This window comes from Bufo gargarizans, chromosome 9, assembly GCF_014858855.1.
Source record: "Bufo gargarizans isolate SCDJY-AF-19 chromosome 9, ASM1485885v1, whole genome shotgun sequence".
NCBI lineage: Eukaryota > Metazoa > Chordata > Amphibia > Anura > Bufonidae > Bufo > Bufo gargarizans.
Window position 1 is genome coordinate 114,104,463 of NC_058088.1, and position 144,179 is coordinate 114,248,641.

At 45.5% G+C, this 144,179-nt stretch overlaps 1 protein-coding gene across 2 annotated transcripts; it reads left to right on the forward strand.

The window, feature by feature from the left end:
* Window positions 1-6,161: 6,161 nt before the first annotated feature.
* MED12 (mediator complex subunit 12) lies at window positions 6,162-105,885 on the forward strand. Of its 2 annotated transcripts, none has more exons than XM_044305789.1 (44): window positions 6,162-6,295; window positions 14,351-14,455; window positions 14,558-14,749; window positions 14,894-15,053; window positions 15,131-15,315; window positions 15,586-15,696; window positions 15,773-16,027; window positions 16,125-16,271; window positions 17,483-17,582; window positions 17,729-17,865; window positions 17,958-18,089; window positions 18,906-19,035; window positions 20,686-20,915; window positions 25,677-25,757; window positions 27,815-27,979; window positions 28,067-28,211; window positions 28,299-28,417; window positions 30,224-30,367; window positions 30,458-30,621; window positions 32,446-32,577; window positions 55,841-56,068; window positions 56,176-56,320; window positions 58,829-58,949; window positions 72,751-72,852; window positions 72,927-73,040; window positions 73,947-74,110; window positions 74,474-74,653; window positions 77,516-77,587; window positions 79,858-80,015; window positions 80,107-80,268; window positions 80,511-80,622; window positions 82,768-82,857; window positions 83,546-83,655; window positions 84,681-84,816; window positions 85,267-85,428; window positions 98,154-98,531; window positions 98,685-98,829; window positions 101,213-101,406; window positions 101,485-101,559; window positions 102,456-102,679; window positions 102,772-102,922; window positions 103,310-103,528; window positions 103,823-103,904; window positions 104,108-105,885. In XM_044305789.1, the coding sequence occupies exons 1-44, from the start codon at window positions 6,197-6,199 to the stop codon at window positions 104,149-104,151; spliced, it is 6,501 nt and encodes a 2,166-aa protein (XP_044161724.1). In that variant the 5' UTR covers window positions 6,162-6,196; the 3' UTR covers window positions 104,152-105,885. The 2 variants fall into 2 exon arrangements, with proteins under 2 accessions (XP_044161724.1, XP_044161723.1); XM_044305788.1 differs by having other exon boundaries at window positions 101,482-101,559; window positions 104,108-105,884.
* The last annotated feature ends 38,294 nt before the right edge of the window (window positions 105,886-144,179 follow it).

Below are 144,179 nucleotides of genomic sequence, written 5' to 3' on the forward strand. Positions count from 1 at the left end.
GCGAGCGGGGACTCGGGGAGGGACTGGGAGGAGGAGCTGGGGCCGGCAATAGCGGCGGGGCGGTGCAGTCACTGTACTAAAGGCCCGCCCCGCCGCTCCGGTGTACTAATAAAATGTCATATTCAATTAATGGTTACTAGATATGCCCCTTTATGCCTAATGGTACCTTAAATCCTAAGCGCATCCGTACAATGCAGGCCGGGCGGGCGGCAGCGTAACTCCCTGATGTCACGTGCCTGCGCCGCCTACTTTATGAATGAAGCAGGCGGCGCAGGCAAGTGACGTCAGTGAGTGACGCGCCGCGCCGGCTGCCCGGCCTGCCGGCATTGTACTAAAGCGCTTAGGATTTAAGGTACTTTTAGGAATAAAGAGGCATATTTAATAACTATTAACTGAATAAGACATATTATATTAGTATACTGGAGCGGCGGGGGATCTGTGGATGGCACAGTTATGGGCTGGGAGGGTCTGTGGATGACACATGTATAACAGTGCCATCCACAGATCCCCCCCCTGTAACAGTGCCAGCCACAGATCCCCCCATAACAGTGTCTGTCATCCACAGTTCCCTCATAACAGTGTCCGTCATCCACAGTTCCCCCCATAACAGTGTCAGTCATCCACAGTTCCCTCATAACAGTGTCCGTCATCCACAGTTCCCCCCATAACAGTGTCCGTCATCTACAGATCCCCCCCATAACAGTGTCCGTCATCTACAGATCCCCCCATAACAGTGTCCGTCATCCACAGATCCCCCCATAACAGTGTCCGTCATCCACAGATCCCCCCATAACAGTGTCCGTCATCCACAGATCCCCCCATAACAGTGTCCGTCATCCACAGATCCCCCCATAACAGTGTCCGTCATCCACAGATCCCCCCATAACAGTGTCCGTCATCCACAGATCCCCAGTAATAGTGCCATCCACAGACCACCTAGTTCCAAACCCACAGCACACCTTTTGGTTAAAAAATTTTTTTTTCTTATTTTCCTCCCCAAAAACCTAGGTGCGTCTTATACGCCGGTGCGTCTTATACGGCGAAAAATACGGTAAGTCTAAAAGTTAATCAGACGGATCCGTCCAGACTTTACATTGAAAGTCAATGGGGGACAGATCCGTTTGAAATTGTACCATATTGTGTCAATGTCAAATGGAGCCGTTTGGCTCTGCACGGCCAGGCGGACACCCGAACGCTGCAAGCTGCATTCGGGTGTCCGCCTGCTGAGCGGAACGGAGGCCAAACGGTGCCATACTGATGCATTCTGAGCGGATCCGCATCCACTCAGGATGCATTGGGGCTGTACAGATCTGTTGTCTGGTTCGGGGCCACTTGTGGGAGCCTTCAAACAGAACTCACAAGCGGAACCCCGAATACAAGTGTCCAACCGGCCTCACAACCGCAGACCACATGTAACCACACCAGCCCAGGACCTCCACATCCAGCATATTCACCTCCATGATCGTCTGAGACCAGCCACCCGGACAGCTGCAGCAACAATCGGTTTGCATAACCAAAGAATTTCTGCACAAACTGTCAGAAACCGTCTCAGGGAAGCTCATCTGCATGCTCGTCCTCATCGTGGTCTGGACCTGACTGCAGTTCTCATCGTAACCGACTTGAGTGGGCAAATGCTCACATTCGATGGTGTCTGGCACGTTGAAGAGGCGTTCTGTTCATGGATAAGTCCCGGTTTTCACTGTTCAGGGCAGATGGCAGACAGCATGTGTGGCATTGTGTGGGTGAGCGGTTTGCTGAGGTCAACATTGTGGATCGAGTGGCCCATGGTGGCGTGGGGTTATGCTATGGGCAGGCGCATGTTATGGACAACGAACACAGGTGCATTTTACTGATGGCATTTGGAATGCAACGAGATACCGTGACGAGATCCTGAGGCCCATTGTTGTGCAATTCATCCACGACCATCACCTCATGTTGCAGCATAATAATGCACAGCCCCATATTGCAAGGATCTGTACACAATTCTTCCCCCCAGTAAGGCAAAACTGTGCACATTTCAGAGTGGTCTTTTATTGTGGGCAGTCTAAGGCACACCTTTGCAATATTCATGCTGTCTAATCAGCACCTAGATATGCCAAACCTGTAAGGTGGGATGGATTACCTCGGCAAAGAAGAAGTGCTCCCTAACACAGATTTAGACAGATTTGTGAACAATATTTGAGAGTAATGGGTCTTTTGTATATACAGAAAATGTTTCAGATCTTTGAGTTCAGCTCATGCAAAATGGGAGCAAAACCAAAATTGTTGCGTTTATATGTTTGTTCAGTGTAATATAGGAAGATGCCTAACAGGGTGGGGCTTTTTTTGTCAAGAAGTGTATATATTGTGGTAATGTGGACAGTGCGGGAAGGCATGTGTATCCCACCGAGATACCTCAGCTGGGTGAGATAACTAAAATCCGGAAAGCTGCAGTGGTCTCAGCAAAGTATAGTTTGCTGAGACAGTTTTGTATACATTTTCTTCTGGGCTGGAATTTACTTGGATTGGCGGATAGGTTTGGTAGTGGGATCTGCCAGTCCACACCCTTCCAGCACAGGTATTCCCTCTCATCTGAGGTGATCGCAGGTGAGGCCTGCTCTAACAAGGAGACATAAAACCAACCCTCTGTGTGTTAGTCAGGGGAAAGGAAAGGCCTAGCAACACCTGTGGAGAGAGGGTCACACGGCCAGAGTCAGGCGGACTTCTGGGCCACAATCCTCCAAAGGTACTGATGTTGTTGTAGTCACACCCTGGAGGCTGCTGGACTGTTTTTACTGAGAAAGCCGCATCTGATCACGTGTGTGAACTGTGTTCTTTAGAGGTGAGTCAGGGAATGAATTATGTATTAGGTAGTGCCTAGACGGGCAGGAGTTATTTTGGTTGCTAAATTGTGCTAAAGTACTAGAAAATAAAGCATCATTTGGACTTCAATCCGGTTGTCTGCGAGAAATCTGTGATTGAGACCCCCCGAGAGAGCGATCTCTTACAATGTGTGTAAAATGTAAGGGCAGCATTATTTTACTCTATGCCTTTTAGTAAACTGCTCTGTAGCCATATTGCTCCAAGGTCCTCCATCCTCTTCTGTCGGGAGACCACTAGAATTGCGTTTCAATGAGCAGCTCCTGCAAGCAACTCAATTCTAGTCAGTTCAACAATGAAGTGTCTAGAATGGAGTTGCTCCAAACATGTCCTCACTCCAGCAACTACATTCTAGTCTACTGACTAGTGACCTAGAATGGAGTTGCTACTGGTAAATCCTACCTCTAGTGAACTCACCAGTGACATGTCTAGAGTGGGGTTACTATAGTACATCCTACCTCTAGAGAACCCACCAGTGGTCTATAGTGTGGTTACTGCAGTAGATCCTACCTCTAGAGAACTCACCAGTGACCTGTCTATAAAGGGGTTACTGCAGTAGATCCTACCTCTAGAGAACCCACCAGTGATCTGTCTATAGTGGGGTTTCTGCAGCAGATCCTACCTCTAGACAACCCACCAGTGACCTGTCTAGAGTAAAGCTGCTGCAGTAGATGTTACCTCTGGTGATTTCACCAGTGACCTATATATAGTGGGGTTACTGCAGTAGATTCTACTTCTAGAGAACCCACCAGTGATTTGTCTGTAGTGAGGCTGCTGCAGTAGATTCTACCTCTAGACAACTCACCAGTGACCTGTCTATAGTGGAGTTGCTGTAGTAGATCCTACCTCTAGACAACTCACCAGTGACCTGTCTATAGTGGGGTTACTGCCCGTAGATCCTACCTTTAGTGATCTCACCAGTGACCTGTCTATAGTGGGGTTGCTGCAGTAGTTCCTACCTCTAGAGCACTCACCAGTGACTTATCTATAGTGGGGTTACTGCTGGTAGATCCTACCTCTTGTGAACGCACCAGTGATCTGTCTATAGTGGGGCTACTGCAGTAGATCCTACCTCTGGTGATCTCACCACTGACCTGTCTAGAGTGGAGAGACTTAAGTAAATCTCACCTTTGGTGATCTTACCAGTGACCTGTTTACAGTGGAGTTACTGCTGGTAGATCCTACCTGTGGTGATCTCACCACTGACCTGTCTAGAGTGGAGATACTTCAGTAAATCTCACCTTTTGGTGATCTTACCAGTGACTTGTTTACAGTGGAGTTACTGCTGGTAGATCCTACTTCTAGTGAGCTCACCAGTGACCTGTTGTCACAGTGCGGTTCACTGTGACAGTTGTGGCTGCATGCTCTCTCGCATACTGGCTGCAGGCTGACACCTGTGTATGCTGGTTGCTTGGGGCTGCATGCTGGCTGTGGTGTTCGCTGTGTGAACTGTTGCCTGTGTTTGTGTCTCCCCATGTCCATACTTCTGTGGCTCCTGTCACTAGTGCAGGCTGGCTGTGGGTGTTCCCATGTATGCTGGTTCTGTGATGAGTGCTGGCTGCAGCCAGGGTCTGAGTATGGATGCTTTTGTGTTTGTATCATCAGTGCGGTTCTGTCACTCGTTGTGTAGGCCGGCTGCCTGTAACCTCGTACTAGCTACAGGTTATCCTGTGTATGCTGGTTGTCGCTTGGGTTGCAGCAATCTGTGTCTGGTGTGAACTGTCACCTGTGATTGTATGTTCTATGCTTCTGGTTACTCCTGCTTCTGGTGGGGTTAACATTCCCTGGTCTGTTCCTGGGTGTAGCTTATCAGGTGCCCTCGTTATGCAGCTATTTCTATCTGTGAGATGAGAGGCTTGTGGTCAGTTCTCTCTTGTGCCTTGCTGGGTATAGCTCCTTGCTGCTGACCCAGAGGTTGGTAGAGTTGTTGTATCCTTGTCCATGCCTTTCCTGATCTTCTGTACCTGGTCCGTGTCATTGATGTTATATCCTTGTCTGATCTTCTGTACCTGTTCCGTGTATGTATCCTGTTGGTTCTATGCAAAACTGCTTCTGATCCTGTCTGTTCCATGTCTTGCTTGCAGTACCTTACTGCTTCTGTTCCTGTCCTGTGTATGTCCTGCATTCGTGAGTGGGCTCCTGGGTTCTCTAGAGGGAGGACATCTAGTCTTTGTGCAGCTCTGACTGTGACCGCCATGCTTCTATTCCGCATGGGGCCCAGGTATCTATTGGTTCCCGTTTGTGTCTGATCCATGTCCTGTGTTTGGGTTCCAATCCTTCTGTTATCTGTCCCGTTGGTGCTTTTACCAGTGTAGTTATTTGCAGGTGGTGGCCAAGTGCACTGGGACTATCCTGGAGGTGCGACCAGTGATCCCTCGGCCCAGTTCATCCTCACCACCAGGGGCTCTGTGAAGAAAGGGGCTCACTGGCTCTTCGCCCTCTGGGTTTTGCCGCTGGTCTGCTGGTGCACTTGGTTCTGTGGTAGTTCTACCACTATTGTCTAACCTGCATGTCATTACTGTCGTGTTCCTTTATTACATGTGTAATAAAGTATAGTGTTGGTCCGCGGTCTGTATCTGCCTTTGTCCTGTTTGCATGACGTTCCGGAGGTCTGCCCGCTCCTCCGGAATGTGACGCCTCTCTAGAGTGACCTTGCTGCAGTAGATCCTACCTCTGGGGATCTCACCAGTGACCTGTCTATAGTGGGGTTCCTGCAGTAGATCCTACCTCTAGTGATCTGTCCAGTGTGGACATACTGCAGTAGATCCTACCTCTAGTGATCTGTCCAGTGTGGAGATACTGCAGTAGATCCTACCTCTGGTCATCTCACCAGTGACCTGTCTATAGTGGGGTTCCTGCAGTAGATCCTACCTCTAGTGACCTGTCTATAGTGGAGTTGCTGCAGTAGATCCTACCTCTAGTGATCTGTCCAGTGTGGACATACTGCAGTAGTTCCTGCCTCTGGGGACCTCGCCAGTTTCCTGTCTAGAGTACAGTTCCTGCAGTAGATCCTACCTCTAGTGATCTGTCCAGTGTGGACATACTGCAGTAGATCCTACCTCTAGTGATCTGTCCAGTGTGGACATACTGCAGTAGATCCTGCCTCTGGGGATCTCACCGGTTTCCTGTCTAGAGTACAGTTACTGAAGGCAGGACCTGTCAGAACTCCATTCAAGGCACAAACCGACCTCCAGCAGAAATCGACATCTGGTTCATAACCACGTGACTCGCGAATGTCACGTGACCCGGTGACGTCAGAAGGTCCTTGCGCATGGAATTTAGGCATTACCTTTCCCCCATACGTCATCTCATACGCGCCTCCTAGAAGGGAAGGAAGATGGCGGCCTTCGGTATACTAAGCTATGAACACCGGCCGCTGAAAAGACCCCGGCTCGGACCGCCTGACGTGTACCCGCAGGACGCCAAGCAGAAGGAGGCGAGTAGGGCGGGGGGCTGTGCAGGATGCTGGGGATGCTGAGCCTCCGAGGGGGCGGTGAGGGGCCCGGGGCAGTGCTGCTGGGTGTGAGGGTGCGGCTGCCACATCAGGTGCAGGGACAATGGGGAGAGGGACCCCGGCAGAGGCAGTGCAGCAGCTCCATCTCTGCCATTGGTAGAACCACGGGGGCGGGGCTTGTGGTGCCCCTATGTTTCTTCCCTGTGGAGTGAATTTAAAGGGGTTATCCAAATGGGGAGGAAACGGTCAAAACCGCGGTGAACATTAGAAACTGTCAAAATGACCAGTGCTCGCTTTTCTTCCCTCGGGCGGTCCCGTCGGTTGCTGGCATCATGGCTGCCATCTGTGAGTGGCGCTGCCAGTAATCCCGCAGGTGACCGCAGCCCATAAACCATGGCGAGTGCTGTCACCCAAGGCCTCATTCACACCACTGCGTCCGGATTTCAGCCTGTAAAATACATGTCTGCTCCGGACTATTCTCATTTGTGATGCGGACCAGGACACTTTCTGTCATCTGCAGAAGGCGCGCGGATGACACCCCTGTGCTGGCATCAAGAAATGTGAATTAGATACAGATCCAAATTCTGGTGGAAGGCCTGAAGCCCCAGCCCTCGCAGCTGCCTAAAGGGGACCTCTCCTGACACGTCTGTCTTGGGCGGCATTCACACTTTTGTTGTTCCATCAGTTATTGGGAGCCAAAACCAGTAGTGAAGCCTCCTCAGAGATCAGGTGTAATGGAAAGACCTGGATCCCAATAACTGAAATGTGAACTTGTATTCCCCATGTAATGATGATTCTGGAGAGCTTTTCATTTAACTCTGTTGTCTGTGAAGGTTCTCATTTATCTAGGTCATGGTATATATCCGTAAAGAATAAATCAAGGCAACTGGACGTACTGTAGATTTCTTGAAAACGTTTCACTCGTTCTTCCAACGAGCTTTCTCAATTCTGAGTGATTGTACAAAAACATGGCTGTGCTATGGGATCGCCAGTCTCATCTATTGTAGCGAACTTGTATATGGAGGAAGTAGAAAGGAAAGCCCTGACCACTTTCAAGGGAATTACAGAGTCATTGGTTCAGATATGTGGATGACACTTGGGTTAAAATTCATAAACAAGAGTTACAGGCTTTCACCGACCACATCAACTCAGTGGATCATAACATCAATTTCACGCGGGAAGATATGCAGAACAACAAACTGGCGTTTCTGGACTGTCTTATAACAGTGGAAGAGGGAAGGAAGCTGGGAATAGAGGTCTATCTAAAACCAACATACACAGACCAGTACCTGCTATTTGATTCCCACCATCCTCTAGACCACAAACTGGGAGTCATCCAGACTCTACACCACCGGGCAGAGAAAACCCCCACCAGCACAGAGGCCAAGGCGAAGGAACTCAAACACCTCAGAGGGGCACTAAAAATTTGTGGGTATCCATATTGGGCCTTTGTCAAAACAGAAGGAAGGAGAAGAAAGACCACCAAGACTACCAGTGAGGGCGAGAAGCATGACAGACACAAGAATATGGTTATCCCATATGTAGCTGGGGTGTCTGAGAAACTCAAAAGGATTTTTAATAAACATCACATTCCTGTTTGCTTTAAACCCAGCAACACACTGAGGCAACAACTGGTTCACCCCAAAGACCCAACGCCTAAACACAAGATGGACAACATTGTGTACGCAGTCCAGTGCAATGAGGAATGCTCAGAACTGTGTATCGGCGAAACAAAACAACAACTACATCAGCATATGGCTCAGCATAGAAGAGCCAAAGCCTCTGGTCAAGATTCAGCCGTGTACTTACATCTAAAAGGAACAGGTCACACCTTTTTGAAGACAGTCAAGAACGTGTTTTGGATAAGGAGGCCGATTGGTACAAACGAGACGTGAAGGAGGCCATCTACGTAAAAATGGAGAAGCCAAGCTTGAATAGAGGTGGGGGGTTAGACATCTATTGTCTGCCACATACAATGCTGTCTTGACACCTTATTCTGGGAAGTCTTTATCACCTACTGACTCCAATTAGGATAATGGAATCAACACCTTTGACCCCATGCGGGGGTATAATGACCTCTGACCCCATGCTGGGTATAATTACCAGATGTGGATTCAGTTACATATTTATTCCCAGAGAATTCTTGTACAGTCACTCAGAATTGAGAAAGCTCGTTGGAAGAACGAGTGAAACGTTTTCAAGAAATCTACAGTACGTCCAGTTGCCTTGATTTATTCTTGACAGGTATTTAACTCTGTTGTGCTGTTCCTCAGTTATTGCTACTAAAAAAAGTTTAGCATGGAATTGCCAGCTGGGTGTTACCTGTTAGGAGTGTGTCCCTGCCCAGCGTGAGATCGGCAGCACTGATTGGACAATCAGGCGGTGCAGGGGCACCCCGCTTTCAGTGGTAACACCCAGTTGCAGGTTCATTCATAGACTGCTAATGGCAAGAACCGACCGTGATAGAGATATATGAAAACCAGCTCCAGGATTATTTCTTGGAGTGCAAGTAGTTACTGCAACAGGCTTGTCAGCAGAGGTGGCACTGACGCCTGTACAAGCGTCAGACACCTGTTCAGGCCATCTTACTCCCTGGCAAAAGTGTAAGGTGTACCGATACGTCTTGGACATTTCCCTGCCAATCATCAGCGCAGTGAGCGATCATACAATCAATAACAGTAAGGAGCTTTGCTATTGGTCAGTTTGAGCTTATGGCGCACCGCTCTGAAGTGAGGAAGGAGGCGCATAATCCTCACTGGCGGGGTAAGCGGCCTTGCTGTGATATTTAGTGGGGGTCCCGGATCTGAGCGCCTTGTTTTTCTCTGTAATGATGAGTCTGAAGCACAGTCTCTCCTCCCTGCTGAGTCTAGGGGATGTCTTCACTAACATCTGCTCATGTAAAAGGACCATTAGGCCCCATGCACACGGCCGTGTTTCACAGCCGTGTGCGGGCCGTGGAACCGCGGCCTGGATCCCTCCTGAGAGCAGGAGCGCACAGCGTCACTGGTTGCTTTGACGCCGTGCGCTCCCTGCTGCCGGCACAGTACAGTAGTACACTGGTATAGATCATACCAGTGTATTACTGCATAGCGGCGGCAGCAGGGAGCGCACGGCGTCATAGCAACCAGTGACGCTGTGCGCTCCTGCTCTCAGGAGGGATCCAGGCCGCGGTTCCACGGCCCGCACACGGCTGTGAAACACGGCCGTGTGCATGGGGCCTTAGGCAAAGGCCAGGATCGCTGAGTAGCAGTGATCCCAGAGAAATGAATGGGATCACCGCAGCAGTCACAAGAAATCCAGCCGTGTTGGGATCACCACTACTCGGCTATCTTGGCCGCAACAGGTGTCGTGTGACCATTGTAGCCCTTGTCTTATGGCTTATTCACACGACCTTGCAGACATAACTCCTGGACGGACCGCAACTCCTTTGACCTGAACTGACTGCATCATAGTGATTTCCTATAGTTCCTATCTGATTGCTGATCTATTTTACTGTAATCACATGATAGATAGGATCTGACTGTATTATAAATCGCTTTGATCCAGTCGGCTCAGTTCAAAGGATCCACCATCGGTCCTGGACATGTGGAGGACACGCGGGCCGTATTTCCTGTACTCAGCACAGTTGTGTGAATATCATGAAATATCTAAGGAACTGACTTGTGACTGTGTCATGCTATAACAGCATTAGAGATGAGCAAATTTCTGCTTATGAAATTTGTTCACACTTTGTTTGGTGGTAAAAGGTGAATTGCATTATGGATTCTGTTACCAAGGACCATAACGCAATTCGATGACTGAATGCCTTTAGAGGCATTCCGTCATAATAGAAGTCTATGGGCTGCAAAACGGATCCGTCCTGTTTCCGTTATGGAGGAGAGGACATTCCATTATGCATTCCATCATAGAATTGTGTTATGGTCCGTGGTAACAGACTCCATAACGCAATTCACCTTTTTACCACCAAACGAAGTGTGAATGAATTTCAAAATATGAAATTTGCTCATCTCTAAACAGCACCACGCTGGAATTGTGTGTTAAAAATTCAAGTTTTTCCGGTTAATTTACCCAGTACCCCATAATGAGAAAGTGAATACAACATTTTAGAAATGTTTACTAATTTCTTGAAAAGAAAAAAAAAGAAAATTTCTCATGGACAGAAGTATTCAGACACTTTGCTATGACAGTTGAAGTTTAGCCCTTGAGGCCTCCCATTTCTCTGGATCATCTTTGAGATGCTTCTACACCTTGATTTGGAATCCACCTGTCGTAAATTGGAAATGATTTTTAGAAAGACACAGTCCTGTCTATATAAAGTCCCACATCTGACTATCCAAGCAAAAACCAAGCCATGAAGAACTGACTGTAGAGCTCATGGACAGGATTGTGTGGAGGCACAGATCTGGAAAAGGGTAGAAAAAAAAAAAGAGTTCTTCTGCACTGAAAATTCCCAAGAGCACTGTGGTCTCCATAATTCTAAAATGGAAAAATTGTAGCACAACCAGGACTCCACTTAGAGTTGGTTGCCCCACCAAACTAAGTAATCGGGGGAGAATGGCCTTGGTAATAGAGGTGACCAAGAACCCAATGGTCACTCTGGCTGAGCTCCAAAGATCCTGTGTGTAGATGGAAGAAACTTCAAGAAGGTCAACCATTTCTGCAGCACTCTACTAAAAGCAAGCCTAGCTTACGAAAAAAAAAAAAAAATAAGCACCTAAAGGCCTATCAGACTGGAAAACCGGATTCTCTGCCCTGGTAGAACCAAGATGGAACTCTGTGACGTTAATTCACCACCACAGTGAAGCATGGTGGTGGCAGCAATCCTGCAGTGGGAGTGTATTGTAGTGGCTGGGAGAAAGTGACTTGTCATTTTTCAAAAAAAAGTATTCATTTTTTTTAATTTATTTTTTTATCCGTAGCATAAAAATTTAACATACATGACATTACAAAGATATTCACATATTTGGTAGTCTTTTCTTTCATGATTGCCAAACTAGTATCAGAAAATAAGAACACAATAAACAGAAGTCTACTTAGCCCCATTCCCCTCCATCCTTCCCCCCACCCTCCTTGTCGTTGTCTGGGGGCACATCCGCGGCGAGCAGGACCTTATGACCATGACTACCAAGTTCTATCCCATCTAATTTTCTGGGACTTATTACAAATAGCAAGTTTATCATATTTCCTCACTTTATCAACCAGTTGATGCCATTCAGATACCGACGGGGGGTTATTTGAGCCCCAATTCCTGGCGATTTATTACTCTAGCCAACATAAATGATTTCATCCAGAACAGATTTTCCCGTCCCTGCTCATCAAATGTCTTGTCAGAGTTAAAAGTTGAATAGAGCAGTGTACAGAGATATTCTAAATGAAAACGTTATGCAGAGTGGTCTGGACCTCGGACAGACAATGACCCTAAGAACACAGCCAACACAGGAGTGGCTTAGGGACAAATCTGTAAATGTGCTTGAGTGGCTCAGAGCCCTGAGTTGAGCGCAGTCGAATTTCTCTGGAGAGACCTGAAAATGGCTGTCCACACACAGTCCTCATCCAACCAGACAGAGCCTGAGAGGATCTGCAGAAAATCCCCAAATCCAGGTGTACAAACCTTTGTGGCATCATACCCAAGAAGACTGGAGGCTGTGATCACTGCCAAAGGGTCTACATCTAAGTCTTGAGTAAAAAGGTTCAAATATTTGTCAATGCAAGATTTTAGTTTATCCTTTTCCATAAATACTGTTTTCATCTGAGCTTAAAAGGGTTTTCTGAGACTTAGATACTGCTGACCCATCCATCTAGGAGACATCAGGGGATCTCTGTAATGGCACCATTCAGTTAGAGGATTCTTATCTGGACATTTGTCATATCCACAGGATCTCCTTTCATGTCTAAGGGATTTCCTAAAGTAGCCCAGCTGGCTTTCTCAGCTATTCCCATAGAAGTGAATGGAGAGCGCTGCACACGTGCGGCCACCTGTCCGTTCCTAGTGATGAGAGATAACTACAGATTGGGGACCTGTATCTATCAGGCATTGACGACATATCCTTTGGTATGCCATAAGTATTCAGATAGGAATGGCTCCAATGATGTGCCCACTGCCATTTTACTGCAGTGGCCTCTGTGTCAGTTGTTTATACAGGGCACCCATGGCAGTTGGGGTAGAGGTTTTCAGTGTGTGTGCCAGAGTAAGGCCTAACTACACTTAGAGCTTCAGATCCCTGGGGGGGGGGAGATTTTCAGTCAGTAGCGTCTGCTGCATCTAAATGGTAAGATGGGGGTGGCTTCTGCAATGGCTTCATTGCAGAACAGCAACATTTAGACTTGCTGAGAATTTCGCCATTTGAAGAGTCAAATCTGATGTATGTCCTGCACCCAAATCCGTAAGATTTTGTAGATTTGGTAGCGGATTTGTCTGTGAGGTAAAATGTTGTTAATCCGCCTTAATGATCTGCCCTTTTACTAAGTCTCCATAATACCCTGACAGAAATCAGGACATTAGTGCAGTTTCAGGCTTTTAACGTGAACTTATCTCAGATGTAGCATTAAAGAACCTCTGTTATCCCCTTCCTGGTTAGGCTACTTTCACACTCGCGTTTGGAGCGAATCCGTCATGGATCTGCACAAACGCGTCCGTTCAGATAATACAACTGCATGCATCCGTTCACGACGGATCCGTTTGTATTATCTTTAATATAGCCAAAACGGATCCGTCTTAAACACAATTGAAAGTCAATGGGGGACGAATCCATTTTCTATTGTGTAAGTGAAAACGGGTTCATCCCCCATTGACTTACATTGTGTGTCAGGACTACTCAGTTTTGGACCGCTTGTGAGAGCCCTGAACGGATCTCGCAACCGGAAACCAAAACGCCAGTGTGAAAGTAGCCTTAGTCTCCTTATCACTTACAGGTAGGCTACACTCACATCTGTGTTGGAGGCTCAGTTCCTACACTACATGCAGGACTTTCATTCTTTTTCTCCTATAACAGAACAGAAGAATAATGAGAAAGCAGCCTTAGATAAGTACTGTTATCTGATGCACGGCAGCAGTGACTAGTACACGCACTCTGATTCTATTTCTTACTTATTGTTTCTTTAAAGGGGATGTCCAGGATTTGACTTGGCTCACGGTTGTCCGACACCTCACATCTCTTCCGATGAGCTGTTCCGCAAGAGCTCTAGCGTCTGCGGGGATGTAATATATGGAAACCCAGATGATCAAATATTGATGGTCTATCAGTAGTAAAATCCAGAAATGCCCACCATAGACATTTATGGCGTATCTGCAGCACATGCCATAAATGTCTTTAAGATGGGGTCCCCTCTCTATGCTACCTTCTCCTAGATGTGGCAACTGCCTAACCACTAAGCCCTAGACATGTGTGGTATATATTGGGCAGCACTGTGCCTCAGTGGTTAGAACTGGCATTCTAGATTGAAATCTAACCTAGGACAACATCATGTATGGTGTTCCTGTTTCCTTCCACATTAAAAATACATACTGATTGTGAGCTCCACTGGGGACAGTGAGTGATGATGTCTGTAAGACTCTGCAGGATCTAAGTGAAGTACAATAAATATCCATTGGATGTGCCATGAAAGTACAGGGGTCCCTCATCTTACATTGGCCTCAGGATACAATATTTTAAAGATTCAGTGGTCTTTCCTGCAGCAATGTCACTTGAAACCAGACTCCACATACAATCCCTCAGACACTGCTGATCTATGGACCACATGGACATTTCTCTGGTAGAACACCTGTATTAGCTTCTAGTAACGTCCCTCTTTAGACAGTATGGTACTACATGTTCTGTGCCAGGATGAGCTGCTCCTTTGGACAACCTATTCTAGTCTTTGATAAAAAAAAATCTCAGTCTCCTAAATGTGTAGACAGTCCATCTCCATCACTGTGTCTTGGGAAGTGATGGATTTAGTAAGAGTTTTTGGAGGAAATGTTGCAGTTAAAACCTTATGATTGATCCCGACGGCTTGTAACCTGCTCTTATTCGGTGTCTGCCATTTGTGTTTCTCCAGGATGAGCTTACAGCACTAAATGTAAAGCAAGGATTCAATAACCAGCCAGCTGTATCAGGAGACGAACATGGCAGTGCTAAGAATGTTAACTTTAACCCAGCCAAGGTATCTCATCTGTGCGACTGAGCATTTATTGCTTTCATTTGTTTCTAATTTATTTATTTTTTCCCTTTCTTTATTGTTACATTGACCGTTTCTTACTTTTAGATTAGCTCCAATTTCTCCAACATCATGGCAGAGAAACTACGTTGCAACACCCTACCAGACACTGGAAGAAGAAAACCTCAAGTTAACCAGAAGGACAACTTCTGGCTGGTCACTGCTCGCTCCCAGAGCTCCATTAACAACTGGTTCACAGATCTTGCAGGAACCAAACCTCTCACACACCTTGCTAAGAAAGTCAGTATTGCACCTCATGTTGGTGGACATTTTTCATTTGTGTGAAACGTAAAAGGATTATGCTATGATTTGGTAAACATATTGGGTTCTACAAAATGTTAGTCTGCATACGTGCTGAGTTGCTTCTGTTTTTGTGCCTAACAGGTTCCCATTTTTGGGAAGAAGGAAGAGGTTTTTGGGTTTCTGGCACGTTATTCTGTGCCAGTTATGCGGGCAGCTTGGCTTATTAAGATGACCTGTGCTTATTATGCTGCCATTACAGAAACCAAAGTGAAAAAGAGACATGTCATGGATCCATTCGTTGGTAAAATGCTGCTTCTGATTTACTTTTATTGGTGGAGGATCGGTATGTTCTGTTGCTGACATCCTCCTTTTTTGCAGAGTGGACACAGATCATCACACGCTATCTATGGGAGCAGCTACAAAAAGTTGCAGAGTATTACCGGCAAGTAAATGGTCAAGTAAATGGTGGCACTGGAACCTCATCTGGACCTATGCCTCCAGAGGTTGAGCTAGCCTTAAAACAGTGGGAATATAATGAGAAACTAGCCATGTTTATGTTCCAGGTAAGAATTCTGTCTTGAAATAGTGCACTGAAAATATGGGGCATTGCAGACTAAACACAATGGGGCAAATGTATTAATCCTCTCCAATAGTTAGACCGGGTAAACGTAGACCAGGCAGTCTAAAGATGCGCCAGGTCCATCACATTGGCGTATGCCAGTCTAGGTGCAGTTACATTAGTATATTTGTCCCAGTGTGCCCTTGGTGTGCATGACTCTACGTACAAGCAGCCCATGCATGTAGATAATATGTATATTTGTGTAACATTACAGGATGGGATGTTGGATCGACATGAGTTCTTGACTTGGGTCTTAGAATGTTTTGAGAAGATCCGTCCTGGAGAAGATGAACTCTTAAAGCTGCTGCTTCCTCTCCTCCTCCGTGTGAGTGTAATAGTACAGTGACTTTTCTGTTAGACACCAGTTGCATTCCACTTACAGTTTTTTTTTGTCTCTGCAGTATTCAGGTTCTTTAGTCCAGTCTGCTTACCTATCACGGCGATTAGCCTATTTCTGCACACGGCGCTTAGCACAGCTGCTGGAAAGTAGTGGGGGCCATACAGGGCACCTCATTACAGCACAGGCTGGTAATACTCTGCCTCCTGCACCTGCACCCCCTCCACCCTCAGGATCTGCTTCATCTTCCCCATTCAGCGATCTCCTGCAGTGCTCACAACATCGGCCTCTTGTGTTTGGGTTGAGCTGCATGCTGCAGGTACTGTCATCTGACTTGGATTTCTCTCACCCTGAACATAACTGTTATGTTTTCTCTTTCTTCATCGTTACTTTGTTTCTTTCACTTGTCTTTGTAGAGTATTGTTCTCTGTTGTCCCAGTGCTCTTGTATGGCATTACTCTTTGACTGACAACCGAATTAAGACTGGTTCACCTTTGGATCACCTTCCTATTGCTCCTTCCAGTCTGCCCATGCCAGGTGGCAATTCTGCATTCACACAGCAGGTAAATAGGGCCTGAAAACGGACTATTGCTTATTAGTAGTATTTTAATATTGAAGACCTATCCTCAGGCTAGGTCATCAATATCAGATTGGTGGGGGTCCGACACCCGGCTTCCCCGCTGATCAGATGTATGAAGGGAAGGCGCGTGCAGTGTACACTTGCCGTCTCCCATCTCTCTTCCTGTTCACTTGCCATAGACATAGCAGCAGGAAGAGAAAAAGAAGATGGCACTTGCACACTACACATGCCTTCCCTTCATACAATTGATCGGCAGCGGTTCCAGGTGTTGGACCACCGCCAGTCTGATATTGATGACCTATCCTGAGGATAGGCCATCAATATTAAAAGCCTGGAGACCCCCTTAAAGTATGTGTAAAATCTACACCAGCTCATTGGTGGTGTACATTTGACTTTATGGCATAAGTACTGCCAGAAAGTGTGCTAAATTCAATAAGAGATCTTAATTAATTTGGCACATCAATCCCATGGAGTTTTCACTAAGGGTACTTTCACACTTGCGTTGCTGGATTCCGGCAGGCAGTTTCGTTGCAGGAACTGCCTGCTGGATGCGGCATTCTGTATGCAAACGGATACCATTTGTATACTGATGCGGATCCATCTCACAAATGCATTGCAATACTGGATCCGTCTCTCCTGTTGTCATCCGGAATAACGGTTTCCTGTATTTATCTTTTTCACATTTTTAAAGGTTTGCGCATGTGCAGACCGCAAAACCGAGTCCGGCATTCTGGCAAGTGTTCCGGAATATTGGACTGAGATAAAACCGCAGAATGTGATCAGGTAAATCACTTCCATGTGATGTCTTCTCCATTCTAACGCTGCACCTGCCAAATGTACTTGTTCTGCTGGAAGTTTAGTGCAGGCACAGTGTGTTTGAATGGAGGAGACATCACCTGGAGGTGATATGCCTGGTCACATGACCCTCCAAAAGCAGCCATTTTATGGACAGGACCTCTGTGTGGAACACTCAAGACTTTAACAAGGGGGCATACTTTATTAAATATGGAAAACGGCACAGAATATCAACAAAGGCCATATCAATAAGTGCCATATAGTCATCTCAACCACATTGGTCAACAGTAACCAGAAATTGGCAAACTCCTTTAATTAATCTGCCCAATTGTCTGCTGCTTTAGGGCATCTTTTGCTTTCTTGACAGTATTCTTGTTAATAGTTGTATGTCTCACGTAGGTTAGACGAAAACTTCGGGAAATGGAACAACAGATTAAGGAGCGTGGACGAGCAGTAGAGGTCCGGTGGTCATTTGATAAGTGTCAGGAAGCTACAGCAGGTATTGTTGTTGCTCTTAAGTAGTTCTTAAGCTACGTGTGTGTGTGTGTGTGTGTGTGTGTGTGTGTGGTTTTTTTTTTTGTGTGGGTTTTTTTTTTTTTTTTTTTTTTTTGGTGTGTGTGTGAATTAACTGTTATATCTTTTTAGGATTTCCTATTGGACGTGTTCTTCATACACTGGAGGTTCTGGATAGCCATAGTTTTGAGAAATCTGACTTTAGTAACAACTTGGATTCTCTCTATAATCGCATCTTTGGACTAGGTCTTGGAAAAGATGGTCATGAGGTGATTGAACAGTTCATGACCATTCTGAAAACTTTACTGCACTCGTTAATATGTTAATGTTTTTTTGTGCGCTGACGTTTCTGGTTTTGTAGATCTCGCCGGATGATGATGCTGTTGTTGCACTTCTATGTGAGTGGGCTGTCAGTTGCAAGCGTTATGGACATCACCGTGCCTTAGTTGTAGCTAAATTGCTCGAGAAGAGACAGATGGAGATTGAAGCCGAGGTATCTATTATAAATCTATATATTATTATTTTTTGTATTTTTTTTTTATAAAGCGTCACTAACCTTTCTGCAAAATTTTAATTAATCAATAGTACGGTGTGTGTACATGAGGAATAACACTATTTCTGACCATCGTATCACTTGTATCTGGCATTTTTAGCAGCTTTCCTCTGTCCAGAGTAGGGTTGAATTTTCGACACCCATTTGATACTTTTGTACCTGGATCCATCCGATACTGGGATTTGCTATTTTCCGATACTAGGATGTGCAGTCTAGTATATCTTAGAGAGCATGGCACACGCCGCCCTCGGCGTGCATCATGTTGTCATCAGGAGAAGGAGGCAGTCCCTCCCCACTGTGACGTGGCTTTCGCTGGCCACCAATGAGAAGATAATGGTGAATATAATAAAGCAATGAATATAATTAACCCCTCAATACAAATTTTGGTGGCGGGTGCCAGCCATATCACACAGCTGGCACCCAGCCTCATTGACGGGGAGCGTTGATCTGGTGAACCACATCAATTAACCCCTCTTGTGCCGGAAGTGAAAAGCAATTGGCAGGATGGGGGGGTGGGGAGAGGTTAACGGCTGATACCATGAGAACTAGACATTTCTCACTTATAAGGTATATTGAAAAGTTTATTGCGGTGGCTTGTACTTTTGATTTATGCAAAGTTCTGTAAAAGGGTAGAGACCATTAAGTTATCTAAACTTTTTTGTTTATTTTACTTGTATAGCGTCAATATATTCCACTGTGCTATGCAGACGTGATATTCCCTTTTTTATGGCAGTTTTGTTTTTTATTCTTCATCAGCGATGTGGTGACTCTGAAGCGGTTGATGAAAAGGGATCTGTGTCTTCGGGGTCGCTGTCTGCACTTAGTTCACCCCCTGTTTTCCAGGATGTCCTCCTCCAGTTTCTTGATACACAAGCCCCAGTGTTAAGTGAGTATGAGCTCTGTAGATGTAATTAGTTGAACTTTTTTTTTTTTTCATATTTCATAGGACTGTTCATTGTAACAATGGTCAGACAGTGTGTGTAGGTCTGATATATATATATATATATATATATATATATATATATATATATATATATATAATAATTATTTTTTTTTAGGCTTTCTTTAGCCATCATCAAACAGCAATGATCTAATGGACCTTTTTTCTCTATTCATTTGTATGTTGATTAGGTATAATAACCATTTGGTCTAGGTTTGGCTGTGGGAACCGGAGCTGCAGCCAATCTTTTGTATGCTCAGACAGGGCCTTCTACGGCCAGTTATTTTACAGCCAGACACAGCACAGTGCAGGAGTGGTGAGATTGGGGAATGACATGACGGAGGTCCTGCTGAGAAGCTTATAGAAGATTTCTTTTATATACATTTTTCATTTTTAATTGTTTTGAGATGAGCGGGATCAAATGAATGTTTAGCATTCCTTTAAAGAGGACATGTTAGGCTTCCAGCCATGGTGGCCTTAGTAAATACGTGTATTCTCCATAAAATAAGAGTTCTGGAGCATCTTTCCTAAACACAGTAGTGTGTGTGTGTTCCTCCATATTCCCTCTAGAAATATATAAATTGACAACTGATTTGTTACCCTTCCCCCTTGCCTATGGGGTGTCCCTACATTCTGACCGTGTCCAGTCAGTCAGTGCTGATCATGCCTAAATGTGTAGGGACACATTCTGTTGACAAAAGGATATGGTAATATACAAGACGAATAGCATAGCGCAAAGATTATATATCTATATCTATATCTCTTGCCTCCAGCTCTTAATAAAAATGAATGGATTAGATACATGTTCTGATGTCATGGACCTTTGTAGGGGATATTGACTTACTTGATGTCACAATATGTGTGGCAAGAAAGGGAGAGGCACAATACTCGTGATAGCGGTAGGTCGGTGCTGCCAGTGTCTCTCAATCCTCGTAAGTGCCGTGGCCGGTTCTCCAGAGGAGTGATGTGAGATTCAGTGGGGGGGAGGGGGGGATATGTACCAGAAACAGTGCAAAAATGGGATACCTTCTTGGCGCAAACACGACTTCAATGGATTTTTTTTTATTAGGTAATAAGCTACAACGCATTTCGGAGTAAAAATACCCCTTTCTCAAGTCTGTGGGGTCTGTGCTGATGCAGAGAGTGCAGCTTCTCACATGTGGATAATCCAAACTGTGGGATCCAAACAGCTGCAGGCAGCGCGGCCCTTCACGTGTGTGAGAGAGCGCACGTTCTAGACACCTCGAACGTGCGCTCTCTCACACACGTAAAGGGTTGCTCTGCCTGCAGCTGTTTGGATCCCACAGTTTGGATTGTCCACATGTGAGAAGCTGCACTCTCTGTATCAGCACAGACCCCACAGACTTGAGAAAGGGGTATTTTTACTCCGAAACGCGTTGTAGCTTATTACCTAATAAGAGTTTTTTTAAAACATCCATTGAAGTCGTGTTTGCCCCAAGAAGGTATCCCACTTTTGTACTGTTTCTGGTACATATCCCCCCACTTGATGTTATCAACATCAGAGTGAATTTACCACTGTATCATGTACAGTTTTTCTCTCCCTTATTTTTAATGTTTTTTTGTTTTTTTTCATAGCTGACCCTACAAATGAGGGAGAAAGAGTGGAATTCTTTAATCTAGTGTTGCTATTTTGTGAGCTTATCCGGCATGATGTCTTTTCCCACAATATGTATATGTGCACTCTGATATCTAGAGGGGACTTGGGACTGGACCCTCATGCACCTCGACCTCGTTCACCGTATGAAGACACGACAGATGATGCTGACCGCAAAGAGGGAGAGACAAACAATAGTATTAAACTGGAGGTTTGTAAAAGGAATGACGAATGGAAGACTCTCCAGCTGTTGTAAAACTACAAATCCCATCATGCCCTGCTGTAGTCCGATAGCTGTAGGCAGACTAGGCATACTGGGAGTTGTAGTTTTACAACAGCTGGAGAGCCACAGTTTGCCCATCCCTGGTATAGGCCATCAGTATCAGATCAGAGAAGGTCCTGCATCCTCTCTAATCAGCTGTTTTGTTGTAGCTCTAGTGCTGGAACTACACAGCTCCCTCCTTTGTGTAGTGAAGAGAGCTGATAACTGCACTGCTGTTCGCATTTACTTCAGTGGGTACAATGCTGCTGTTACCAGATCGATCCACAACACAATGGAGCTATGTAGTTTGTTTGTTGTTGCTAACACAAGATAGCTGATCTGTAGGGGTGTTGGACTCCTGCCGATATGATATTGTTGTCCTCTATTGAGGATAGGCCATCAAAATCCTGGACACTCCCTATAAAGTGTTATAGATAGATAGAGATCTCTCTATCTCTCTGTGTGTATATATAACACTACACACCCCTGTTAAAATGTCAGGTTTCTGTAATGTAAAAAAATGAGACAGATAATTTATTTCAGAACTTTTTCCACCTTTTAATGTGACCTATAAACTGTACAACTCAATTAAAAAACAAACTGAAATCTTTTAGGTAGAGGGAAGAAAAAATCTAAAAATAATATGGTTGCATGAGTGTGCACACCCTTAGGCCTCATGCACACGACCGTTGTTTTAGTCCGTGTCCGTTGCACCATTTTTCGTGATTTTCAGCGGACCCATTGATTTTCAATGGGTTCGTTTAAAACTCGGCTAATGCACAGTTTGCCATCCGCATCCGTGGTTCCAGTCCATCAAAAAAATATAACATGTCCTATTATTTTTGCGGAAAATGGTTCACGGACCCATTCAAGTCAATGGGACCGCTAAAAAACGCGGAGGCACACAAGATTGTCATCCACGTTCCCTTTTTTTCCTATCATTTGCATGGCAAACCAGTCTTAGACCTTTTTTTTTTTTTTTACATTCCTTTATGTCTGGTGGTCCTCCAAAAATAAAGGAGGACACACGGAAACAACAACAGAACCCCATTTTTGCGGACTTCTAAAAAATCTGCATGGCACATTTTGACTTGGCAAGATTTGCCCACTCTTCTTTGCAAAAACACTCCAAATCTGTCAGATTGCGAGGGCATCTCCTGTGCACAGCCCTCTTCAGATCACCCCACAGATTTTCAATATGATTCAGGTCTGGGCTCTGGCTGGGCCATTTCAAAACTTTATTCTTCTTCTGGTGAAGCCATTCCTTGGTTGATTTGGATGTATGCTTTGGGTCTTTGTCATGCTGAAAGATGAAGTTCCTCTTCAGGCTTCTGCTAGAAAACTGAACATGAAGGTTTTGTGCCAATATTGACTGGTATTTGGAACTGTTCATAATTCCCTCTAGCTTAACTAAGGCCCCAGTTCCAGCTGCCACCACCACCATGCTTCACTGTGGGCATGGTGTTCTTTTGGTGATGTGCAGTGTTGTTTTTGGGCCAAACATATCTTTTGGAATTATGGCCAAAAAGTTCAACCTTGGTTTCAACCTTGGTTTCATCAGACCATAACGCCTTTTCCCACCGCTTTTGGGAGACTTCAGATGTGTTTTTGCAAAATGTAGCCCGGCTTGGATGTTTTTCTTCGTAAGAAAAGGCTTTAGTCTTGCCACTCTACCCCATAGCCCAGACATATGAAGAATATGGGAGATTGTTGTCACATGTACCACACCGCCAGTACTTGCCAGATATTCCTGCAGCACCTTTATTGTTGCTGTAGGCCTCTTGGTAGCCTCCCAGACCAGTTTTCTTCTCGTATTTTCATAAATTTTGGAGGGACGTCCAGTTCTTGGTAATGTCACTGTTGTGCCATATTTTCTCCACTTGATGATGACTGTCTTCACTGTGTTCCATGGTATATCTAATGCCTTGGAAATTCTTTTGTACCCTTCTCCTGACTGATACCTTTTAGCAATGAGATCCCTCTGATGCTTTGGAAGCTCTCTGTGGACCATGGCTTTTGCTGTGGGATGCGACTGAGAAAATTTCAGGAAAGACCAACTAAAGCAGCTGAACTTTATTTGGGGTTAGGCCTCATGCACACGACCGTTGTGTGCATCCGTGGCCGTTGTGCCGTTTTCCGTTTTTTTTCACGGACCCATTGACTTTCAATGGGTCCGTGGAAAAATCGGAAAATGCACCGTTTGGCAGCCGCATCCGTGAGCCGTGTTTCCTGGCCGTGAAAAAAATATGACCTGTCCTATTTTTTTCACGGCCAACGGTTCACGGGCCCATTCAAGTCGATGGGTCCGTGAAAGAACACGGATGCACACAAGATTGGCATCCGTGTCCGTGATCCGTGGCCGTAGGTTTTAGTTTCATACAGACGGATCCGAAGATCCGTCTGCATAAAAGCTTTTTCAGAGCTGAGTTTTCACTTCGTGAAAACTCAGATCCGACAGTATATTCTAACACAGAGGCGTTCCCATGGTGATGGGACGCTTCTAGTTAGAATACACTACAAACTGTGTACAAGACTGCCCCCTGCTGCCTGGCACCACCCGATCTCTTACAGGGGGATATGATAGTGCGGCACCTGAAGGGGTTAATTGTACTATCATATCCCCCTGTAAGAGATCAGGGCTGCCAGGCAGCAGGGGGCAGACCCCCCCCCCCCCCTCCCCAGTTTGAATATCATTGTGCGGCCCCCCCCTCCCCTGTTGTTAACTCGTTGGTGGCCAGTGTGCGCACCCCCCTCCCTCCCTCCCTCTATTGTTTTAATACATTGGGGCCAGTGTGCGCAACCCCCCCCTCCCTCCCTCTATTGTTTTAATACATTGGGGCCAGTGTGCGCACCCCCCCAACCCCCCCCCCCCTCCCTCCCTCTATTGTAATAATAGCATTGGGGCCAGTGTGCGCAGCGGAGTAGAAGATTTTCATACTTACCTGGCTGCTGGCTGCTGCGATGTCTGCGTCTGGCCGGGAGCTCCTCCTACTGGTAAGTGACAGCAATGCGCCGCACAGACCTGTCACTTACCAGTAGGAGGAGCTCCCGGCCGGACACAGAGATCCCAGCAGCCAGGTAAGTATGAATCTTCTACTCCGCTGCCACCGATGATCGGGGGGGGGGTTGGCGCACACTGGCCCCAATGCTATTATTACAATAGAGGGAGGGAGGGGGGGGGGTTGGCGCACACTGGCCCCAATGCTATTATTACAATAGAGGGAGGGGGGGCGCGCGCACACTGGCCCCAATGCTATTATTACAATAGAGGGAGGGGGGGCGCGCACACTGGCCCCAATGCTATTATTACAATAGAGGGAGGGAGGGAGGGAGGGGGGTGCGCACACTGGCCACCAACGAGTTAACAACAGGGGAGGGGGGGCCCACTGGCCACCAATGAGTTAAAAACAGGGGGGGGGGGTCTGCCCCCTGCTGCCTGGCAGCACCTGCCAGGCAGCAGGGGACAGTCATGTACACAGTTTTTTTGTATATTCTAACCTGAAGCGTCTCCATCACCATGGGAACGCCTCTGTGTTAGAATATACTGTCGGAAATGAGTTTCACGATGTAGCTCATATCCGACAGTATATTCTAACATAGAGGCGTTCCCATGGTGATGGGGACGCTACAAGTTAAAATATACCATCGGATTGGAGAAAACTCCAATCCGATGGTATAACAGAACTCCAGACTTTACATTGAAAGTCAATGGGGACGGATCCGTTTGAAATGGCACCATATTGTGTCAACGTCAAACGATCCGTCCCCATTGACTTGCATTGTAATTCAGGACGGATCCGTTTGGCTCCGCACGGCCAGGCGGACACCAAAACGACTTTTTTTTCATGTCCGTGGATCCTCCAAAAATCAAGGAAGACCCACGGACGGAAAAACGGTCACGGATCACGGACCAACGGAACCCCGTTTTGCGGACCGTGAAAAAAAACGTCCGTGTGCATGAGGCCTTAATCAGAGGCACTTTAAATGATGGCAGGTGTATGCTGACTCCTATTTAACATGATTTTGAATGTGATTGCTTAATTCTGAACACAGCTACATCCCCAGTTATAAGAGGGTGTGCACACTTATGCAACCACATTTTTAGTTTTTTTTTCCCTCCACCTAAAATATTTCAGTTTGATTTTCAATTGAGTGGTACTGTTTATAGGTCACATTAAAGGTGGAAAAAGTTCTGAAATTATTTCTTTGTCTCTTTTTTTACATCACAGAAACCTGACATTTTAACGTGTGTGTGTGTGTGTGTGTGTGTGTATATATATATATATATATATATATATATATATATATATTATATATAATCACACACACACACACACACACACACACACAATATAAAAAGTCTACACACCCCTGTTAAAATGTCAGGTTTCTGTGATATAAAAAAAAGAGACAAAGATAAATAATTTCAGAACTTTAATATATGTATTTTATTTAGAGATAGCAGCAGAATTGGGATGAGCATAAAATGACATAATAATTACCTTAAATCACCTTAAAGAGGTTTTCTAATTTCAGCAAATTGCGTTTATTATGCAGAGAAAGTTAAAACTGCACTTTAATAATGTTTTGTGATTGAACTTTATACACTGTTCATTTCCAGGGGTTATGGAATTGTGTATTTAGGGACCCTTAATGATACTTTTTCTGTCTGGAAAACTGTCAGCAACTCCTTCAATGTCTATATTTTAGGACACAACACTTTCAGAAACCATGGATATTGACCACAGTTCAGGTGCTTTATTTGATGATATGGAGAAAGGTGATTTTCAGGTAAGTTTAATGTCCAGCCCCTCGCCTACCTTTTTTTGTTAAGCAGTACCCGTAATATACACAACTCCATATTTCTGTTGCACAGGCACAGCCTTTTCAGTGGCCACATGGTATTTGATAGAGCTACGTTATGTTTAAATGGGCTGGGAACATACACATTGGGTAACAATTGACCAACTTGGTGATTTCTGCAGGATCACCCGTGTGTATTGGGGAAGCCCAACTTTCCCCTTACATTTCTGCTATTTATGCCTTGCAGCAGTTTATCCACTCTCCATTTACAAAAAGCGAGTATATGTGGTGGAGCTGGGTGTGCATGTGAGAGATGGCTGTTTGGGTAGCTCATGGGTATGACCATCTTTTTTTTTTTTTTTTGAGAAACAACATATTAAAGAGGACCTTTCATGTAAATTTTCTAGTTTAATTAAATATCTTTCCATGCGGGGTACCCCCGCTGATGCTGACACCCTGGTTGTTTGTTTATTTATTTTAAATACCACTCGTATGCGCCGCTGTGCCCCCTGCAGTTTTTACGCTCACTATGTTAATCCTGAGCGTCAGTACAGGGAGGAGCAGACACCAGGGTTTCTCAATAGTCGTCTCCTTCTCCCTGGTTGTGCCGCGATCCAATCAGTCAGGGAGAAGGTGAGCAGTTTTTTTTTTTTTTTTTTCTTTTTTTTCCTCTCCTTGGCTGAGACTCCTTCCGCTGTGATTGGACTGTGGCACAGCCAGGAAGGAGATGCCCATTGAGAAACCCTGGTGTCCTCCCTGTACTGATGCTCAGGATTAACATACTGAGCGTAAAAACTGCAGGGGAGCACAGCAGTGCATACGAGTGGTATTTAAAAAAAAACAAACAAAAAAAAAACAACCAGGGTGTCGGCATCACGGGGGTACCCCTCATGGAAAGGTATTTAATTAAACTAGAAAATTTACATGAAAGGTCCTCTTTAAGGTTTCCAGGAATCGCTTAGTAAACTCTTGCAAGATGGAGGTCCTATATGGTCAGTTTGTGCACCTTAGAAGGATAGTTGGTGATTAAGAAACATTCAGCAAACGGTCTAAGGAGTTGAAGAGACGCTTCCTCCAGAGAGACTACCCAGAAACAACATTAAATACTACTTAGAAGAAAGCAGTCAGCAGAGGGTGACATGAACTAGTTCCCAAGAAAAGAAATAATTATTCTAGGGATAAGGATAATAGAGCAGTATTCACATTTAAATATACCCCGATGGCTCCTGTGATCGGCATATGTTAGCACAAGATGAAATTTTGAAGGGTAAGACAGAAAAAGGTCCCATTATTAGTTTTAGGAATTTTTAGTTCGTAGTTCTTTTCAGGAGGAGACTAAGAAACGGTTAGAGAAGTGCATCCATCAAATCTCAGTTGTGGTCATTGTTCAGCTTGCCAAGTTCATTTGTAAAACCAAACATTTGAATATTGGTAAAGTACAGCCTGTTGTGAGACAGTTCATCTCTTGTAAAACACTGTCTGTGGTATATGTAATTTTTTGCCCATATGGCAGATTTAATATAGGGAAAACCATAAGATATTTGTATATAAGATTCAGGGAGCATAGGAAGCCTATTGAGACAGGCTTGGGATCACCTAGGCTAATTGAACATGTACAAGTGATGCATTATGGCAACAGTGATGTATTGTCATGTGCTGGGATAGAGCTAGATTCAGACTCCTGTGCGTGCTGGCGACAGGAATCGTGTCCTCCTACAAAAGAAAGCTTCCTGGATCATTAGGACACTATAAGAATGAACTAGCAGTGTTTGTACAATCAGTGATTGTGATGTTTTTAAGTTGTCTTTACTAGTTTCTATGGTGGTGACGCTGGTTTAGAGCGTAAATATGCACGTGTACCGATGTCGCCACTTGACCCCTGGGTAAGCACAGTACTCTTGAAATAGCTATTGCCTGTAAGCTGTGCTGTACCCGCATCCACAATGATTTTATGGACGATGTTGGCAATAAAGCTGCTTAGAAATTGGTGAGTTCTGCTTATTTTTGCTCTGCTTTAAAAAAACAACTCTTGCTTGATGTCTTAGATGTTCTCACCTGCCGTGCGTTGCGAAGGACGTAGCCCGGGCCCTGATGAGGGAGAAAGTGAAGGTCGTCGCCCAGTGAAGACTTCGAGTGGCGATGGCCTACTGGCTTCTCTTTATGATCAACCACGTCACATTCAGTATGCAACTCATTTCCCTATCCCACAGGTCAGTCTTGACGCACATTTTTTTTTTTTTTTTTCCTTCTCCTGCTGAGGTCACCTGTATTTCATCCTTGAGCATTCTGTCCTTTAGGAAGAATCTTGTAGCCATGAGTGCAACCAGCGGCTAGTTGTTCTGTTCGGGGTGGGCAGGCAAAGAGATGATGCTCGCCATGTAATCAAGAAGATCACTAGAGACATTCTTAAGGTGCTAAACAGGAAAAGCACGGCAGAGACGGGTTAGTGCTACTAGTTGTATATTCACGGTTCAGTCATTTGTGAAATACTGTACACAGTGATTAATGACTTTAAATATTCTCTCTTAGGTTCGAATGAAGGACAGCGTAGGCGCAGGGTAAAACCTGAAGCTTTTCCCACAGCAGAAGAAATTTTCCACAGGTTTCAGCAGCTCTCGCATTTTGACCAGCATCAAGTTACAGCTCAGGTAACTCACTCAAGATAAAGATTGGTGGCCGTTAGGGAGTTCCTGGGGGAAGGGGGGGGGGGGGGGTTGGGAGAGTTAAGATTGTTTAGCGTTTTTAACATTTAAAGGGAGTCTTTCACCTAATCTGAGCGTTTTAGACCGCTCAGATCAGGTTATAGACTCTTTAACCCTCATTACGATCATACCTTTTGTCTTATGTGTCCCTCGCCCAGATAATGAAAATAACACTTTTTAAACTTATGCAAATTACCTTCTGAAGGTGCCCAGGGGCGGCGTTACTGGGCGATGTGCCCAGAAAAACACACCTCCAGCCGGCGGACGTCACGAGCGGCACCAGAGGACGGCGGGCTGGGAACTGGCCCGCACCTGCGCACTGCTCTGCCCATTATGGGCAGAGGAACATCCTTTCATATTGCGCATGCGCCGGCCGGCTGTCTTTAGTTGGCTCCCTCCCAAAACTTCAGACTACAATCCCTAGCTTTCCTGCTGCGAGTGCTGATGTTTACCGATTGGCTGCCTGATATACAGCCACGCCCCTCTACTCAGTAATCACCAGCACACTGACACGCCCTTTGTTTCACAACACATTTAGGGCTCATGCACACAACCGTATGTATTTTGCTGTCTGCAAAAAACAGATCTGCAAAAAATACGGATGACGTCCATGTGCATTCCGTATTTTGCGGAACAGAACAGCTGGACCTTCTTAGAACAGTACTATCCTTGTCCATAATGCGGACAATAATAGGACATGTTCTATTTTTTTTAGCGGAACGGACATACGGGAACTGAATGAATGCACACGGAGTAACTTTTTTTTTTTTTTTTGCGGAACCATTGAAGTGAATGGTTCCGTATACGGTCCGCAAAAAAAAAAATGGAACAGACACGGAAAGAAAATACATTCGTGTGCATGAGCCCTTAGCTAGAGAATTGATAGCAACACACTGAGCATGCTCGACCTAACAAAGGCTCAGAACTACAGGTCGATGCCATGGTAATTTATGGGGAAACACAGTGGGTATAACTACTGAACAGTAAATATGTGAAATTGACATTATATTAGGTAATTACTGATGATGACTCTAAAACACAATTTATATTTCTGGTAACCGGAATACCCCTTTTAAAACCTGGTGAACTTGCGCTGGCTCCAGAGGTATACAGAGAGTTGAAGAGTAACAGAGCGCAATGGTGGATAACGGCACATGTGCGAGATTCTGTGCTGACGTTCCCACCTCTGTCAATCAAGCCAAAGAGGCCAGTTTAGGGGCGTGGAGTGCATGATTTGTGCGGCTAGCTCTCCAGCCCCTTGACCTGAGTGACCTTAACATGTACGTTATATAGTTTTGTTTACATAAATGACACAACAATAGTCCATAAGAAGGGGACAATCAGGTTCTGGTGGGAGGGGGGGGGGGGTGCAAAGAGCATATGACAGGTTTTTACATAGGCCATGTGGCCTATGTAATATAAAGCTGTCCGCTATCTGTCAGATATAGCCAATTCATAGCTTGCATAGCGTTACTTGCCTTTTGCTACAATCTATGGTCCATATCCTAATGTTCTCTGGGCCAGTCGTTTTTCTGAAGGCTAGTCAAGATGTAAGGACAATGTTCAAGAAATAGCCTGAAAATCTGGAGCAGAATCTGCATGTAACACGAAGGTTTATTGGGGACTTCAGATTTCACTCTTTGCATTACAATGTGGATTTCTTTTCCCACACCTCAATAGGGGTTTCTAAAACCAGCAACTATAGCCTAATAAATACTTCAAGTGAAGCTTTAACTCTTCTCTGGCTTACAGGTCTCTCGGAATGTTCTGGAACAGATTACAAGCTTTGCATTGGGCTTATCTTATCACCTTCCTCTGGTGCAACATGTTCAGTTTATCTTTGACCTGATGGAATATTCCCTTAATATCAGTGGCCTCATTGACTTTGCCATTCAGGTTTGCATTATTTTTTTCTCTTTTTATTTACTTATTTTTCTTGTTCAAATCTGTTTAATTCGGTTTCTGTCTTTCCTGTCACCCCTGCAGTTGCTAAATGAGCTGAGTGTTGTTGAAGCAGAACTCCTGCTTAAGTCCTCCGACCTTGTTGGTAGTTACACAATGGGACTGTGTTTGTGCATTGTAGCTGTCCTGAGACATTATAACACCTGCCTGATTCTCAACCAGGAGCAGACCGCACAGGTGTTCGAAGGGTGAGAGCAAAATGAGTGGATCAGAATTGTTAAATAACTCAATTATATGGGGAAATGGTTGCCAGATGCCCAAAAGGCTTGGATTTATGGCTTTTACTGATTATGCATAAATTACAGCAAAAAAGCCACAACATTGGCACCTGTAATTATAAACGTCTGCATCATTCTTAAACCCCCTGCTTTAAAGATGGTGCTGACTCTGGAGCTGAGTGAGTGCCATAGCCACAGAGGTCCTGCTGTTTCATAAAGCAGACACCCAGGGTTAATGTCTACGATCGGCATGTTCCCGCACCAGTAATGGCTTGCCCTGGCTGGGATTGGGGAAGCTGTTACTTTGTAGTGATTATCCAGAGCCTGCATGAGGCTCTGGTGCCTGTCTCTGGTATATTCCAATACGGACCTGCAGGTGGCAGCACTGTTAAAAAAAAAAAAATCATAAAAAAAATACAAATGGCAATCTAATTATTGGTTTTTATAGTCCAAGTGACTTAAACATATAGAAAAAAAGTAAAGGTTTTAAAAAAAAATAAAATAAAAAAATGTAAAGGTTTAAATCTTTTCCATCCCCAGAAGTCAAATAAGCAATGCAACCCCTTTGCTACTGGCGCCGTACATGTGCAAACATGGCGCCTGTCCTATTAAAATAAAAAAATATTATATAAATATATATACTTTTTTTTTTTGCATCACCATATTCTGACCCCCATAACTTTTTATTTTATTTTTTTATTTTAAAGTTTGAATCGACTTTGGATGAAACGTGAGAAGCCAATGCATGCTAATACTGTACGGAGCGCTCACTCCATACAGTATTCAAGTTAAGTTTTATGTGAATCGACTTTGGACGTTTCAGCCGAAGTCAATTCGCTCATTCCTAGTTATATCTACTGAGCTGTGTGGGGGCACTCTGTAGTTTTTATTGATACAATTTCGGAGTGTGTGTGACTTTTAGATCCCATTTTATAAAAAAAAAAAAAAATGTGGGTAAGAAAAGCAATGAAAAACATTTCATATTGGCCATTTTGACCTTTTTCCTTTACTATATTCACTGTATTGGAAAAATATAGTTTTCAAAGTTTATATTTACACTACTTGGACATAAAGAACCTATGTATATGTAGTATAGTTGTAATCGTACTGACCCAGAGAATAAAGGGCATGGGTCTGTTTTGCTGCAGACAGAAAGCTGTGGGAACAAAACCTATAAAATGGTGGAGGAATTGCGTTTTTTTAGTTTTTTTTTCGAATTCTACACCATTTTAATTTTTTCTTTTTTTTTTTTTCCATTAGAAAGTACACATGTCCCGAAAAAAATAAGCCCTCATACAGCCCTCATTCATGTGAACGGAAAAATATAAAAGTTATGGTTCATAGGGAAGAAAAATGAAAAATGAAAATGCAAAAATGAAAAAACCTCGGGTATCCAAAGGGTTAAAAAGAAATGGCATAAGCATTGCCACATGCAAAAAATGCCTGTACCATTAAAATATAAAAATATTTATCCCATGCGTTCAACATCATAATGGAAAAAAAACTCATGGCAGTATGGCTTTTTTGTCACTTCAACTCTCCAAACAAATGAATAAAAAATGATCAAAAAGTCATGCATACCCCAAAATGATATCACTGAAAAGTACAGAGTGCCCCACAAAAATGATTCATCACTCAGCTCCATAGACCTAAATATGACAAAATATGGGGGTCAGAATATGATTGTTGGGTTTTGAGCGGCAGGGCACCTTGTGATCAGCTGATAAGGGGAGCAATGCATGCGACCCCCATTAGTAAGGTACCGCAGTAACATGACTGTTTCTTTCTTTCCAGTCTGTGTGGAGTGGTGAAACATGGCATGAACCGGTCAGATGGTTCGTCTGCTGAACGTTGTATTCTAGCTTATTTGTATGACTTGTACATGTCTTGCAGTCACCTCAAAAGCAAGTACGGAGAACTGTTCAGGTAAGTGGTACAGATTGCATGTATTTAGCATTTTAACCTGCATAGCATTATATGGATTTATGATGCTATGCAACCCTTAGTGGTCTGGAATGTATTGGCTTACACTGACATAATGCTGTCAGTGTTATATAACACATTCCAGACCTCTAAGGGTTACATAGCATCATAAATCCGTATAATGCTATGCAACCCCATCAGTGCTGGGAGGGTAGGACAGGCACCACGGTGACGGTATACTCACAATGTGAGAGTCTGATGCGTGAGACTTCCTCGTCTGAAAAGGGCCTTAAGGACAAGAAAACTTATCAAGTAACATTTGATAAATGTGACCTAAAATACTCCAAAACTGACTTCAAATATTCCCCTTATTTTTTATTTGAAAGTGCCATCAGTTCCATGGCGCTGTACATCCAGGGTTACACAAATATAAAAATACTATATACAGACTATTAACAGACTGGTACAGAGGGGTAGAGGACACTGCCCGCAAGAGCTTACAATCTACAAGGGACGGGGAGAACACAGTAGGTGAGGGTATAGGCTGCTCGTGTGGTGGCAGCATGCTGTTGTAAGTGGTAGGCTTTCTTGAAAAGGTGGGTTTTCAGGTTACTCTTACACCTTACCTCGTTTTGGCTCGTAGTAGTAACTGATGGAAATAACTGATCAAATAACTGAAGTGTGAACGCGGCCTTACTTGTGCACCAGACAGCTGCGTGACCACCCTCCACACGGGAAGTAATTGCAGCTTCCTGCTCTACTTGTATTCCCCAGGCATGCTCATCTCTCCCTGTCTGTGGTGCTGGACAGTAGACGGACAATGCCGTTCTGAGGTGCTCCAGACAGACACATTACTCTCCTCACTAGATTCTGTATCAGACAAGCCTGCCCAATTACGGTTTTACTTAGCAATCACTTTGCTCCCTTCATTTCGTGGAATAACTGTGCTATCAGTAGATGCTGTATCTGACAGAATTACGTAGTCCTGCGTGGCTGACGTTTTCGCAGAAGCTTGCTTTTCCGTTTGTCAGAATTATTATATTGTGGCTATATGCTGTATCTGTTAGACCTACACAGTAACCCCCGTTATGGAGGAGCTATAGTCCTATAGCTTACTGGTTGTGCATCCGTTAAAAACGTGCACTGCCACTTTGCATATTACCTAGATGTAATTGATTGCCAGTCACTGTACAGTAAGGTCCATAAATATTGGGACATCAACGCAATTCTAACATTTTCGGCTCTATACACCACCACAATGGATTTGAAATGAAACGAACAAGATGTGCTTTAACTGCAGACTGTCAGCTTTAATTTGAGGGTATTTACATCCAAATCAGGTGAATCCGATTGAGCATGCATTTCACTTGCTGAAGACAAAACTGAAGGGAAAATGCCCCAAGAACGAGCAGGAACTGAAGACAGTTGTAGTAGAGGCCTGGCAGAGCATCACCAGGGATGAAACCCAGCGTCTGGTGAGGTCTATGCGTTCCGGACTTCAGGCTGTAATTGACTGCAAAGAATTTGCAACCAAGTATTAAAAAGTGAAAGTTTGATTTATGATTATGTCCCATTACTTTTGGTCCCTTAACAAGTACAAGGCACATATGCAAACTGTTGTAATTCCTGCACCGTTCACCTGATTTGGATGTACCCTCAAATTAAAGCTGACAGTCTGCAGATAAAGCACATCTTGTTCGTTTCATTTCAAATCCATTGTGGTGGTGTATACAGCCAAAAATGTTAGAATTGTGTCGATGTCCCAATATTTATGGACCTGACTGTATATGCTGCATTTGTCATTACTGCACATATGGACGTTTTTATATGTGTGGGGTAATAGGACTGCCACTAGCCAGTGTCTCTATCACTGCTTATCTAACCTGTGAATTACATAGTTTTGTTGTGTGGACAACCTTTTTACTAGGGCTGCAGCTAACGATTATTTGAATAATCGATTAGTTGCCGATTAATTTCTACGATTAATCGATTAATCGGGAAAAACAACAAAATTACAAAACAGAGAGGTTTATATGATCTTACTTGAAAAATTATGTTCAAAGGCCATATTAAAACAAATTGTGGACGACACTATAATGGGGGATCTGTGGACGACACTATAATGGGGGATCTGTGGACGACACTATAATGGGGGATCTGTGGACGACACTATAATGGGGGATCTGTGGACGACACTATAATGGGGGATCTGTGGACGACACTATAATGGGGGATCTGTGGACGACACTATAATGGGGGATCTGTGGACGACACTATAATGGGGGATCTGTGGACGACACTATAATGGGGGATCTGTGGACGACACTATAATGGGGGATCTGTGGACGACACTATTATGGGGGATCTGTGGACGACACTATTATGGGGGATCTGTGGACGACACTATTATGGGGGATCTGTGGACGACACTATTATGGGGGTCTGTGGACGGCGCAGTTATGGAGAGGGGGATCTGTGGACGGCGTAGTTATGGAGAGGGGGATCTGTGGACGGCGTAGTTATGGAGAGGGGGATCTGTGGACGGCGTAGTTATGGAGAGGGGGATCTGTGGACGACACTATTATGGGGGATCTGTGGACGACACTATTATGGGGGATCTGTGGACGACACTATTATGGGGGATCTGTGGACGACACTATTATGGGGGATCTGTGGACGACACTATTATGGGGGTCTGTGGACGGCGCAGTTATGGAGAGGGGGATCTGTGGACGGCGTAGTTATGGAGAGGGGATCTGTGGACGGCGTAGTTATGGAGAGGGGGATCTGTGGACGGCGTAGTTATGGAGAGGGGGATCTGTGGACGGCGTAGTTATGGAGGGGGGATCTGTGGACGGCGTAGTTATGGAGAGGGGGATCTGTGGACGGCGTAGTTATGGAGAGGGGGATCTGTGGAGCGTAGTTATGGAGAGGGGGATCTGTGGACGGCGTAGTTATGGAGAGGGGGATCTGTGGACGGCGTAGTTATGGAGAGGGGGATCTGTGGACGGCGTAGTTATGGAGAGGGGGATCTGTGGACGGCGTAGTTATGGAGAGGGGGATCTGTGGACGGCGTAGTTATGGAGAGGGGGATCTGTGGACGGCGTAGTTATGGAGAGGGGGATCTGTGGATGGCGTAGTTATGGAGAGGGGGATCTGTGGTGGCGCAGTTATGGAGAGGGGGATCTGTGGGTGGCGCAGTTTTGGAGAGGGGGATCTGTGGGTGGCGCAGTTTTGGAGAGGGGATCTGTGGGTGGCGCAGTTTTGGAGAGGGGGATCTGTTGGTGGAGCTGTTTTGGAGAGGGGGATCTGTTGGTGGCGCTGTTATGGAGAGGGGGATCTGTTGGTGGCGCTGTTATGGAGAGGGGGATCTGTGGATGGCGCTGTTATGGAGAGGGGGATCTGTGGGTGGCGCAGTTATGGAGAGGGGGATATGTGCACTGTTAAGATCCCTTTCCTCATAACAGTGCACAGATCCCCCTTCCCATAGCAGTGCGTGCCATACACAGACCCCCCCCTCCTCCCCATAGCGGTGCTATACACAGACCCCCCTCCCCATAGCAGTGCTATACACAGACCCCCCTTCCCATAGCGGTGCCATAGACAGATCCCCCCCCCCCCCCCCTCCCCATAACAGCCCCGGCCCCGATACTTGCATCTTTATTTTACCTTTTTACAATGACGCTCCCGCTCCTGTAACAGCCAGGCAGAGCGGACGGCGGCGTAACGTCACTCAATCACGTGACGCACCTGCTCCGCCCACTTCATGAATGAAGGAGGCGGAGCAGGCGTGTCACGTGAGTGAGTGACGTTACGCCGCCGTCCGCTCTGCCTGGCTGTTACAGGAGCGGGAGCGTCATTGTAAAAAGGTAAAATAAAGATGCAGTGACCGCCCGCCCGAATAGCAACGAATCGGCGATTATTCGATAACTGGATTCGTCGACAACGAATCCAGTTATCGAATATAATCGATTACATCGATTAATCGTTGCAGCCCTACTTTTTACTCACCAGCCTACCGTATTTAACTCATTACATAGCTTGTCTCTTTGTACCATGCTAGTGGTTTTCCTTGTCTAAAGTGGGAAGCTAAGCAGACCCCAGCCAAGTTTCTGACCTGGATGTCAGTTGCATGTGATTACTAGGTAACATGCTTGATCGTTACTGCTTACCTCTGTTTCACTCATCAGCCTGGGCACAATATATGTATGTAGCCACGTAGGTCTCTCTTTCTAGGACGTCTTGGACAGTCTTTCTACCCAATTTCCGTCTAGAAGGCTGCTCCTTAAACTAGTCGTGTCACATTGAACTAAATGTGTTTTTTCCATATGCCTCCCCAACGGCACCAGCAGGAGGATATCCTGTCCCCGGGACGGATGGGAAGGGGGGAAGCATTCTTATCTCCTTACCTGCGCTTTGGTGTAAGTCCTGTATGGTTCCAGGCTGCCCGGGCTCTGCCATGGCTGAGTGGGCGCAGTAGGATCAGGCCCACATCGGTGGAAGGCTAGGGCCAAGCCTTCCTCTTTGCATCAGATAGGAGAGGAAGCGGCACTTGGTCCTGTCGGGCCACATCACGTGATCACAAGTGGGCGGGTTCGGCATCATGACACAGTCATGTGATGCAATCACTTGACGCATGGAACCCAGAAATAGCTTGGTGGGACAGCTTAAAGATAGAGGCTGACACAGAGCCTTGTGTGTTTGGCGTGGCTGTCGCAGGATGTCTCTCCTTCCTGAGGCAGACGTGGGGAAAAAGATCTCTGACCCTCCTAGGGCCCTCAGCCCGGTAAGACAAATCTGTTTTTCATCTGGGTAATAGTCGCAATGCCTCCGAAGTTTTTTTATTACTAATTTTCCCTTTGCCTTTCTTTGGTGGTGGTTCTTGCTAAGAGTTAAAAAAAAAAAAAAAAAAAAAAAATTCTATTTCCCCCCCCCATATCAAAATTCCCTCTATGTTTTAGGGCAAGACCTCTGGAAAGTCTACAGAACCATAACTAAAAAGCAAAAAAATGTGCTTTATGCAAGAAGCTGCTGTCTTCCTCATATGAAAAGCAGATGCACGGAGAAGGTAGTTTCAGAAGAAAGCCCCTCTATTATGGAAAATCTCAAAACACTCATTAAAGAAGAAGTTAGCTCTGCCATAGATTCCAAATTATAAAATCTACCCCAGAGACTCTCCACCTCTAAATCGGATCCTCAACAGTCTATGGAGGAGGACTTGTAGCTGGATTAAGGTGAATTTTCTGATTCAGATTCTGCCTCTGAAGATGATTCTGGAAGGCCGCTGTGTTCTGTGGATGAAACTGAAGCCTTATTAAAAACCATACTTGCTACCATTAATGTTGAAGACGTTAAAGAATCGCATTCGATCCAAGATCAGTTATTTAAAGGGCTTGGAGGGAAAAAAAAGTGTAGGGTGTTTCCAGTACATGACACAATTAAGAAGTTAATAAATACTGAATGGAAAGATCCTGAAAAAAGATCAGGGATTTCAAAATTGTTCAAAAGGAAATATCCGTTTGAGGAACAGAATTCTGCTCTCTGGGACAAGACTCCTGAGGTTGATGCTCCAGTAGCAAGAATCTCAAAGAAATCCTCTTTAAGGCTGAGTTCACACGGGCGAGATTTCCGCGCGGGTGCAATGCAGTAGGTGAACGCATTGCACCCGCACTGAATCCTGACCCATTCATTTCAATGGGGCTGTGCACATGAGCATTTTTTTTCATGCATCACTTCTGCAATGCTTTAAAATCGCAGCATGTTCTATATTCTGCGTTTTTCACGCAGCCCTGGCTCCATAGAAGTGAATGGGGCTGCGTTAATAACGCATTGCATCTGCAAGCAAGTGCGGATGCAATGCGTTTTTCACTGATGGTTGCTAGGAGATGTTGTTTGTAAACCTTCAGTTTTTTATCACGCGCGTGAAAAAAGCATCAAAACGCATTGCACCCGCGCGGAAAAAACTGAACAACTAAACGCAATTGCAGCCAAAACTGACTGAACTTGCTTGCAAAATGGTGCGAGTTTAACTGAACGCATCCGGACCAAATCTGTCACGCTCGTGTGAACTCAGCCTTACCCTTTGAGGATGTAGGACTTTTGAGGGAGCCTATGGATAAAAAAAACATGAGTCCGTCTTGAAAAAGTCCTGGGAGGCAAACACGGGTATTCTTAGACCAGGTATTGCCGCAACCTGTACATCTTGGACTTTGTCCCTTTTGGTTAGCTCAACTGGAAGAGCACCTAACTTCAGATACTCCAACGGAAAATATTCTGGCTTCTTTACCGGTCCTAAAACAGGCTTTAAATTTTATGTCTGACGCCTCTGCTGATGTGGTTAAACTGGGGGCTAGATCTGCTGCTTTATCTAACTCGGCCAAAAGAACAATGTGGCTAAGATCTTTGTCTGGGGATGCAACATCCAAATCCAGAGTCTGCAGCATCCCATGTGAGGGGGACAGGCTTTTTGGGACTGTTCTTGGTGATATTTTGGAGAAAGCCAACATTTTTTTTCAGTGTTGATCCTTTTGTACGCAAAGGAGGGGCAGGCAAGACCAGGGGGAAAAAAGAAACTACTCCCCCCACTGGCAGACATCCAGAGGCAGAGGGAAAAGGCTTACTGTTCAACCAGGATAAATCTGCCAGACAGTCTAATAAATGATGCCAGCAGTGCAGTGGGAGGAATACTGAAGAATTTAGCTTCTGCCTGGGAAGAGATAGAATCCAAGGGTAGGTAGATATCTTTAGTCAGGTTAGAGGATAGAATTTGACTCGTACCCTCCAGAAAGGTTTATGGTAAACAAAACCTTTAATCCAGAAAGACAACTTCTCTTGGAATTATTCAAATTATTATTCTTTTACCCAAAAATTTGTTGATTCCAGTACCGTCAGATGAAGAGAAGGAAGGATTCTACGCTCCACTTTTTCTTGTAAAAAAGCAAACAAACTGTAAGCTACAAAAAAATCAAGATGGAAAATATAAAATCCACAATAAATCTCTTAACAAAAGACTTCTTCATTGTAACATTAGATCTGGCGGACACCTACTATTATCCATGTAAATTGCCAGAGATTTTTAAGGTTAGCAGTCTATATCCAAGGTCGTCTCCGACACTTACAGTTTCAAGCTCTCCCCTTCAGTCTTTCTTCAGCCCCGAGGATATTTACAAAAATTATTGCAGAAATTTTCCAGCAACAGGGGATCTTATTCATTCCGTATCTCAACGACTTTCTTTTTGTGGCAAAACCAGAACAGATTCTTCTGGATCAGCTCATAATAGTGAAAGAAAGAAGAATGATGGTTTCTGCAATCGAAATCTGTCTGAGACATTATGACATTGTTGGGCCTTTTAACTGCAACCATTCCAGCCGTAAAATGGGCTCAGGCCCATGTCGGAGTACCCCAATCCTTTCTCCTTTCTTCTTGGGACAGAAGTCAGTCATCCCTGGACAAAAAAAGTATCACTCCCTCTGAGTGTAAAACGCTCCCTTTACTGGTGGCTGGTCCAATAGAATCTAAACCAGGGGATTCCTTGGCGACAACAAAACCTGGCAGACATCACAACGGATGCGAGTGGCTCGGGATGGGAAGCACACTGCAATTAGGAGATGTTACAAGGCTCTTGCAGATCCTCTTCAACGTAAAAGAACTGATGGCGGTCCTGAATGCTCTGAGGGGATTTCTTCCAAAAATCCGAAATCAAAATGTAAAGATCCTGTTAGACAATACCAGGTCTGTGGCATACATCAACAAGCAGGCCTTCTGTATGTCTTCCCTCCTCTTCCGCTCATTCCCAGATGTCTAGCAAAGATTGCAGAAGAGAACTGTTAAGTAATCCTGGTAGCTCTTCGTTGGCCAAGAAGATCCTGGTTTCCTGTCCTGCTTCAACTGTCAAAAGGGGATTGTTGACATATGCCTCAGGTTCCAGTTCTTCTGCAGGGTACGGTAGAACATCTGAACACACTGCACCTTAACCTCTCGGCCTGGATGTTGAACACGACATCTTAAAGGAAAGGGGCCTATCTGATTCGGTAACTGCTACCCTGCTTAACAGCAGAAAACTGTTGAAACCACCCTAAATTAGGGCATTTAAGATACACTCTGGTGTTCCAAATCAATGTACCCCCCCCCCCTCCCCCCCAGGGGTTAATATCCACGCGTGGCTGAGAGACTAGACACTGACACAGAAGTTGGTCAAAGCAATCTCTAACTTTTTATTACATGGGGTAAGCGTATATACATCTTCAGAAGAGGGCAGTCCTCACTGAGGCTTAAAACATTGTTTCATTGTCAAAAAGGAAGAAGAGATAGCACCCTGGCTTCTGCGCACTGGGTCCTACTTTGGAATGTGAACTAATGTAAACATCTGGTTACCATCGCCATTTTGTAATGGAGTTTATTCTAACAAGAATACTGCCTACGTCATAAGTGACACTTCAAAGAGGTGCTTCTCTATAGGCAGTGATTAATATATACATATCATCAAGCCATATGATTGGCTTACGTATTCCACCACACTCTATGGGACACCTGTAGAAAGATGAGAAATCAGACACTTCCCACAGCACAGCTCTTTGCCCCCCCCCCCCTCTCCTCTCCAGTCTTGAAACAAAGAGAGGGGTGGGAGGAAGGCACTTGGAAAAGAAAAAGTTAACTCATTACAGTCCTAGATATACAAAAAATATAGAATAAAATTCACACATCTTTAACAAAACCAATTACCTCTGAAATCTATAGTAGAACTTGGAAGGCTTTTCTGGATTTTTCTGCAGTTTCCTGGGACCCGTCCATGGTTCCAGATGTTAAAATAATCTTGGGTTTTCTTCAGAAGGGCCTAGACATGGATCTTGGGGCAGCTATCTGTACCTTCAATGTACTTGCTCTATCTGCCTTCCTAGACATCAAAGTGGCAGAAATAGAGCTAGTTAAGAGGTTTATAAAGGGAGCCTATAGAATCAGACCTGCCTTCCGCTCTTTGATTCCACCTTGGGATCTAAACCAAGTCTTATCTGGCTTATTAAATCCTCCCTTTGAGCCTATTAGTGATATCTCCCTAAAGTTACTCTTGTTAAAAACTGCCTTGTTGGTGGCTATTACTGCAGCCAGAAGGGTAGGAGAAATTCAGACCTTTTCTTGCAAGCCCCCTTACTTGTCCATCCTGGATGACCGAATTGTCCAGAAGCATTCTCCTCTTTACCAAAAGGTAGAGAGAGGTATCCCTACCTTCATTTTGTCCTCAGGGAGATTCTTCTAGACAGTCTAATTTCCATAATCTAGATGTCAGGAGGTGCGTTCTACAATATGTACAATCCACAGAGCAGTTAAGAAAGTCAGACCATTTATTTGTCCAGTTTCATGGTCCAAATAAAGGACAGGCAGCAAGTAAAGCAACCATTGCACGTTGGATAAAAATGACCATTTCTCTGGTTTTATTCCCAGAAAGGGGTCAATATTCCAGAAGGGTGAAAAGCCCATTCTACAAGAGCAGTGTCAACTTCCTGGGCAGAAGGTGCCTCAGCATCCCTTCATCAAATCTGCAAGGCTGCTACCTGGGCAAATTAATCTCCTTTTTTTTCAGACACTATAAGCTAGATATTGCGTATAACAAAGACTTATCCTTTGGACGTAAAGTGATTTCTGTGGTGGTCCCACCCTAGAGGATATTTGCTCTGTTAATCCTCCTGCTGGTGCCGTTGGGGAGGCGTATGGTAAAGATGAAAATTACACTTACCAGGAAATGAATTTTCCATATAGCCCCCACAATGGCACCACTATTTCCCTTCCTTGCTTAACAAATTTTATTTTGATATGTTATGTTGAACGGATGTCCTCTTTCATTATCCTTTTTTAACAGAAAGCCCTAGGGCTCATTCACATGAGTCTTGTTCGGCCGTGTTCATATTGTGGCCCGCAAACATCTTGAATGGATCTGTAATCCGGAAGGTCTGTGCGGATCCATTCCGGCAGCCGCACGGATGGTGCAAGTAAAGCACAGAACGGCCAAACAATGGCCATGTTCAAGAGCCCTTATCTAGCAGTTCAGCAGTTGTCCCACCATGGGCTGCCTAGATATTTTTATCTGTTCACAATTCACCATGCCTCTGACTGCTGGAATCACCCTGACAGGTATATCTCCTTATGTGCCTGGGTCCCAGGTTTCTCGGAGACTCCAGCAATAAGCCTTTATTTATATTTTTTTTGTTGTTGTTTTTGTTTTTGACCACTAGAATATCTTGCAAAGTCCAGTTCCAGACCTTGGATCACAGTGTTATAGGATTATAGGCTTAGCATGACTGTTTTTTTTTAATTTATTTTTTGTATACTTCTATTCACCACCTTTTTTTTTTTTTTTTTTTTTTTTTTTTTTTTTCCTTCTTCTATTCCTGACATGACAGTCGAGCCTAACTTGGGCATATCCAGCCGGTATTCAGGCTCTTTCCTTTTCAGGAACCTTCCATGTCCACAGGGTACTACGCCCTACTCCTAGTCCTTCCCCGCTGTCCTCCCGAAGCTGTTTACTGCAGTTATTGCAATTTTTTTTGTTCTCAAACATTTCTCTTCTTTTAATGTCCTTTGTTTTACTGTGCCTGGTGCAATTCAGTCTGAAGGGTCTTCTTGTAGCCCACCCACATACATTTTGTTTATTGATCCTATAGAGCCACGGGTGGAGGCGCCATCTGCAGCACTACTACCTATGGTGACCCGCTTAGTGGCTGTGTCGACTACCACCAAAATCACTGTTCTCCCGGAGGAACTCGGCAGGTCCGTAATAAATTCCATGGACAAATGCGTCCAAGGACGAGATGGAATAGACAATGGAAGAAGTGAACCAGGCGGTCGAGTATGGGCAACCTTTGACCGAGCGCAGGTTTCACAAGCTGTCACGTAATTCTCAATACTTTTACGTAACCCTGGCCACCAGAACCTCCGGGACACCAGATCACAGGTGGACTTACCACCAGGATGTCCAGCGAGAACAGTATCGTGATGTTCCTTGAACACCTTGTATCGTAGGCCCTCAGGAACAAACTACCTCCCTGGAGGACACGAACCAGGAGCCCCCTCCTGAGCTCCCAATACCTCCATTTCCAATTTAGGGTACAGAGCGGAGACCACCACCCCTTCCGCCAAAATCGGCGCTGGATCTTCTGAATCACCTCCCCCAGGGAAGCTGCGAGACAAGGCATCTGCCTTGACGTTCTTGACTCCTGGGCGAAAGGTAACCACGAAATTGAACCTGGTAAAAAACAATGACCATCTGGCCTGTCTAGGGTTCAGACGCTTGGTAGATTGCATGTACGCCAAATTCTTATGGTCTGTATACACCGTAACAGGGTGGGACGCCCCCTCTAACCAGTGACGCCATTCCTCAAAGGCTAACTTGATAGCCAACAACTCCCTATCACCAACATCATAATTCCTCTCGGCGACCGAGAGCTTCCTGGCGAAGAAGGCACACTGGACCCACTTGCCAGGAGAAGAACCCTGCGAAAGCACCGCCCCAACCCCCACCACGAATGACTGAGATACATCCGGCTGCACCAGAATGGGAGCAGACGCAAAACGCTCCTTAATAGCGAAAAGGCCTGCAATGCCTCATCCGACCAGACAGACATCAGCGCCCTTCTTGGTCATATCAGTAAGGGGTTTGACTAGGGTGGAATAATTCGTAAACCCCAAGAACCTGCATCAAAGCTTTCTGATTCTCCGATCGGTCCCACTTCAGAACTGCCCGGACCTTTTCGGGGTCCATACGAAAACCGGAATCGGAAAGCATGTATCCCAAGAACGGAAGCTCTTGCACCGCAGACAAACATTTCTCTAGTTTAGCATATAACTTATTCTCCCGAAGGATCGTCAAAACCTGTCTCACATGATCCTGATGGGTCTTCAGATCAGGAGAATAAATTAAGATGTCATCTAGGTAAACTACTGCGAACCTCCCCACCAAGTGATGAAAAATATCATTGACGAATCGCTGAAATACTGCTGGCGCATTCGTCAACCCAAAAGGCATTACCAGGTTTTCAAAATGACCCTCGTGCGTATTGAAGGCCGTCTTCCACTCATCCCCCTCCTTGTTCCTGATCAGATTGTATGCTCCCCTCAAATCCAACTTGGAGAACACCTTGGCTCCAACAATCTGATCAGAGATCAAAGGCAGGGGATATGGATCCCGGACTGTAATACGGATCAACTCCCGGAAGTCCAAACACGGTCTCGGTGATCCATCTTTCTTCATTACGAAGAACAAACCTACTGCCACTGGAGACTTAGATGGTCTGATATGACCCTTTGCCAAACTCTCGGCGACATACTTTCGCATGACCTCTCTCTCGGGTTGAGAGAGGTTGTAAAGCCGAGACTTAGGCAACTTAGCCCCCGGAATGAGATTCACTGGACAATCATAGTCTCGATGAGGGGGCAATTCCTGAGCCCCACCCTCCGAAAAGACATCCGAGAGATACTGAGGCAAGGCCGTAATGGACACTTCAGCGATAGATGTGACAAGACAATTATCCGAACAAAACTTGCTCCAACCAATGATTTGTCTTGCTTGCCAGTCAATAATTGGGTTATGTCCAGACAACCATGGCAACCCCAACACTATTGGCGCTGACAAATCCTTCATGACAAAACAAGAAATAATCTCGGCATGTGAATCACCCACCCTTAAATGAATACCATGAACAATGTGAGTAAGGCTCCTTTAAGAGGGGAAGAATCAATTGCAAAAACAGGAATCTCGTTCTCTAACGTGCAAGTACTTAGTCCCAGGCCCTGAAGAAAAAGAAAGTCAATTAAATTCACCCCAGCACCACAATCAAGGAAAACATCAACAAATACATTTCTAGACTCTAGCGCCACCATAGCTGAAAGGAGAAAACGGGAACTGCAGGGAGCTTGCATACCAGTCTGCTCCACCACACCATTCATACAACCAAGTGTGAGGGGAGTTTTTTTTTTCCTTTTTTCTTTTTCTCTTCCACCTGTGGTTTAACATAAGGACAAGAAAAAATAAAATGACCCACAATAGAAACATAGATTGTGCACTTTTCGAAAGTCTCTACTATCAGAATGGCCAGAAATCTGACCTAACTGCATGGGTTCCTCCCCTACCCCAGAGTAACAAGCAATATCATCCTGGGCAGCTGGTGAAACAAAACCACACGCTGGAGGAATCCCCTGCACAGAGGGACCCTTACACCTCTATCTGATACGTCTATCCAAACGTATAGCCAAAGACATTGCATTCTCCAAAGTATCTGGGTATTCATGAAAAGCCAGGGCATCTTTCAACCTTTCAGATAACCCCCTGACAAAACTGACTACGTAACGCGGGGTCGTTCCACCTCGACTCAGTAGCCCACCTCCTAAACTCTGTGCAGTAAACCTCAGCAGTATGTTTACCCTGTAGTAAGTTATGTAATTTTAATTCTGCCATCGAAACTCTATCTGGGTCATCGTAAATCAATCCCAGGGCTTTAAAAATTTCCTCCACCGACCGGAGGGCCAGAGAACCGGACGGCAGAGAAAAAGCCCAGGATTGCGCGTCCCCTTTAAGCAAAGACATGATGATACCCACCCTCTGATCTTCATTACCTGAAGAAAATGGGCACAATCTAAAGTACAACTTAGGCTACTTTCACACTAGCGTTCGGCTGTCCGCTTGTGAGCTCCGTTTGAAGGGGCTCACAAGCGGACCCGAACGCTTCCGTCCAGCCCTAATGCATTCTGAGTGGACGCGGATCCGCTCAGAATGCATCAGTCTGGCGGCGTTCAGCCTCCGCTCCGCTCCGCTCAGCAGGCGGACACCTGAACGCTGCTTTACATGACTCTTTGAAGCTGAAAAAATCATCAGTACCCCCTGCAAATTTCTCAGGAAGAGCGACTTTAGGCTCCCCAACAATTTGACCTGTACCTGTTGCCAGCACCTTCTGACACTGTGTGACCGAACTACGCAGATCCGCAACCTCTAGGGATAAACCCTGCATGCGGTCAACCAGTGCATCAATTGACGCCATCACAAAAGCGCTGAGCAATGGCCGTCACAGTATGGCGGATTATAATGTCACGGCGGATGTACACTTTGTACCAAAGATAACACACCAACCAGGCTCTGGACGAGAGACAGGGGAAGGGTCACCTCCTAGCTTATCCCTGACCTCTTTCCCTGCACTGCTCAGCCCACAGCAGACCTTGAAGGTAGGTGTGCTAGTGTCCTCCAGCCTGGGCTAACGAAAACCTTGAACTCCCTAAGATGGTGAAGTGGGGAGATAGGAGCAGTCTGCTCGCACAGAACCTGGATGGACAAGAAGACACAAACAACTGAACTAGCAATGACACTTATATCTGAGAGCAGGAACTGACAGCCAACCTTCTCTCCAAGCTTCCCAGACCAGAATGAACAGTATAATCCGCTCAGGACACTGGGTAGTGTGCTATTTTTAAACTAAAGACCCCACCCAGTGCACCTGAGAGAGGTGGATCCAGCACGGCTCCAAAGCAATCGCTAAACTCGTGCTGCTATCCTGGCTGACCTCCGCACATCGTCAGAGTGGGGCATGACACTATTTGTCTGGTCTCTTGACAGTCCCCTGTTCTTCCCACTTTCATAAAGGGGCCCAGGGCCGCTCTGAGTGTTAGACCACTGTCTTCTGTCTTCACTATCTGCGGATATATACTGCAACCAGCTTTACTGGTTGTCTTAGTTTTTTGCACCTTCTTTTTGGGACTGCTTTGTAACTGACACAAGCAAGAAAATAGGATTTTTTTGACTCTCCTGTAAAATTTGCTTTCTCACTGCATTATTGGGGGGGGGGGGAGAGACACCCAATTTTCCTTTTGTTTTAAGATGGGTCCCACTTTTGCAGTTCTGATCCATCCAGAGTTTTTTCCGGTTTATCTTCTGTTGGCTGCTACTACTGCTTGGGTTCAAACTGATTAGCTCAGTGTCTGCAGGAGTGTTATAGCTGATGGGAAGAGCAAAAAAATGTTTCCACTTAGGCCACTTTCACACGAACGTGATGGATTGGCTCTGGATGTGTTCAGTGACACTTGCACCATTTTGCAAGCACGTTTAGTCAGTTTTCTCGCCCATTTTCCTTGGGGGACACAGACCTTGGGTATAGCTCAGCTCCCTAGGAGGCGTGACACTAAGTAAAACTGTTAAGCCCCTCCTCCATCAGCTATACCCTCAGCCTGGAGATAGAGGCTACCAGTTTTAGCTTAGTGTCCAAGGAGGCAAGACACTCCCTGCTACTGCAGGGCTGTTTTCTCCTTGTTATTTTTACTTTTTCTTCTAATTTTGTTATTTTATTTTTTCCTAGGGATACCAGAGACGCATAGACCTCTCTGCTCTCCCGGGGTTGAGCTGCGCCAGTGCCAACTTATCTGCACTGCTGCCTCCCCCACAGAAGCAATAGGAGGATCTGGGCAGCAATGGCTCCCCTACATCCCGCCAGCTAGGGGGTCGCCCGCACGCCAAACCCCTCTTCCAGCTTCCTGCCACTGCGGTGCCAGTGGCTGAAGGGGCGACCCTGCTGGAAAGGACTGAGGGTGAAGACGTCGGACGGTGAGATGGCTATTCCAGCCCATACCCCGTCCCTATCTGCAGCATCTACCCCTCTGGGTAAGGGGGGCACCCGTGGTCGCTCATTCTGAGCGCTCATCTGCAGGACAATGCAGCACAGCAGCATCCTCAGCACCCCCACGCCGTTCCCCCCCACGCTGCTATCTTTCTGCCCCCCCTCCCCCTCATTCGGGGCTGACTCCATTTTTCTCTTCTCTCTCTCCCCCTTCCCGCCGAGAACGGGGGGCGGGGCTTAGCGGTCCCGACAGGGGGCGGGGCTTACGCGCGCGTCATTTTGGGGGCGGAGCTACGTTCTCCTTCACAGGAGACATTTCAAGCGCTGGAGGGGGCAGAGCTTGTTCCCCGTGCTTTCTGCTGAGGTTTCCCGCGCTTCCTCACTCCTGACAGGAAGCTGGGACACGGTGGGGGACTCTAACCTCCTGTGTACATCGCTCGGCTTCTGTGGGCGCTCTCTGCTGCTCTCTGCTGCTCACTGCTGTTCACTGCTTCTCTGCTGCTGCTGATCTGGGCCATCTCCTGACGTTCTTCTGAGGCACTGGTAGGACAGTTAACCCTCTCCTAACCCTCCTGGTCATAGCTGCTATAACCCTTTGTGGTCTCTATATTAGAGTACAACCACACTTCAGCATGTCAGATCCCACAGGTGCCCCCAAACCCTGGTACCATGCCTGTACCGCCTGTAAGGAACTTTTTCCGCGTGGGCAATCTGAGCCGCATTGCCTTGCATGTCAGGCCCCGGTGCAGGGCCCGCTTCCCGCTGCGCCCCCCGGTGCCTCTGAACCCCCTGACTGGGCTAGGTCTCTGTCTCAGGCGGTGGAAAGCCTTACACACGTAGTGGGCCGTCTCGTGGATAGACCGCCTCTCCCGCAGGCTGCCACAATCCCTGTCGCACCCGCTGGGACTACCGTTTCTGCCGCCCCCACTGGTTCCCTGCCTCCCAGCGAATCTTCCAGGGCCCGGCATACTCAGAAACGTTCAAGGGTTGAGCGCACATCTTCTCCAGATGCTTCGCTCTCTCCGCCATGCGTGCGAGCTCAGTCAAGTCTATCCTCTCAAAGGGATACGCTTTCTGAGGGAGAACTGGCGGATTCGGACGTGGACATGGACTCAGAGCTTCCGTCCAAATTGGCGTCCGCGGTGGGGCATCTTGTCACTAGCATCCGTGATACCTTTCAGCTACACGATGACCCCCCCAGCTCTGAACAGGCCGGCGTGTCCTTTCTCCGCCCCAAACAGGCCTCCAAGGTTTTTCCCATACACGCTGATTTTTCTTCTGTGGTATCCAAGGCTTGGACTCGGCCTAACGTCCGCTTTATTACACCCAGAAAGCTGGACATTTGTTATCCCTTTCCAGTGGATTCTGTGACCACGTGGACATCCCCGCCTAAGGTTGATCCTCCCGTGGCTCGCCTGTCCAAAAGCACTACTATTCCTGTACAGGACGGATCTTCCCTCCAGTCTGTTGAGGACCGTCGTACGGAATCCCTCTCCAAGGCCATATTTACTGCCTCTGGTTCGGCCCTTAGACCGGTCTTTGCCTCCGCCTGGGTTGGCAAAGCGGTCTCTGAATGGAGTTTGCAACTGGAACGGGAGTTAGGGTCGGACGTCCCTGTTCAGGACCTCCGTTCCTTAGCCCAACTAATTGTTCAGGCCGGAAAATTCGTCTGTGAGGCCTCCCTTGATGCGGGTGCCCTCATTGCCCGTTCCTCTGCCCTGGCAGTTTCTGTCAGGAGGGAACTCTGGCTGAAGGTTTGGGCGGCGGACGCCGCTTCCAAACGCTCTTTGGCCGGCCTACCATTCACGGGTTCCCGCCTGTTCGGAACCCGTCTGGACGAACTTATATCAGAGGCCACGGGTGGGAAGAGTACTCACCTCCCCCAGTCCAGGCCAATGGGCGCCCCCCGTGGTCGCGCTGGTTCGTCCCGTTTTCGGTCCTTTCGCAAGCCCACCGGGTCTAGACCCGCGGCCAGTTCTTCTTCCTCTGGCCCAGCCCAGGATAGACGCAAGAAGCCGTTTTATCGGACGCAACCTACCTGGCGCAAGTCCCAGCCTGCACGGGCTCCCACAGGCCAGCAGCCCTCTGCCTGAAGGTGCGCCCCCACCCACCCGGGTGGGGGGCCGCCTTCTCCTATTCAGGAACGTATGGCGGGCCCACATCTCAGACGCATGGGCGCTCGAGATTGTATCTTGCGGATACAAAATCGAATTTGCGTCCATTCCGCCAGACCGTTTCTTCCGATCCCGTCCTCCGCGAGATCCCGTACGAGTGGCCGCCTTCTTCGCGGCCATTCACTCTCTAATGGACAAGGGTGTCGTCGCCCCCGTGCCTCCGACGGAAAGGTTCAGGGGGTTCTACTCGAACCTCTTTGTGGTTCCCAAGAAGGAAGGCTCAGTGCGTCCGATCTTGGACCTAAAACGCCTGAACCGTTTTCTCCGACTGCAGAGATTCCGGATGGAGTCTCTCAGGTCCGCAGTGGCCTCCCTGGAAAGAGGGGATTTCATGGCCTCAATCGACATTCAGGATGCATACCTCCACGTTCCGGTTGCTCCATGTCATCACCGCTTCCTGCGCTTCGCGGTGGGGGACGATCACTTCCAATTCGTCGCCCTTCCCTTTGGTCTGGCGACGGCTCCTCGAGTGTTCACCAAGGTCCTGGCCCCTGTCTTGGCCCTTCTACGTTCAAGAAGTGTTTTTCTTCTCCCATACTTGGACGACATCCTGGTCAAGGCACCCTCCTTCTCTCAGACATCCCGCAGTGTGGAACTCACTCTGGAGACCCTGACGCGGTTCGGTTGGATTATCAACCACCCCAAATCTTCCCTTACCCCCTCCAGACGGCTGATCTTCCTGGGGATGCTCCTGGATACAGAGTTGGCGGAGGTCCGCCTTCCGTCGGACAAGCGTCTGGCCCTTCGCGGGTCGGTTCGCAGTCTCCTCCGCCATCACCGCCCTTCCCTCAGATCCAGCATGCGGTTGTTGGGAAAGATGGTTGCCTGTTTCGAAGCGGTGCCGTTCGCACAATTCCGATCCCGCACCTTTCAGAGGGCAATTCTGTCGGCCTGGGACAAATCACCGAGGAGTCTGGACAGGACCTTTCTTCTGCCTCCCCTGGCTCGGGCTTCCCTCGGCTGGTGGTTGCATATCCCTCTAAGGGGGAAGTCCTTCCTTCCACTGAACTGGCTGGTGATTACCACAGATGCCAGCTTACGGGGGTGGGGGGGGGTTTTCCCTCCCCGGTCCGTCCAGGGCGTTTGGTCTCTATCGGAGTCCAGACTTCCAATCAATATTCTGGAACTGAGGGCGATTCTTCTGTCCCTCAGACACTGGACCCATCTGCTGAGGGGCCACCCTGTTCGGATCCAATCGGACAATGCCACGGCTGTGGCATACATAAACCATCAGGGAGGCACTCGCAGCGATGCAAGAGGTGACCCTCATTCTCCTCTGGGCGGAGACGCACGTGCCGGCCTTCTCTGCGATTTACATCCCGGGGGTGGACAACTGGGCGGCGGATTTCCTCAGCCGGTCCACCATCGACCCGGGAGAATGGTCCCTGCACCCAGAGGTGTTCGAAGCCCTTTGTCTTCGCTGGGGTCGCCCCGACGTGGACCTCATGGCCTCCAAATTCAACCACAAGGTCCCCCTATACCTGGCCAGGGCACGGGACCCGAAGGCATACGGCGCCGACGCGCTCGTCCTTCCGTGGCGCGAATTCTCCCTTCTGTACGTCTTTCCTCCTTTTCCCCTCCTGCCACGGGTTCTTCGGAGGATCGCGGCAGAGGGCGTCCCCGCGATTCTAATCGCCCCGGATTGGCCCCGCCGGTCTTGGTACGCCGACCTAATGTTGCTGTTGGCAGACGCACCGTGGCCACTGCCCTCCAGGGAAGACCTTCTCTCTCAGGGACCGATCTTCCACGAGCATTTAGGCTCGCTACGTTTGACGGCGTGGCTATTGAGACCGCCGTCTTAACGCGACGGGGTTTCTCCGCGGACGTAGTCCGCACCATGATCCGGGCTCGTAAGCCCGTATCCTCTAGGATCTACTATCGGGTTTGGAGGTCCTATCTGGGGTTCTGTGAGTCCCGGAGCATCCCACCTCTCCGGTTTTCTCTTCCCACAATCCTGTCCTTCCTCCAGTCGGGTCTGGACCTGGGGCTGTGCCTCAGTTCTCTGAAGGGTCAGATTTCGGCGCTGTCTATTCTTCTCCAGCGTCCCCTGGCCCCTCTAGGGCCAATTAAGACCTTTTTACAAGGGGTGGCTCACTCTGTTCCGCCGTACCGCCCTCCAGTTCCTTCCTGGGACCTGAATGTGGTGCTCTCGTCGCTCCAATCAGCCCCCTTCGAGCCTTTACGGGAGGTCTCCCTTCGCCTTCTGTCCTGCAAGGTCATCTTTCTTGTGGCCGTCACGTCTCTCCGACGGGTGTCGGAGTTAGCGGCTCTTTCTTGCTCCGAACCTTTCCTGATCTTCCACCAGGATAAGGTTGTGCTTCGGCCTGTCCCGACTTTCCTGCCAAAGGTGGTCTCCGCCTTTCACATCAATGAGGACATCGTCCTTCCGTCGCTCTGTCCCTCTCCTTCCCACCCCAGAGAACGGGAACTGCACCGTCTGGATGTGGTCAGGGCTTTGAGGATTTACTTGGAGGTCACCGGGTCCTTTCGGCGCACGGACTCCCTGTTTGTGGTTCCGGAGGGTTCGCGCAAAGGGTTGGCGGTCTCCAAGGTGGCTATTGCCCGTTTCATTAAACTGGCGGTGTCTGAGGCTTATCGAGCCAAGGGCAGGCCTCCGCCTTTTGGCGTCACTGCTCATTCCACCAGAGCAGTCGGAGCTTCCTGGGCGCAGAGGCATCGGGCCTCGGCTGAACAGTTGTGCAAAGCAGCCACTTGGTCCTCTCTGCACACTTTCACAAAGTTCTATAGGGTGCATACGCATGCATCAGCGGATGCTGCGTTGGGCCGCCTGGTTTTGCAGGCAGCGGTTTCCTGATGCTCTGGTGGTGTTCCGCCTTGGGTTTGTGGTCCCTCCCTTCTTGGACTGCTCTTGAACGTCCCAAGGTCTGTGTCCCCCAAGGAAAATGGGCGAGAAAAGGAGATTTTTGTATAACTTACCAGTTAAATCTCTTTCTCGCTCTTCCTTGGGGGACACAGCACCCACCCTTCTGTGTTTGGTTACAGGGTTATGGTCTGGCGCCCCGTTGGGTTGCTGGCTGGTTGTTTCCGTTATTGGTTGTTATCCTTTCACTACTTGGACACGCAACTGGTAGCCTCTATCTCCAGGCTGAGGGTATAGCTGATGGAGGAGGGGCTTAACAGTTTTACTTAGTGTCACGCCTCCTAGGGAGCTGAGCTATACCCAAGGTCTGTGTCCCCCAAGGAAGAGCGAGAAAGAGATTTAACTGGTAAGTTATACAAAAATCTCCTTTTTTCTGCGATTGCATTCAGTTGTTCAGTTTTTTCCGTGTGGGTGCAATGCGTTTTTGATGCGTTTTTCACGCGCGTGATAAAAAACTGAAGGTTTGCAAACAACATCTTTTAGCAACCATCAGTGAAAAACGCATTGCATCCGCACTTGCTTGCAGATGCAATGCGTTTTTCACTGAAGCCCCATTTACTTCTATGGGGCCAGGTCTGAGTGAAAAAAATGCAGAATATAGAACATGCTGCGTTTTTCACGCAACGCAAAACTGATGCGTGAAAAAAACAGACCCATTGAAATGAATGCGTCAGGATTCAGGGCGGTGCTATGCGTTCACGTCACGCATTGCACCCGTGCAGAAAACTTGCTCGTGTGAAAGGGACCTTAGTGTCACCTCCATGCCTCTTCCTGCTTCAGTCAGTGATTATGTAATTGCCAGGTATCTGCATGAGCTGCTCAGTCTTGGCACACCCAGACCAGCATGTCAGGAGGCTGCATTCCCCATGTATCTGGGGCTAGTATGGCAGAACCAGTTACAGAACAAATAAATCAAATTTGTATTGTGCTAGAGGCTCCCCAAAGGTCTATATGACCTTATGGGGTCATAAACATTAAGGGGCACATTTATTAAGACCGACATTTTAAATGCCGGTCTTAATTAGGCCCTAGCTGTCTTACATTTAGACCATTTTCCATGCCTAAAACAGGCATAGAACATGGTAAATGAGACAGGCCTGCCAGCATATCCCTATCCTTACCCATGTCACATCCACTTTTTTAGACCTGGCATGAGTGGGGAAAAGTTTTGAGCATATCTCTGTTTAATAAATGACCCCCTAGAGATTTTACCGGATATAAAAAAATCTAAAAATACTAAAAGGCTTGTTTATCGCTGAAAAAAAGGACACACAAAATATTTACATAACTCAACTATAAAGAAAAGTTGTGGCTTTTGAAGTCATGAAGGAGGATAAATGGCCTGGTCTTGACCTGGTTAATCTGGTCATACACATATGATAACTGTTGGATGTCTACCTAGGACATACTCTGCCTCATTCACTTAAACTGAAATGGTTTTAAGATTAGTAAGATTTTTATTTATTTTTTGTTTTCTTCACTGTTTTCAGACTTTATTTATTATCACAGGTGAATTGGTTTAAAGATTGAAAATTAGTCTTTAAGACACTTCTAAGGGCACGGCTAGATCACTGTTTCCCAACCAGTGTGCCTCCAGCTGGAGGCACACTGGTTGGGAAACACTGGGCTATATAGTGGCTGGATGCACATGTCAAAGCAGTGTCAGCTTGGCAGTCAATGCCAGCGCAATTTTGCAGTAAAATGGTGTGCCCGTTGGCTGCTGCAGCTGAGCACTGCATCTTCACTTTCTGGCCAATACCTTAAAGGATAACTGTCATATTTATACCCTAACTTCAATTTTCATATATGTAGTTACTAATAACATGAATCTCCAGAATCAGTTACTATTAGACTGACTTACCCCATATTTAATAAGATTCAGCCCTTAGCAACCAGTCTGCATAAAACTGCAATTTCACTATTCAGTTAAGATGGCCGCCACTGCCCTCACCCTGAGGCTAATCCCGCCTGCTCTTACTAGCCAGTAACAATAGCCCCCCAAAAGTGTCAGTAACAAGAGCCCTCCCCCTAAAGAGTTAATCTCCTGCAGCACAAAGGGGTCCTCTTACCACATGTTGCTTTCATTTATACACTGAGCAGATGGCAGATCTCCCTTCCCTGCTCTGCGCTGCTTCAACTCTACATTCTCCATCTCTGCTGAGTGAGGGAGCATCTGCCAAGCGCAGGGACAGGGAGAAGTGCTCTAATCATTTACTTACAGTCCCTGGCTGTCAGTAATCTGACCTTGCACGTAGCGTGCTTCTGCGTCTTCCGTCCTTCAACACATAGATGGACCATGCCTAGCGACAGGTAAAAATAGGCAGTACAGGGAACAAAACGGTGGAATTAAGAGGTAATTGAATACACAGTGAAAAGTTGAAATAGGGCCACCAAGGTGATATTAATCACCACAATCCAATACTCCCCAAAAAAAAAAAAAAAAAACACTGTTATACTTTAAGAATATAGTTGTCCTGATCTACGTGTCTGCTTCTCTGCTCTGTGCCTTATTTTTATTTTACAACTTGCCATTTATGCTTTTGTCTGTATATGCGGTACACTGTTTTTAACCTTTTGTGACTACAATTAAATTTTTTTTTTTTTTTTTTTCTTTTGAATATAGTGATTTCTGCTCCAAAGTAAAGAACACTATATACTGTATAGTGGATCCATCAGACTCAAACATGTTGTGGGAACAGGAGTTTATGCTGGATACCATCTCTAATCCAACAGAACATAATTATAACTTTGGCATGCTGGGAAAGCTACTGAGAGATTCTCCTACCAATCGCTACAGCTTTGTGTGCAATGCACTTGTACATGTGTGTGCAGGAGACCATGACACTGACGGGTAAAGATATTCTGGCATATATTTGTGGATTTTGACAATAGGGACTCAATTAAAATCATATTAACCCAACTGAGATGAACCAATTATTTTATGTTTTTCTTATGCAGAATAAATGACATTGCTATTCTGTGTGCTGAGTTGACTGGATCCTGCAAAGATCTGAGCTCTGAGTGGCTGGGGGTCCTGAAAGCTCTGTGCTGCTCTTCGAATAATGGTACCTGTGGCTTCAATGACTTGCTGTGTAATGTAGATGTAAGTCCTACAGAAATGCATTTCTATATCTGTGTATTTTCATAGTCGGATAGTGGCTTGTATGCTGTTTTATGCTGCAGATTATGGGGGGGGGGGTCTAAAAGGACTGATATGTAGCTTTGTGGGAAAAGCGTAATTATCTTGTAATTTATTAATATTAATTCTGCTCTGGGCTTAGGAGTCGTGTGGGCAGTCCTGTCAGTGAATGGACAGATGTCTCTGTGCACAGTCATACAGGGAAGGTTATCAGTCACTTAGTAGAACCGCCCATTGCGCTCTCAAAGCCCAAAATGAGCAGGAATTAACCGCTTAAAACATTATGCTGTACATGTATGGCATTATGCACCTGCAGTTGTATAGTGGGCTGCTGCGGTGAGTCCGCTCCACTGTATGCACTGTATACAGTAGGCACCCAACCACGATGACTGGGAATGGCGATCGTGCTGAACATAGTCAATTAACCCCTCAAATGCCGCATTCAACACCGATCGCGGCATCTGTGGAGTCAGACAGAGGGATGGTGCCTTCCGATCGGAGCCTCTCCAAGGAAATCGTATTACCATGGCAGCCTAGATGCTTTTGAAGCTTTTCAGGGCTGCCATGGTAAGCTCCCCTGCTGAACTATGCACGAGGCACAGCTCAGCAGGGAGTGTTTCAAAATCCCATTCACTCTAATAGAATCTCTGTTAGGGTGAAAAGGATCCCAGGTTCTAGCTAATAGTTATTAAATAAAAAGTTAGCAAAAAAGTACTAAAACATTAAAAGATTAAATCGCCCCCCTTTCCTAATTTTACATCTAAAAATATATAAACAATAAAAAAATAAACCTATTAGGTATTGCTGCATCCAATGTCTGAACTATTCAGATATTCAAAAATTTCTGTGGGGTGAACTCCGTAACAGAAAAAAAATGTCACCTTGTCACCCCCCAATTTTTTTATTACAGTGATCAAAAGTAGGGCCGTTATTCAGGATTTTGAAAGTTATTGGTATTGGCATCTATTTTGCCGATATGCCGATAACTAATTAGGATCAAAGATCACGCTGCTCTCAGCGCGATCCATGTTCCCTCAGCCACACAGGGGAGAAGGAAGCAGTGTCTCCCTCCCTCCTGTGCTGCCGCTGCTGCCAGAGAGAGGACAAGAGGAGGAGAGGGGCTGTGGCCACTGCGCCACCAATGATGTTAACTAACTCATTCAAATTCAACCGGAGGTGGGAGCTGGCTGCAGAATCGCATAGCCGCACCCACCCTCTGACAAGTAGCTGCGATCTGTGGTAGTTAACCCCTCAGGTGCCACACCTGAGGGGTTAACCGCCACGGATCGCATATACCACTCATAGAGGTCGGGTGCGACTATGCGATTCTGCAGCCAGCACCCACCTCCTGTATATGAATTAATGACAGAGTTATCTTCATTGGTGGCGCAGTGTGCCCCCAACCCCAGTATTAATCATTGGTGGCAGTTGCCACAGGGTCCCCGCTCCCCTCCTCATTGGTGGTGCAGTGGCAGCTTCTGATAGAGCGCTTACTGCTGGGGCTACAATCAGGGTGAATAAGACTTTGCGTTCTCCCTGCTGGCCTGTGCATAGTGCACACAGCAGCATGGAGATTACCATGGCAGTCAGGGCTTCAGTAGCGTCCTGGCTGCCATGGTACCTATGCTACTCTGCATAGGTAGCTTTACCACTCCCACCGGAACCACAGAAAAAGTTCAATAGGCAAACATGGGATCACTTTTAACCTCTTGGTATAGCATACGATAGAATGAGCTTCTTAAATCATACTCCCGAAAAGCAGGGAGGTTCACCTTCATGTTTCTTTTTATTGAGTATTGCCAAATTGCAAAATGTTAAATAAACTTATACACCATTAGGGACGCTGAAAGGCACATCACTCCATCCTCCTCCCCTCCACATGATGCCTGAGTAAGGCGGTGTGTTTCCTGGAACGTCGCATGTAGAGGAGGAGGATGGAGTGATGTGCCTTTCAGTGTCCTTCATGGTGTATACGTTTATTGGACATTTAGCAGTTTGGCAATACTCAGTAAAAGAAATATGAAGGTGAACTACCTGTGGTTTAGGAGTATGAATTAGGAAGCTTGTTGTATCGTATACTGTACTAAGAGGTTAAAAGTGATCCCATTGTTGCTCATTGTACTTTTTTTCTGCAGAATTAAGGATTTCAACTCATTTTTAGCACACCGTGAACGCTGTCATGTCAAATCCCCAAAAACCGTGGTGGAATTTTTTTTTTTTCTATTTTACCCCTAGAAACCATTTTTACAAGACATGGTAAATTAAATAGCAGCATTTAAAAATGCTCTGCAAAAGTTATGGCAATTGGAATGTAAGGGGTAAAAATTTAAAATGCAAAATTGAAGATAGGCCTAGTCTTCAAGGGGGTTTAAAGTGAACAAAATTAAGTGATAGCCATCATTTTAAATTACGTTCCTATACAACGCAAGAGTTCAAAATTTCCTTTCAATGTCTCCTTTCCAATGATTGTAGGTCAGTGATTTGTCTTTCCATGATTCGCTTGCGACATTTGTTGCAATTCTTGTCGCTCGCCAGTGTTTTCCACTTGAGGATCTCATCCGTTGTGCGGCCATCCCATCCCTTCTTACAGCAGGTGAGTCAAGATTTGTAGTTCTTGTCATTATGGGCCTTATTTGTAGAGGTTAGTCCAGGAAATAATGGAGTTGCCTAGAATGTAGAAATCGGATACAGCGGTCCTCCACACCACAACAGGATTTATTAGGGGCTGTTCACATCACGTTTGGAACTGCATGTCAGAGGTATATCTTGCGACAGCTCCCACGTACCCTCACCGGAAAGCTACCACGTATCCCACGGTGTCTGCTTACAGTGCAATACATGTTCTATGCAACGCCTCCCATACAACACTGGTACACGTTACAGAGGCTGCAGATGAGGGATGTGAGGGACAAGGTCAGGAATGCAGACGGGACAAACTACACACATACCTGGAAGACAGCACTCCATAGTTTACTACCTATGAGGCCTGCATTTTTAACGCTTTCCTGATCAAACCCTGGCTACTGTTTGGCCAGGGAATGGCGGGTTTCATAAGTAACACACTGTGGAGTGCTGTCTTTGTTTCATATGTGTACATTGTGTCTTGTCTGCATTCCTGACCTCACCTGTCCCACATCTGCAGCCTCTGATATCGGGGCACTCACAGGTTCCTGGACTGGAGATTCATCTGGCCCAGAGAGAGTGGGACCTTCGATTGAGCAGGACTGGAGGTGGGTGTGTAGAGACGGTCCATAAAAACATCTTCAGGTGTCAGGGCAGTAGATTGTGGCCTTTCTCTCTCCAGGCAGCTCTGCGCTCTAGTACTGGGAACTCCGCCTAGAAGAAGCTCCATCATAATGCCCATGTATGAAGAGTGATGTCACTGGAGCTTCCTGAGGGTTCAGTTTAACGGAGACCTATGATGGATGCCATAAAGCAGCACCCATCATCTGTAGGCTGCCATTGTCAAAATCATTTTTTATTTTTATTTTTTGCGGTTTTCTGACCTAGGTTTGTCTGGAGGCTGAAAGGATACTTTTTATTTTTTTTTATTTTTTTTCCTTCTTTTAGCAGTGGAAGTATATGGACACTTTTAGTTTGTACTATGCAAATATAGATAACAAACGTAACCCCTCAAAGGAACAAATGTCTGTCCCTTTCACTGGTTTTTACCTATGCTTAATACCCTTTTTTTTTTTATGTATTGTCGAAACCACAGCCTCTCTAGTAATCAAGTGGAATCATATAGTGGCTATTAAAATAATGCAATTTATTAAAGAGGACCTTTCATGGGTCCAGACATTATGAAATAACAAGCAGGTTATGTAGGGCATAGTGCAGAGATCTAAGAGCGCTTGCTATTTTATTTTATTTTTTCTGGGCGCCGGGTCCGTTCGTCTGCTGTGCCTGTCTGGTATGCTAATGAATAGCATTGGCACAGGGAGGAGCAGACACCAGGGTTTCTCAATGGGCGTCTCCTCCTCCCTGGCTGTAGCGCAGTCCAATCACAGTGGAGAGCATCACAGCCAGGGAGAAGGCAAGCTTTTTTTGTTTTGTCTTTTCTTTCTCCCTGGCTGTGACTCTCTCCGCTGTGATTGGACAGCGCTACAGCCAGGGAGGAGGAGACGCCCATTGAGAAACAGGGCATCCTCCCTGTACCGATGGTATTCATTAGCATACCAGGCGGGAGAATTCAACACGGGCGAACAGGAAAAAAAAAAGTAAGAGCTCTTAGATCCCTGCTCTATGCCTTACATATCCCGCTACTTATTTCAGAATGTCTGGACCCATGAAAGGTCTTCTTTAAAGACAATTAGTCCCTGTACACTCTGAAATACACCTTAAAAAATACGCAGTCGGGATTATAAAACCTATGCAATACAAATAGTAAAAGAATTTGCGAATGAATGTGACACTGGGCCCTCGTGGTCACAATACTGTTGACTCAATATCACTGATGAAGTACTGTCAATTCAGTGTGTAAGTAAGAACTCTCATACAGCAGTCTCATGAACTATTTAAATCAGTATTTCTGACGCAACTACTTGGTTACTAGAGAGCCATTAGTTTGGACAATACATAAGCGATACCTTGGGTTCCCCTATGTTCTGTGCACTCGTACCCAGATGTCCATATACCCTTTAGTAAGCCACTCCAATTATCAATATTGGCATTATACTTTTGTTTATGCAAATTATACATTATTTAAAAATGGACTGATTTATGCACATACTTTCACATATATTTTTCTGCCTTTAAAAAAAATATTTTTATTGACCTGTTCTATGGTTTTCTCCCGATTACTCCAGTTTTTCAACATGTTAATTGATGGAAATACTCAATTAATGCAATGGCATACCCTAGTGATATGCCCTTACAGAATTATTGGTGGAGATTTAAACTCTGGAAGCCCTAGCAGTTTCTAGAACATAGGTATGTTTATGGCTGTAAAGTAACTTAGACTGGAACAGAAAAATATGAGGCCAGCTGTTAGAAGAGGACCTTTTACTGGTCCTGACATTACCATAAAAATAGCTGGCAGGGTAGGGCATATTGATGAGATGTCATTTATTATTTATTTAATTTTTACTGAGGGCTGCTCCGTTCCCCCGCTGTGCTCCCCGTATTGGTTTCCCGCCTGGTATATAAATCCATACCATCTGTACAGGGAGGTGGGACGGGCGTGTTTCTCACAGGGCTTCTCCTTCTCCCTGGCTGTGAGCTGCTCAATTGCAGCGAAGAGCGTCATGGCCAGGGAAGAAAGAAAACTCTTTCTCCCTGGCTGTGACGCTCTCCGCTGCGGTCCTCTTTAAATGGGTTTTCTTGTTTGCATCAATGTCCTTTAAAATTATTTATGATGGTCGCTGTAATTTCTTAATGTATTTCTTTTACCTTTATTGTTCCTCAGTGCCCCAGACTAAAAAATAAACAGAAGCCATTGGCTCCTAAATTGAAAAATGTACGAGCCAAATTTAATTTTTAGTCGCCAAAATGAAAATGTACATAATTATAATTTGAAAAAAAGACTTGAAGAAAATGAGAGACTGGTCACAGTAATGAGCCAGCACTACATATTAGGGGTGTCATGATACCAAAATTTTGATTTGGTTTTGAAAAAACACCATTCCCATTTTCTGACCCACGGTCAGATAGGATCTCACTGCATCACATAGCTATGATGCAGTGAGTTCGGGTCAGCGAAGCCACCGTCAGTTGCAGTATAGATATGTATACGATACACGCACGGCTCTGCCCCACACACATTATACAATTACACACACACTGCATACACAGCTGACATATATACGTATACATGTGTACAGCTTTGCTTCGTACACAGCTCTCACACACTCTTCTATATCTAATTAAGAAAATCACATTTCTGTACACAATTATATAGTTTCTTGGTCGGACTCCTCCCATTCATGAAATCATAAAAAGGTCCTTAAGCTGCAGTTAGAGCTTTCATCTCCTTCCCTGCAGCTCAGCGACCTTTGTCACAGTCCTCCTCATGATTGCTATGCCTCCTTTCATGTCTGTCCTAATCACACAGACCAGTGTCCGACAGTAAGGCCCCTTTCACACGGGTGAGTATTCCGTGCGGATGCGATGCGTGAGTTGAACGCATTCCACCCGCACTGAATACCGACCCATTCATTTCTATGCTATGGGGCTGTTCACATGAGCGGTGATTTTCACGCATCACTTATGCGTTGCGTGAAAATCGCAGCATGCTCTATTTTGTGCGTTGCGGTGCGATAATCCACGCAACGCAGGCCCCATAGAAGTGAATGGGGTTGCGTGAAAATCGCAAGCAAGTGCGGATGCAGTGCGATTTTCACGCACTGTTGCTAGGAGACGATCGGGATGGAGCCCTGATCATCATTATTATTATACCCTTATAACATGGTTATAAGGGAAAATAATAGCATTCTGAATACAGAATGCATAGTCAAATAGCGCTGGAGGGGTTAAAAAAAATAAAAAAAAAAATTATTTAACTCGCCTTAGTCCACTTGTTCGCGTAGCCCGGCATCTCCTTCTGTCTCCTTTGCTGAACAGGACCTGGGGTGAGCATTAATTACATGAACAGGACCTGTGAGGACGTCACTCCGGTCATCACATGTTCCATCACATGTTCCATCACCATGGTAAAAGATCATGTGACGGACCATGTGATGACCGGAGTGACGTCATCACAGGTCCTGTTCATGTAATGAATGCTCACCCCAGGTCCTGTTCAGCAAAGGAGACAGAAGGAGATGCCGGGCTACGCGAACAAGTGGACTAAGAGTTAAATAAAATAAATAAATATATATATATATATATATATTTTTTTTTTTAACTCCTCCAGCGCTATTAGACTATGCATTCTGTATTCAGAATGCTATTATTTTCCCTTATAGCCATGTTATAAGGGAAAATAATACAATCTACAGAACACCGATCCCAAGCCCGAACTTCTGTGAATAAGTTTGGGTTTGGGTACTAAACAAGCGCGATTTTTTTATTTTTTTTTCACGCGAGTGCAAAACGCATTAAAATGTTTTGCACTCACGCTGAAAAATCGCGGGTGTTCCTGTAACGCACCCGCACATTTTCCCGCAACGCTAGTGTGAAAGAGGCCTAAGGCCTCTTTCACACTTGCGTTGTCCGGATCCGGCGTGTACTCCACTTGCCGGATTTACACGCCGGATCCGGAATAACGCAAGTGTACTGAAAGCATTTGAAGACGGATCCGTCTTCAAAATGCTTTCAGTGTTACTATGGCACCCTGGACGCTATTAAAGTCCTGGTTGCCATAGTAGTAGTGGGGAGCGGGGGAGCGGTATACTTACCATCCGTGCGGCTCCCGGGGCGCTCCAGAATGACGTCAGAGCGCCCCATGCGCATGGATCATGTGATCCATGCGCTTGGGGCGCCCTGACGTCACTCTGGAGCGCCCCGGGAGCCGCACGGACGGTAAGTATGCTGCTCCCCGCTCCCCACTACACTTTACCATGGCTGCCAGGACTTTAGCGTCCTGGCAGCCATGGTAACCATTGAGAAAAAGCTAAACGTCGCATCCGGCAATGCGCCGAAACGACGTTTAGCTTAAGGCCGGATCCGGATGAATGCCTTTCAATGGGCATTCATTCCGGATCCGGCCTTGCGGCAAGTGTTCCGGATTTTTGGCCGGAGCAAAAAGCGCAGCATGCTGCGCTATTTGCTGCGGCCAAAAAACGTTCCGTACCGGAACGGAAGACATCCTGATGCATCCTGAAGGACGGACTGTCCATTCAGAATGCATTAGGATAATCCTGATCAGTATTCTTCCGGCATAGAGCCCCGACGACGGAACTCTATGCCGGAAGACTATAACGCAAGTGTGAAAGGGCCCTAAGAGAGAAGTTTGCAGTCACACACCACTCTCACTGATCCAGCCAATCTCTATACGTGCTCTCTGCCGGACCATTAAGTAAGTAGTCGGGGAGGTCTGGCACTGCTGGACCACCCTGACTACTGACTGTAAGATGAAGGCACTTTTTAGCAAGATTTTTATTCTTGCTAAAAAAAAAAAAAAAATTTTTTTTTTTCTGCACATTAAAAAACGTGTATTTTTAGATTTTTTTTTTTTTATTGCTCCCCCCACCCCCATTAAAAAAGGATAAAAATGAAAGTGGTATTTGTACGCCAAAAAAATGGCTCCCATGGGCTGCTCATTTTGTAAAAATTCCCAGAATGTATTTTCTCCTTGCCTCACTGCTGTTCTGACTGTATCAGGGTTCTGATGTGCTCCACTTTCTGCTCCTGTCTGGACACAGCAGGAAATGGCTTGGATTGCCACTGTGCTGTATTGATCATTGGCTGAGGCGGGTGATTACTGCAGCCAGTCATTAGCGGACTGGCATGCACAGCTATTTCCCGCTGTGTTGAGGCAGGAGCAGAAAGTGGAGCACAGTAGGGACCCAGCAGCAGTGGAGGGGGTCTGTGAGGGGAGTATAAGTGTTATTTATTTAATTTTTTTTTATTTTTTATAGCATGTGCAGCCCATGAGTGCACGTTTTTGTGTATACACCTTTATCAAAAACATGAAGGTGCAGAAGTGCTTTTTAGAGCGCTTTGCCCCTTTTACTTTCATAAATCCATAGAAAGCATATGGGATCTGTACTCCATGTTTGATAAGCAGAGCAGGGCTGATCAAAGCTGAAGTTTCAGAGTGCTCTAAGCAGTACTTCTGCACCATCATGTTTTCAAAGGTTTAGTTACCTGTTAAATTATGTGGTCCAAAATAGTACCAATAAAAACTTCAAGCTGTCATATATTTATGTTGCTGTAAAGTAAGCGGGATAGATTTCCATGTAGCGGCCACAAACTGCACCCCAATCACGACATATCCTCTGGACCACTGCGGCCCACACAGATATTGCATCACGACTGCTGTAGGGAAAGCCAGCCTTAAACCTTATTCACACCTGATTGTGAGACAAACCTTGCATTGGAGCCTCCACAGAGGTAAGATATAAGGGAAAGATCTGCATGTCCCATGTTGTGAGACGCTCATGTTTCTCGCTCGTATCATTGGGGACACAGGACTGTGGGTATAGCTGCTGCTTCCACTAGGAGGCGACACTAGGCTGAAAAGTGTTAGCTCCTCCTCTTCTAGCTATACCCCTTCCAGTCTGGAGAGAGCATATCAGTTTTTAGCTTAGTGTCATAGGAGGCAGAACTCCCTTCTTACAGGGTGGCTTCCTTTTTGTTATTTTTTTTTTTTTTTTCTTTTTTGTTTTATCTTTTTCCCTTTTTAGGTAGGGGGAAACAGAAGCGCCTAGCCCCTCTGTCTACCACGTGAGCTAGACCGATGTCTGATTCCCTCACGTCTACGCTCCGGCCCGCGGGTTGTATACGCAAGCGGGCGCCTCCGAGCACTGCTTCGGGCCGCGTGCCACAAATTTTGGCCTCCGGCTTCTGGGAAGTGTAGGCCGCAATGGGCGCCTCCCACAGTGACGCAAGGGGACAGGGCTAAGCTTCTCCGCGGCTCAGAGGACCCAGCAGGACCGCAGCGATCAGAGTGGACTCTGCTTCAGCCTTGAGAACAGTAGTGACATCCATGTCCTACCCACTAGTGACCCCCGCATTCCAATATCCGCACTTATAATGCTTGTGTAAAATGCAAAATTAAGTTCCCTCGTGACCAGCCGGACTCTGTCTGCTCCGCATGCTGTGGGCCCATGCAGGTTCTGTGTCCCACACAGCTGCATGACCGCCCTGACCGGGTGGAACCAGACTGGGTCTGTGCCCCATCTCGGAGGACCTCTCTAAGATATTCCAATCCACCGTCACTCTCATGGGTGGATTGGTTGATAAATCTCCACTGGTGCAGTCCGCACCCTCTTCTGGAGAGCGCCTTAGGGGCAGACCTTCGCACAAATGGCCCAGAGCAGGACGTCATTCCTCCTCTGATGCCTCAGCATGGGTCACGCTCGGACGCATCCTCCCTCCCAGTTCTGTCCGATGGGGAGATTGGTGATTCGGATTTGGATCCAGAACAATTTTCCAAGGTTGCTTCCATGGTGGACATCTTAGTTTCTGCTGTCCATGTCACCTTCTAGGTGCAGGATGAGTCCCCTTCCACGAGTCACCAGGGAGTGTCTTTCTCCATTCCAGGCAAGCTCCTAAAGCCTTCCCCTTGCATGATGACTTTTCGGTTGTCATTGCCGAGGTGTGGGACCATCCAGATCGTCGCTTTACAACGTCCAAGGGGCTTGATCTGCTTTATCCCTTTCCGGTGGATTGAGTGGCTTAATGGTCCTCTCCTCCCAAGGTGGACCCTCTGGTAGTATGCCTCGCCATTCCGGTGGCCGATGGCGCAGCCCTTCAGGATTTCGTGGGTCGCTGTATGGAGTCTTGAGCGAAATCCCTTCTTTCGCGGCAAGTGGCTTAGCACTTCGGCCCATTTTCGCCTCTGCTTGGGTGGCTACGGCGGTCTCTGATTGGGCACTCCAGTTAAACCAAGACTTGGCGGCGGACCTCCTGCTAACTGAGCTCCAGTCCTTGGCTTTGCAGATACCACAGGGGGGGAAATACCTCAGTGAGGCTTCCTTGGATGCAGGTGCACTTCTTGCCCGCTCATCGGCTCTTGCAGTAACCTTGAGGCGCGAACACTGGCTTAAGGTTTGGGCAGCGGACTCTTCGTCAAACCGTTCCCTTACCAGCCTTCCTTTTGCCGACTCCCAATTATTTGCGGCTCGGCTAGATTAAATTATCGCCGAGGCTGCGGCGGTAAAAGTACCCACCTCCCACAGGGCAAGTCCAGGCGCACGTTTCACGCCTAGCAGACAAGTGCCCGGGCCCAGTCCTTTTGCCACTTTTCTGGTGCATGCCTGGCAGCAGGTGCCCCTCCCAGATCCTCCACCAGCGGGAGAAGCCATTCTTCAGTCCTCAACCAGCCTGGCGCCCGCGGGCACAGCCTGCCTGTCTCTCGACCCGGCATGCAGTCCTCCGCATGAAGACGTGCCTCCACCCTCTCGGGTGGGGGGGTCGCGTACTCCTTTTTGAGGAAGTGTGGTGGGCCCACATTTCAGACGTGTGGGCGCTCGAAATCGTATCCTCGGGTTACAAGATCGAGTTTGCGTCCCATCCTCCACACGTTTCTTTCTCTCCCAACCACCCAGGGATCCAGGTCTGGCTGTCGCCTTTTTCCAGGCAATTCAATCCCTCCTCGCATGGGGGTGATCTCCCTGGTTCCTCAGACGGAGCAATTCTCAGGGTTTTATTCAAACCTGTTTGTCGTCCCCAAGAAAGAAGGGTCAGTTTGCCCGATTCTGGACCTCAAGTTGCTTAACCGGTTCCTCCGGGTTTAGCATTAAGAATGGAATCCCTTCGCTCCGTGAATGCTTCACTGGACCGAGGTAAATTTCTCTCTTCTATAGACATTCGGGACGCGTACTTACACGTCCCCATTGCCCCGGCACAGCAGCGTTTCCTCCGCTTTGCAGTGGGGCTCCACCACTATCAGTTCGTCGCCCTTCCCTTTGGCCTGGCGACGGCACACCGAGCCTTTACAAAAGTACTCTCTCCTCTCCTGGCACTTCTTCGTACCAGGGGAATCACCCTGATTCCCTATCTGGACGACATTCTGGTCAAAGTGGCGACCTTCGGTCAGAACAAGGACAGCCTGTGTATCACTCTGGGTACCCTGGCGCGGTTTGGGTGGTTGGTTAATTTCTAGAAGTCGCCCCTGCGTCCTACCAGATGGATCACTTTTCTAGGCATGATCCTCTATACGGCCGCAGAGTTGGTGCGCCTCCATTGCATGAAGATATTGGGTGCAATGGTCGCTTCTTTCGAGGCGGTTCCGTTAGAAAAATTTCACACTCGTTCACTTTAGCGGACAATCTTGTCGTCGTGGGACAGGTCGCTGGATTCCCTGGACCATCACCTTTTTTCTACCCCCAGGGGTGCGTTTGGCACTCATGGGTGGCTTTCGAGCCCAACCTTGGAGTCGGGGTAATCTTTTCTCCCGATCTCATGGACTGTCATCACTACCGTCGCCATTCTCCAAGCTTGGGGCGGAGCTTTCCCGCCCCGGACAGTCCAAGGTGTATGGTCTCAGTCGGAGTCCAAACTGCCCCTCAACATACTGGAACTCTGGGTTATTCATCTGTCCCTTCTACATTGGGCCCCTCTCCTGAAGTGCCGGCCGATCCGGGTACAGTCAGACAGCGCTACGGCAGTTGCTTATATCAATCATCAAGGAGGAACCCGCAGTGATGGCGGAGTCGGCCAAGATCCTGCGGTGGGTGGAGACACATGTGCCAGCTCTTTAGGTGGAGTAATTGCAATCTCACTGGGTACAGGACTCTCCATATGCATTATCCCCGTCTGTAAGCGGTGTAATTTATCTGCCATTGGACTCAGTTCCTGCCATATGCATTACTCCTTTCCTTAGGTGGTGTGCTTGCACTTCCTCGGGATACAGTTCCTGCCGTATGCGTTTTTCCCCCTTTTTGGCGAAGTGGTTGCACTATCACTGAGACAGTGCTCGACGTAGGCATTGCCAAACTCCATTGGTGGGATACTTCAGTACCGTTGGATACAGCGCTACCCCCTTTCTTAAGCGGAGTATTGCACTACCACTGGAGGTTATTTCTTCACATTGACATCTCCATGCTTACTGTTACATTACCCTTTCGTTAGTGATTGCTAACGGGGGGATAACTAAGCTTCTTGGGATGCTGCAATTCAACTACGCCATGGCTCTAGATGTCTTAGCTTCTTTGTTGCCCTGTACTCTTCACCTAGTGGTATATGGGTGTCGCCAGTGGATACTATGGCTATTTCCCCGTTGTATCCTCTTTTCTTACTGGTGCTGGTTTGGGGCATGAATATGTCACCCTCTGTCCCATCAGGGGGTTACCCGGCAACACTTAAGTGTCCTAGAGACCCACATTTCCATGGGCCTCCACTGTTCCAGTTGTTGCAGTGGGGCGTCCCCCCTCAGGTAGGGGTTCTTCCCTGACCCTAGCTTTGGCAGTTGCTCTTGTTCGGCGCCCTTGCCTGGTGGAGTGTTTTTGGTTAGCTCTACTTAACTAGGGCAGTATGGTTCTATGACTTCTACTGCAAGTCCTCAGGCCTCCCCCCTCAGTTTTGCGCTGGCGGGGCATGCTGTGGCCACTACGGTATGAGGGGTCTTTCCATTCTCACGACATACTATTGTTCCTCCTCCACTGCTCCTTCGTCGGTGGCAGATTCTTCTAGCCTTGGTGGCTCCTACGTTACTATTTTCCCCTCATCTGCATTGGCACAGGGTATTGGTTCCGGTCCCCGCTGGTGGGCTGCGACGCCTACCACATCCCTTTTTCTACAGGTGAATCCTTCCCATTGGTCCTGGGTGTTGCTACCTGTATCTACAATTAACTCTCTTACGACATGAGTAATGACTGTCATGTCAATCCCATGGTGGTCATACTTTTTGAGTGCCAATTCTGTGGGTAGACTACGAGACTCACCATGCCATGTAGAGCGGGGGTGCTGTCGCGCCTTACCACCGCTGATAGACGTTTCGTTCCTGGAACAGAACACCTTTTTTATTTCTTCTTGCTCCTCGAGCTGAATGTTGCTGGTCTCTCCCTTCTGTCTACCTGGCCAGTAGCCATGCCTGGCACTGCTCTGGAATCTCATCACAATTTTTTTCCTATGTGACCAGTGTTTTCTCAGGTACGAGTGGGGCGTTAGACGTAGTCATCGCACTCCATGCGGCAGGAGTCTTTCTCTTATCTTGGTCTGTTCAAAATTTCCATCGAGCAGTGTTGCCACACTGTCAATATATGGTTGCTGACGGAGCTCCTCACCGCCGGTGATTCTCACATCGGTTTTACTTCTACCTATCTCAAATGTATTGGTTCTTTGGCCTGCGGTTGGGGCGTGCCTGATTCAGGCATTTATCTCTGTGGTTTGTCAACCAGCTTCTCAGTCTGCCCCCAAGCCTCTACTGTTCTGGGGGCATCGGTCTGCCAATTTACCGCTTCCGTGGAGCGTCTCTCTTTAGCAGAGGTGGATCCTGTGGCCTGGGATTTTGGTTCTGCTTCCAGGGTTAGGGCCAGGTACCTGGTTTTGTCCATACGACCGGTGGGTCGTTTGGTGGCGTTTCAGTGAGGAACATGACCCCTCTCTGCAACGTCTTCTCCCCCCCCCCCTTTTCTTTCTGGAAAGGAGGCATTCCTGGTGGCGGGCTTTTCCACCCAGCGAATTTGGGAGTTGGGAGCTCCTTTTTTGTACGTATGGTTTTTCTTGTCGGGTACCCACATAAGGCAGTGCACCGCCCAATACCTTCTTTTTTGCTGAAGGTAGTCGCCGCCTTCCACATTTACACAGACATGGTTTTCCCTTCTTTTTCCTTCTCCCTTGCACTCGACGGAGAGCTCTCCATCAGAATGGATTCAGGCTCGGAGGTTTGCTTGTCCATGACTAGCTCTCTGCCATGTGGATTCTTACCTAGTCATTCCTGGAGCCCCTTGGAAGGGCTCGATGGCCTCCAAGGGGCCTTTCCAGGTGGATTCGTTGGCAGTTGCTTAGGCATTCCGCTCCTGGGGCAAGGCATCGCCCAGCTGAGTTTTGGTACACCTGACCAGCAGTCAGCTCTTCTTGGGTTCATTTTCACCATGCATCAGCTTCGCAAGTTTTGCCAGGTGCTTCCTAGACATTGCCAGTGTTGCTCCGGGCCGCAGAGTCTCGCAGGCAGCAGTGTATTAAGCATTCTCGCGGGGGCTTTTTCCATTTTCTCCCCGTGGACTGCTTTAGGACGTCCCACAGTCCTGTGACCCCCAATGATACCAGTGAGAAAACGAGATTTTTGTGAACTCACCTGTAAAATCTCTTTCTCGCGTGGTTGATTGGGGGGGACAGCACCCACCTAGTATTTATTGTTTTTGGTGGTTATGTTTGGTTGCTGGTCGGGTGTTTAGCTGGTTCACTTCCGCCGGCGTTTGTTGCGTTTTCTTTTACTTTGCACATGTTTCTACTGCTCCTACTGCTTGAGCTCAAATTGACAGCTCCTCCCCTGTAGGCTATACCCCCTCCAGCCTGGAGAGAGCATAAGTCTTTTTTCAGCTCCCTAGTGGCAGCAGAAAGCTATACCCACAGTCCTGTGTCCCCCAATAACCACGCAAGAGAGATTTTACAGGTGAGTTCACAAAAATCTAGTTTTTCCGGTAAGGAACCCTTCCTTATTTTGCACCAAGACAAGGCAGTGCTCCGACCTATACCTTCTTTTAAGCCGAAGGTAGTCTCTGCCTTCCATGTCAATGAGGACATCATTCTTCCGTCAATCTGCCCCTCTCCTTCGCATCCTACGGAGCAGGCTCTCCATCAGCTGGAAGTGGTCAGAGCTCTCAGGATTTACTTATCTGTCTCAAGAACTTTCCGCCGTACGGACTCTGTTCCGTTTTCCGGAAGTTCCGCGCAAAGGTTTGGCGGCCTCCAAGATGGCGATTGCCAGGTTGATTTGTTTGGCATTTGCTGTGGCATTCCGCTCCCGGGGCAAGGTGCCACCCCTTGGTATTGCAGCCCACTTGACGAGGGCAGTGGGCGCGTCTTGGGCTCGCTTCCACCAAGCTTCAGCTTCACAGCTGTGCAAGGCAGCGACGTGCACACTTTCACCAAGTTTTACCAGGTGCATACTTTTGCATCAGCGGTGTCTTGAGCTTCCGCGAGGCAGTTTCCATAGGAGTGTGTTCTTCCCACCCCGTGGTGATGGCGGTTGGTTTGCCGGTAGGGTCCTCAGTTCCTGTTTGGTTCTACTGACATTGGTTGGGTTATCCTTTTATGTATGTTTTTCTCCTACTGCTTGGGCACAAACTGGTATGCTCTCTCCAGGCTGGAGGGGGTATAGTCGGCAGAGGAGGAGCTAACACTTTTCAGTCTAGTGTCCTGTGTCTCCCAATGAACTAAGCGAGAAAAAGAGTTTACAGGTGAGTTCACAAAAATCTTGTTTTTTGACTCGCAATCGCTGACCGAACACTGATGTGTGAACGAGGCATTATGGGTTCATCAGCACTTAGAGGATTAGCACTGTCCGTATGTGATTAATTGTAAAAAACAAAAACATTAAATAGAATTCTCGCCAGTTCTGCAGGAACTCTGCCTGTGGACACTTGTGATTGTGCTTTGAGTCGGGCATGTAAAGAGCAGCAGATTGAGAAATTGATGAAAGGTGTTGTGTGCGATTACACATACCCTTAATTACTTTACCATTGGTTTTACTTTCTTGATATGGCTCACACTGTTCACTGTTCATGAAATATTGTACCTCAGTTTATTTCATGAGCATACTGGATAAAGATGTGTTTTCTTTCCACTGCTTCTGTCGTCCATTCTGTTTGCTAATGTAACATCTGATCCCGTTTCCTTTGCAGCATGTAGTGAACAGGATTCTGAATCTGGAGCCCGTCTCACTTGCCGTATTTTGCTTCATCTGTTTAGAACTCCTCAGCTGAATCCATATGAGCCAGACAGCAGTAAGTTTAGAGTTTAAATGGTTATTTAGTTCAGCAGTTAGTACATGCAAAAATATGACTATTTCTTATTTCAGATAAAGCAACATTTGGAATTCGTTCTTCTTGTGACCGCCATCTTCTAGCTGCATCTCAGAATCGCATAGTACCCGGAGCCCTTTTTGCTGTGCTAAAGGCAATATTTATGCTGGGTGGGTTGTCTCTCTTTTTTCACTTTTGGGTAGTGTTATTGTGATGGTAGCATGTACATTACAATTATAGTACATAGGGAGCTAACTGAACCTTTTCCTGTTTCTTGGGTGTTTTGTCTTTTCATGCAGCTCTTGATCATAAGGCCTCATGCACACGTGGTTTTGGGCCGCATCCGATCCTAATTTTTTTTTTTTTTTGTGGATTGGATGCAGACCCATTTATTTTAATGGGGCTACAAAAGATGCGGAAAGCACACCGTGTAATGTCCGTATCAACATGTCCATTCTGCGGCCCCGCAAAAACATGTTCTGTTTTGCGGACAAGAATAGGCAGCTCCAAAAGAGGGCAGGACATGTAGATCTGCAATTTGCGGAACGCACCCAGCCAGCATCCATGTTTTGTGGATCCCAAAAATGCCTGTCCATGTGCATGAGGCCTAATACTATCTTTATTTGAAAATATTGCATCCTTTGAACTACGTGTGAATTTGGATAGTTCAAGATTCTTGAAGTATTTTTCCCAATTTAGACTTAAAGCGGATCTGTAACTCCAAAATACAGTGTCATCTGCAGGCAGCATGGTATAGAACAGGAGGAGCTGAGCAGATTCCTTCCCGATAATTGCCTATTCAGTCAGTATTGTAAATCTGCATTAAAGGGGTTGTCTGCTTTTTTTTATATCGATTCCCTATCCTCAGGATAGGTCATCAATATCAGATTGGCGAGGGTCCGACTCCGTAGTTGCAGTTTTTCCTGAACTCAGAGATGATCAGTGATGAACACCGCTCATGTGCAGAGGCCCATTGAAGTGAATGGGTCCATATTCAGTCTGGGTGCAGCAGTTTGGAGAACTCTCTGCTGTGAGAGGCCTGTCAATGAAGCTTTACTGAATGTTGTGTTTTGCAGGTGATGCAGAGCTGCAAGGTTCTGGCTTTTCATTACCTGCAGCTACTGAAGATATTACCGATGAAGATTTGACATCGAACCGGGCAGGTGTGCGGTCTGTATCTATAGAGACCGCAAGTTTGGATGTGTATGCCAAATATGTTTTACGCAGCATCTGCCAACAGGTGAATGATTGTTAGCATGCCATATACAGCAAACGTACTGTATGTTAGAAATAAAGCAATTAGCCCTTGTGTTTTACCAAAGTAGTTCTCTAGGTTTTTGGTTTATGCAGTGTATTTTTAGGGCTTGTTCACATCTCCGTTTGCGGAGTCGGCGGGCTGCGGACCTCATCGCTTGCAACTGTTTTCTTCCTGCTGAAACCCGGCACTTTTGCCAGAAATCGTCCAGAAGACTGCCTTACCATACTGCAGTCAATCCGGCGGTGAAGTAGAGGATCCGGCAGACCGCTCTGTGCCTCAAACGGATATGTGAATGAAATTTTACTTATCCTTTGAGTTTTCAACATCGCTTTCTCCATGTTCCAGGAATGGGTGGGAGAGAGGTGTGTTCGCTCCCTGTGTGAAGACTCGATTGACCTGCAGGACCCTGTTCTCAGCAGTGCTCAGGCACAACGTCTGATGCAGCTGATATGTTATCCACACAGACTAGGTGATGCAGAGCAAGGGGACAATCCTCAAAGACAGCGCATCAAACATATCTTACAGGTAAGGTCAGATATTAGGAAGATACAAGCAAAAAATTAAGAATATTTCCATGGCAGGTTAGAAATTGAAAGCATACAGCAAATTGATTGCTTTCCAAAATGCCATTTCAAGTAATTTTTTTTCTAATGTGTACGTGATATTCATGCACTAGCATTTGCCATTTTATTGCAGTCATTAGGTTTCCATTTTGGTTGGTATGTCACATTGTAGTCCAGACATGAAGCACTGAAAAATGTCGAACCTGATAGAGCATCTTGCAGCTTTTTCTTTTTATATGGGCTGCACATAAATAGAAATTTATCTTTTATTTTTTAAGCTGCATGCAGCAGCATGGACGAAAAATACACCTGTGTGCTCTGTAGGCCTCATGCACACAGCCGTTGTTTGGGTTGGATGCGGACCCATTTACTCTGTGTGCTGTCCGCATCCGTTGCCCCGTTCCGTGGCCCCACAAAAAAAATATAACATGTTCTATTCTTGTCCGCGCTTAGAATAGGCATTTATATTAAAGGCTGTGCATGCCGTTCCGCAGATTGCGGAACGCGCACAACGCCATCCGTGTTTTGCGGACCACAAAACACACCACGGTCGTGTGCATGAGGCCTTACACGGTGAGGCTTTGGTTCTACTGTGACCCTGGGAAATGTAGTATTTTAGGTGAAATGGTCGTTTTAAGTCCTTTCCTCTTGCAAATCATGGTTAGTTACTAAAATTATTTGATGACAGTTGCATCTAATATCTGGTCGTTCTTGCCAAAGTAATCACGGCATTGGGTGAGAAACACTAGAGAGGGAACCGTAATCCCATCACAGGTATAAAATGCTGGGTAAAGAACAAAGACCTTTAGTCAACAAAAGGGCTGTCAAAAAAGGTTAGTTAATAGTGATCTCATAGGGCAAAATGGTCTCTCAACCACTTCTCATGAGATCAGTCTTGTCCGCATTTAACAGGGGTTCACTGGAAATAGTTCCTGTTATTAGTGTCAGGATCTGTACTTGTGAGTGGGTCGGTGATGACATTACCTTTACATTGAAAAGGGTTAAATCTGCACAAAAGAAGAATTGACATGCTGCAGACTTCCTAATCTGCAGAGCAAGTCCACTTCCGCACGGATGTAGAGCAAAGTGTACATGATACGTATCTAGTCTGATGTAATATGCTGGTACTGTATTATGCAGCTTTTTTTCAGCACAAGAATCTGCGCAGAAAACGACATGTAATTCCCAATGTGTGCAGGTGGCTTCTCCCGGCTACTGCTTACCTACAAACTCATCAGCTCCGTGTTTGCAGGCAAGGTATAGCTGGTGGGAGCAGTTAACCCTTTTTGCCTAGCGTCGACTCATAGTGGCAGCAGCTATACTCTCGGCAAAAAAAGCATTTTACAGGAATATATCTATCTATCGCAACTCCTCTTTAGTTGCAGATACCTACACTGGCATATGATGCCTATGTCTCGGACTCCTGTAAAGATTTTATCCTTAATCTGGTCTGTAATTTGATTTTGGAATTTAAAAAATACCACAACTTTCACACGAGCAAGTTTTCCGTGCAGGTGCAATGCGTGACATGAACGTATAGCACCCGAACTGAATCCTGACCCACTCATTTCAATGGGTCTGTGTACATGAGCTTTATTTTTTTTCACGCATCAGTTCTGCGTTGCGTGAAAAACGCAGCATGTTCAATATTCTGTGTTTTTCTTGCAGCCCTGGCCCCATAGAAGTGAATGGGGCTTCGGTGAAAAAAGCATTGCATCTCCGTGCAGGTGCAATGTTTTTTTTTTTTACCACGCGTGTGAAAAACGCATCAAAACGCATTGCACCCGCGTGGAAAAAACTGAGTGCTATCGCAGAGAAAACTGACTGAACTTGCTTGCAAAATGGTGCGAGTTTCCTTGAACGCATCCGGACCTAATCCATCACACTCGTGTGAAAGAGGCCTAAGGGGTTCACCTAATTAGTATCAGCTTCAAGTTCCCAAGGATGTGCATGCTATAGTCAGTGTTTCTGCTATGTGGTTCTCGGAGAGAGAGGTCCCCTTTCTAGTTTGTTATATCCTCTTTGCTACAGGATGGTGAGTACCTTTGCAGATCACCCTTCTCTAGTTATCTAGAGGAACTGCATCGGGGAGGCTGGGGGAAAACTAGCCCAAGAGTCATAGAAACTTCCGTCATTGGTGGTAACATTTGCTACAATAATCGTGGGCCCTTTTTGCTATGAGGTTTCCTCTATTTTATATGTGCCACTGTAGCATCCTGCCATTTCAGTTCTATCCAGTAAGAGAAACGGGCAGCCCTCCAGTGAAAGATCCATTTATTCACTCAGTGCTTAAAAAATGGATCTTTAAGCGGGTTTCAGAGATTTTGATAGTAATGGTCTATCCTCAGGATAGGTGATCAATATCTGATCGGTGAGGATCAGCCTCCCGGCACCCCTGCCAATCAGATATGAGGAAGCTGTGGCCTCTTCCTAGGCCATGTGACGTTGCGTTCATTGGTCACATGCCCAGGCGCAGCTCGGACCAGTTCCGAGTAATGCAGCTGAGCTGTAATACCAGGCACAGCTGCTATCTAATAGACGGCGCTCTGTCTGGTAGGCTTTGGCACTCGCAGAAGCTCCTTCAAGCAGGTAATGGGTGGGAGTGCTGGAAGTCGGACCCCTTGAGTATCTCATATTGATAACCTAGCCTGAGGATAAGCCATCAATATGAAAATCCTAGAGAACCCCTTTAACTAGAGAACTGCCGGTCTCTTTCTTGTTCTACCTTTGAAGTACTGGGGACAAGGCGCTGTCACTGCTTCTGTTTTGTCTAATCACAACTCACTCTGTATCTTATTGATCTCCTATGATTTCTACCCAATAGAGCCTGGATCAGTGGACGATGCGTCAGTCAGCACTGGAGCTGCAGCTGATGATCAAGCAGACATCTAATAATGTAAGTGAAGCTGTGTACCCAAGTCTGGTTAAAAATCGCCACGTGACTTTTTGTATTTCTAGCACTTTAATGTAATGTACATCATTTAACCCATGTGAATGAAGGTGGGGGAGCAGTAAAGATCTGAGCAAGCATGGAAACAAAAATCGAAGGCCTTTTTACTTTCATACCTTACCGGCCTTGTGTGAAACTAATGTGTACAATGCCTAGAATTCTTTGGAATTTTTTAAGGTTATTTCATTCTGACCTTATATAATTTATTCACTGAATTTATAAAATGCCTAGTTATTCTGTAGGATGTTTATCATTCTTTTTCTTGACCCTTAGGCTACCAGCGCCGTACATGTACGGCGCTGGAGCGATGTGTAAACATGACGCCCGCTCGCATGTGCCGCGGACGTCATGGCCTGTAGATCTCTGCTGTTTCATACAGCAGAGACCTGCGGCTAATGATGCTGATCGCGGTAATTAAACGCTTTAGATGCTGTGATCAAGTGAGATCACGGCACCTAAATGCGCAAAAACCTTGATTCCTACCTATGCCCCCTGTGTCCAATCCGGGCATAGGTAGTTGCGCTGAATACTGTAAGCCTTACTGAGTAGTCTAACAGTATTCAAACTGCAATTCTTATTTTGGCCACCAGATGGCAGGCCAAGATAAGAAATGAGCAAAATAGGCTAATAATAAATTCCTGATAAATGAAAAAAAATAAATAAATAAAAAGCTCATATATGAGGCACATAATGATCACCATTTTTTTTTTTTTTTTTTTTACAAAAATGTTAAATATATAACAGATAAATCACCCCCTTTCCGTATAATAAAAAAAAAAAAAAACTAAATAACAATAAATATAAACATCATGGGTATCGCTGAAATGCCCATACTATTCCATGTATTCAAGGGTTTTGGACATAGGTTACTGACTTCCTAACTATCCTTCTGGGACATACAGTGCCTATGACTCCTAAATGATGTCTCTTTGGCATTATAGATGAAGAAACATGTGATCATTATATTAGAATATTTTTGAGAGAGGCCTTATTTTTGGCCCGCAAAGCAGGGGCAATTAGATGGATTGGGGAGAGAGGCCCTACATTAAATCAATGGAAAACATTGGTGAATACTGTCATACCATATTAGAATATAGTATATAAGGACACGGGTTGTACTTCGAAATTCACTAAAATATGGGGAAGATGGTGTTCTTCACCGCAACCAATGTAAACATAGTTTATTTGTAATGTGGACATGACCTGACATAGTACAGCTTGTTTCTGTTTAGTTGCGCATACTATTCTGTGTGTACTTTTGTATACCTTGTGTACTTTATTCGTTCAATAAAACGAAAAAAATAAAAATAAAATGCCCATACTATTAAAATAGAAAAAAAATATATATATTCCAATACGGCGAATGGCGTAACGGAAAAAAGGGTCAAAATGGCTGATTTGCCATTTTTTTCATTGCTTCTCTTACCCCAAAAAAGTAATAAAATGTGATAGTCACGCATACTCCAAAATGAGCCCCTAAACAGCTCAGTAGACATAAAAGTTATGGGGGTCAGAATATGGTGATGTATTAAAAAAATAAAAATCTCAAAGTTTACATTTATTTTTACACTATTTAGACATAAAGAACCTATACATATGGGGTATCGTAATCGTACTGACGCAGAGAATGAAGGGCATGGGTCAGTTTTGCTGTGAACAAAACCCGTAAAACTGTGGAGGGATTGCTTCCCCCCCCCCCCCCCCCCCCCAATTCCACCCTATTTGGAATTTTTTTTACCGCTTCCCACAACATTTTATGCCATAATTAATGGTGGCATTAAAAAGTACAACTTGTCCCATAAAAAAATAAGCCCTCATACAGCTATGTGACCCAAAAAATTTAAAAGTTATGGCTCACAGAAAATGGGGAACAAAAATGAAACCGCAAAAATGAAAAAACCTCCGGTAGCCAAAGGGTTAAAGTATATAATAGACAACAAGGGGAAATGGGTTAGTGTTGCTTGTATGGAATTGAGTAGACGCCCAGCGTGTTCAGGGATTTAAAATCTGGTGTGTGTGGGCACGTTATAGCCTAATACAAACATATGGGTATAGGTTAGTGCCATGGCAAATAAAATCTTCCTTTTTTTTTATTTTGTAATGTTCACAGATGTCATTTAAATACTGTATATTCTAAGGGGTTGCCAACATTTGACCTTTTAGCAGTGCTGTACATCTAGTTATTGCTGAATTTAGTGTATTTCACCATTTTATAGGAAATGAATTCACTCCTGGAAAATATTGCTAAAGCTACAATTGAAGTGTTCCAGCAATCTGCAGAGACCGTGTGTTTAACCGCTGCCAACAATGCACCCCCTAGCAGTGCCCCAAGCAGCAATGCAGCTCCCGCTGCTAAATCCAAGCCTGTGCTCAGGTACGTGCAGATGGGTGATATTTCTAACCTGCACTTGTCCTGGCAGGTTTAGTAACCGTTGCCTCCTGTCTTCTGCCTGCTCTCGTTTCAGTGCTTTGGAGAGGTCTGGTGTCTGGCTCGTAGCGCCCCTTATTGCCAAGCTGCCAACATCTGTGCAAGGTCATGTACTTAAAGCAGCTGGGGAGGAGCTGGAGAAAGGGCAGCATCTTGGATCATCTTCTCGTAAGGAGCGTGACCGACAAAAGCAGAAAAGGTCAGTGCAAATGAAAATGTTTGTGAGAAAAATGGAATAATACAGCACGAAGCTGGCAGCAAGCCAAGACCTTCCCTACAATAGTTACAGTACATGTATTTAGGTAGACAATCTAATTTCGGTTTTATTTCACTGGTGTCCACAGTAGATGTTTCCCTATTGTAGCACAGGCATGGATGCTAAGGACAGCTGTTTATTACTTGGGTTTTACAATATTGCCTTTTCCCATTCTTTCTTGCCAGTATGTCTCTACTCAGTCAGCAGCCATTTTTATCATTGGTGTTAACCTGTTTAAAGGGGCAGGATGAACAGAGGGAGGGACTTTTGACTTCTTTGTACAGTCAGGTGCAGCAGGTAAGTGATCATGATAAAGCGGTCTTTTCTACATTTTGATGGTGATTGAACCTTGTTTCCCGCGTTCGTGTATGCACTGGAAAGCAAACGACCTGGTTCTAAAACCAGAGATGAGAAGGGTAGAGCTGGTACCATGCAGTAGAAAATGTGTTTTATTGATGAGCAAAACTAGTTTAGTAGGCCACCCTTTAAGGGTACTTTCACACTAGCGGCAGGACGTATCCGACAGGCTGTTTACCCTGTCGGATCTGTCCTGCCACTATCTTGCCATACCGCTGCTCCGTTCCCATTGACTATAATGTCGACGAGAGCGGAGCTCCGCGCAGCACGGGGAAAGCCAGCCGGACTAAAACTACTACATGTCTGGCTTTTTAGTCCGACGGCCTCTCGCCGTGCTGCGTCGGAGCTCCGTCCCCATTATAGTAAACGGGGATAGAGCAGCGGCACAGTAAAATAGTGGCAGGACGGATCCAACAGGGTGAACAGCCTGTCGGATCCGTCCTGCTGCTAGTGTGAAAGTACCCTAAAGCTGTCTACCCATACTGTTCAATCTTCAAATTTTCTGTATTGTTCTAATTTGCTGGTATATTGCTATGGTGGGTACAGCTTATCCATGTGAGTATACTGAGCATGGTATTTGCTTTATCCCCCAACCTCCATTGTTCACTTGTTACTTTCTTTGCTGTTTGGTTGTGTTCTCATTACAGCACATGGATCCCAGTTTCTGAAACACAGATCTACATATATGGAAATTCAAATTGCAGATCCACAAAACAGAGATACTGGCCGTGTGTGTTCCGCATTTTACGGAACGCCCTGCCTTCTATAGAACTATCCTATCCTTGTCCATAAAAAGGACCAGAATAGGACATGTTCATTTTTTTGCAGGGCCGCAGAATGGACATACGGATGCGAACAGCACACGCACCCCATTGAAGTGAATGGGTCCACATCCGACCCGCAAAAAATGTGGATCTGATGCGGGCCAAAAATAAGTTTGTGTGCATGAGCCCCAAGGGTAATGCCACATGTGGCATATACTTAACACATTTTTCACAGTGGAATTCTGTGGAGAATATCTTGTTTTATAGTAGCAGCAAAGTGAATTATTTTTTGTTTAAATCTGATCCACACTCTGCAGAAAGTATCATCCGAGTGCTTCACCCTTTGTAATCCACAGCAAAACTGCATCAGTCTGCAGGCACCTCGTGCGGATTCATCCTGGGTATTCTGTAGTGAAATATATCCCATGTGGACGTACCGTTAGGATGTTGTATATTACTCGAGTCATCTGACAAAAAATATTCCACGTTTTCAAACAAGATCCTGGATCTGAAAACTTTTGTGTTTGCATTTAATGAATGTAGTATTGCCACCCATTTGATAAAACGTATCTGTATAGCACCACCTGCTGTTTGTTATTTTGTCTATTTCTTCTTCCACCTCAATAACGTCACTGAGGTGGTCACACATGCTCAGTTCCATCCTTCAACAGCCACCAGCCTTATCTACTGTTAGACGTTGTGACTGGGCTTATTCATATGACTTAGTGTTTTGTGTCCGCAAACCACTGATCTGCACAGCACATCACAGTGCCGTCTAACTTCAATGGGTCCATTCTCCACATGTAGCAGCAAAGTACAGAATACGTCCTATCTTGTGCTGCCACACATAAAAGGGCATTTGTTTGCTCCTGCATAGGGCATGTCCTATACTTTGCCACAACATGCAGAGCATGGAAAGATATAAGTCAATGGGTCTGCACTTTGATGCAGCAAGCACATGTCCAGTGGCCTTTTTTTGCAGTTCCTCAGTTTGTAGGCTTAGTAGTGTGAATAAGCCCTTACAAGGAGAGAGCTGCAGCAGAAAGGGCACACCTCCTGAGAAAGGACCTGACCCGCCAAAGAAAGTACACACACCCTCAAGCTGCCCTCTTGAAATAAATCTAGCAGAGTGGTTGGCGCAATGAATGGGGTAAAGCTTTGGATCCATCTAAGGTGCAGGGCTGGTTCTACCTTTGTTAGAAAGAACTTGTCATGTACAAATGATGTCTGATTTTCATTTTTTACATTAAACATGGGATAACTCCTTTTAAGCAGTTGATTAGTATACAGAATTCTTCATTTTAAATGATATCTTTTTCAGATTGTTAGCAACTGGAGAGATGATCAGTATCAAGATGACTGTAAAACTCCTCAGCTTCTCCATGATGTATTGAAGCTCAGGCTGAACTTGGTGAGTAACTCTTTGACCATGTGTTGGTTTGATGAAACATGGATAGTGTTTCCATTTAAAAGTATGTATAACTTGTAGTAAGAGGGTCATCTCCTCAGGAAGGACTACAACCTTAAGACTTATTTCCGTCTTATAATGTTATAGCTTATATAGGTGATATGCCATAACATTTTAAAGGGGGTTTTCTGAGAGTTTTCAGTAATAATGGCTTGAGATCAGCTTGGAGTGCTCTGATTCCCAGCAACCCTGCCAATCCTTTATTTTTTTTTATTTTTTAATGGGACCACAGTACTGCAGTAAGAGCAACATCATGTTCATTGGTCTCATGGCCTAAGCACAGCTTACTCTCATTCAAGTCAATGGGCCTGGGCTGCAATGCCGAGCACAGCCACTATACAATGTACCACACTGTGTGCTTAGTATGCTGTGAGGAGGCCATAGCGCTCACCAGAGTCATGTGGCCTCTTCAAACAGCTAATTGGTGGTGGTGCCAGGTGTCGGACCCTCACCGATCAGAAATTGATGACCTATCTGGAGGATCTGGTAGTTAGTGCTGTGATTGCAATGGTTTGTGGGTGGGTGGGATGGAGGGCGGTGTCGGTTTATCAAAAGCCACCAGGGAAGTAGTATGCCCTATTAGGGTCCAGGCCAGTATATGATTATGTAACCTACAACTGTTTTTTCTCAGGTTGGTGGAATGTTTGATACTGTTCAGCGCAGCACTCTACAGACAACAGAGTGGGCAGTACTCCTCCTGGATATCATAAGCAGTGGCACCGTGGACATGCAGTCTAATAAGTAATTACCTTGTGTGCCTAATGAAGTTGCAACTCATTCTTGCACTCTACTTCCTTACACACCATGTGACTCTTGAGTTGCCACAAGTTCCTTGGCAAATTCTTCCACAGTAGATTTTGATTCATAACGGTCCTTTGCAGCTAGGCTCATTAGGTTTCCTCTGCAATCTTTTACTGCTTGGAAGGCAACATGGAAAGAGATTAAGTCTCAGCCATGCTCCCAGTCAGTCAGTGCTGGTCTTGAAGACGTCATAACCACAAAATGCAATCTGAAAGCACCGTGTTATAGAGCAGAAGAAGCTGAGCAGATTGAGGTCTATATTTTTTTAGGAAAAGATTCAGTAAAACCTGTAATTTCTACATCTAATCTTAGCTGTTCACAGGAGGGGGAAAAAGCAATCGGTATAGGCAGAAGGTGTTAGCTGTCAGTCACTGATAACACCTGCCTGTACCGATAGCTCTTCACAGGAGGTGGAAAAAGCAAAGATATAAATGTATAATTCCAGGTTTTACTGAATCTTCTCCTACAAATCAGTCTGCTCAGCTTCTTCTGCTTTGTAACGTGGTGCTTTCAGATTGCACCACGTTACAATACTCTTATTAGTTTGATAAGAATTTAGCTGTAATGGGTGTTTATAAGATCAGGAGATCACAAAGATCAGGTTTCACATGAGCAGTCAGCTGACAGAACTCAGAAGGGATAGTTTGCAAACAGACTAATCTTTTAACCACATGTATCACAAAAACTGCCCAAAAAATTTGATTTGATATTTTTTTTTTAAGCTCAAAATGAGAAAAAAATGCTACCATAAACAAGTACCCCGAAGGTGTCCATGGCCTTTAACTCCAAAGAGTATTGAAATTATTTGCCATATCGACATTTTATGCCATAAATACTACATTACTGACACCCAAAGTTTCTGAAAATGTATGTCCCGCTGTAAAATTTGAAGTTCGAAGTTATTCTGCCATTTTCTGTGAAAAAATGCTTTAACTATGTAGCTCTGACAACTCTTTACTTTTCAGTGAGCTCTTCACCACTGTGCTGGATATGTTGAGTGTGCTGATTAATGGAACTTTGGCTGCTGATATGTCCAGTATCTCACAAGGCAGCATGGAGGAGAACAAAAGGGCATATATGAATTTAGTGAAAAAGCTCCGGGTAAGTGTGTGTGGTGTGTTTTTGTTTTTTTTTGTTTGTTTTTTTGCTTCCTTTGCAGGTTTTTAATGACTTACTGCAGTGCAAGTTTCTTTTTGGTTAAGGCTACTTTTACACTAGCAGCAGGATGGATCCGACAGGCTGTTCACCCTGTCGGATCCGTCCTGCCGCTATTGGGGAGGGGGGCAGAGCTCCGGCACAGCACGGCAAGAGGCTGCCGGACTGAAAGTACTGCGTATCCGACTTTGTAGTCCGGCGGCCTCCCACCACGCACTGCTGTGCTGCGCTGGAGCTCTGCCCATCCCCATTATAGTCAATGGGGACGGAGCGGCGGTCCAACAAAATAGAGGCAGGACGGATCCGACAGGGCGAACAGCCTGTCGTATCCGGCCTGCCGCTAGTGTGAAAGTACCCTAACTTGCGCATATCTCACTTTATTATGTCTTACTGCAGAAAGAATTAGGTGACCGTCAGTCGGAGAGCTTGGAGAAAGTGCGCCAGCTGTTGCCTTTACCAAAGCAGACGCGGGACGTAATAACTTGTGAACCTCAGGGATCTCTTATTGACACCAAAGGAAACAAGATAGCTGGCTTTGACTCTATCTTCAAGAAGGAGGTGAATAATATTGCTAAACATTCAGTGATAAAACCACCTGGAAACAAAAATGAGGTGGATGTTGTATAACTTACATATTGTCTCATGTTTTCACAGACTTTGACTGCCTTATTTTTATTTTGATGAGGAACTATTCTTAACCCCTTAATGACCGATCCAGTTGTATTTTAGATTTTCCTCCCCACCTTCCAAGAGCCATAAGAGTTTATAACATTTTTCATTCACACATCCTTATTTTTTTGCAGGACAAGCTGCAGTTATTGGTACCATGTTGGGGTACATACAGCTTTTTGATTGCTTTTTATTACATTTTTTAGGGGCAAGGTGACTAAAAATGGCAAATTGAACTTTTTCTCGTGAATGGCATTGGGGACACAGCACCATGGGTATATGCCCAGCTGCCACTTGAGGCTGACACTAGAAATAAAAAGTGTTTACTCCACCCAGATGCGCTATACCCTCTGCACAGACCCTAAACTAACCAGTTTTAGTCTAGTGTCCGTAGGAGGCAGACATGACCTGCTCAGTTTTTTGCTGCTTTTTTTTTTTTTTTTTTTTATTCATTTTTCTCTTCTGCAGGTCTCTGCCTGCTGCAGGATGGGGCTCAATCGTGGATATCCACTTTAGTTGCATCCCCTACGGGTGCGTACTCTGAGTACCTCGCCGGTCACCCAGTCCCCCATTACTGCATCCGCAGTGGCATGCCGGTGTTCCGGAATTTTCTGCTACCCGGAATAATCTGCTACCCACGTCACTTCCGGTAGTGACGTGGGAGGTGTGTCACTCACCTCGGCTCCTCATTGGCTCTGCCGGCGCCTGAACGCGCCGAAGGTAGCAGAAAATTCCGGGCCACTGCGCATGCGCGAAAACGACGGCCGAACGTAGCAGAAAATTCCGGCTTCGCGCATGCGCAGTGGGCCGGAATTTTCTGCTACCTTCGGCTCCTACTGCGCCTGCGCCCAGGACCAATAAGATTTGAACTACTCTAGGCGTGCATGCGCCGTGGCCTGTCATTTTAACCTCAGCGCAGCAAGCGAGCCTGTTATACTGGCGCTTGCGCATGGACATGTAAAAATTTGCAAACCATTTAACTGACTCGGCGCTGCACATGTGCGAAAAAGACGACTTGGCACAGTAGCGCCGAGTCAGTTAAATGGTTTGCAAATTTTTACATGTCCATGCGCAAGCGCCAGTATAACAGGCTCGCTTGCTGCGCTGAGGTTAAAATGACAGGCCACGGCGCATGCACGCCTAGAGTAGTTCAAATCTTATTGGTCCTGGGCGCAGGCGCAGTAGCCAATGAGGAGCCGTCCCAAGCCATAGGGAACCTTGCCCGACTCGCCCAATCAATGGTTGAGTCGCTGGACCGCTTGCCTGCCCAAATTGTGTCCGCCTCTGCCCCTCCCAGGGGCTCCTCCGCGGAAGGGGCACGCTCACGTTCAGACGCCAGGTTCTGCAAGCAACTTCGGGTTCTCATAACCATGTCACGCTCCTCGGAATCCTCGGGTCACTCCCAGGACAGGTCTGAGGTTGGCAACGAATCCTCCCCTGCCGCACCTTCCGCCGCCTCGGGGGACACTTCTGACTCTGATTCCGAATCTGAGCAGAGCACAGCCCTGTCTGCAGGATATCGTCATGGCAGTTAGGGAAGCTCTCCATGTGCAGGAAGACCCCTCCTCCACGGCTCAGGAATCCGTATCATTCCGCCGTTGTAGGCACCCAGCTTTGTTTTTTTCCTAACCATGCGGATCTGGCTTCACCCGGGTAGGCGTCTTCAGTCTGCCAAGAGTTCGGAAGTTCCTTTTCCGGGGAGTTCATTACTATGTGGTCTGTCCCTCAGTTAGATCCACGGGTGGCATGACTTGCCAAGGCTACCACCCTTCCTTTGGCCGATCTGTTGGACAAGAATATAGACTCCCTGTCCAAGTCTGCATTCGTGGCAGCAGGTTTCGCTATCCATCCTGCCTTTGCTGCACCTTGGGTGGCAGAGGCCTGTGTATGGGCCAAACAGCTTGTCCGGTCCTTACCCCTGGATTCTACTCAGGGGGAGCCCCATCTCCTTGCCACTCATCTTCTCCAGGCATCACGGTATCCCTGGAATCATCACGCCGCTCTAACAGGGCGGCCGCTAACTCTGTGGCCATCTGCTGCACGGTTTGGCTTCGTACCTGGGCAGCTAATGTCGCCTCCAAAAATGCTCTTATATCTCTCCCTTCCTGGGTGGCAGGCTTTTTGGGAAACATTTGGAGGAGCTGATTTCTGAGGCCACAGGTGGGAAACGTTCCCTCCTGCCCCAAAACCGTCCCCGCAGTTTTATGTCTTTATTGCGATCACAGCGTTTTCACTCCTTAAGGGATTCCTCCTTCTGTCAGGACAAAAAGACAGTTCGTCCTTCCTTCAAGGCCAAACCCTCCTGGCACACCCGCCCTAAGCCTTCCAAACCCCAGTTTGCAATGCCGTTATCTGCATGACTGGTTTCCCCCGCTCAAGGATTGTTTGCTCTCTTTGCAGGATCAGTGGAGCGGGAGCATGGACGATGCCTGGGTTCTGGAGGTAGTTTCCTCTGGATACAAGATTTCGCCGCCGTTCCCACAGGTCGGTTCTTCCAGTCGTTGCCGCACAGGTCCCCCTCCTGGGTGGCCGCTTTTTCAGGCCATTAATTCCCTTCATACGCACGGAGTGATTGTTCCTGTCCCGACCTCGGAACGTTTTCAGGGGTTTTGCTCAAACTTCTTCGATGTTCCCAAGAAGGACAGTTCTCTTCGCCCCATTTTGGATCTGAAGGTGCTCTATCATTTCGTCCATGTCCGCCACTTTCGCATGGAGTCCCTCAGGTCGGTGATTGCTTCCCTCGAGGTGGGCGAGTTTCTGTTGTCCATCGACATCCGAGATGCTTATCTGCATGTCCCAATAGCTCTGTCTCATCAGAGGTACCTTCGCTTCACGGTAGGTTATCTTCATTTTCAATTTGTGCCATTGCCCTTCGGCCTGGCGTCTGCCCCGAGGGTCTTTACCAAGCTATTGGCTCCCCTCGTCGAACTTCTCTGTGCCAGGGTAGTTGCAGTAATACCATACCTGGAAGATCTTCTGGTGAAGGCCCCATCCCAGGATGACAACCTGTCCAGCCTCCACATCACCCTGTCCGTGCTGTCCCAGTTCGGCTGGCTGGTGGGGATGGAATTCCTAGGCCTGGTCCTCGACACTCGCCTTGGCTGAGTGTTCCTTCCTCAGGACGAGGTAGTGGCTGTCTAGTCAGGGATGGCTCGCCTTTGCAAGCCGTCTCCTCTGTCCATCAGGTTGTGCATGTGCGTTCTGGGCTGGATGGTTGCCTCCTTTGAGGCAATTCCTTATGCCAAATTCCACACCCAGTCCCTATAGCTCTCAATTCTTGCCCAGTGGAACAAGTCTCCGTCAGGCCTCGATCGCCCGCTCCGCCTGTCCCCTCAGGTCTGCCGGGACTTTCGCTGGTGGCTGAACCCACTAAGCGTCTCCTTCCTTCCCCTCCGTTGGTAGGTGATCTCCACAGATGCCAGCCTGACAGGTTAGAGGTTGGGGGGCAGTCTTCGGATCTTTCACTGTCAGTCGTCAATGCGGGAGTGCTCCCTACAGATCAATATTCTGGAGCTCAGGGCCATTTACCTAGCTCTGTCCTGTTGGACTCCTCTCTGCCGCGGTTATCCTATCCGGATTCAGATGGACAACTCCACTGCAGTGGTTTATTTGAACCACCAGGGGGGCACCAGAAGTGCGGTGGTCCTAAAGGAAGCCTCTTGCATCCTGCGGTGGGCAGAGGGACACGTTCCCTCTCTCTCCGCTGTCTACATCCCCGGAGTCGACAATTGGTCAGTCGACTTCCTCAGTCGCCTGCGTCTCAACCTGGGCGAGTGGTCTTTCCATCCAAAGGCGTTTCAACAGCTCTTTCAGGGGTTGGGAAATCCCAGAGGTGGGTCATTTTGCCTCCCGTCTGAATCACAAACTTCTGCTTTACGTTGCCAGGTCTTAGGATCCTAAGGCTCTGAAGGTAGATGCCTTGGTGCTCCCGTGGTCCCAATTTAGTCTCCTATATCCCTTCCCTCCCCTTCCGCTTCTTCCTCGGGTACTCAAACGTCTCAAAATGGACCGGGTCCCAGTGACATTGGTGGCTTCGGACTGGCCCCGCAGAGTGTGGTACGCAGATCTCGTCTTCCTGCTCGCCAACGCCCCATGGCGGCTACCTCTGCGTCCCGACCTCCTTTCGCAAGGTCCGCTATTCCACCTGAGTTTACCTCGGCTTCATTTAATGCCATGGCTGTTAAAGCGGTGGTCCCGAGATTCCGCAGTCTCTCAGTCAGTCATCCAGACTATGCTTCATGCACGAAAACACCAGTCGGCCAGGATTTACCATCGTACATGGAAGGCTTATTTTGCTTGGTGTGAATTCGGTGAGGTTGGTTCACCCTCTCTTTTTTTCCGTTCCTAGGATTCTTGCCTTGAGAAAGGTCTCTGCCTGGTCTCTCTCAAAGTTCAGGTCTCTGCCTTGTCTGTTCTTTTCCAAAGGCCCTTGGCTTCTTGTTCCCAAGTGAAGACTTTCCTTCAGGGGGTGGCTCATCGCGTCCCTCCTTTCCGTTTCCCGGTGGAACCCTGGGATTTTAATTTGGTCCTAGATGCCCTTCAATCCTCTCCCTTTGACTCCTTGAAGGGGGTCTCCCTTTCTTATGTCTCCTTTTAAGGTTGCCTTTTTAGTCGTGATTACTTCCATTTGCAGAGTCTCCAAGCTGGCGGCGCGCTCTTGTTGGTCCCCCTTTCTGGTTTTTCACCAGGAAAAGGCTGTTCTGCGCCCATTCCCCTCCTTTCTTCCCAAGGTGGTTTCCTTCCTTCCACATTAATGAGGAGATTGTCCTGCCTTCATTCTGTCCCAACCCCTTAATCTCAGAGAGCGGTCTCTCCACTGTCTGTATGTGGTTCGGGCACTCATAGAAACATAGAATGTGTTGACAGATGAGAACCATTTGGCCCATCTAGTCTGCCCAATATACTAAATACTATGGATAGCCCCTGGCCCTATCTTATATGAAGGATGGCCTTATGCCTATCCCATGCATGCTTAAACTCCTCCACTGTATTTGCAGCTACCACTTCTGCAGGAAGGCTATTCCATGCATCCACTACCCTCTTAAGTAATACTTCCTGATATTACTTTTAAACCTTTGCCCCTCTAATTTAAAACTATGTCCTCTTGTAGCAGTTTTTCTTCTTTTAAATATTCTCTCCTCTTTTACCTTGTTGATTCCCTTTATGTATTTAAAAGTTTCTATCATATCCCCTCTGTCTCGTCTTTCTTCCAAGCTATACATGTTAAGGTCCTTTAATCTTTCCTGGTAAGTTTTATCCTGAAATCCATGTACCAGTTTAGTAGCTCTTCTCTGAACTCTCTCCAAAGTATCAATATCCTTCTGGAGATATGGTCTCCAGTACTGCGCACAATACTCCAAATGACGTCTCACCAGTGCTCTGTAGAGCGGCATGAGCACCTCCCTCTTTCTACTGGTAATTCCTCTTGCTATACACCCAAGCATTCTGCTAGCATTTCCTGCTGCTCTGTGACATTGTCTGCCTACCTTTTAAGTGTTCTGAAATAATGATCCCTAAATCCCTTTCCTCAGATACTGAGGTTAGGACTGTATCACTGATTTTATATTCTGCTCTTGGGTTTTTACGTCCCAGGTGCATTATCTTGCACTTATCAACATTAAATTTTAGTTGCCAGATTTTTGACCATTCCTCTAGTTTTCCGAAGTCCTTTTCCATTTGGTGTATCCCTCCAGGAACATCAACCCTGTTACAAATCTTTGTGTCATCAGCAAAAAGACACACCTTACCATTGAGGCCTTCTGTAATTTCGCTGATAAAGATATTAAACAATATGGGTCCCAGAACAGATCCCTGAGGTACCCCACTGGTAACAAGACCTTGGTCTGAATATACTCCATTGACTACAACCCTCTGTTGCCTGTCCCTCAGCCACTGCCTAATCCATTCAACAATATGGGAGTCCAAGCCCAAAGACTGCACTTTATTGATAAGCCTTCTATGTGGGACAGTATCAAAAGCCTTACTAAAGTCTAGATAAGCGATGTCTACTGCACCTCCTCCATCTATTATTTAAGTCACCCAATCAAAAAAAAATCAATAAGATTAGTTTGACATGATCTCCCTGAAGTAAACCCATGCTGTTTTTCATCTTTCAATCCATGGGATTTTAGATGTTCCACAATCCTCTCCTTAAGTATGGTTTCCATTAATTTCCCCACTATTGATGTCAGGCTTACTGGCCTATAGTTGCCCGATTCCTCCCTACTACCTTTCTTGTGAATGGGCACAACATTTGCTCATTTCCAATCTTCTGGGACGACTCCTGTTGCCAGTGATTGGTTAAATAAGTCTGTTAATGGTTTTGCTAGTTCACCGCTGAGTGCCTTTATTAACTTTGGGTGTATCCCATCAGGCCCCTGTGACTTAGGCTACTTTCACACTAGCGTTCGATCGGATCCGCTCATATTAATGCAGACGGTGGCTCCGTTCAGAACGGATCCGTCTGCATTATAACTTAGAAAATTTTTCTAAGTGTGAAAGTAGCCTGAGCGGATCCGTTCAGACTTTACATTGAAAGTCAATGGGGGACGGATCCGCTTGAAGATTGAGCCATATGGTGTCATCTTCAAGCGGATCCGTCCCTATTGATTTCCATTATAAGTCGGAACGGATCCGCTCGCCTCCGCACGGCCAGGCGGACACCCGAACGCTGCTTGCAGCGTTCAGGTGTCCGCTCACTGAGCGGAGGCTGAGCGCTGGCAGGCGGATGCATTCTCAGTGGATCCGCCTCCACTGAGAATGCATTGGGGCCAGACGGCTGCGTTCAGGGCCGCTTGTGAGCCCCTTCAAACGGAGCTCACGAGCGGACACCTGAACGCAGGTGTGAAAGGAGCATTATTTGTATTAATTTTAGACAGCTGACTTAGAACCTCTTCCTCTGTAAAGACATGCATCGAAAGATTCATTAGTCTTCTTTCCTAACTGAGGTCCTTCTTCATTTTCCTTTGTAAAAACTGAACAGAAGTATTCATTGAGGCAGTCAGCTAGTTCTTTATCTTCTTCCATATACCTTTCTTCTTTTGTTTTTAATTTGGTAATTCCTTGTTTTAGTTTCCTTAGTATCTCCAGTTAACTGAGTCCTTTCGTCGTTCTGGCTCTCCCTTTGTCATCCCTTTAGGCTCATGTAAGTGTTTACATGCCTCCAAAGCTACCATCTTCCGTTGGATTAGGTCGGCTGTCAAGGAAGCCTGGCGAAGGGTCCTGAGCCCCCCCCTTCCGGTTGACCACTAGGGCGGTCCGGCATCTAGCCTCTGCTTCCAAGGTCTGCAAGGCCGCTACCTGGGCCTCAGTTCACGCCTTCTCCAGGTTCTGCAATATCCATTCCTTGGCCTCTGCTGATGTCAGTTTGGGTCGCAAGGTTCTGAAAGCGACTGTGCGCTAGGTTCTTCGCATGGCTGTTTCTTCCTGCTCTCGGGGACTGCTTTGTACGTCCCATGGTGCTGTGTCCCCCAATGCCATTCATAAGAAAAATTGATTTTTGTACTTACCGTAAAATCCTTTTCTCGCTGGATGCATTGGGGGACACGGGTTGCATTTGTCTTCAGGTTTTCCTGGACTCTTTGATAATGGTCCTCTTTTTGGTTTAGGACATGTTGGCTTCACTTTTTGCTCTGGTTTTTTAGATGCTCCTACTGCTTTAGGAACTAGTAGTTAGTTTAGTGTCTGTGAAGAGGGTGGAGCCAACACTTTTCCTTTCTAGTGTCAGCTGGGCATATACTTATGGTGCTGTGTTCCCCCAATGCATCCAACTAGAAAAGGATTTTACGGTAAGTACAATTATGGCATTCACCCCACACGATAAATAGTTCTGAGGTACCAATTAATTTATTTTTACTGTATGTGTAAAGTTGGGAAAGAGGCGATTTGAATTTCTAATATTTTGAGGGGGGTTTAAATATCATTTATTTTAAACTGTAATTTTTAGTCTCCTAAGGGGATTTGAAGATATAATCCTCTGATTAAGTTATACCATAGACTTCAATAGAATACAGGATTGCAGGATTTGTAATGGCTGTCTGCCAAGTTGTGCTGCTAACATGGCTTAAAGCGTGTCTGGCGTGTATGGCTGCCTGTCAAGTTGTGCTGCTGACACGGCTTAAAGCTCAGCGTACTATGACAGGCTAGGGAGCCTTCCCAATAGCAACCGATTGTAGCCCTGTGATTTGGCTGCAGAAGCTCAATTCAGAGGACAGAGGGAACCTCTAACTGCTCAGATGCAGAGGCTGCTAACCATAGCATCTGAGAAGTTAAAGGGGTTATCCCATCTTAGACAATGGGGGCATATCTCTAGGACCCGCACCTTCAAGGAGAACGGAGCTGGAGAGAGTTGTGGCTGGAGGATCCCGGATTTCCTGGGGTACGTCCACCACCAGGCGCAGCTCCCCGCCTCTCCCATTGAAGTGAATGGGAGCACACTGCGCATGCGCGGCCGCCGCTCCTATTCATTTCTATGGGGCCAATCCAGCGCTGGGCTATTTTCAGCGGCTCCATAGAAATGAATGGAGGGCGGCTGTGCATGCGCAGTGTGCCCTCCTCAACTTTCTCCGCTCCATTCTCCTTGTAGGTGCGGGTCACAGAGGTGGGACCCGCGCCTATCGGATTATGGAGGCATATCCTAGCTATATGCCCCTATTGTCTAAGATGGGATAACCTCTTTAAATGACTGGGATCGCTATTCTCTCCTATACAGGTCATTGCGGTTGGGTGTCTGCTGTATTATACAGCCGGCACCTGATGCATATGGATTTTGTCCTTTAATCAGAGTTGAATAGATTGGCAAGGTTTATCACTTATTCGGTCTCTGTATACTTTCATGCAGCTGATCGCATGCCATCTAAATTGGTGACCACTGCAGCCAATCACTAGCTTCAAGACTAGTTCCATACATACTGACGATGGTGTTTGGTTGCAGCAGTTGGACTTGTGAGGATTAAAGCATTCCTTGCCATTTGACGAAAAATATACAGCGAGCAAACACTTTCAACAAGATTTCTCCTTACTGGGCCTCTTTTATACATCCATGACATCCGTCATGGATGTCAAGATGGTCAGTGTTTCATTTATGAATATGTCCTTGAAGAATCTGTTTGGTCCTTGTGTCTGTTTTTAGCCTTCTGTGTGTCATCCGTATTCCACAAAAACTGCTAAGCTGAAAATTAGTTTCCAGAGCGTCTCCTACCAATGATCCGTGAAAACTACTGGCAGAACACGGATGCCATCTGTGTTGTCAGTGATTTTCACAGACCCATAGACTTCAGTTGGCATATTTGGTCCTGAGTAGTGCATGTTAGGGCTGTTTCACACGAGCAGATGCCGTGCGTGACATCCGCTGCGTGAATGACAGCCAAGACCCAATGCAGACTGCGGAAGCACGGAGCATTAGCATGATTGATAATGCTCCGTGCCTCTCTGATCTCTTTACTACGAAATCACAGTGACAACTTTATCTCACTGTGATTTTGTAGTAAAGAGGTCACAGAGAGGCAAGGAGCATTATCAGTCATGTTACTGCTCTGTGCTTCTGATGTCCGCATCGGGTCTTGGCTGTCATTCACGCAGCGGATGTCACGCACGGCATACGCTTGTGTGAAACAGCCCTTACTGTGGTTTTTCCACTGACCCATAAACACATTAAAATCAAAGGGAATATGTGGTGGTCATGGAGAAAATGGCACACATCTTTGAGTCTCTGACATGTGAAATAGGCCTTGCTTACAGCAGAACTGCAAGTACGATGGCAAGAAATAGGGGATCTGTTGGAATTACTTGGATTTCTGCATTGTTTACTAATAAAATGTGATTTGATTGTTATCCAAGTCACAATTCTAGACAAAAACAGTATAACTAAAATACACAAACAGTACTGTTCATGTTTTTTAGTTGGCAAATTGAGTGAACGTAATACACACTAACAAATCTTTATTGAGAAGAAAATATTTGTGAGTAACCAGGCTTTGTGTGCCTTTAATAAGCAAAGCATCTGTGAAACGTAATCTCATCATCTTTATTGAAAAACCTTTTGCTAATTAGCTCTTGGAGAAGTCATTAACCTGCCAATGTTCACTTACTTTTCTGCACTGTGGATCTTTACCCAATATGCTCAAAAAGACATGATCAGGACAATTGTGTGTGTTATCACACATCACAATTATAGACAATCAGATCACATTTCCTTAGTAATCAATACAGAGATCTAAAATGGTTCACATTTTTTGTGCAACTGTAGATCTAAGCTGGCTACAGCTACATGCTTCGGAGAGAGAGGCATGGATATAAAATGTCTACATACCCTTGTTAAAATGTCAGGTTTCTGTGATGTAAAAAAATGAGACAAAGATAAATCATTTCAGAACTTTTTCCACCTTTTTAATGTGACCTATAAACTGTACAACTCAATTGAAAAACAAACTGAAATCTTTTAGGTAGAGGGAAGAAAAAATATAAAAATAAAATAATATGGTTGCATAAGTGTGCACACCCTTAAACTAATACTTTGTTGAAGCACCTTTTGATTTTATTACAGCACTCAGTCTTTTTGCATGGCACATTTTTGACTTGGCAAGATTTGGCCACTCTTCTTTGTAAAAACACTCCAAATCTGTCAGATTGCGAGGGCATCTCCTGTGCACAGCCCTCTTCACATCACCCCACAGATTTTCAATCGGATTCAGGTCTGGGCTCTGGCTGGGCCATTCCAAAACTTTATTCTTCTTCTGGTGAATCCATTCCTTTGTTGATTTGGATGTATGCTTTGGGTCGTTGTCATGCTGAAAGATGAAGTTCCTCTTCATGTTCAGCTTTCTAGCAGAAGCCTGAAGGTTTTGTGCCAATATTGACTGGTATTTGGAACTGTCCATAATTCCCTCTAACTTAACTAAGGCCCCAGTTGCAGCTGAAGAAAAACAGCCCCAAAGCATGATGCTGCCACCACCATGCTTCACTGTGGGTATGGTGTTCTTTTGGTGATGTGCAGTGTTGTTTTTGCGCCAAACATATCTTTTGGAATTATGGCCAAAAAGTTCAACCTTGGTTTCATCAGACCATAACACCTTTTCCCACATGCTTTTGGGAGACTTTAGATGTGTTTTTGCAAAATGTAGCCTGGCTCAGATGTTTTTCTTCGTAAGAAAAGGCTTTAGTCTTGCCACTCTACCCCATAGCCCAGACATATGAAGAATACAGGAGATTGTTGTCACATCTCGTCTTTTCATCAATTTTGGAGGGACGTCCAGTTCTTGGTAATGTCACTGTTGTGCCATATTTTCTCCACTTGATGATACCTTGAAAATTCTTTTGGACCGTTCTCCTGACTGATAGCTTCCAAAACATCAGAGGGATCTCATTGCTAAAAGGTATCTGTGGACCATGGCTTTTGCTGTGAAATGCGACTAAGAAAATTTCAGGAAAGACCAACTAGAGCAGCTGAACTTTATTTGGGATTTTTATTAATCAGAGGCACTTCACACAATGGCAGGTGTGTGCTGACTCCTATTTAACATGATTTTGAATGTGATTGCTTAATTCTGAACACAGCTACATCCCCAGTTATAAGAGGGTGTGCACACTTATGCAACCACATTATTTAATTTTATTTTGTTTTGTTTTCTTCCCTCCACTTAAAAGATTTCAGTTTGTTTTTCAATGAAAACTTCCGGTGTCGAGGGGTGGGGAGCAGCCAATGGCAGACGGGGCGAGCCTACCTAGCATCACCCACGTTTCTAGGGAGAGACTCTTCCCCTCCTTCCATTGGCGCCCCCCCCCCCACACAGGATGTTTTCATCTGTGTACAGGGAGACGTGGCGGTGCGGGGACCAGGAGGGGAGCGGGGTAAGTATATTCCCTGTGAGGGGCCCGGCACATGGGGGGGGGGGGGGTGCAGTTTATGATCTTGGATAACACCTTTAAAGCCTGGGGGAGATATGAAGTCTTTGTCATTCCTTACAACGTCGGATATCTTTAGTAGGGAAGACTGTTCTGTAGGTGAATGTTTGTTTTCTTTGGGATGGAAGACATGGGCGCACAGGTTTACATGACAGTAAAACAAAACCAGTGACTCTACGTTCTACTTTATGTAATGATATAAAGTGTACATTCTTTATACTAAAAATTCTGTGCTGTTTAATTTCCTAGCATACATTAAAAACGTCAGAGCCATTTGTTAAAGGGCATCAAATTACTTTTTTTTTCTGCATAGCTTTAAAGGTCAGATGAAAAAATGCTGGCTGCCTGCAGCTGCCACTATAAATATGTATTATGTTATTTAGCTAAGAATTTGGGACCTTTTTAGAGAGAGAGAGGCAGAACTACCACTAGGACTACTGTAAATATTAAAAATAACAGCAGTGATTTAGGTCAAAAGATTATGATAAGGATTGCCTCGCTTTTAGAAGTACACAGCAACCTAAAGACATGGCAGACCTTTATTTAACCTTGCAAAGACTTGAAACGTACATATGCCATATACCTGCAGAGTTTCAAACATTTCATCTGTAAACTTGCACACAGCTGTAAAAATGTGAAATCGACTAATTTCACTTAGTTATTTCCTGTACATAATTCTTTACTGTAACTTTCTTTTTAAACTCCATTCACAGGGACTTCAAGTCTCCACTAAGCAGAAAATTTCCCCTTGGGATCTTTTTGAAGGTCTGAAACAATCTGCTCCTCTTTCCTGGGGATGGTTTGGTACTGTGCGTGTAGACAGACGAGTGTCAAGGTTGGAGGAGCAACAGAGATTACTTCTGTACCACACACACTTAAAGCCTAAGCCACGCACTTACTATTTGGAGCCATTGTCTCTTCCTCCTGAAGATGAGGAGCCACCAACCCCAACAAGTAGTGAGCCCGATAAGAAGCTGAGTGAGCCACTCAAAGTAGATAAGAGCGGAGGAAGCTGCCCAGGTACCGGTGATGAGAGAAAGAAACAAGGCAAGAAAAACAAGAAGACTCGTCAACCAGCAAACAAAGGAGAGGTATAGACCATATATGTCATTGAAAATATGCAACTATCATACTGTATTTCTTATTACAGACGAGCAGTAGGTATCAGATTCTTGTATGTTGGAAATTGAGTTGAAACGCCCTGTAAATATTTGCAGAATAAAATAATTGTGTGTTTTATTCAGGAATATGGGCTTGGTGGAGGACGCTCAATGCCTTATCCAATGGGAGTTTCCACTGACCTTCTGCACTCCCAAGGAGGGGGGTCCATGTCTCGATTGCCTTATGGAGCGCAGACAGTGTACGCTCAGAATCAACCCTTACCTCCTGGTGAGTTTTAAAGATTAGCCCTATTCATTCCATAATTTTACAGTGCCTACACATGTTGTGCGGTACAGTCAATGGTTGCGCTGGAACACTCACTGTACCATGACGAAGCATATATGTGGTTTTATATAGGTGCAATGATACACAAGTTCCAAATACCCGTTTTCTAAAACTAGTCCTCTTAGCACAGTATTGGCACAGTTTAAAGGCTATGTACACCTTTGGGGACAATTTTATTTATAATCGCATTGTACCGATTTAGAGCTAAAACTTTATATTAAAAGTATGGTGTCCTTTTTTCTGTACAGAGCTGTAGCTCTTGTAGCACCCTTTTGGATTTTCTGTCTTTTCCGTCAGACCAGGATGTGGCTTGGGGTACTTTCACACTAGCGTTTTTCTTTTCCGGCATAGAGTTTCATCCTAGGGGATCTATACCGGAAAATAACTGATCAGTTTTATCCCCATGCATTCTGAATGGCGAGCAATCCGTTCAGGATGCATCAAGATGTGTTCAGTTCAGTCTTTTTGACTGATCAGTAAAAAGATAAAACCGCAGCATTCTACGGTTTTATCTCCGGCCGAAAAAACTGAAGACTTGCCTGAATGCCGGAGCCGGCATTTTTTTTTTCTCCATAGGAATGTATTAGTACCAGATCCTAGCATTCAAAATACAGGCATGCCGGATCCGTCCTTCCACAGACCGAAAAAAAGGTGAAAAAAATAAATGCCGGACCCGTTTTTCAGAATGACACCGGAAGGATGGATTCGGCATTTCAATGCATTTTTCAGAATGATCAGGATCCTGATCAGTCTTAGGCTACTTTCACACTTGCGCTAGGTGCGGATCCGTCTGGTATCTGCACAGACAGATCCGCACCTATACATGCAAACTATGGTATCCGTTCAGTGCGGATCCGTCTGCATAACAGCTTTTTCAGATCTGAGTTTTCACGATTGTGAAAACTCAGATCTGACAGTATATTCTAACACAGAGGCGTTTCCATGGTGATGCAGACGCTTCAAGTTAGAATATACTAAGAACTGTGTACATAACTGCTGCCTGGCAGCACCCGATCTCTTACAGGGGGCCGTGATCAGCGCAATTAACCCTTCACCTGATCGGGTGCTGCCAGGCAGCAGGGGCCAGACCCCCCTCCTTTCCCAGTATTAAAAGCATTGGTGGTCAGTGCCAGTCACACAGCTAGAAAAACAGTTAACCCTTTGTGGCAGAACAGCTCAATAGTTTTAATAAAGGCCAATTGAAAAAAAATTATTATTAGCCAAAAATCAATAACGTGCAATCATAAAAAAAATTTACTCCAAAAGTGTGCATAGCCTTTAAAGGGCATCTGTCAGCAGATTTGTACCTATGAAACTGGCTGGACTATGGCCTGTGCACTTGGCAGCTGCAGACATCTGTGCTGGTCCTTTGTTCATATGTGCCCGCATTACTGAGGAAAAATTACGTTTTTATATATGCAAATGTGCAACAGGAGCATTGCCTTTACTCCTAGAGGCTCTGCTCTCTCAGCAACTGCCATATCCTCTCCACTTTGACAGGGCCAGACGCAATCACGTTTAGGGTCCATTCACACGTCCGTTTTTTCTTTCCTGATCTGTTCCGTTTTTTCAGGAACAGATCAGGACCAGATCTGGACCCATTCATTTTCAATGGGTCCTGGAAAAAATCGGACAGCACAATGTGTGCTGTCCGTTTCCGTTGTTCCGTTCCGCATGTCCGTTTAAATATAAAACATGTCCTATTCTTGTCCTGAAAAATCGGATCCTGGTACAATACAAAGTCAATGGATCCGCAAAAAACGGATGACATTCGGATGTCATTCCGTATGTCATCCGTTTTTTGCGGATTCCGTTCCTGGAAACACATAACAAATTTTTTTTTATTTTTTTTTTTTCAATTTTTTTTTCAAAGAAATCCAAACAACTTTATTTGATTATTGAAATGTATACATGTTTCCGTTTTTTGCGGATCCGCAAAAAACGGATGACATACGGAAACATTTTCAGGAACAACGGATCCGCAAAAAACGGACCGTTTTTCAGGATGAAAAAAAACAGGACGTGTGAATGGACCCTTACACTGCCTGGCCCTCTCAACCAAATTGCAGAGAGAGCAGAGTCTCTAGGTGTAAAGTCAACAACCCCATTGCTCCTAGATGCTCACTTGTATGTACTAAAACATCATTTTTCTCGGCAATGCGGGCACATAGGAACATGAGACCAACACAGATGCCTTCAGCTGCCAAGCGCATAGGTCAGCCAGTTTCATAGGTACAAATTTGCTGACAAATGCCTTTTAAGATTGTAGCTGGCATACAGTCTGGTTTCATCAATTTCTCTCCAATGTTCTGACCTCTTGAAACAGGTGGTCCACGTCTGGACACATACCGTCCACCTCGCATGAATATGGTAAAGGTAGTTCAGGCTCGACCCCCTTATGGAGGTGGTGTTCCACCAGTTGTAGGAGGAATGATGGATCCATACAAGCCTATCATGTACAGACAGCAGCCTCCTATTCCCCAGGGTCAATTACTAAGGCAACATCTTCAGGCAAAATTGGTGAGTGATTTTTCAGGGTGTGTAAAATTAAAAAAGTCTCCCTCTGTATTTATATCTTGGTGTTCTCTCCCTCAGCAGACGCAGGGTATGATGACTCAACCTGTTCGACAAATGACACCAACTCCCCCATATGGATCTATGCAATCCTCCCAGGTATACATGGTTCATAATGTAGAATTCTTCCATCCATAATTTTATTAATACCCTTTGCAATTGTAAGGCTGGGTTCAGACCTGAGCGTTTTACGCTGTAAAACACTCAATAGGCAAGAACCAATGATTCCCTATGGGAATGGTTCTCACCTGAGCGTTTTACAGCGCGTACGATCGCACTGTAAAACGCCCAACGCCCCAAGAAGTACATGAGCTTCTTTGGGGCGTCTTGTCGCGCGTTCCCGTACATAGACTTCAGCGGGAACGCGCGACAATGGGCGTTCGCTTGTCTCTGTACGCGCGATTGCAAACGCCCGTACAATCGCGCATACAGAGCATACGTTCAAGTATGCTCAGGTCTGAACCCAGCGTAAGAGTGGCTACAAAGGCCCAGGAGGCCAGACTTGAGGCAGCCCATTCTCTAGCTGGACCATACAAAGGAAGCAGCAAGACTGGGCTCTTTTTCTGTCCTTCTCTTCCCAAGTCATATCGCAGTATTAAACACTATAGATACTTTACAGAATATACTGAAATAATTGATATTCAAGAGATTTTTCTTAACAGTTTATTTAACTGTACAAAGAACACACATAGAGAAGACAGTATGTATGTGTTCAGGGTCATGATGGTCCTACTGGTACGGCTGATCATGTTTAGAAAACGCTGCCTGTAGGACTGCACGCTGTATATACTTTTTCTGTCAAAGAGGAATAGGATTTTTTTTTTTTAAATCTCTTGAAAATTGCTTTGTTATCTATGTTATCATTACTCCTTGTGGAAAAAAACATCCTGCAAGAAAGAATGTGCCAATTAACATGTTATGAGAAGCCCTAACGTAGATATTACCTGTTTTCTGTTGGCTGCATGACTTTACACCTTTTTTCCCCCTCTCTTTAGGGTTATACAACATACACTACCCATGTGCCCATGCAACAGCAGCATTCTCAATCACAATCTGGTGGTTTGGTGCCATCAGGCTACAATACACAGTCATATCCTGGTACTCTTCCACCTTCTGGTGGGACACTCCTTGACTCTGTGAGACAGATGCCACAGAGACCAAGTGGTTATGTCCATCAGCAGGCAACTGGTTACAATCATAATCCCCAAACAGGACCGAGGTACACACACTTCTTAAAACGTAATTTTATATTTTGTATTTTTTTTTATTTTTTTTTATTATGAGGTTTTAAATGTTTTCATCTCTAATCAGATTCCCACACCAACAAATGCAGCAGGCTGGCATGATGACTGGAATGGGTCATATGACTGCACAGAATGTACCGGGTACAATACGGCCCACTCAGATGTTATCAGACCAGCAACAGCAGCAGCAGTATCTGAGGCAGCAACAAATATTAAGAGTAAGTTCATAAAAAGTATTGAGGAGGAACAGTCTAAGGCCTCATGCAGACGACTGGCCCGTATTGCAGCCCGCAAACAGTAAAGTGAAGATGCGGTGAGTAACGGAGGCACGGAACCCCATGGAACCATTACAGAGTTCTTCCGTTGGGTTTCTCTCTGTGCCTCTGCAAATAGAACTTATTTTTATTTATTTTTTTTGTGGTGCAGACAGATCACGGACCCATTCAAGGATCAATCTGAGGCAGCCGCACGGATGGTACCCGTGCATTGGGGATTGCAAATTACAGTGCCCAATGCACGCAGCGGCTGTGTGCATGAGGCCTAAGTGTGTTGTGTGAAGAATTCAGTGTGTTCAGGTTTCTTACAGGTTCTCATAACTTTATTAGCAGCAGCAACAACAGCAGCAGCAACAGCAACAACATCAACAACAACAGCAGCAGCAGCAGCAGCAACAGCAACAACAACAGGCTCAGGCTCCTCCTCAGCCCCAAGCTCCACCTCAGCCACAGCCACCACCTCAGCAGGTAGCAGCAGTACCACAGGCCCAGGCACAAGGACAGCCCCCAGGACTTGGCATGCAGACACTGGCACAACAGCAACCTATGGTAAAATGGTCAACTCTCAATAGACACATGTATAATTTTTTTTCTTTCACTTTTTTAAAATAATAAAAACATCAAATTTTGATTTTCTGTGGAATCTGCAGCAGAAATCTGCATTTTTAGATTACATGCATCTGACAGCGGATTAGCCCTGTTTAGTGGGGCTCATCTACCTGTTGCTATCCACCCATGGGTCCCACACAAATTTCTTCACTTCCTATATTCCACGTCAAGTTTTTTTGTTTCTTTTCCTGTTATATTTGGATTTCATGTATATCTTAAATATTCTGCTCTTAGTTTCAACGACAGGGTCTGCAACAAACTCAGCAGCAGCAACAGACAGCAGCTCTTGTACGACAACTACAACAGCAGTTATCCAGTGAGTATTCCCTGTATGAGTGCATGTTCAATTTAACCTCATCTTATCCCTGTATACCTTGCTGTTTCATAAATAATTCATGCTTACTTGGGTACTCTGCAACAGTAAAATCTCTCAGAACTATGTGTGCAGCACTTTGTGCTCTCCTCCCTGTGCAGCCGCCCGCTGGAGCACGGTAGCTAATATTCTTGTTCTCTTTCCAGACACACAACCACAGCAAGCTTCCAATCCGTTTGGGCGTTTCTGATATATACGGCTCAAGCCTATGGGTGATCGCTGTGCTTTGGTTCCCTCCGGAGACAGAAGACAGGCATCTGAAGCTGAATAAAGTGTTATTGGACTGCCATGAAGAAGAAAGACAATGACTAGGTGTCATGGCACATGAATTTAGTAAACCTGGACTCTTGTATAATAAGGCATGGGGAACCAGATTGTCAAATGGTGCCCCTAAAGTTGAGAGCAAGGGCTTTTAAGTCTTGTGGACCTTTTACCTTTCAAACTAATTTTTATTATTTTGATAATGAAATGATAAAAATTGTCATTTTCTAACCTATTTATATGGCAACCTGATCTCAGGCACATGTATGAACATGGTTACAAATACTTCCTTGCTCTTTCCCTGTTACTATAAGTAGCTAATAAGAGAAAATATCGAGTGGTATTGATTTGGCCTACATAGACTTTTCCAGCAGGTGGTGCGTGCTTGCTGTTTTGGATTTTAGTAGCCTTGATGATGAAATTGGACACCCTATGCAGTATTTTGTCTTAAAGTATATGTGCACATACCATTGGGATTTTTTGTACATACTACTACTATAGTAGTTTAATACCTTCCAAACAGCTGTAACACCACCTAAACACACATAATTCAAGTGATTTTGTCCTAATTACCAGATTTCCATTTTGGTTATTTTTCGAAGCGCAAACTAAAAAAAAATAATCACAAGCCAATAAATTATCAATAGATTATACTCCAAATACGTTGGTTAAAGCTATTCTTGGCTGTTCCTTGAACTTGAGAATGAGAAGCTTATGGACCTTGTGGTGCATATGCCTTTTTATACAGTCATGTGAAAAAGTATAAAGTTTTATTTGTTTTTTTAAATTAACTTGTGAATTTTTCCTGAGTTTAAACAGTATATAAAGATGATACAATTCAACAAAAAACAGTAACTAATTGACTTTGCATTAGTTTATTAAACAGAAATTCGCATACACACACACTGTAGGAATTTTTAGGAAATGCCAGTGTTTTCGCCTCTGGATGAAATATTGTTTCCTCGGAACTTACCTCCGTCATACTGCTGCCCTTATATTGCTGCAGGCTCTTCTGCTGAACTCCTAACTGGATGTGTCCTGAGTCTTCCTGTTAGCTGTATATGCACAGTGCTACAGGACAAAAATCTAACAAAACACGTTCTGTAGAAATGATATAATTTGCACAAAAGAATGACAAATTTCTGATAATGAAGGGTAAAAGTTTGACTTAACTTTTATCGGATGTCTAGCCACCTTTAGGTCAGTAGGAGATTTTAATGTCATACATTATAAAGTCTAAGGAAGCACAAAGTGCAGCGCTCACCTATGTATAAACACTGACAGGGGCATGGAAGTGCTTAGGGTGGGTTCATATCACGTTTTTGCTATTCATTTAACGTTTATGTTGGGGGGAAATAAAGGGATACAAAAAAGTTTTTCTATCCTGCAGAGTCTGTTAAAAACCATATACGTTTTTTAAATGGAAGTCTATGGTGAATGGATGCCACTGTATGGCATCCTTCTGAGGCATCCGTTAATGTATACTTTTTTTTGTATAACGGATGGCACAAACATGATGTGAACCCAGCCTTAGGATGCAGCAAAATGATATCCATAAAACAAGGAGATAAATCCAGCTTCCGATAAGTGTCGACTGTCCAGCGGCACTCCGGCTTGTGACTTTTAGTTTAGCGAAGCAGGCACAGACAGTAGCCCGCTCCGCTAATCCTGGCCTAGCACATTGTTACAGGGTACCTGTTCCAGCATTTAGTAAACCTCATGGGGCACAGGCAGGAGCAGCAATGTGTGCTCCAACCCGTCCTCCGTTCTCTATGGCCCCATTAATAAAGTACACAGGCCGTACTCCGTACACCGCTGATAAGTCAGCGATGTGGAGAATAGTGTATTGAAAGTGCGCAGGAAATCTACTCCTTAGAGGGGGAATAGCTCTAGTAAAAATTCTAAATCAATGAATGAAGTATATTGGAAACATTTTTTTAATGCTTTTGGGACATAAAAATAAACGTGAGTAAAAGTTTAGTTACTCTTTAAGTACCTTTACTTGCGAGGTATGAGTCACTGAGGCTGCCATCATTGTTGTTTTTTTTTTCAAATATGCCCCGCTGTGCCCCCTGCAGTTTTTGCGCCCAGTATAATAATACTGAGCATCGGTACAAGGAGGAGGAGAAACTATGGTTTCTGTGGGCATCTCCTTCTCCCTGGCTGTGCCGTGGTCCAATTGCAGCAGCGCGCGTCACATCCATTGAGAAGATGAGCTGTTTTTTTTTTTTTTTTTTTTTCTCCCTGGCTGTGACTCGCTCTGCTGCGATTGAACCATGGCACAACCAGGTAGGAGACGCCCACTGAGGGACCCTGGTGACTTCTCCACCCTGTACCGATGCTCAGTATTTACGTACTGGGTGTGAAAACTACAGCGGGGCAAGTGAGGGGTATTTGGGGGAAAAAAACAACAATGATGTCAGCATCAGCAAAGTGTACCCCACAAGTAAAGGTACTTGGGGGGGGGGGGAATAAAAAGTACATTAAAAAAAGTCCTCTTTAAGGACCACAGCATCTAAATGGTTAAAAACCCAGAAACGTGTGGCCAGCGATCCTGGAAGCTGGTCAATAATTCTAATATGCTGAGTCTCAGTGTATTAGATCTGCAGTTTCTAAGTTGGTCAGCAGGTGGCAGGCCAACATAGGATAACAGCAATTGGAGCTTTTACTTTAGTTCTATGGAAGTACAGTATAAGGGTCCATTCACACGTCCGTAGTGTATTGCGGATCCGCAATACACCTGGCCGGCACCCCCATAGAATGGCCTATTCTTATCCGCAATTACGGACAAGAATAGGACATGTTCTATTTATTTATTTTTCGGAGGCGCGCTCCGGAAATGCGGATGTAGACAGCACACTGTGTTCTGTCTGCATCCATTCCTGCCCCATAGAGAATTAATGGGTCCACACCCGTTTCGCAATTTGCGGAATAGATGCGCACCCATTCTGCGGACGTGTGAATGCACCCTAAGCAGTAAGAAATCTACTTATTGTAGTCTCCTAGTAGGACTACAAAAAAGTAAAAAATATAAAAATTAAAAAATGGCTAGAAATATTAAAATGTATATAAATTAAGGGTACCTTCACACTAGCGTTAAAGTTTTCCAGTATTGAGTTCCGTCACAGGGGCCCAATAGTGGAAAAAAACGCTTCCGTTTTACCCTAACGCATTCTGAATGGAAAGCATTCCGATCCGTATGCATCAGCATGTCTTCAGTTCAGTCCGGCCAAAATTCCAGAACACTTGCCGGAATGCTGGATCCGGCATTAATTTCCATTGAAATGTATTCATGCCGGATCTGGTACCAAGTGTTCCAGAAAACCGGATCCGGTTTCCTGGGCTGCACAAGCGCAGACCTTTAAATCTGTGGAAAAAAAATTAAATACCGGATCCTTTTTTTCCGGATGACGCCGAAGAGACTGGTACGGTATTTTAATGCATTTGTCAGACTGATTCGGAAACAAATGCGATCTGTTTGCAAACGGATTTCTGGATCCAGCAGGCAGTTCCGGCGATGGAACTGCCTGCCGGAATCCTCTAACGCAAATGTGAAAGTACCGTGAAACACCCCCCTTTCCCTAGAATAAAAAAATAAATACATAAACACTTCAAAATCTAAACCTGTTGGTCATCACAGTGTCCAAAAATGCCCCTACGATTAAAATATAAAATATTTACCCCATGTGGTTAATGGAGTAACTGATAAAAATGGTCGATTTGCCATTTTTTTCCTCAATCGTTTCATTGGGGGACACAGAAGACCATGGGTATAGCTGCTGCCGCTAGGAGGCGACACTAAGCTAAAGTGTTAGCTTCTCCGCTTAGCTATACCCATCCTGCATACACTGAGCTAATCGGTTGTAGCTTAGTAGTTATAGAAGGCAGACACTTTTTCTGCAGGTCTGCCAAAGATCTTTTTTCAGGTTTGGGCCACAGGCGTTCTCTAACCACCTGTTTCCCCACACATGAGGACCTGTGGAAAGCAGGGAGAAACAGCAGATCTCAAATCCGCAGTTACCTGCTAGCAATTGTGTCACCTTAACCGCCACTTCGGGAAGTTCCCCCGTTAGGGCTGTAGGTGCCCTCCCCAAGGGGCAGTGCACTGATGAAGGTGACAGTCAGCATGGGCAGAAACCGTCAGGTAAGTATATTAATTTCCCCTTGTATCCTGGCCCCAGGTTCTAAAGGGTTCATTTCTTTCCTGCTGGTGCCCACCTTCTCCTGTGTTCTCCAGTGTACATAGGAAGAAAGGGTTTAAAAAAAATAACAACATAGTTTTCCTTCCTAGCTTGTGGCGCTAAATCACCTTCCTCCTGGACCGGTCGGTGCGTTTCCAGAGATTGCATACCTCTTGGGGCAGCTGCTGCCTTTCTCTTCAGGGCATTGGAACTCCCACTCCTTCCCAGCAAGACCGTTCCAGTCGGAAGTTCTTCCAGTCGGCCCGCTTCTATGTAAGTCCCTGGCTTTAAGGCCTCCTAAGCCGCACCTTCCGGACTGTTTGGGGGTTTCTCTGGCACAATAGAAAACAGATCCGTCCACCATCGACTTTCAATAGTGTTCAAGACGGATCCGTCATGGCTATAGAAGACCTAATACAACCAGATCCATTCATGACTGATCCATGCAGTCGTATTATTGTAACTGATCCGGATCCGCAAAAAACGCTAGTGTGAAAGTAGCCTAACAAGGACCATACTGCCTGAACTCCATTCCATAGGGGGAGTAATTCCACCACCACTGGATACTGTACATCCTGTTGCACTAGCCTCCTTCCATAGGCAGAGTAATTGCACCACAACTGCATACTGTACATCATGTCGTATTACCCTCCTTCAGGTGGAGTTAATGCGCAATCACTGGATACTGTACATTCTGTTGCATACTCCCCTTCAACCGGTGGAGTACTTTTTCACTACCACTGGAAACTATCCTCTCACATTTACCTCCATTTTACAGGTGATGTAATTCATTAACATTGCCTACTGTGACTACTACTCACTTATTCCGTCACATTGCCTCCCGTTCCATGGATGCAATATTTGCTAGAGATTGTAACTGCAATTGCCTTATCCCCCTTAACAGGTGGCATGTAGGCACTACCACTGGATACTGTGTCTACTGTTGCATCTCCTTCCTCGTGTCGCCCTACAACATAACCTTCGAGGAAACCACATTACAATGTTGTTCATTGTCATTGGCACCTTAAATAGTTTGGACCATCTGCACTGGTTACCAGCTTTCTTCCTTCTGAGGAGGAGTATTGCGCTGGCACTATTCATGGTGGCTACTGCTGTATGCTGTTTGGCTTTCTTCTCAGGTGGAGTCTCTACACTGGCCCTAGAGGCTGTGGTTATTGTATGGCCTGCTTTTCTGAGAAAGTATTTGTACTAGCCATAGACTCTGGCTACTCCTGTTCTGTGTCTACTACTGTATGACCCCTTCTTGGGTGGGGTATTTGCTTTCACCCTAGAGATGGTTACAGCAACCGCGTTCATTACACACATGACGCATTGGCACTGGATCTGTGGTTTCTACATCATTACCTTCCTCCATGTAGAATATCGGCCCTGGCATTTCATGTGGTACATACTGCGCAGTTCCTAGGTGTTGTGATTGTTTTTACTTTTTTCTTTCTCCCACAGGTGGTACTGTACTCATGTTGTGCTAGCATTGGGTGTTGTAGATCCAACAGGTGTCATGTTTATGCTACACTTGGTGTTGTAGCTGACAGGTACACTCATTCCTTATGGCACTGGTCATCTGCCAATAGCATGGCATTCTGTAGATAATGGGGCTGCTCACTTCTGGGGTGCCCTAGTACGTTTTTCTTTCCCTGGCATAACCAACCCATTTCCATGGCACTTTTTTCCCTTCACAAGTTGGGCATTTCCGCTACCACTAGCGCAGTAACAGCTTCAGTGTTATCTCATTTGGGAGATTGGGTACTGGCGTACTAAGTTCGCTTGTGTAAGTCGTCTACGTTGCTCCCCTTAACAGGTAGAGTAGTTGTACTGTTTTCACTGCTACTGAGGAGCAACACTCTCTCTCTATTTGCCCACTTCCAAAAGACGATTAGTTGCACTTCCCCCAGATACTGTTTCTGTCTGCTTTGCTAGATTCCGTAGTCATTGGGTTCTTATATTGCCCTTTTTATTATCGCCAGTTTCTTTCTGGGACTTTCGTGGCGATTGGCCTCCACCAGGGGCGGACTGGTAACTTAAAGTGGTCCTGGAAAAAATACTAAAAGGGACCTAATTTTGTAGTCTGGTCCAAATTCATGGAAGGTGGGGCCAGCAATACCATATTGTGGTACATTATACCACCCCAACACAGCCATACCACAGTCTATCACAAAATGCTGCCGCCAGCAGCACAAAATATATCCCCAAAAACTTCCACTGGCCGGCCGTGAGGAGGGCACAGATGGCCCCCTAGGCATCGGCCCACTGGGAAATTTCCCTGTAAAGTCTATGGTCAATCCGCCCCTGTTCTCCATAATCCCTTCCTGGAGCAGTATTTATACCATTCTGGTTACTGTGACCATTTTATGCATTCCTCTAATCACATTCTCTCCTTTACCCAGAGTTGTTTTGCTATGGAGGTAGTCTCTGACAAGTTTACACACTGTTCATGTTTTCAGATGTGTGTTTTTTTTTTTTTTTTTTTTTTTTTTTTCCAGCTTCCTGTCCAGGCAGTATTCCATGGAGTTTCAGGCAGCTTCTCTCCTCTCCTGCCATGGTATTTACAGTTTAGGTAAGGTTTTTAGGCTCTATACACCTGTCCTTTTCTCGCTGAGTTCATTGGGGGACACAGCTCCCACCCAGTAAGTACATTGCTGGATCTTCCTGATGGGTCCCACCTGTTCTAGGTTCTTACCCATCTCCAGCTCTTTTTTCCTATTGTTTTCTGTTTGATTCTTCTGGCTTGTCCTACTGCTTTCTTACAAACTAATCAGCTCAGTGCCCAAAAATTTAATATGATGTGATCAAAAAATAACACACACTCCAAAATAGTATCCATAAAAACTAGAGATCGTACCGCAAAAAATGAGCCCCCACACAGCTCAGTAGACATAACTATAAAAAATGTTTTCATTATTAAAACACAAGAAAAACCATACATATGTGGTATTCCTGGATTCGCATTGACCTGGAGAATAAAGAGCACAAGTCCGTTTTATCGATTAGTGAACGCTATAAATTTTTTTTTTTAAACCTGTGTTTTTTTTCTTTCTATTTACACTCCATTTGGCATTTTTTCCCCCGCTTCCCACTATATCCTATGCAATATTAAATGTTGGCATTAGAAAGTACAACTTGTCCCACACAAAGCAAGCCCTCATACGGCTATGTGAACAGAAAAAATAATAATAAATATGACTCCGAGAAGAGAGGGAAGAAAAAATGAAAACGCAAGAAACTGGTAAAGGCCTGGAGCGGGTTAGTCCTCCAAATAGAGAAGTGGATTGTAGGACAAAACTACTCAGCTGGGAATCCTTTTGGTTGTTCCAGACAGATAATTACGGTCCTTTTGCCCTGAACCGGAGATATGATCTACTATTGTAATATTGATTTAAAGCTGTTTTCTATGGATTTTATTCTTCTGATGTGTAACATTTGAACAGGTGTTCTGTATGTATACATCGTTCCTGCATGTGACCTGTTCAGAGCGATTCTATTGGACAAACACTGTTACATAAGCCTGCAGGAATGAACAAAGCGTGGTCCTGATTAAGGATCGTATTTCTGTCATCTGAAACGCATACTGTAGACGCTGTGCGTTTCATGATGCATCTTTGTTTGGATTTTTACTGCGCTAAAAAATAAAGTTCAACATTCTTTGATGAAAACCCCTCCTTTCGCTTTGCATCTCACCTATATTCCACTGCATACTCGGCCACCCATTCTTGCTGGAAGGCGATAGTCGCCATTCTCAGATCAGCCCACTTCCCTATCAGAATTGAATCTTCAATATTAGATCCACAGGGGCGCTATATCATTCTGAGAGAGAAACTTGTAGGTCAGTCAGTCATGCTTTGTAATTTGTATGCCCCGAACACGTCCCAGAATCATTTTCCACAAGGTTTTCTGATTTACCGATTCATTGGTCCTACTGGGAGGGGAGTTTAACATTATTTTCTCTGACTCTATGGACAGGCTGGCTTTTCCAGGCAGACCCTTACACTCAACACAACAGCGATTAACTAGGGTCTTTCGCAAATTAATCCGGCGATACTCCTTATACGACTTGATTATCCTACTGATAGGTCCTTCTCCTTTTACTCTTCCCCGCATGGTACCCACACCCGAATTGATTTCTTTTTTGGAACCATCTCCACTCTCCGTGTGTTAAAGGGGACTGATAAAGGTCAAATCACATGGTCCGACCATGCCCCGGTAATGGTTGGAATAGACCTCGGGTCCTGTCACACTCGCCCATGTCATTGGCGTCTTAATGACACCCTCCTTAAGAGACCACTATTACGGGATGAACTACAAGGTCACCTAAAATCCTATTTTGAGCTTAATGAAGGATCGTTGGGGGGTGTATGTTCCCTATGGGAGGCCCATAAGTTGGTAATGGGAGGGCACTGTATCGCCCTGGGCATAAGACTAATAAAGGATTTGATAGCTACAGTACGGTCCCTGAAATCCCGTTTGTTTAACCTGGAGTAGACCATGTCTGCCCATCCTACCCGCCGCACACTAAAGCATATAGTTGACGTTAGAGCCCACCTACATAGGATAGCCCTGTGCAAGGTTGACAAACGAATTTTATACGCCCGACAACGGTATTATACATGGGGGAATATGCCCCACATGCTGTTGTCCAGACAACTTAGGAATCGCCCCCAACAAACAGGCCCCTGTGCAGTTAAGGGAGCAGATGGGACGGTTCACTATGACCCCAGGGAAGTTGCAGAGCGATTCTCGACCTACTATACCACCCTCTATAATCTACCTAGTGACCTCCCCACAACGAAGGGACCAGAGAGCGCCTATTGCAGTCATATTTGGCCTCATGTAACCTCCCCACCCACTGCCCTTAATAGACCTGTGACTGCGGAGAAGGTAATTGACCACCTCCTGAAGGGCAAGTCCCCGGGCCCCGATGGCTTCTTCTATAAATATTATAAGATCTTTAAGACAGAACTGATCCCCCATATGGCAAATCTCTTTAATCAATTCCTCTCAATTTAATCTCTTAATCAGGTGATAAAGTAGGCCCATTGCATTATTGGGCAGCTCAGTTACGCTGCATCACAGCTTGGGAATCTCTGCAACCTTATTCTAGAGAGACTCTGGCTGGCTCCTATACACCCTAATTCTCTTCTATGGTCTAGCCCAGGGATCAGCAACCTTCGGCACTCCAGCTGTGGTGAAACTACGACTCCCAGCATGCACACTTGCTTAGCTATTTTCAGAACTCCCATAAAAGTGAATGGAGCATGCTGGGAGTCGTAGTTTCAACACATCTGGAGTGCCGAAGGTCTAGCCCATATAGTTCGTCATCAACTAGGGAACTTTTGGGTCCCATGGCATCCACTAAATCCATTTTGTGAACCTGTAGTAGTAGGTTTCCTCTGGTCTCTCGCCATTCTTCCATGACCTCCTTTCTTTATCATCCTCTACTCCCATCGAGTCTCACCACTTCAGCGACGAGACTATGGTTTCAGCAGTGTGTCTTTCACTATGCGGACATTGTAGACCCATTCACTAAGGACCTTTTTCCTTCTCATCCATTCAGAACAAATATGGCCTTTCCCCTTCAACCAACTATTTCTACATTCAGATTAGACACTTTGCCTTCTCGAGGTTCAATGTCTCCCTCCCGACAGCATTTGAACACCTTTTGTAGAAGGGTGCAGATGAATTGGCTAATATCTGAGCTATACTCCATTTTGCTGACCCCCTTCCCAGAATGGATTCAAAGACACTCTTACATGGTCCGATGGTAGGAATACTTGGGGAGAGTTCTGCCAGATGCACTGTGGCGCCTTATATGGAGGAGGGCAGCGAAATCCTCAATGTCAGTTCTCTGCCAAGAGAACCAGTAGAAGATTTTGATGTACTGCTCCCAAACTCCTGATCTCCTCTATAGATTGAACCTGACAGTTGCGAAGGTCTGTTGGAGATGCGGGACACATGGGGGTACGTTACCCTATATCTTCTGGGACTGCCCTCTTATACGTCCCTTCTGGACCAGAGTCCGCGCTCTCTTGAGTGACGTTTTTGCCTGCAGTACACCACCTGACCCCATATCCTTCTTACTCAATATCACTCCAGCACATATAAGGAAAACAAAACTGTTAATACAGCAGCCTGCTGCCTTATTTCCCACTTCTGGAAACGCCTTGACCCCCCTTCCCCCCCCCCCTCCCAAAAAAAAAAAAGGTCTCAGACCTATATGCTAAGGTGAAATGCGGACCCTGGAATATTCAACTACAATGTTCCAGGACAAAATTGATCTATTTTATGCTATTTGGGATGTTTGGGACAATAACTGGGCTACTAGAGAGAATAATTTAATCCCACATCTCCTCCCCTTCATGTGTCACAGTCTGTATTGTCTACGTCTTTCTTTCTTTACTCTGTTGTTATAGTGTTATTCAAATAGGTTTCAGCTTAGATCACACATATCCTAATATTAGATTAATGTAGCTACTCCCTCATAAGAGTTCCTTATACGTTGGGACGCCATTGATAATTGTCTTTCTTTTTTCACTTTTTATTTTCCATTTTTTTTCAATATCCATTTTTATCAAAGAAATGAGTACGACAAGACGCTGGATTCTCATGCAACCTTTATTGGTTCTTGTCTGATTTACATTGTACATAATATGTGAAGTTATAGTATATGCTCATTTGTTGAATATGTTGTGCATATTGCTTTGTTTACTTTAGGCTTCGTTCACATCACCGTTCAGCCTTTCCGTTCTCCTGCTCAGTTTAGGAGCAGGAGAACAGTAAGGACGGAGAAAGCACAAAACTGAGCCGTACGGAGCCTAAATACCCCGTAGACTATAATGGGGTCTGTTATGTTTCCGCTGAGAAGATGATTTTGGAGCGGAGACAAAAGTTGTGCATGCAGGACTTTTGTCTCCTCTTCAAAATCATCTGAGCGGAAACATAACGGACCCCATTATAGTCTATGGGGTCCTAAGGGCTCCGTTTGGCTTGGTTATGTGCCTTCTCCGTCCTTTCCGTTCTCCTTTTCCTAAATGGAGCAGGAGAATGGAAAGGCTGAACGGTGATGTGAACGAAGCCTTAACCTGTAAAATTGTGCATACAGTTGAAACAGAATTGTTTTGTTTTATTTCAATAAAAATACAATTGTAAAAAATAAATAAAGGTTAACACTTATCGGAAGCTGAATTTCTCCTTGTTATGCAGATTATAAAGTCTGTTTTTCAGAATATAAAAATGGAGTCTGTCTCTTCTGCAGGGTGGATTTTGGCAAGTAATATACAGTACAGACCAAAAGTTTGGACACACCTTCTCATTCAAAGAGTTTTCTTTATTTTCATGACTATTAAAATTGTAGATTCACACTGAAGGCATCAAAACTATGAATTAACACATGTGGAATTATATACATAACAAAAAAGTGTGAAACAACTGAAAATGTTATATTCTAGGTTCTTCAAAGTAGCCACCTTTTGCTTTGATTACTGCTTTGCACGCTCTTGGCATTCTCTTGTTGAGCTTCAAGAAGTAGTCACCTGAAATGGTTTGCACTTCACAGGTGTGCCCTGTCGGGTTTAATAAGTGGGATTTCTTGGGGCGGAGCTAGCGCCTGAGGAAGATGGTGGTGTGCGTCTGAGCTCTGTCTGACTTGCAGTGCTTCATCGCAGCCTACGTTAGCTACACCGACCTGATCATGGTCAAAATCGGCAATTCGAGACAGGGGGACTCCCTGCCACACCAGAAGCCGTCCATCACCTCAGGAGACATGGACAAATTTGTTAAAAAAGCGGCGATACTTCATGTCTCAAAAGAAGCTAAGATGGCGCCCGCGGCTGCTCCTGAGGACGAGTGTTTAAACTCAGAGGGAAAGGACAGCGATTCGGAAGAGGCAAGTGGACGTCAGAGCCTTCCCATCTCCAGGAAATACCTGAAATCGGTCCTCACTAAAGCCCTGGAGCCTCTGGTTAGTGAAGTCTCTTCCATGAGACACGATTTAAAACATATTGGGGGAAGGGTGGAAGACCTGGAGACGGCACACCATGCGGTGTTAGACTTTCAGGCGGCAACCTCCAACAGCTTGCAGACGGTTCAGACCCATCTTAATCATGTCTATGCAGCTTTAGAGGATCAAGAGAACCGTGGCAGAAGGAACAACTTAAGGTTCCGAGGTCTGCCTGAATCAATCCTCCCCTCAGAAATACCGGAGGCAGTGATGGCATTATGCGAGCAGTTATTGGGACCTGATCACCCCAGTCCGGTCATTGAAAGAGCTCACAGAGCCCTAAGACCAAAACCGAAACCAACAGAACCGCCTAGGGACATAATATGCAGGTTCTTGAATTTTCAAGACAAGGAGGCTATGCTGGAGTGCGCCAGAAAGAAATCCGAAATTTTATTCAGAGACTATCACATCCATGTGTATCAAGACCTAGCGCCGATCACTCTGAAAAAACGCAAGGCCCTTAAACCTCTGACAGAATGGCTTATCCAGAGGAAGATCGCACATAGATGGACTTTCCCCTTTGGCATCTCGTTCCTGTATAACGGGAGCAGGCTCACAATCAGGTCCCATGCTGACCTGGATCAAATGTTTCAGCTTCTGGAGATCCCTAACATGGAGATAGAGAACTGGGACTTAATACAAGATGTTGCTTCCCTACCAGAGGTTCCCAGGCCACAGCTTTTTGAACCCAGGAGGACCCCTAAGTCCCAACGCCAGAGGAAGAAAGCTACCTCAATTACTCCTAGACGTCTCTCTACAGACTCCTTTTGATCTTTTTGGAGTCCGCAGTTCCACTGGACTGTTACGCCTGACCCATTCTACATGGAAAAGATTGCAGAAGTGTTTGAATTCTCTTTCTCCCTAGCTCACTGTTGATAAAGCCTACCTACAGTGTCTCTAACCACTGTTCTCTTGGCACAACCTGTTCCCTCTTCTCCCCTCTCCCCCCCCCCTTCCCCCCTCCTTTTTCTTTTTCCTTTCTTTTTTCTTCTTTTTCTTTATTCCTCCCTCTCTTCTCCTTTCCCTTCCCTAGCTTTCCTCCTCCCTCTTGCTATATGGAATGAGACGGTACTGGAATTTGCAAGAAGTTTTGATTATCCTGAGCGGCAGGGAGGTGATAACACGCTCCTTTCTCCAGATACATTTTAATAGCCCAGTGACTGAGGAAAAGCTACTTCCACCATTCCAAGGAGCTATTTTACAATGTCTTTCTGTTTACCATGGGTGTATTATGTCTGTCACCTACTAACCCAGTTTATTCTTCTGGGACACTGATCCCTATCTATCTATATATATGCTTTTATTGTGTGCCAACTTTAGAAGTACATCTTACCACCTCCCCCACCCCTGTTTCCCCACCATCCCTTCCCCCTCCCCCCCCCCCCACTTACCTCCCCCTATTACTTGGACCTAGCTCTAAAGAGTTGCCAAAGCTGGTGACCCAGGACTTCCACATTGGGCTGAGATAACTTATCTTCCCCATTCGCGACCCCACAGTCTCAGGAAGCCCCTTTCTATGAGGTTGGTAACGTCGGAGGGGGGAGCGCACCTTGGTTCGCTCCTTGTCTCCGAAGTTCAAGTGAGATATCTAAGATGAAGCCATGCTTTTATAGGGGTACTCCCACACTTCCCCTCTCACTAAGAAATGTCTATACAGATTCATGACTTATGTCTATTGTTTTTCCTTTGTTATTTTAGTTTTCGTGTTACTATTGTTACAACGTCACCTGAAGACTCCGAAATGATACCCTTGGTATGGGCTGCACATCAAAGGTTGGACTTTTCCTTAACACTAGGTTCTACTCTCTCTCACGTAAAGCTAAAAGCTTTCTATTACATCACTTTCAGTGCGGACTCCACCTCCCCTCGTATTCCAGATGGATGACCTTAAGATTGTATCCTATAATGTTAGGGGATTCAATTCACCATCTAAAAGAGGTCAGATATTTGGGATGCTGAGGAGAGAGGGAGTTAAGGTGGTCTTCCTGCAGGAAACACACCTGAAGCTAGGTCACTTCCCTAACCTTTCATACTCATACTTCTCCCAATGGATTCATAGTGGCTCTAATACCTCAAACTCTAAAGGAGTTAGCATAGGACTACAGAAGGGAGTACAATTTCAGTTTATAGGCCAAGATTTGGATCCGGAGGGCAGGTTCATAATGCTGAAAGGGAAAATCCTTCACCAAACCTACACATTTGTTAATGTGTACGCCCCTAATAAGCAACAAATTTCCTGGTTGAAAAACATTTTGGATAAGGTGAATAGCTTTAGAGAAGGCACCCTGGTGCTGGGAGGAGATTTCAATCTAGTACTGAACCCCTTGTTGGATTCCTCATCAGGTAAATCAGCTCACTCCCAGTCAGCTGTGCGCTCCTTGACCTCGAAGTTGTGGCGTGCACAGCTTATTGACGTATGGCGAACATTCCACCCAGACACTAAAGATTTTTCCTTTCATTCAACTGTCCACGACTCTTACCAGCGCCTGGACTACCTCTTCATTTCCAAAAATCATTTACAATACTGTAAAGATTCCAGCATAGGTAATATCCTTCTATCCGACCATTCCCCTATTTACATGACCCTTACTTCACCTAAGGCAAACAAATCCCACAAATCTTGGAGGTTAAACGAGTATCTGTTAGGTAATGCTGAGTCCAGATCAAAAATTAAAAAAGTCCTAGAAGAGTACTTTATGCTAAACGTTTCCCCGGAGATATCCCCCCAGACAGTTTGGGACGCCCACAAGGCAGTTGTCAGAGGTCAATGCATCAGTATAGAAACATACCTTAAAAAATTGAGGAACAAACAAATTGACGAACTACATGAGAATATTACAAGACTTGAACAAGCACACAAAATATCAATGCTTAAATCCCACTTAGACGAATTAAACGGGTATAGACGATCCCTTAAAAATGTCCTTAACACCCTCTCGGCAAAATATTATCTTAATTCACAACATAAGATCTTTGCTCACGGGAACAAAGCATCAAAGTTTGTGATGAATAGGGTCAGGATGAGGAAATCAAATAACTTTGTTCACAAACTTACTACTGCATCGGGCTCACACATCTTTGACTCAAACTCAATAGCTTCACAATTTAGGAGCTTTTACGAAGCACTATACAATCTGGATTCTCCTACGTCCTCGCTGGACTCTCGTCCTATCTAGACAAGTTAAATCTTCCAACACTAACGGAAGAGAATAGACTTAGATTGTCTGCTCCGTTTACTGCAACAGAACTCTCTGAGGTCATACGTAACTCCCCCAAAGGGAAAAGCCCTGGCCCAGATGGCCTACCTATTTCATATTATTCCACATTTCAGGACATCCTCACCCAGCACCTACTTCCGATTTATAACCAAACCCTATCAAACATCCCTCTATCCAGCGACATGACCAGAGCTCATATTGTCTTAATCCCTAAGGAGGGCAAAGACCCAACACTATGCCCCAGCTATAGGCCTATCTCTCTCCTTAACATCGACCTTAAATTGCTAGCCAAAATGCTTGCGAACCGCTTAGCGTCTATCCTACCTACCCTGATCCATAGAGACCAGACTGGCTTTGTTAGGGGGAGAGAAGGTAAGGACAATACCGCAAGAGTTCTTAACATCCTCTATCATTCAAAGAAGAAATTGCTGCCCCTAGTCCTTCTCAGCACAGATGCTGAGAAGGCTTTTGACAGGGTCAAATGGTCCTTTATGAGAGAAGTCCTTACTATACAAAAATTCCCAACTTCATTTCTATCAGTTATAGATGCCATGTATTCAAGAGCTTCCGCCTCTATCTCAGTCAACGATGTTATCTCCTCCCCGTTTTTAATTTCCAATGGAACTAGACAGGGTTGTCCCTTATCCCCTCTTCTTTTCGTCCTATCTATGGAACCCCTTCTGCAATCCATCCGGTCTGACAGAGATATTAAGGGAATATTTATTGGAGATCAGGAGCACAAGACGGCAGCCTTTGCCGACGACCTCCTGATGATGATAAGCAACCCGTCAGTAGCCCTACCTAAAATCTATCACCACTTAGATATATTTGGCAAATATTCCAACTTTAAAGTCAATCACAGTAAATCCCTAATTATACATTCTGGCCTCTCGGTCCCCTTAGTTAAACGTCTGGAGCATAATTCCCCCTTCAACTGGTCAGCCCCCCATTTAACTTACCTGGGTGTTAAGATTAGCAAAGATCCTTCCCAATTGTACGCTTTAAACTACCTGCCCCTATTGAACCATATTTCTACCTCCCTTAAAAATCTTGACCTACCAATCCTTTCATGAAGAAAAAACTTGCTTATGTCCCTAGTTCTACCTAAGCTGACATATTTGCTTCAAGTTCTCCCTATCCCTATTCCTTCCTCGTACTACGCTTCGCTTAGATCTTTATTCAGTTCCTTTATTTGGAATGGGAAAAAAGCCTGATTATCGTATAAGACCCTAAACAGACCCAAAGCTTTGGGGGGTATAGCCCTTCCGGATCCCGAATTATACGGAAAAGCGGTTTTATTAGCTAGAGCCGTGGATTGGCTGAGAAACCCTCCTCATAAATCGTGGGTACGGATGGAACAAACATTAGTACACTCATCTTTCAAAGCCCTCATGCTAGGACATAAAAGCTCCCTCCCCTTCCCATCTGATATAACTCCTTTGATCAAGGCTACTTTTCATGCCTGGAAATGGTTCCAATCTACCACCCTTCATACTCCTTTCCCATCGCCACTTCTCCGAGTGGGTGACATATTACATACTGCTCCTAAATCTCTACAAGACAGCCTCCCTTCACATCTAAGGAATTCGGATATTAGACTCAGGGAGTTGTTCAAAGATGATACTCCTCCTTCGCTAGGTACATTGAGAACGTTGTTGGCAGTCTCCCCTCTTCATACGCTCAATAATCCAATATATTATATTAAAACGTATCTCTCCCTTTACATTTCTCTTGGGGACCTGATAAGACCACTGACATGGTTTGAAAGCTTGTTCGATAACCCACAAAACCCCCAAAAAATTATATCGAAATTTTACAGCAGATTTAGATCTAACACATCAAATGGTCAGCCTTCCTACTTAGGCCAATGGGAGAAGGACCTAGAACGTACTTTCAATATTAAGGAGATTGACATCATTCTACAAGCCCCCCATAAATCTTCTAGATGCGTTCGTATTCAAGAGAACGGTTACAAGATCATGTCTAGATGGTACAAGACGCCAGATATCGTTTCTAGATACTCAAGCTCTGGATGCGATAAATGTTGGAGATGCCTATCAGACAGAGGCTCCTTTATGCATATTTGGTGGTCTTGTCCTACTCTTTATGCTTGGTGGGAGAGAATATTTCAATTAACCAACCACATATGCGGAACAGATCTGGTTCCTTCACCAGAAATTGCACTCCTGAACCTATTTCCTCCTGATCAGAGGATCTCTAACCGGGTACTTCTAAAACACTTACTTGCTGCAGCGAGAATCCTAATTCCGAAGTTGTGGCTTTCTACAGAAGTCCCATCGGTTAGCCAATGGTTAGTGAAGGTTGACCAAATTCACAGATTCGAAGAAATCTCTTCCTGGGAATTGAGAAACTTCCAAAATTTTAAGAAGGTGTGGAAAAATTGGGAAACGTATAGGACCTACAAAGATTAACCCCAAATCCATACTTCAGGTCAAGATCTATAAATCCAATAGGTTGGGCTCCTGATTCTTCCAACGATGATCCTCCAACTTTGTCTGAGGCCCCATTTCTTTACTAATTGCACCTTTCCACCTTTGCACCCATACCAACTTATCTTTATATATCTTTATATGTGAAGATACCTCATTTCGGTCAAATTTCAATCTAACATGATATGTGTAGTTGAATATGCTTCGATATGCGCCGCTTAGAAATGACCAGTGACGTTTTTGTTACTAATGTTACCATTGTTACCATTGTGACCATTTTGAATTTCTATTGTCTCATTCTGGTATTGAGGGGCTTAGGCCTCTATGTGTAATGTATACTTTTTTGGGACTTCAATAAAAAAATTGTAAATCAAAAAAAAAAAAAAAAAAAAGTGGGATTTCTTGCCTTATAAATGGGGTTGGGACCATCAGTTGCCTTGTGGAGAAGTCAGGTGGATACACAGCTGATAGTCCTACTGAATAGACTGTTAGCTGTTTTTTTCTTGCCATAATACAAATTCTAAGTAAAGAAAAACGAGTGGCCATCATTACTTTAAGAAATGAAGGTCAGTCAGTCCGAAAAATTGGGAAAACTTTGAAAGTGTCCCCAAGTGCAGTCCCAAAAACCATCAAGCGCTACAAAGAAACTGGCTCACATGCGGACCGCCCCAGGAAAGGAAGACCAAGAGTCACCTCTGCTGCGGAGGATAAGTTCATCCGAGTGACCAGCCTCAGAAATCGCAGGTTAACAGCAGCTAAGATTAGAGACCAGGTCAATGCCACACAGAGTTCTAGCAGCAGACACATCTCTAGAACAACTGTTAAGAGGAGACTGTGTGAATCAGGCCTTCATGGTAGAATATCTGCTAGGAAACCACTGCTAAGGACAGGCAACAAGCAGAAGAGACTTGTTTGGGCTAAAGAACACAAGGAATGGACATTAGACCAGTGGAAATCTGTGCTTTGGTCTGAGTCCAAATTTGAGATCTTTGGTTCCAACCACCGTGTCTTTGTGCGACGCAGAAAAGGTGAACGGATGGACTCTACATGCCTGGTTCCCACCGTGAAGCATGGAGGAGGATGTGTGATGGTGTGGGGGTGCTTTGCTGGTGACACTGTTGGGGGATTTATTCAAAATTGAAGGCATACTGAACCAGCATGGCTACCACAGCATCTTGCAGCGGCATGCTATTCAATCCGTTTTGCGTTTAGTTGGACCATCATTTATTTTTCAACAGGACAATGACCCCAAACACACTTCCAGGCTGTGTAAGGGCAATTTGACCATGAAGGAGAGTGATTGGGTGCTGCGCTAGATGACCAGGGCTCCACAGTCACCGGACCTGAACCCAATCGAGATGGTTTGGGGTGAGCTGGACCGCAGAGTGAAGGCAAAAGGGCCAACAAGTTCTAAGCATCTCTGGGAATTCCTTCAAGACTGTTGGAAGACCATTTCAGGTGACTACCTCTTGAAGCTCCTCAAGAGAATGCCACGAGTGTGCAAAGCAGTAATCAAAGCAAAAGGTGGCTACTTTGAAGAACCTAGAATATGACATTTTCAGTTGTTTCACACTTTTTTGTTATGTATATAATTCCACATGTGTTAATTCATAGTTTTGATGCCTTCAGTGTGAATCTACAGTTTTCATAGTCATGAAAATAAAGAAAACTCTTGGAATGAAAAGGTGTGTCCAAACTTTTGGTCTGTACTGTATATATTTTTTATTTTTAAATTTCTTTTCAGAAAGTAATTAAAATACTGGACACTTTGTTCCAAAATTATCAGACTTTGATCAAGGTCACCTGATAATTTAGCAAAGTTTTTATATCTTATCCCCTTCCTGACATCCGCTGTAGAGTATGTATTGTAAAATATTGTATAGGTGATCAGATTATCAGAAGTTCAAGTCCCCTAGAGGTCCTAAAATAAAAAAATAAGTGTGTTTTAATTAAAGCCTCATTCACAGTGTTTTTAGTCAGTGATTTTTATCAGTAATTGTGAGCTAAAACCAGGATTGGAGCCTCCACAGACATAAGGTATAAGGGAAAGATCTGCATCAATTCTCAGTTTAGAGCCGTACCTGGTTTTGGCTCACAATCACTGATGGAAATCGCTGACATGTGAATAAGAGCTCATGCACACAAACGTATTTTCTTTCCGTGTCCGTTCCATTTATTTTTTTGGGTGGATGGTATGCAAAACCATTCTTTTTAATGGGTCCGCAAAAAAAACTGAAGTTACTCCGTGTGCATTCCGTTTCCTTATGTCAATTCCTCAAAATAATAAAAAAATAAATAAAAAAATGTCCTATTATTGTCCGCATCACAGACAAGGATAGGACTGTTCTATTAGGGGCCAGCTGTTCCGTTCTGCAAAATATGGAATGCACATCAGTATTTTTTGAGGATCTGGTTTTTTTTTGCGGACCACAAAATGCATACTGTCGTGTGCATGAGCCATAAGGCATAAGAAAAAGACCCTTCTTCTATCAAGCCATTTACTATGGAAAAAATAGACATATTTGGTATTGCCGGATCTGTAACAACTGGCTCTATAAAAAATAAAAAATAAGTAAAAACAATGTCACAACAGCCATTGTTTGGTCACCTCACATCCCAAGAACATCAGTCACATGTACCCCAAAATAGTATCAATGAAAACCTCAACTCATCCCACAAAAAAACAAGCTCCCATAACATAAGAGACCATCGCCAGAAAAGAGTGATCAAAAAGTTTTTTATACACCTCAAAATAGAAACAATTATAACGGCAACTGATCCCACAAAAAAAAAAATAAGCCCTCACACAGCTCCATCGAGAGAAAAGATGAGCGTTAATTTTAACATAAATTTGTTTTCCCTTAGTCCTAACAGCAGCTCAAGTGGGGAGTTCTCCCCTGTGAAACTGGTAGGACAGGTGGAATTTTTATTGATTAAAATTACTACCAAGACAATTAAACAATTAACCCACCCCCTATAAAGGGACGCCCGCCCTTAAACCAGTGCATTATCAGCAAATAGGGTGGGAAATTTCCATGCTGCTGTTAGGACTAAGGAAAAACAAATTTACGTTAAAATCAACGCTTTCCTTACGTCCTAACCAGCAGCACAAGAGGGGACCTAACAAGGAGCAACAGACAAATTGGGAGGGTTCCCCGTTTTTTTATATGAGAGGGCGGCACTGAGAATGGTACGTCCAAATGCCACTCCCTCAGAGCCCCTAGAGTCTAGGCGGTAATGCTTTATAAAGGTGCTGTGGGAGCTCCAAGAGGCTGCATCACAGATTTGTTCCAGCGGAACCAAACTTTTCTCTGCGTACAAAATAGATACTGCCCTTGTAGAGTGGGCAGTGACAAAGGATGGAGAAGCCAACCCCTGAGCTAGAAAAGCTTCATGGATTGCCTCGTTTACCCATCTAGTCAAAGAGGGTTTGGAGGCCTTTAGACCTTAGTTTTTCTCCAAGAAGGACAGCAGGAGGTGTTCGGATCTTCTGAAGTCCGCAATTCTGTTCAGATAGATTCTGAGATTTCTTGACGAATCAATAAGGTAACAGGCAGCGCCTGAACCTGTTCAGTCCACAGGACAGATAAAAAAAGGTTTAAGGGTGGGCGTCCCTTTATAGGGGGTGGGTTAATTGTTTAATTGTCTTGGTAGTAATTTTAATCAATAAAAATTCCACCTGTCCTACCATTTTCACAGGGGAGAACTCCACACTTGTTCTGGTGGTTAGGACGTAAGGGAAAACTATATGGTTTCAGATAAATCCATCAAAATCTGCGCTGCAAAAGCCAACAAGTGGCCTTTCCCTTATGAACCCTGCAGCATACCCAAACAGCAGTTTGTGTCCACATTTATGACCTTTCTGTACCCAGTAGATCCTGCCTAACAATTTAAGGGGTGGTGTGTCTCAGATAGCATTCACAGTGTAGAACATTTTGAGCATTGAAATGCCATATATGTGGAAAACTTGCATGGTTTTGCATGGTCCCTGCTTATTAATTTCTGCAATATACCTTTGGTGTCAAAATACTCAACTCAACCCCTTAGGCCTCTTTCAGACGGGCGTTGCGGGAACATGCGCGATTTTTCCGCGCGAGTGCAAAACATTGTAATGCGTTTTGCACTCATGTGAGAAAAATCGCGCATGTTTGGTACCCAAACTTCTTCACAGAAGTTCGGGCTTGGGATCGGTGTTCTGTAGATTGTATTATTTTCCCTTATAACATGGTTATAAGGGAAAATAATAGCATTCTAAATACAGGATGCATAGTAAAATAGCGCTGGAGGGGTTAAAAAATAAATAAAAATAATTTAACTCACCTTAATCCACTTGCTCGCGTAGCCGGCATCTCCTTCTGTCTTGATCTTAGCTGTCTGCAGCAACAGGACCTGTGGTGACGTCACCCCGGTGATCACATGATCTTTTACCATGGTGATGGATCATGTGATGGACCATGTGATGACCAGAGTGACGTCACCACATGTCCTGTTGCTGCAGACAGCTAAGATCAAGACAGAAGGAGATGCCGGCTGCGCGAGCAAGTGGATTAAGATGAGTTAAATTATTATTATAATTTTTTTTAACCCCTCCAGCCCTATTTTACTATGCATTCTGTATTCAGAATGCTATTATTTTCCCTTATAACCATGTTATAAGGGAAAATAATAATGATCGGGTCTCCATCCCGATCGTCTCCTAGCAACCGTGCGTGAAAATCTCACCGCATCCGCACTTGCTTGCGAATGCTTGCGATTGTCACATAACCCCATTCATTTTTATGGGGCCTGCGTTACGTGAAAAACGCACAAAATAGAGCATGCTGCGATTTTCACGCAACGCACAAGTGATGCGTGAAAATCACTGCCCATGTGAACAGCCCCATAGAAATGAAAGGGTCGGTATTCAGTGCGGGTGCAATGTGTTTAACTCACGCATCGCATCCGCGCGGAATGCTCACCCGTGTGAAAGGGGCCTTAAAAATACCTTGAGGGGCATAGCTTACAAAATAGGGTCAGGAGGTTTCCACTGTACACAGGGGGGCACCTAGCCTTTCTGCTGCCTGAAGTGAAAATTGAAATCTCAGTCTAAGGCTTCCTGCACACGACCATATGGTTTTGCTGTCCATTTTAAACCGATCCGTTTTTCAATTTTTTTGTTTCAGCAGTGTTTCCATTTTTGTTTCGCTTCCGTTCCGTTTTGCCATTTCCGTTTTTCTGCAAAAACAGAACGGATACGGAAGACATATGGATCATTTCCGTATGCATTTAGTTTTTTCTGCGGAACCATTGACTTGAATGGAGCCACGGAACGTGATTTGCGGGCAATAATAGGACATGTTCTATCTTTGAACGGAACTGAAATATGGAAACGGAATGCATATGGAGTACCTTCCGTTGTTTTTGCAGAACCGTTGAAGTGAATGGTTCCGCATACGGACTGCAAACGGAACGCAAAAAAATGGAACTGAAACGGAAAAAAAAACGTTCGTGTGCAGGAGGTCGAAGGGCTCATGCATACGACTGTATATGTATTTTGCGGTCTGCAAAAAACGGATCCTCAAAAAATACAGGTGACGTCCGTGTGCCCTCAGAACTTTGTGGAACGGAACAGCTGGCCCCTAATAGAACAGTACTATCCTTGTCTGTAATGCAGACATTGATAGGACGTTCTATATTTTTTTGCAGAACGGACACATGGACATACGGAGTAACGGACACGGAACGAAAATACGGTCGTGTGCATGAGCCCTAACCCCTGTCCACTGTTAAATATATACTTGGAAAATGTTGCATACAGTGCTACAAAACATTCAGGGTAAAACAGCACCACATACCTCTTACATCCAGTTTAGAGTTGAGCGAACACCTGGATGTTCGGGTTCGAGAAGTTCGGCCGAACATCCCGGAAATGTTCGGGTTCGGGATCCGAACCCGATCCGAACTTCGTCCCGAACCCGAACCCCATTGAAGTCAATGGGGACCCGAACTTTTCGGCACTAAAAAGGCTGTAAAACAGCCCAGGAAAGAGCTAGAGGGCTGCAAAAGGCAGCAACATGTAGGTAAATCCCCTGCAAACAAATGTGGATAGGGAAATGAATTAAAATAAAAATTAAATAAATAAAAATTAACCAAAATCAATTGGAGAGAGGTTCCATAGCAGAGAATCTGGCTTCCCGTCACCCACCACTGGAACAGTCCATTCTCAGATATTTAGGCCCCGGCACCCAGGCAGAGGAGAGAGGTCCCGTAACAGAGAATCTGTCTTCATGTCAGCAGAGAATTAGTCTGCATGTCATAGCAGAGAATGAGGCTTCACGTCAGCCACCACTGCAACAGTCCATTGGCATATATTTAGGCCCAGCACCCAGGCAGAGGAGAGAGGTCCCGTAACAGACAATCTGGCTTCATGTCAGCAGAGAATCAGTCTGCATGTCATAGCAGAGAATCAGGCTTCACGTCACCCACCACTGCAACAGTCCATTGTCATAAATTTAGGCCCAGCACTAGTGTTGAGCGGCATGTCCCATATTCGAATTCGCGAAATTTTGTGAATATTCGAAAGAATATTCGTAAAATATTCGCGATTATTCAAATTCATTATTATTTCGCATATGCGATAATTCGAATTATCGCATAATACATATGCTATGCAAAATTCACATGTGCGCTAATGAAATCGCCTTACGAAGATTCGCAACTCAATTCAATCACTAATGTATGAATGCAATGCCCTTTGCCTCTGTTCTGGGACAAGTGTAGATATTCGCATGTGCGCTAATAAAATCGCCTTACGAAGATTCGCACCTCAATCACTTTCTAGGGAATGTGAGACTTTTGGGAATCAATCGAGATACAGTGGGGGGTGATGACAGTAGTTGACAGAGTACAGATCAATGTAATCTGTAAGGTGGAAAGTAAAATAAAAAATACGAATATTCGTAAATCGACTTTTACGAAGTTCTACGTATTCGCGAATATGGTGCTATACTATATGAATGCACAGGCCTTTGCCTCTCTGTTCTGGGGACAAGTGTAGATATTTGCATTTGCGTTAATAAAATCGCCTTACGAAGATTCGCAGCTCAATTCAATCACTAATGTATGAATGCAAAGCCCTTTGCCTCTGTTCTGGGACAAGTGTAGATATTCGCATGTGCGCTAATAAAATCGCCTTACGAAGATTCGCAACTCAATTCACTAATGTATGAATGCAAAGCCCTTTGCCTCTGTTCTGGGACGTGCCGATATTCGCATGTGCGCTAATAAAATCGCCTTACGAAGATTCGCGCCTCAATCACTTTCTAGGCAATGTGAGTAAGATCTGAGCTGTTGGACCTTTGGGAAACAATCAATTATATGTGTACTGTAATTTTGTGGGGGGGGGGGGGGAAACAAAAAACGAATATTCGTTTTTACGAATATATAGCACTATATTCGAAATATTCGCGAAATCGCGAAGTTGCGATATTCGCGAAAAAAATTTGCTTTTCGAATATTCGCGCTCAACACTACCCAGCACCCAGGCAGAGGAGAGAGGTCCCGTAACAGAGAATCTGGCTTCATGTCAGCAGAGAATCAGTCTTCATATCATAGCAGAGAATCAGGCTTCACGTCACCCACCACTGTAAGAGTCAATTTTCATAAATTTAGGCCCAGAACCCAGGCAGAGGAGAAAGGTCCCGTAACAGACAATCTGGCTTCATGTCAGCAGAGAATCAGTCTTCATATCATAGCAGAGAATCAGGCTTCACGTCACCCACCACTGCAACAGTCAATTGTCATAAATTTAGGCCCAGCACCCAGGCAGAGGAGAGAGCTCCCGTAACAGAGGATCTGGCTTCATGTCAGCAGAGAATCAGTCTGCATGTCATAGCAGAGAATGAGGCTTCACGTCACCCACCACTGCAACAGTCCATTGGCATATATTTAGGCCTAGCACACAGGCAGAGCAGAGAGGTCCCGTAACAGACAATCTGGCTTCATGTCAGCAGAGAATCAGTCTGCATGTCATAGCAGAGAATGAGGCTTCACGTCACCCACCACTGCAACAGTCCATTGGCATATATTTAGGCCTAGCACACAGGCAGAGCAGAGAGGTCCCGTAACAGACAATCTGGCTTCATGTCAGCAGAGAATCAGTCTGCATGTCATAGCAGAGAATGAGGCTTCACGTCACCCACCACTGCAACAGTCCATTGGCATATATTTAGGCCTAGCACACAGGCAGAGCAGAGAGGTCCCGTAACAGACAATCTGGCTTCATGTCAGCAGAGAATCAGTCTGCATGTCATAGCAGAGAATGAGGCTTCACGTCACCCACCACTGCAACAGTCCATTGGCATATATTTAGGCCTAGCACACAGGCAGAGCAGAGAGGTCCCGTAACAGACAATCTGGCTTCATGACAGCAGAGAATCAGTCTGCATGTCATAGCAGAGAATGAGGCTTCACGTCAGCCACCACTGCAACAGTCCATTGGCATATATTTAGGCCTAGCACACAGGCAGAGCAGAGAGGTCCCGTAACAGACAATCTGGCTTCATGACAGCAGAGAATCAGTCTGCATGTCATAGCAGAGAATCAGGCTTCACGTCAGCCACCACTGCAACAGTCCATTGTCATAAATTTAGGCCCAGCACCCAGGCAGAGGAGAGAGGTCCCGTAACAGAGAATCTGGCTTCATGTCAGCAGAGAATCAGTCTTCATATCATAGCAGAGAATCAGGCTTCACGTCACCCACCACTGTAAGAGTCAATTTTCATAAATTTAGGCCCAGAACCCAGGCAGAGGAGAAAGGTCCCGTAACAGACAATCTGGCTTCATGTCAGCAGAGAATCAGTCTTCATATCATAGCAGAGAATCAGGCTTCACGTCACCCACCACTGCAACAGTCAATTTTCATAAATTTAGGCCCAGAACCCAGGCAGAGGAGAAAGGTCCCGTAACAGACAATCTGGCTTCATGTCAGCAGAGAATCAGTCTTCATATCATAGCAGAGAATCAGGCTTCACGTCACCCACCACTGCAACAGTCAATTGTCATAAATTTAGGCCCAGCACCCAGGCAGAGGAGAGAGCTCCCGTAACAGAGGATCTGGCTTCATGTCAGCAGAGAATCAGTCTGCATGTCATAGCAGAGAATGAGGCTTCACGTCACCCACCACTGCAACAGTCCATTGGCATATATTTAGGCCTAGCACACAGGCAGAGGAGAGGTTCATTCAACTTTGGGTAGCCTCGCAATATAATGGTAAAATGAAAATAAAAATAGGATTGAATGAGGAAGTGCCCTGGAGTCCAATAATATATGGTTATGGGGAGGTAGTTAATGTCTAATCTGGACAAGGGACGGACAGGTCCTGTGGGATCCATGCCTGGTTCATTTTTATGAACGTCAGCTTGTCCACATTGGCTGTAGACAGGCGGCTGCGTTTGTCTGTAATGACGCCCCCTGCCGTGCTGAATACACGTTCAGACAAAACGCTGGCTGCCGGGCAGGCCAGCACCTCCAAGGCATAAAAGGCTAGCTCTGGCCACGTGGACAATTTAGAGACCCAGAAGTTGAATGGGGCCGAACCATCAGTCAGTACGTGGAGGGGTGTGCACACGTACTGTTCCACCATGTTAGTGAAATGTTGCCTCCTGCTAACACGTTGCGTATCAGGTGGTGGTGCAGTTAGCTGTGGCGTGTTGACAAAAGTTTTCCACATCTCTGCCATGCTAACCCTGCCCTCAGAGGAGCTGGCCGTGACACAGCTGCCTTGGCGACCTCTTGCTCCTCCTCTGCCTTGGCCTTGGGCTTCCACTTGTTCCCCTGTGACATTTGGGAATGCTCTCAGTAGCGTGTCTACCAACGTGCGCTTGTACTCGCGCATCTTCCTATCACGCTCCAGTGCAGGAAGTAAGGTGGGCACATTGTCTTTGTAGCGTGGATCCAGCAGGGTGGCAACCCAGTAGTCCGCACAGGTTAAAATGTGGGCAACTCTGCTGTCGTTGCGCAGGCACTGCAGCATGTAGTCGCTCATGTGTGCCAGGCTGCCCAGGGATAAGGACAAGCTGTCCTCTGTGGGAGGCGTATCGTCATCGTCCTGCCTTTCCCCCCAGCCACGCACCAGTGATGGACCCGAGCTGCGTTGGGTGCCACCCCGCTGTGACCATGCTTCATCCTCATCCTCCTCCACCTCCTCCTCATCCTCGTCCTCCTCGTCCTCCAGTAGTGGGCCCTGGCTGGCCACATTTGTACCTGGCCTCTGCTGTTGCCAAAAACCTCCCTCTGAGTCACTTCGAAGAGACTGGCCTGAAAGTGCTAAAAATGACCCCTCTTCCTCCTCCTCCTCCTCCTCCTCCTGGGCCACCTCCTCTTCCATCATCGCCCTAAGTGTTTTCTCAAGGAGACATAGAAGTGGTATTGTAACGCTGATAACGGTGTCATCGCCACTGGCCATGTTGGTGGAGTACTCGAAACAGCGCAACAGGGCACACAGGTCTCGCATGGAGGCCCAGTCATTGGTGGTGAAGTGGTGCTGTTCTGTAGTGCGACTGACCCGTGCGTGCTGCAGCTGAAACTCCACTATGGCCTGCTGCTGCTCGCACAGTCTGTCCAGCATGTGCAAGGTGGAGTTCCACCTGGTGGGCACGTCGCATATGAGGCGGTGAGCGGGAAGGCCGAAGTTACGCTGTAGCGCAGACAGGCGAGCAGCAGCAGGATGTGAACGCCGGAAGCGCGAACAGACGGCCCGCACTTTATGCAGCAGCTCTGACATGTCGGGGTAGTTGTGAATGAACTTCTGCACCACCAAATTCAGCACATGCGCCAAGCAAGGGATGTGCGTCAAATTGGCTAGTCCCAGAGCTGCAACGAGATTTCGCCCATTATCACACACCACCAGGCCGGGCTTGAGGCTCACCGGCAGCAACCACTCGTCGGTCTGTTGTTCTATACCCCGCCACAACTCCTGTGCGGTGTGGGGCCTGTCCCCCAAACATATGAGTTTCAGAATGGCCTGCTGACGTTTACCCCGGGCTGTGCTGAAGTTGGTGGTGAAGGTGTGTGGCTGACTGGATGAGCAGGTGGAAGAAGAGGAGGAGGAAGCCGAGAAGGAGGAGGTGGCAACAGGAGGCAAAGAATGTTGCCCTGCGATCCTTGGCGGCGGAAGGACGTGCGCCAAACAGCTCTCCGCCTGGGGCCCAGCTGCCACTACATTTACCCAGTGTGCAGTTAGGGAGATATAGCGTCCCTGGCCGTGCTTACTGGTCCACGTATCTGTGGTTAGGTGGACCTTGCTACAGATGGCGTTGCGCAGTGCACACTTGATTTTATCGGATACTTGGTTGTGCAGGGAAGGCACGGCTCTCTTGGAGAAGTAGTGCCGGCTGGGAACAACATACTGTGGGACAGCAAGCGACATGAGCTGTTTGAAGCTGTCTGTGTCCACCAGCCTAAATGACAGCATTTCATAGGCCAGTAGTTTAGAAATGCTGGCATTCAGGGCCAGGGATCGAGGGTGGCTAGGTGGGAATTTACGCTTTCTATCAAATGTTTGTGAGATGGAGAGCTGAACGCTGGCGTGTGACATGGTTGAGACGCTTGGTGACGGAGGTGGTGGTGGTGGTGTTGGTGGTACATCCCCTGTTTGCTGGGCGGCAGGTGCCAACGTTCCTCCAGAGGCGGAGGAAGAGGCCGAGGCGGCAGCAGCAGAATAGGCCGAGGCGGCAGCAGCAGAAGAGGTAGCAGGGGGAGCCTGAGTGACTTCCTTGGTTTTAAGGTGTTTACTCCACTGCAGTTCATGCTTTGCATGCAGGTGCCTGGTCATGCAGGTTGTGCTCAGGTTCAGAACGTTAATGCCTCGCTTCAGGCTCTGATGGCACAGCGTGCAAACCACTCGGGTCTTGTCGTCAGCACATTGTTTGAAGAAGTGCCATGCCAGGGAACTCCTTGAAGCTGCCTTTGGGGTGCTCGGTCCCAGATGGCGGCGGTCAGTAGCAGGCGGAGTCTCTTGGCGGCGGGTGTTCTGCTTTTGCCCACTGCTCCCTCTTTTGCTACGCTGTTGGCTCGGTCTCACCACTGCCTCTTCCTCCGAACTGTGAAAGTCAGTGGCACGACCTTCATTCCATGTGGGGTCTAGGACCTCATCGTCCCCTGCATCGTCTTCCACCCAGTCTTGATCCCTGACCTCCTGTTCAGTCTGCACACTGCAGAAAGACGCAGCAGTTGGCACCTGTGTTTCGTCATCATCAGAGACATGCTGAGGTGGTATTCCCATGTCCTCATCATCAGGAAACATAAGTGGTTGTGCGTCAGTGCATTCTATGTCTTTCACCGCTGGGGAAGGGCTAGGTGGATGCCCTTGGGAAACCCTGCCAGCGGAGTCTTCAAACAGCATAAGAGACTGCTGCATAACTTGAGGCTGAGACAGTTTCCCTGGTATGCATGGGGGTGATGTGACAGACTGATGGGGTTGGTTTTCAGGCGCCATCTGTGCGCTTTCTGCAGAAGACTGGGTGGGAGATAATGTGAACGTGCTGGATCCACTGTCGGCCACCCAATTGACTAATGCCTGTACCTGCTCAGGCCTTACCATCCTTAGAACGGCATTGGGCCCCACCATATATCGCTGTAAATTCTGGCGGCTACTGGGACCTGAGGTAGTTGGTACACTAGGACGTGTGGATGTGGCAGAACGGCCACGTCCTCTCCCAGCACCAGAGGGTCCACTAACACCACCACGACCATGTCCACGTCCGCGTCCCTTACTAGATGTTTTTCTCATTGTTATGGTTCACCACAACAACAAATATATTATTTGGCCCAATGTATTGTATTCAAATTCAGCGGGATATAAATTTGAGGCCTAGTATTTAGGCGCTGGGTGACCGGTATGGATTTAGTGACAGAATTAGACTTGGAAATGCACAGAAGCGTGTGTGTGTGAAGTTATTCTGAATGACCCAATGTGCACCTTGAATATTATATACCCTTTTAGGGATAGATTTCAAATAGCTCTGATATAGCAGAAACCACTAAATTATGAAATTGCTAAATTGGGAATTGTACTTCAACCCAGAACAAAAAATGTGCTTTGACGGACACTAAATATCTTGCCCAGCAACAACAGTACAACGGTGGGTAACGAGAGATTTAGAGGGAATTAAATTTGAGGCCTAGTATTTAGGCGCTGGGTCACCGGTATGGATTTAGTGACAGAATTAGACTTGGAAATACACAGTAGCGGGTGTGTGTGAAGTTATTCTGAATGACCCTATGTGCACCTTCAATATTATATACCCTTTTAGGGATAGATTTCAAATAGCTCTGATATAGCAGAAACCACTAAATTATGAAATTGCTAAATTGGGAATTGTACTTCAACCCAGAACAAAAAATGTGCTTTGACGGACACTAAATATCTTGCCCAGCAACAACAGTACAGCGGTGGGTAACGAGAGATTTAGAGGGAATTAAATTTGAGGCCTAGTATTTAGGCGCTGGGTCACCGGTATGGATTTAGTGACAGAATTAGACTTGGAAATGCACAGAAGCGTGTGTGTGAAGTTATTCTGAATGACCCAATGTGCACCTTCAATATTATATACCCTTTTTGGGATAGATTTCAAATAGCTCTGATATAGCAGGAACCACTAAATTATGAAATTGCTAAATTGGGAATTGTACTTCAACCCAGAACAAAAAATGTGCTTTGACGGGCACTAAATAACTTTCCCAGCTACAACAGGACAACGGTAACGAGAGATTTAGAGGGATTTAAATTTGAGGCCTAGTATTTAGGCGCTGGGTGACAGGTATGGGTTTAGTGACAGAATTAGACTTGGAAATACACAGTAGCGGGTGTGTGTGAAGTTATTCTGAATGACCCTATGTGCACCTTCAATATTATATACCCTTTTAGGGATAGATTTCAAATAGCTCTGATATAGCAGAAACCACTAAATTATGAAATTGCTAAATTGGGAATTGTACTTCAACCCAGAACAAAAAATGTGCTTTGACGGACACTAAATATCTTGCCCAGCAACAACAGTACAGCGGTGGGTAACGAGAGATTTAGAGGGAATTAAATTTGAGGCCTAGTATTTAGGCGCTGGGTCACCGGTATGGATTTAGTGACAGAATTAGACTTGGAAATACACAGTAGCGGGTGTGTGTGAAGTTATTCTGAATGACCCTATGTGCACCTTCAATATTATATACCCTTTTTGGGATAGATTTCAAATAGCTCTGATATAGCAGGAACCACTAAATTATGAAATTGCTAAATTGGGAATTGTACTTCAACCCAGAACAAAAAATGTGCTTTGACGGGCACTAAATAACTTTCCCAGCTACAACAGGACAACGGTAACGAGAGATTTAGAGGGATTTAAATTTGAGGCCTAGTATTTAGGCGCTGGGTGACAGGTATGGGTTTAGTGACAGAATTAGACTTGGAAATACACAGTAGCGGGTGTGTGTGAAGTTATTCTGAATGACCCTATGTGCACCTTCAATATTATATACCCTTTTTGGGATAGATTTCAAATAGCTCTGATATAGCAGAAACCACTAAATTATGAAATTGCTAAATTGGGAATTGTACTTCAACCCAGAACAAAAAATGTGCTTTGACGGACACTAAATATCTTGCCCAGCAACAACAGTACAGCGGTGGGTAACGAGAGATTTAGAGGGAATTAAATTTGAGGCCTAGTATTTAGGCGCTGGGTCACCGGTATGGATTTAGTGACAGAATTAGACTTGGAAATACACAGTAGCGGGTGTGTGTGAAGTTACTCTGAATGACCCTATGTGCACCTTCAATATTATATACCCTTTTTGGGATAGATTTCAAAGAGCTCTGATATAGCAGGAACCACTAAATTATGAAATTGCTAAATTGGGAATTGTATTTCAACCCAGAACAAGAAATGTGCTTGAACGGACACTAAATAACTCGCCCAGCTACAGCACTAGGGACAGATTTAGCTGGATATAAATTTGAGGCCTAGTATTTAGGCGCTGGGTGACAGGTATGGGTTTAGTGACAGAATTAGACTTGGAAATACACAGTAGCGGGTGTGTGTGAAGTTATTCTGAATGACCCTATGTGCACCTTCAATATTATATACCCTTTTAGGGATAGATTTCAAATAGCTCTGATATAGCAGAAACCACTAAATTATGAAATTGCTAAATTGGGAATTGTACTTCAACCCAGAACAAAAAATGTGCTTTGACGGACACTAAATATCTTGCCCAGCAACAACAGTACAGCGGTGGGTAACGAGAGATTTAGAGGGAATTAAATTTGAGGCCTAGTATTTAGGCGCTGGGTCACCGGTATGGATTTAGTGACAGAATTAGACTTGGAAATACACAGTAGCGGGTGTGTGTGAAGTTATTCTGAATGACCCTATGTGCACCTTCAATATTATATACCCTTTTTGGGATAGATTTCAAATAGCTCTGATATAGCAGGAACCACTAAATTATGAAATTGCTAAATTGGGAATTGTATTTCAACCCAGAACAAGAAATGTGCTTGAACGGACACTAAATAACTCGCCCAGCTACAGCACTAGGGACAGATTTAGCTGGATATAAATTTGAGGCCTAGTATTTAGGCGCTGGGTGACCGGTATGGATTTAGTGACAGAATTAGACTGGGATATGGCCAAAAAATGAACAGACTATTGCTGGTTAAATGCACTTGGTGTGACAGCTTCACCCTGATGTAGGCTTTAGCCAAAAAACAACCACACCATTGAGGGTTAAATGCACTTGGTGACAGGCGCAGCTTGCCCCTGATTTTGTATATGGCCAAAAAATGAACAGACTATTGCTGGTTAAATGCACTTGGTGTGACAGCTTCACCCTGATGTAGGCTTTAGCCAAAAAACAACCACACCATTGAGGGTTAAATGCACTTGGTGACAGGCGCAGCTTGCCCCTGATTTTGTATATGGCCAAAAAATGAACAGACTATTGCTGGTTAAATGCACTTGGTGTGACAGCTTCACCCTGATGTAGGCTTTAGCCAAAAAACAACCACACCATTGAGGGTTAAATGCACTTGGTGACAGGCGCAGCTTGCCCCTGATTTTGTATATGGCCAAAAAATGAACAGACTATTGCTGGTTAAATGCACTTGGTGTCACAGCTTCACCCTGATGTAGGCTTTAGCCAAAAAACAACCACACCATTGAGGGTTAAATGCACTTGGTCGCAGCTTGTGCTGGCGCACCACAAGACACAAAATGGCCGCCGATCACCCCAGAAAAATGAGACTGACAAACGGTCTGTGCAGCCTAAAAACAGTGAGCAATTGAGGATCAGCAGCTCAATGATCCACAGCTGCAGATCGATCAGTTAATCAAGTCCTTTGGAGGAGTTAATCTGCCTAATCTCGCCCTACTGTCGCAGCCGCAACCTCTCCCTACGCTAATCAGAGCAGAGTGACGGGCGGCGCTATGTGACTCCAGCTTAAATAGAGGCTGGGTCACATGGTGCTCTGGCCAATCACAGCCATGCCAATAGTAGGCATGGCTGTGATGGCCTCTTGGGGCAAGTAGTATGACGCTTGTTGATTGGCTGCTTTGCAGCCTTTCAAAAAGCGCCAAGAAAGCGTCACAAAAGCGCGAAGAAAGCGACGAACACCGAACCCGAACCCGGACTTTTACGAAAATGTCCGGGTTCGGGTCCGTGTCACGGACACCCCAAAATTCGGTACGAACCCGAACTATACAGTTCGGGTTCGCTCATCCCTAATCCAGTTATGTCTCCTCTGATGTAGACATTCTTTTTCCTCACATTTTTCCTCCATTTGGAGATCAGACCACCGTGACGACTCCTTTTAGCTGCCTCTCATCTCTGCAAAGTTTGGCATCTTAGATTCCTCATTTTTCCATCATGCTCCCCTTTCCGGTGCCCCAACATTGTTATTCTGCTGCAACCCCAATACTGTGCACTCTCTGCTCCCCATAGGCCCCAAATACCATACCCTCCAATAGTTACAGTATCTCACAAAAGTGAGTACACCCCTCACATTTTGGGACAACGCTGAAGATATGAAAGTTTGATACAATGTAAAAGTAGTCAGTGTAAATTTTGGTGTGCCCTCAAAATAACTTAACACACAGCCATTAATGTCTACGAGAACACCCCTAAGTGAAAATGGCCAAATTGTGCCAAGTGTCAATATTTTGTGTGGCCACCATTATTTTCCAGCACTGCCTTAACCCTCTTGGGTATGGAGTTCACTAGACCTTCCCAGGTTGCCACTGGAATCCTTTTCCACTCCTCCATGACAACATCATGGACCTAGTGAGTGTTAAGAGAACTTGCGCTCCTCTACCTTCTGCTTGAGGATGCCCCACAGATGCTCAATAGGGTTTAGGTCTGGAGACATGCTTGGCCAATCCAGCTTCTTTACACTCAGTTTCTTTAGCAAAGCAGTGGTCGTCTTAGAGTTGTGTTTCGGGTCGTTATCACATTTCAATACTGACCTGTGGTCCAGTTTCGGAAGGGAGGTGATCATGCTCTGTTTCAGTATGTCACAGAACATGTTGGCATTCATGGTTCTCTTAATGAACTGTAGCTCCCCACAGCCGGCAGCACTCATGCAGCCCTAAACCATGACACTGCCACCACCATGATTGACTGTAGGCAAAACACACTTTGTACTCCTCATCTGGTTGCCGCCAAATACACTTGACACCATCTGAGCCAAGTTTATCTTGGTCTCATCAGACCACAGAACATGGTTCCAGGAATCCATATCCTTAGGCTACGTTTACACTAGCATTTTTTGCGGATCTGTCATGGATCTGCAAAAACGCTTCCGTTGCAGTAATACAAGCGCATGCATCCGTCATGAACGGATCCGATTGTATTCGGTCTTCTATAACCATGACAGATCCGTCTTGAACACCGTTGAAAGTCAATAGGGGACGGATCAGTTTTCTACTGTGCCAGATTGTGTCAGAGAAAACTGATCCGTCCCCATTGACTTACATTGTGTGCCAGGATCCATCTGGCTCTGGTTCGCCAGGCAGACAGCAAAACGCTGCAGGCAGTTGACTGAACGAAGGCAAACTGAAGCATTCTGAGCGTGATGGTGAACCTTTTTAAGACCGAGTGCCCAAACTGCAACTCAAAACCCACTTATTTATCGTAAAGTGCCAACACAGCAATTTACCCTGAATACAACAGTCTAATATAGTACATCTTCCATGTACTTCATCATTTAGCTATAATAGCCTGCCTACATTCAATGCGCTGCCTGTGCCGTTCATAGTGTGCCCTGCACTGATGAATGGCAAGAAAAGTCTAAGGCATATTGGTACACCATAGACTTTTTCCAGGGTGTGGGTGCCCACAGAGAGGGCTCTGAGTGCCACAGGTTCGCCAACACTGGCCTAGGCCATCTTTATAGAGAACAACAATTCAACAAAGATATAATAAAATATTTACAAGAATGTAAGGGGTGTACTTACTTTTGTGCGATACTGTATAGTGCTGCCAGACTGCTCTCAATTGTTATAGTATCACCCACAGTAACCTAAATAGTAATGATACTCCTCAAGAGTGCCTACATTAGTATCAATGCCCTCCATAGTAGTTTGGACATTTGGGAAGCGTGACCAGTAACAATGATCTTTTATTTTTAAATGTGGAAAGGGGGTGTATTTTTTTTTTTTTCACTTTTTACACTTATATCATTGATATTTCCTTGACTTCTGACAAGCTGCACCCCAGAACCCATTGTCACATTCAGGTGTAGGAGGGAAACACCACAACGAACATAGGAGGGAATAAGGCCTGGTAACTAGGGAAAGGAGATGGACACCTCCTAGAAAAACCCTAATCAAAGTCCTGACTAACTACCAGCTTGAACAGACCCCAGAGGTACAGTGAATATAAAAAGTCTACACACCCCTGATAAAATGTCAGGTTTATGTGCTGTAAAAAAATGAGACAAAGATAAATCATTTCAGAATTTTTTCCACCTTTAATGTGACCTATAAACCGTACCACACAATTGAAAAACAAACTGAAAAATATAAAAATTAAATAATATGGTTGCATAAGTGTGCACACCCTTAAACTAATACTTTGTTGAAGCACCTTTTGATTTTATTACAGCACTCGGTCTTTTTGGGTGTGAGTCTATCAGCATGGCACATTTGACTTGGCAAGATTTGCCTACACTTCTTTGCAAAAATACTCCAAATCTGTTAGATTGCGAGGGCATCTCCTGTGCACAGCCCTCTTCAGATCACCCCACAGATTTTCAATCGGATTCAGGTCTGGGCTCTGGCTGGGCCATTCCAAAACTTGAATCTTCTTCTGGTGAATCCATTCCTTTGTTGATTTAGATGTATGCTTTGGGTTGTTGTCATGCTGAAAGATGAAGCTCCTCTTCATGTTGAGCTTTCTAGCAGAAGCCTGAAGGTTTTGTGCCAATATTGACTGGTATTTGGAACTGTTCATAATTCCCTCTAGCTTAACTAAGGCCCCAGTTGCAGCTGAAGAAAATAGCCCCAAAGCATGAAGCTGCCACCACCATGTTTCACTGTGGGTATGGTGTTCTTTTGGTGATGTGCAGTGTTGTTCTTGCACCAAACATATCTTTTGGAATTATGGCTAAAAAGTTCAACCTTGGTTTCATTAGACCATAACACCTTTTAACTCATGCTTTTGGGAGACTTCAGATGTGTTTTTGCAAAATGAAGCCTTGCTTGGATGTTTTTCTTCGTAAGAAAAGGCTTTCGTCTGGCCACTCTACCCCATAGCCCAGACATATGAAGAACATGGGAGATTGTTGTCACATGTACCACACCGACAGTGCTTGCCAGATGGCAGGTTTATGCTGACTCCTATTTAACATGATTTTGAATGTGATTGCTTAATTCTGAACACAGCTACATCCCCAGTTATACGAGGGTGTGTACACTTATGCAACCACATTATTTTCGTTTTTTGTTTTTTTTCTTCCCCCCCCCCCCCCCTAAAAGATTTCAGTTTGTTTTTCAAGTGAGTGGTACAGTTTATAGGTCACATTAAAGGTGGAAAAAGTTCAGATTTTTTTACAGCACAGAAACCTGACATTTTAATAGGGGTGTGTAGACTTTAAACATCCACTCTATATTAGATGCTCATTGGATAACAATTTTAATGCAGACCAGTGTAGTACAGGCCCCAAAAATTATTAATTTAACATACAGAAAAGAACAAATGATTATGTGGCTGGAGGTATATTAGACGGTCATTGGATATCAATTTTACTGCAGGCCAGTACAAATACATGTCAAATACATATGTTTAAAATAACTAAAATATAAAATTGGATTAAAAACATCCCCCTCTTGAAAAAACAAAAACAAATGATAGTTAAAATTCGATAACAAGTAGTCGTCACAGGTGTTGGATTCCTCCGTGGCCCCAAACATTCGGCATTCACCGGACAGAATAGGCCCTTTTATGCCATTGTATTTACATAAGACAAGGACCATTATTTGTTCTGTGTTGTGGCGGATATGTGTGGGCTGGCCTGAGGAAATTCAATTATACGTGGTCGTCACAGGAGTTGAATTCCTCCGAGATCCATGCCTCATTCATTTTTTTAAATATATGTGAGGTAGTCAACAGTGGCGTCTCTAGCTTTCAAATTTTGGGGGGGGGGGGGCACACTGGGGGCCAGGACAAAAGTAGGGGGGGCAGCTATAACAACAATACATTTACACAAGTACACTTAGAAATGCTGCGATACTTTACCCAATACCTAAAACCGCAACAGGGAAGAAAAGTCCTGTTGTCTGTGGTTTAAAAAAAAAAAAAATCACTCAGATTTCAACATGTCCTAGCTGCCTGTGGATGACACTTTTATAGAGAGGGGGATCTGTGGATGACACTGCTATGGGGGGGGGGATCTGTGGATGCCACATACCGTATATACCATCTTATGCTATATGTGTCATCCACAGATCCACCCCATGACAGTGTCATCCCCATTTCCCCCTCTATAAGGGCTGTTTCACACGAGCGGATGCCGTGCGTGGCATCCGCTCCGTGAAAGAGTGCCAAGACCCGATGCAGACTACAGAGGCACGGAGCATTAACATGACTGATAATGCTCCGTGCCTCTCTGTGACCTCTTTACTACGAAATCACAGTGACAACTAACTAACCCCACGCACGGCATCCGCTCGTGTGAAACAGCCCTAACAGTGTCATCCACAGATCTCCCTCCCCGTCTCTCACAGGAGTGTACATTTGACATTTCTAAACTGTGGCGGATCCAGAACCTGGTCTCGGGAGGGGCACTTCCAGATTGTTTTCTGTCCGCCGCCACAGAACAAGGGTGCTTATAGAACAGACTACACAGTGTAGCGGTATACTGTATATTGTGTGGCACAATGTAGAGGTATACTGTATATTGTGGGGCACAGTGTAGAGGTATACTGTATATTGTAGGGGCACAGTGTAGAGGTATACTGTATATTGTGTGGCACAGTGTAGCGGTATACTGTATATTGTGGGGCACAGTGTAGCGGTATACTGTATATTGTGGGGCACAGTGTAGGGTATACTGTATATTGTGGGGCACAGTGTAGAAGTATACTGTATATTGTGGGGCACAGTGTAGCGGTATACTGTATATTGTGGGGCACAGTGTAGCGGTATACTGTATATTGTGGGGCACAGTGTAGAGGTATACTGTATATTGTGGGGCACAGTGTAGGGTATACTGTATATTGTGGGGCACAGTGTAGAGGTATACTGTACATTGTGGGGCACAGTGTAGAGGTATATTGTGGGTCACAGTGTAGAGGTATACTGTATATTGTGGGGCACAGTGTAGAGGTATACTGTATATTGTGGGGCACAGTGTAGAGGTATACTGTATATTGTGGGGCACAATGTAGGGTATACTGTATATTGTGGGGCACAGTGTAGAGGTATACTGTACATTGTGGGGCACAGTGTAGAGGTATACTGTATATTGTGGGGCACAGTGTAGAGGTATACTGTATATTGTGGGGCACAGTGTAGAGGTATACTGTATATTGTGGGGCACAGTGTAGAGGTATACTGTATATTGT

Excerpts from the sequence above, each read along its gene's own strand:
- MED12 (XM_044305788.1), top strand. The coding sequence starts at position 6,197 with ATGGCGGCCTTCGGTATACTAAGCTATGAACACCGGCCGCTGAAAAGA. Across the intron at positions 14,750-14,893 it reads TCACACACCTTGCTAAGAAA|GTTCCCATTTTTGGGAAGAA; the intron begins GTCAGTATTGCA and ends TGTGCCTAACAG. Across the intron at positions 85,429-98,153 it reads ACTCTATCTTCAAGAAGGAG|GGACTTCAAGTCTCCACTAA; the intron begins GTGAATAATATT and ends CTCCATTCACAG.